Source organism: Peromyscus californicus, unplaced genomic scaffold (assembly GCF_007827085.1).
Source record: "Peromyscus californicus insignis strain IS unplaced genomic scaffold, ASM782708v3 Scaffold_11__1_contigs__length_118956290, whole genome shotgun sequence".
NCBI classification, from domain to species: Eukaryota; Metazoa; Chordata; class Mammalia; order Rodentia; family Cricetidae; genus Peromyscus; species Peromyscus californicus.
The window spans coordinates 38,497,218-38,629,093 of record NW_026294402.1 but is presented as its reverse complement, the minus strand read 5'-3'; the positions used below and the strand labels follow the sequence as shown (position 1 = coordinate 38,629,093).

At 48.6% G+C, this 131,876-nt stretch overlaps 11 protein-coding genes across 20 annotated transcripts in view; 6 read left to right on the top strand and 5 right to left on the bottom strand.

Moving 5' to 3' along the window:
- Positions 1–14,502: 14,502 nt before the first annotated feature.
- Positions 14,503–23,021, top strand: Cenatac (centrosomal AT-AC splicing factor). 2 transcript variants are annotated; one of them, XM_052758078.1, is made up of 11 exons: positions 14,503–14,679; positions 14,777–14,940; positions 15,354–15,452; positions 19,297–19,363; positions 19,444–19,506; positions 19,801–19,865; positions 19,981–20,086; positions 20,746–20,776; positions 22,397–22,486; positions 22,606–22,738; positions 22,813–23,021. In XM_052758078.1, the coding sequence occupies exons 1-11, from the start codon at positions 14,560–14,562 to the stop codon at positions 22,871–22,873; spliced, it is 999 nt and encodes a 332-aa protein (XP_052614038.1). In that variant the 5' UTR covers positions 14,503–14,559; the 3' UTR covers positions 22,874–23,021. The 2 variants fall into 2 exon arrangements, with proteins under 2 accessions (XP_052614038.1, XP_052614030.1); XM_052758070.1 differs by having other exon boundaries at positions 19,945–20,086.
- On the bottom strand, positions 22,984–25,825 carry Rps25 (ribosomal protein S25). Its single transcript, XM_052758103.1, has 5 exons — positions 25,691–25,825; positions 25,363–25,458; positions 24,437–24,620; positions 23,126–23,224; positions 22,984–23,034 (listed from the first exon to the last, which is right to left on the bottom strand). Exons 1-4 carry the CDS (start codon positions 25,691–25,693, stop codon positions 23,130–23,132), a joined length of 378 nt encoding a protein of 125 aa, XP_052614063.1. The 5' UTR covers positions 25,694–25,825; the 3' UTR covers positions 22,984–23,034; positions 23,126–23,129.
- Positions 25,826–26,089: 264 nt separating this feature from the next.
- Trappc4 (trafficking protein particle complex subunit 4) lies at positions 26,090–29,088 on the top strand. The gene is made up of 5 exons (XM_052758092.1): positions 26,090–26,330; positions 26,467–26,641; positions 27,684–27,787; positions 28,421–28,547; positions 28,755–29,088. The coding sequence occupies exons 1-5, from the start codon at positions 26,156–26,158 to the stop codon at positions 28,831–28,833; spliced, it is 660 nt and encodes a 219-aa protein (XP_052614052.1). The 5' UTR covers positions 26,090–26,155; the 3' UTR covers positions 28,834–29,088.
- Positions 29,089–30,077: 989 nt separating this feature from the next.
- Positions 30,078–36,333, bottom strand: Slc37a4 (solute carrier family 37 member 4). Of its 4 annotated transcripts, XM_052758042.1 has the most exons (11): positions 36,211–36,321; positions 35,731–35,889; positions 34,561–34,906; positions 33,618–33,850; positions 33,055–33,298; positions 32,450–32,608; positions 32,165–32,250; positions 31,564–31,677; positions 31,335–31,400; positions 30,884–31,022; positions 30,078–30,764 (listed from the first exon to the last, which is right to left on the bottom strand). In XM_052758042.1, exons 3-11 carry the CDS (start codon positions 34,706–34,708, stop codon positions 30,598–30,600), a joined length of 1,356 nt encoding a protein of 451 aa, XP_052614002.1. In that variant the 5' UTR covers positions 34,709–34,906; positions 35,731–35,889; positions 36,211–36,321; the 3' UTR covers positions 30,078–30,597. The 4 variants fall into 4 exon arrangements, with proteins under 4 accessions (XP_052614002.1, XP_052614010.1, XP_052614020.1 ...); XM_052758050.1 differs by lacking the exon at positions 35,731–35,889 and having other exon boundaries at positions 36,211–36,333; XM_052758060.1 differs by lacking the exons at positions 31,564–31,677; positions 36,211–36,321 and having other exon boundaries at positions 35,731–36,150.
- A 3,227-nt stretch (positions 36,334–39,560) lies between these two features.
- Positions 39,561–54,221, bottom strand: Hyou1 (hypoxia up-regulated 1). The gene is given in 27 exon segments (XM_052758125.1): positions 39,561–40,938; positions 41,206–41,256; positions 42,727–42,785; positions 42,876–42,898; positions 42,900–43,109; positions 43,256–43,340; positions 43,457–43,590; positions 43,759–43,881; positions 43,987–44,074; positions 44,387–44,559; positions 44,687–44,872; positions 45,284–45,363; positions 45,523–45,583; positions 47,222–47,360; positions 47,631–47,818; positions 47,984–48,116; positions 48,240–48,322; positions 48,443–48,577; positions 48,720–48,912; positions 50,995–51,110; positions 51,368–51,549; positions 51,853–51,929; positions 52,063–52,217; positions 52,521–52,599; positions 52,751–52,844; positions 53,054–53,151; positions 54,106–54,221. Coding segments are annotated over 26 exon segments (3,000 nt in total). The 5' UTR covers positions 53,145–53,151; positions 54,106–54,221; the 3' UTR covers positions 39,561–40,876.
- A 9,270-nt stretch (positions 54,222–63,491) lies between these two features.
- Positions 63,492–78,774, top strand: Vps11 (VPS11 core subunit of CORVET and HOPS complexes). The gene is made up of 16 exons (XM_052758028.1): positions 63,492–63,711; positions 65,206–65,350; positions 65,441–65,576; positions 65,964–66,127; positions 67,205–67,452; positions 69,150–69,351; positions 69,729–69,880; positions 70,714–70,900; positions 71,700–71,846; positions 71,965–72,153; positions 72,245–72,406; positions 72,909–73,048; positions 73,137–73,339; positions 73,431–73,602; positions 77,801–78,023; positions 78,331–78,774. Exons 1-16 carry the CDS (start codon positions 63,521–63,523, stop codon positions 78,493–78,495), a joined length of 2,826 nt encoding a protein of 941 aa, XP_052613988.1. The 5' UTR covers positions 63,492–63,520; the 3' UTR covers positions 78,496–78,774.
- Positions 78,775–82,737: 3,963 nt separating this feature from the next.
- Positions 82,738–91,583, top strand: Hmbs (hydroxymethylbilane synthase). 2 transcript variants are annotated; one of them, XM_052757992.1, is made up of 14 exons: positions 82,738–82,931; positions 86,247–86,300; positions 86,653–86,725; positions 87,092–87,141; positions 87,226–87,281; positions 87,616–87,693; positions 88,742–88,819; positions 88,917–88,992; positions 89,822–89,935; positions 90,149–90,187; positions 90,391–90,510; positions 90,695–90,748; positions 90,854–90,940; positions 91,027–91,583. In XM_052757992.1, exons 1-14 carry the CDS (start codon positions 82,899–82,901, stop codon positions 91,198–91,200), a joined length of 1,086 nt encoding a protein of 361 aa, XP_052613952.1. In that variant the 5' UTR covers positions 82,738–82,898; the 3' UTR covers positions 91,201–91,583. The 2 variants fall into 2 exon arrangements, with proteins under 2 accessions (XP_052613952.1, XP_052613963.1); XM_052758003.1 differs by lacking the exon at positions 86,653–86,725.
- A 239-nt stretch (positions 91,584–91,822) lies between these two features.
- LOC128122435 (histone H2AX) lies at positions 91,823–94,235 on the bottom strand. The gene has a single exon (XM_052758017.1). It carries the CDS (start codon positions 93,129–93,131, stop codon positions 92,700–92,702), a length of 432 nt encoding a protein of 143 aa, XP_052613977.1. The 5' UTR covers positions 93,132–94,235; the 3' UTR covers positions 91,823–92,699.
- Positions 94,236–94,354: 119 nt separating this feature from the next.
- Dpagt1 (dolichyl-phosphate N-acetylglucosaminephosphotransferase 1) lies at positions 94,355–100,980 on the bottom strand. 3 transcript variants are annotated; one of them, XM_052757968.1, is made up of 9 exons: positions 100,409–100,976; positions 99,932–100,052; positions 99,456–99,669; positions 98,620–98,766; positions 96,673–96,757; positions 95,715–95,903; positions 95,315–95,402; positions 94,996–95,151; positions 94,355–94,911 (listed from the first exon to the last, which is right to left on the bottom strand). In XM_052757968.1, the coding sequence occupies exons 1-9, from the start codon at positions 100,567–100,569 to the stop codon at positions 94,846–94,848; spliced, it is 1,227 nt and encodes a 408-aa protein (XP_052613928.1). In that variant the 5' UTR covers positions 100,570–100,976; the 3' UTR covers positions 94,355–94,845. The 3 variants fall into 3 exon arrangements, with proteins under 3 accessions (XP_052613928.1, XP_052613939.1, XP_052613934.1); XM_052757979.1 differs by lacking the exon at positions 94,355–94,911 and having other exon boundaries at positions 95,039–95,151; positions 95,296–95,402; positions 100,409–100,980; XM_052757974.1 differs by lacking the exon at positions 94,355–94,911 and having other exon boundaries at positions 95,039–95,151; positions 95,307–95,402; positions 100,409–100,980.
- Positions 100,981–108,295: 7,315 nt separating this feature from the next.
- C2cd2l (C2CD2 like) lies at positions 108,296–118,288 on the top strand. Of its 2 annotated transcripts, none has more exons than XM_052757935.1 (14): positions 108,296–109,035; positions 110,940–111,035; positions 111,420–111,539; positions 111,713–111,823; positions 111,904–112,020; positions 112,097–112,208; positions 112,336–112,444; positions 113,080–113,144; positions 113,234–113,361; positions 113,453–113,627; positions 114,332–114,433; positions 114,575–114,708; positions 114,795–115,080; positions 117,222–118,288. In XM_052757935.1, the coding sequence occupies exons 1-14, from the start codon at positions 108,682–108,684 to the stop codon at positions 117,431–117,433; spliced, it is 2,121 nt and encodes a 706-aa protein (XP_052613895.1). In that variant the 5' UTR covers positions 108,296–108,681; the 3' UTR covers positions 117,434–118,288. The 2 variants fall into 2 exon arrangements, with proteins under 2 accessions (XP_052613895.1, XP_052613887.1); XM_052757927.1 differs by having other exon boundaries at positions 114,572–114,708.
- Positions 118,289–123,694: 5,406 nt separating this feature from the next.
- Positions 123,695–131,876, top strand: part of Hinfp (histone H4 transcription factor) — a 10,833-nt gene continuing 2,651 nt past the window's right edge. Inside the window, exons 1-9 of one of the 2 annotated variants that reach the window (XM_052757948.1) lie at positions 123,695–123,997; positions 127,019–127,202; positions 129,852–130,081; positions 130,323–130,434; positions 130,614–130,766; positions 131,222–131,299; positions 131,383–131,503; positions 131,587–131,725; positions 131,822–131,876. The exon at positions 131,822–131,876 is cut by the window's right edge and continues 70 nt beyond it. In XM_052757948.1, coding sequence (XP_052613908.1) covers positions 127,028–127,202; positions 129,852–130,081; positions 130,323–130,434; positions 130,614–130,766; positions 131,222–131,299; positions 131,383–131,503; positions 131,587–131,725; positions 131,822–131,876 — 1,063 coding nt within the window. In that variant the 5' untranslated portion in view covers positions 123,695–123,997; positions 127,019–127,027. Of the gene's footprint in view, positions 123,998–127,018; positions 127,203–129,851; positions 130,082–130,322; positions 130,435–130,613; positions 130,767–131,013; positions 131,060–131,221; positions 131,300–131,382; positions 131,504–131,586; positions 131,726–131,821 lie in introns of those variants that run through there. The other variant, XM_052757956.1, reaches the window with a different exon arrangement.

Sequence of the window (131,876 nt, the reverse complement as noted above, 5' to 3'; positions counted from 1 at the left end):
CAATATCTCTTGAGGGACATTTTTTTTTTCTTCTAGAGCTGAGGACCGAACCCAGGGCCTTGCGCTCTGCCGCTGAGCTAAATCCCCAACCCCGAGGGACATTCTTTTAGTATCTCAAACTTAAATATAACCAGTGATAGTTTCTTCCTTTTCTTTTTCTTTTTTGGTGTCTGTCCTGGAACTCACTCTGTAAGCCAGGCTGGCCTCGAACTGCCTGCCTCCACCTCCTGAGTGCTGGGACTAAAGGCGTGCGCCACCACTGCCCGACTGATAGTTTCTTAATGTTGCATTGCATGATAAATTGAAAGAAAACACAAACATCTGTACAAACACATTAACAAAATGACAAACATCTTATCACTTATAATCTTGTTTCTGCAACTGGTTAGTTGGCCTTAGCAGGTATATTTATAACTACCTTCCTCTGCTACCCATTCTGTATTTCCTCTACCCTTAGCGAGCACCTCAGCAGGTCTTAGCTCTTTTCCTGGAGGAGTGACCCGTACCTTCATTCCTGACGGGTCTGTGCCCTTGGTCACCTGCCTGGCTTAGAGGTGGTTGCAGCTTCCTGTTGACTTTAATCACAGGCCATGACAGCTTCCAGATCAATAGATGTTTGTTCTGTCTCCTGGCAGGCACGTTCCCCCATTAGGAACCAAAATTTCTAGGCCAGCAGAACTTAAGGTCATGGAACAGAAAGCAAAAATTTTCCTAGTGGACCACTAGGGATGATACTGAGTGGAACTATATTCTCTTTTCCACTCCTTGATTCCTGGACCCATGGATCTTGGTTATGGGAGAAACTATACCATATATTGGTCGCTGATTCAAAGCATAACCACCTTCTGGAGAACCCTGCCTTAGCCCTCCAGGCTGCTGCCACCTAATTGGTGCAGTAACTGTGTCTTCAAGAGGCCATTCCATCTTTCTATCAGGTTAGCTGCTTCAGGATGATGGGGAACATGGTAAGACCAGTGGATTCCATGATCGTGGGCCTACTGTTGAACTTCTCTAGCTGTGAAGTGAGTTCCTTTGTCAGAAGCAATATTATGTGGAATACCGTGATGGTAGATAAAACATTCTGTAAGTCCATGGATGGAAGTTTTGATAGAAGTAGTATTTGCAGGAAAGGCAAATCCATAACCAGAATAAATATTTACCACGGAGAAAGTGGTCCAATGTATTCAACCTACCAACAGGTCACTGGCTAGTCACTCCTGGCCATGGTACTAAATCTGGGGCTTAGTGTTTGTTTCTGCTGTTGGCACATCTGGGACTCATCAGCAGCTGTAGCAAGGTCAACCTTGGTGAGTGTCAGTCCATGTTATCAAGTCCCTGCATAACTCCAATCTCTGTCACCATGGCCACTTTGTTCATGGACCCATTAGACAGTGACAGGAATGGCTGGGGGAAAAGTGCCTGACCGCAGAATGGATCATCCTATCTGCTTGATGACTGAATTCCTCCTCTGCTGGAGTTGCCTTTTGATGAGCATTTACATAGGACATTTCAAGTCCCTGACCAGCCAGCCAGTCTAGTGGCTATAGACCATGAATAAGTGAATAGTTGCACAGCTGGCCATTTCTCCTTCCAAATAAAATATACTGCCCAAAGTTCTGCCCACTGATGTCTTAAGGGTTGTCTCAGGAAGGGGTTGTAATGCGGTAGCTGTCCACTTCTGGGTGGTTCCTGCAGAACCGTCAGTAAACCAGGCAGAAAGAAGGCTGTAGTCTTCTGATCACAGGGCACACACCCCACGAGGCTATAGCTGCATGCCTGACAGCAGATGGCGTTGTAATAGGTGTAGAAACCAGCCATTTGGGCAGCTTCTTCATATAACTTGCTTGTGCCTTCAGGACCTGCTTAGGCCTATCTCCTTTTTTTTTTTTTCTTCCCAGACAGGGTTTCTCTGTGTAGTTTGGTTCCTGTCCTGGATCTGTAGACCAGACTGGCCTTGAACTCTCAGAGATCTGCCTGCCTTTGCCTCTTGAGTGCTGGGATTGAAGGCCTGTACCACCACCGCCTGGCTGGGCCTGATCTCTTATATACCATCTCCATTTGATAATAGGTTGCTGCTGTGCATGTCCTACCTTATGACTTGGAGGGTTAGATTAACACCCAGCTCATGATGGGCAGCACAGATTGCATGGTAACTTCTTGTCCCATTGTCAAACTAAGGCCCAATAACAGGTCAAGAGCTGTCTCTCAAAAGGAGAATAGTTGTCTGCAGATGATGGTAGAGCCTTGCTCCAAAATCCCTAAGGCCTCTTCTGTGATTCACCCATATGGGCCTGCCAAAGGCTCCATACAACATCTCTCTCTGCCACTGACACCTCAGTACCATCGGGTCTGCTGGATCATACAGTCCAAGCGGTAGATCAGCCTGCACAGCAGCCTGGACCTGTTGAAGAGCCTCTCTTGTTTCAGGCCCCACTCAAAGCCAGCAGCTTTCTGAGTCACGTGGTATATGGCGTGAACCAGCACTCCCAAGTGAGGAATACACTATCTCCCGAATCTAAGTAGACCCACTAAACATTGTGCTTCTTTCTTCGTGGTGGGAGGGGCCGTGTACAACATTTATCCTTTATCTTAGAATATCTCTGCATGCCCCACACCACTGGGCTCCTAAGAATTTCACTGAGGTAGAAGGTCCTTCAGTTTTGATTGGTTTTATTTTCCATCCTCTAATGTGAATATATGTTACCAACAAGTCCAAATGGTTGCTACTTCCTGCTCATTTGGTCCAATCAGCATAATGTCATAGAACCAATGTGATGTTCTGTGGAAGACACAAATGATCAAGATCCCTTCAAACTAAGTTATGACACAGGGCTGGAGAGTTCATATAGTCAACTGTCATTCTCCCATGATCCATCTGTCTTCTTCACTGAACAGAGAGAGTTAAAGGGAGATGTAGTGTGGGAACTACCACCCCTGCATCTTTCATGTCCTTGATACTGACACTAATTTCTGCAATTCCTCTGCCTCCTGAATGCTGAGATTCAAGGCATGCACCACCACCACCACCCCCAGCAAAATACTGTTTTTGATTCCCTGTTTTCTTTGGCAGAGAGTACTCTAAAGGCTTCCATTTAGCTTTTCCAACCATAATAGCCCTTACTCCACAGGTCAGGGAACCAATATTAGAATTCCGCCAACTTGTAAGTTTATCTATCCCAAGTATACATTTGGCACTGAGCAAATAACCAGAGGAGTTTGGAGGACCCACTGGACCTACTGTGAGTAGGACTTCAGCGAAAACTCCATTGATCCTCTGACCTCCATAAGCCCCTGCATGAACTGAAGGGCCACAAGGCTTCTTGGGATCTCTGGGAATCAGCATCAGTTCAGAACCAGTACCCACCAGATCCCGGAAAGTCTGTTTCCTTTCCTCTAGTGTACAGTTACCCTTGTAAAAGGCTGTAGGTCCCTCTGGGGAAGGACTAGAGAAAGGCTAACAGTACAACTTTAGGTATTTTATCAAGATCCTTCCTCAGGGGAGCCTGGTCATCCCTTCTTCAATGGGTTCTGGGTCTGCAAAGTCGCTGAAGTCTGGAAATTGGTTCATGGGTCAAAATTCCCTTTTGCCACAACCCAGTGTAGCCTTTCATTTGTTTGAGAAATTTTCTGCTTATACAGATCCAGCAAAAATGCAGTGGACTTCCTATCTATTTCATGCCTGGAAACACCACGATTGATGAGCCAGTACCAAAGATCCTTATGGGTCATGCCACTGTAAAAATTCCTTTGCATGTGGTGCCCATTACGAACATGGCTTTGTCTGTGGTGCCCATTATGATAACTATGATCACCTCGCCTTTGGCAGGTCAGTACAGCCACCCGGCCCCTGCTGCTTCAGGACCCAGTTAAACCCCTTGCATTTAGTTTATCCAGCTGAGCAGCGGCGTCGAAGGTCTGGCACAAAGGGGGTGGTGGCAGCAAAGCTCCCAGATGTGCTGGTGCCCCCTCACCGTTTGCATCTTCTAGGATCAGTGAAGAGCGTGTCTCCTGGTCCTTCTCATGGTGGACCATTAGGTTTGACACAGTTTCCGTTTTACACTCCAGCATTGCAGTTTCCCTGAACCTCCCCGTCCCCTCATCAACACTAAGCCAGGGGATATCGGCATCTCCAACTACTTCTCAGTAGGCCATATTTTGACAAATGCTTTAGCTAACCATTCTAACAAAATGTTGACACTTTTTAAAAGACTGCAGGCTTCCGTACTAAACCTAGATTCTTCACACAACGGGCCCATATCAATAAATCCAGCCTGATCCAGTTTTATGTTCCTTCCATCTTATCCCACATCCTTAAAATTCATTCCCACACATATTCCCTAGATTTCTGATTGAATGAATGAATAAACTTACTAAGCTCTTTACCAGTGTAGCAACCTTCTCATGGACTATACCTTTTCTTTTCCCTCTAGAAGCCTGCTTAGCCTTCGGTCTGGTTAGAGATCTAGAGGCAGCTATCAGTGATGTGGCCCTGAGGGACGTCAGTGTTGTCTTTTGTAGAGACCCTCAGAGGTTTCCTAGTGAGAACGTACTCAGGGTCCGAGAATCTGAGCTTGCTTCACCCAGCAGGGCTGCATAAGGGGATGATTTGGCCATAGGCGTGGTTACCAGGTGTTTAGAAGAGTCTACACTTGGCTGTTCAGTGTGCTTTAGCAAGGGGGAGGTCTTTTGCATTGTTACAAAAAGCCCTTTTGAAGAGGCAAAAAGGGCCATTGGGTTTTGATCCAGATCCTCCCGAAGCTATCCTGTGTTTCTGCCTTTCTCCTCTTCACTATCTCTCTATCTAAAAGTTTCTGATCCCTCTCTCCTCCTCATAGGAACCCTATAACAAGTGGGAGCTGGCCTTCCGCAGTCTTGTCTTGCATCTCCTTCAGGGAAAGTCACTGCTGCTTTGGCAGATAATAAAGGATTGATTTCCTCTGTCAAGGGTGAAAAGGTGGTATTCTAGGAGGTGAGGGTAGAGAGACTATTTCCTCAGGTGAGGTAAACCCTTGAGAATCTAAGGAGTTGAAGTTCTCAGCCTGAATAGAGTCCTCTGACACATCTCCACCACCATTTACAGGTCTCACTCTTGACCAATCAATCCCTTAATTTAACCACCACCACCCTCCAAGGCTGAGACTTGAATTTTTGCTGGAATTCAGCCAACCTTATAATGAGGGCTTCATTTGATTTTCCACAACTTGAGCTCTGTGGCTGCCAGAGAAAAGGTTCTCTTCCAGGGCACACTTAGAAAACTTTAGACTGTCTGCACATCTGGAGCCGGTCAATTTTATGACTTTATCATTGTTCTCCTTCACTGTATTCTGAGATGCTAGAAATTGCTTAATTTTATCATAGAGCATATTCTTTTCCTGTGTCAATTCATCCAGAGATGTTAGAGCAAGCAACTAGCATCATCATTTTCCTTATTTCTTCCACAAATTGTCACAAGTTTTTATATACAGAGTCACCAAATCCATTGCCTCTCACAATTGGTGAATCGGGATAATTGATTGGAAAAAAAAGGTGTGGGGGGGGACATGACTGCTCCTAGGTATGATGGAGGAGAAAGTTTATTGTAGATATGAGGGAGAGCATAGCCAAAGGCAGAGACATCTGGGAGAGTCCAGAGTGAACATGACCCAGAGCCAGGCCATGTGAGGGGTGGGAAGAGAGGAGAGTTAGGAGACCAAGAAACCAAAAGAAAAGAGAGGTAAAAAGGACCAGGCATAGCCAAAATGACTGGATAATGTGATGGGAAGAGCCACTGGGGGAAGGGCACCCCAGCCTCTGGGCTGGGTAGGGGGTGGGGTATGCCAGTCATACCCTCTAGCTGGTAGGGACTGAGGGATGCTGGGAGAACCTGGTGGTCAGGTCCACTTTGATGTGTTAAATAGGTACCTCAGTTTGAGGTTTGAGACCTAATGATAATCAAATACATTTGCCTCTTTAAGTTTGTGAAATAGTCCTGCATGGTGGTGCAGGCCTTTAATCCCAACTCCTGTAGGCAGAGGCAGGCCATTCTCTGTGAGTTCCAGGACAGCCTGGTCTACAGAGTGAGTTCCAGGACAGCCAGGGCTACACAGAGAAACCCTGTCTCAAAAAAACAAAAACAAAACAAAAAACCAAAAAAAGAAAAAATCCCTCATACGTGAACCCAGCCACTTGGGTTTTAGTTAATTCCAGATGTAGTCAGGTTGACAACCAAGAACAGCCATCACGGTAGTTCGGGGTGCAGACAGAACACACACAGCACAGTGTTATTTGGTGCTTACTGGATTTGAAATCTCCAACACCATCTTGCCACAGTAAGCAGTTAAAAGAGAGTCCAGAGCACAGGCCCTGCGAGTGGGGTAGATGTAGGACAAATGGAACTTGCAGCTGGGACTAAGGAGGGGCCTCGTATTCATGGCCAGTTGAAGGGTTCTTCTCCAAGACCAGGAAGGGACGGTAAGAGATCGAGGACAGAATGTCTTGAGAAAAACCCACAGGTTCAAACCTTAACATGGTGCTGACATTTGATCTCTTCTCCGAATGCCGAATCAAAATGTGGTCCTTCTGATTAACAAGACAGGAGGCGGCGAGCCAACGGGGAAGGAGTGAGACTGAGGCCGCTTTGCTCCTGCTGTAGCATCTCGGTGAACGCGAAGGGAAGGCAGATCACCTCAGTGTAACAGTCCTGGAAGCTGCACATCTCAGATGGACTGTGGCCTTCCTAGCTGCCTAAGGCAGTCTTTAGGGTAGAGCAAATTGCCCCTGCCCTCAAGTCTGAGGGGAATAGGTAGAAGCAGGGCATAAGGAAAAAGAATAGGGCCCAAGAGTAGCTCAGTGGGCAAAAGCCTTTGCTACGCAAGCCTGATCCCACAATCGAAGATGAGGCAACTCTCTCCAAAGTTGGCCCCAGCTCCACACACATGCTGTGGCATGTGTGCACAGAACACAAACAGTAAATGAAGTGTTTTTAGTTTAAACTTATGTGTATGTGTGTGCACATCAGTGCAAGTGCCCACAGAGGCCAAAGGTGTTGAATCCCCCTGGAGCTAAAGTTACAGGAAGTAGTGAGTCACTCAAGGTGGGTGCTGGGAATTAGTTCTGGTCTTCTGGAAGAGCAGTAAGTGCTCTTAACAACTGAGCTGTTTCTCCAGCCCAATAAAATTGTTTTTAAAAGGTTCCAGGCCAGGTGTAGTAGTTCATACCTGCAGTCATGGTGCTTGAGAGGCTAAGGCAGGCAGACTGCTAAAAGTTCTGGTTGTAGCCAGTGTGGGCTACAGAGTGAGACTTTTGTCTCAAAAGAAAAAAAAAAGGGATGGAGGTGGGAGGTACAGGATGTGGCTCGGTTGGTGAGCCATGAGCAGAGTCCTGAGCTTGATCTGCAGCACCATGTAAATGGTTGTCCACACCTGTAACCTCAGCCTTCTGGAGGTGGAGGCAGGAGCATCAGAAGTTCAAGATCATCTGCTGAGGAGTGAGTCTCAGGCCAGCCAAGGTATAAGACTCTGTCTGTAAAATACATAAATAATAATAAAAGGAATGTGTGGAGTTTAAGGCTTCTCAGGCTCCCAGATACTCAGTGTGCATTCAAAAGCTCTATCTCCCCTGAACTGATTTGACTGTCTTGTCCTGAAGTTCCCCACCCTCCAGACAACATGCCTACCCAAGGCTGTGTCCTTAGAAGGACACAGTGTCCGCTCCAGAGACTCCCAAGGGTGTGACTGCCTCCAGAGAATGGGTCCATGACAGGGCTCCCCGGTCCTGCAGCTGGCTACATAAGGTGGTCTTGCTTCATCTTTACATCTTCCTCCTTTGCTGGGTGTCCACTCTGCAGTAGATCTACCCCCTCATCCTAGAGCCTGCCTTGGAAATGAGACAACTTTCTTAGACTGGGAAATGAATCGGATGAGGTGCTATGCCTAATACAAAACCTGGTTCTTAGTGGGAGCTAATAAATGGGAGCTGTTTATGTTCACTGTGACATCACTATTCCAGGAGGCTGATGGACTCGTCATGGTCTGGATCTACTTTTAGTCCTGGATGACTCATACTGATAGCCTGGACCTACATGTTGTTAGCAACATTTTTATTTTGTCTTTGACACCCCTCTTGACTGTCTCAGAAGATAACCTGTCCTGAATTGAGCTATGCTTTGGGCATAAGTTTTCTGAACATTTCTAAGCCTGTTTCCTCAAAATGTAAAATGAGGATAATGAAATAAAGTGGAGATTTGATTTGAGAACTAAATAAGATCATGGAAAGGTCATAGTCTGGTGCACTAATGAGTGGGATGCTCAATCAGATGAGATGTCATTGTATGTGTACTTTTGGATTTAATACACACCAATACCTTACGGAGTACTGTCTCTTTTTGCTGGGTTTGTTTGTATTTGTGTTTAGTTGACTGGGTTTTGTTTTGGTTTTTTGAGACAGGGTTTCACTGTGTAGCTCTGGCTGTCCTGGAACTCACTTTGTAGATCAGGCTGGGCTTGAACTCAGAGATCCACCTGCCTCTGCCTCCTGAGTGCTGGGATAAAAGGCGTGTGCCTCCACTGCCTGGCTTAGTTAAATGGGTTTTTTACATTTGTTTTTTTAGTGTGTGTGAGAAAGAGTGTGAGCAGGTGCATGTGAGTGTGCACACATACCATAGCACAGTGTGCATGTGAGTGCGCACACATACCGTAGCACAGTGTGCATGTGAGTGCGCACACATACCGTAGCACAGTGTGCATGTGAGTGCGCACACATACCGTAGCACAGTGTGCATGTGAGTGTGCACACATACCGTAGCACAGTGTGCATGTGGAAGGTCGAGGACAACTTTTAGGGGTGGACACTCTCCTTCCACCTTGTTTCAGAGATTGAGCGCAGGTCTTCAGGCTTGTCAGCAAGTGCTTTTATCCACTGAGCCATCTCAGCCATCCAGATGTGTAGCTAGAGTTTTCCTGCCTGGTGCACGGTCAGGGCAAATCTCTCTCACCTGCCAGTCCCACAGCTGCTCAGACCCAACCAAGTAAACACAGAGACTTATATTGGTTACAAACTGTATGGCCGTGGCAGGCTTCTTGCTAACTGTTCCTACATCTTAAATTAATCCATTTCCATTAATCTATACCTTGCCACATGGCTTGTGGCTTACCTGCATCTTCACATGCTGTTTCTCATCGTGGCGGCTGGCAGTGTCTCTCCTCCCTCTCCCTCTCCCTCTCCCTCTCCCTCCCCCATCTTTTTTTTTTTTTTTTTTTTTTTTTTGGTTTTTCGAGACAGGGTTTCTCTGTGTAGCTTTGGCGCCTTTCCTGGAACTCACTCTGTAGCCCAGGCTGGCCTCGAACTCACAGAGATCCGCCTGGCTCTGCCTCCCGAGTGCTGGGATTAAAGGCGTGCGCCACCACCGCCCGGCTTTGAAGTAAAATTTTAAAAGTCAGTATTAGGAACATGGATGAGAAAAATTAGTTAATACAACAAACAGCATTTCTTTCTGTTCATTTGAATACCATCTTTGTTTTAGTCTATTTACATGCAAATGTCTAACCATGTCATATTTTCAAGCACGGTTGTTCATGTCAATATTTTTTTTATTAATTTTCTCCTTTTGTTTTTCTAAGTTAACCCAACTAGTGAATTACAGTGAGAATTGTTTTTATTTCCTCTTATTGAGATATGGTCTTGTGTAGCCCAGGCTGACTTTGGACTCCCTATATTGTTGATAATCACCTTCAACTGCTGATCCTCTAGCCTACACCTCCCAAACGCTAGTGTTCCAGATATGAAGCACCGTTCCTGGCTCTATCATAAACTTTTAAAAGTTCCACATGTGGGGCCGGGCCATGGTGGCACATGCCTTTAGTCCCAGCCCTCGGGAGGCAGAGACAGGTGAACCTCTGAGTTCGAGGCCAGCCTGGTCTACAGAGCGAGTTCCAGGACAGCCAGGGCTGTTATGCAAAGAAACTCTGTCTCGAAAATCCAAAAAAAAAAAAAAAAGCAAGTTCCATGTGTGGTAGGTTGTTGCCAGTATGATTCATTTCAGAGAAGGAAAGTGTTTGCTCTAGCCGTGGCCGGCGTAAGGCTGATGAGGTAGAGCCACTAAGCCGAGCGGGTTAGAATACACAGCTCCCACCCCACAGGGGCTCCTTTTCAGTGCTCCTGGCAACCAGGAAGAACAACACAAAGGCATAAGTGATGCTCATGTCCAAATCCCCAGAGCATAGCATGGGGTCCGTTAGGTTATAAGGCCTCACTGTTGGCTATGAATAGTCACTTCTGCAGCAAGCAGAGTCCGTCTATGCCCAGGAAGCACAGAGAAAGGAGTAATTAGCTCTGGCTGCAGGAGCTGGAGAAGGCTTCTCACAGGAGGAGATACTTGGCACTGAGTGTTTTCCAGACCTCTAAAATAGTTAATTCATTTACACAAGTGCCCCAAGCTAACCCTGCTCAGTAGGATCAGCTCATGTTCCAAGGAAGCATAGGTAAAGGCTGAGGAAGGGAAGAGCAGAGGTGGGAAACATGGGTTATAGATGTGCATGGGCTATGTCAAGATAAAAGGATTCCCCCACTGTAAATTGGAAATGTACTAAATGTATCTAACGCAGGGAACTCCCTCATTCACCAATATAGTGTACCTGAGATGATGGGTTCTTTAACTTTTTTGTTTTGTTTTGTTTTGTTTTTCAAGACAGGGTTTCTCTGTGTAGCTTTTACAGCCTGTCCTGGAACTCGCTTTGTAGACCAGGCTGGCCTTGAATTTACAGAGATCTATCTGCCTCTGCCTCCTGAGTGCTGGGATTAAAGGCGTGCGCCACCACTGCCTGGCAGTGGTTTATCTCGTGATGCCAGGGCTAATTGGGAGCTGTGGTTTATGCTGCTGCCCAGTATCAAAAGAAAAGAAGCTGGGGGAATGGAGAAAGCTCTCAGTGCTTAAGAGTGTGAGAGTGCTACTGGCGAGCCGGGTGGTGGTGGTGGTGCATGCCTGTAATCCCAGCACTGGGGAGGCAGAGGCAGGTGGATCTCTGTGAATTTGAGGCCAGCAGGTCTACAGAGTGAGATCCAGGACAGGCTCCAAAAGCTACACAGAGAAACCCTGTCTCGAAAAACAAAACAAAACAAAACAAACAAACAAAGCTGAGCATGGTAGCTTACACTTAGAATTCCAGCACTCAAAGTCTGAAGCAGGAGGATCACTGAGTTAAGAGGCCAGCCTAGGTTACATAGCAAGATCTCAGTGAAAAGGGAGGGAACGAGACAGAGACAGAGAAAAGGAGAGAGAATGAGAACACACTTGTGCTGGACAGATGGTTCAGTGGTTAAGCACAGTTGCTGCTGTTGCAGAAGACCCAGGTTCAGTTCTCAGAACCTTCTCAGTGGCTCACAACCCTTTGTAACTCCAGTTCCAGAGGATCCAGAGGATCCAACATCCTTTTCTGGCCTCTGAGGGCACCGGCAGACATGTGGTACATATCTATGCACGCAGACAAAACACTCACATGCCTAAAAACCAACAAATATTTTTAGGAGGGAGAGAATCGAGACACAGCAGCACATGCCTATAATTCTAGGAGGAAGCTGAGGTAAGAGGATCACTGAATTTGGGGCCATGCTGGTTGTCTTAAGGGGGGAAGGGGTAGTGAATGTAGGTAGTGGATGTGACAAGACTTTTCCTGGGAGACACACACACTCATCTCCAGATAGGGAGTCCACCACAGACCAAAGAACAGATGCCACCAAAGTCCAACTTGGTGAACCAATGAGTTTTATTGGGGTTACTACAGGAATATGGATGAGGGGTTACTTTGTTTTTGTTTTTTAATTTTTGTTGTTTTGTTTTTCCAGACGGGGTTTCTCTGTGTAGCTCTGGCTGTCCTGGAACTCACTCTGTAGACCAGGCTGGCCTCGAACTCACTGAGCTCCACCTGCCTCTGCCTCCTGAGTGCTGGGATTAAAGGTGTGTGCCACCACGCCTGGCAAGGGTGAAGGGCTACTTCCAGGAGCAGAAATGACTCAAAGACATCTGTCTCACCAAAGCCCACCTCAGCATAGGAGACAGATCACAAAAGCTAGGAACCTGGAGCGTGCTACACAGCCTGCTGGGAGAAAGGGAAAGAAAAGAAAATTAATTCTGGGTTTGGCGACGTATTTCAGTGGTGGAGGTGGAGTACTGGCGTAGCTTATGTGAATGAATTCACAGACACAACTATGGAAGGTCCACAAAACAGTTAGCTTTCATTTGGTAAACACGGAGAGCTCACTGTGTGCCACATAAAGCCACTTCATTGCAATTGCATTCCAGCTCAGACTTCAGAGCCTTGTAGAATAGAAAGACTGTATGACGTGGAAATGGAAAGATGTCACTCCCAGGCATAGGAAATTAAGGGACAGACACACTTAAGTGCAACAGGACTATTGAATATTGCCTGGAAGAAAGACAGAGGCCGGGGAGGGGAGGGGATGAATCGAGGGAGTTGGGAATCACCTGGTAGGAAGCTTTGACTGACATGCAGGGGAGATCGGGGGTTACTCTGAAGGCAATTTAGTCACTAGTTACTAAACTAATCAGGAAAGTTGTTTTGGAGACTTTCTAAGGGTGACTGCCAAGGGTAAATGAATGAAGCAGGAAGAGATCAAATACTTGGAACCCAGTTAGATCTCACATGGCTGGTGGGTCAGGGATGCACAGCTACAATCCTAGCATCTGAGAGTGGAGGCAGGAAGGTCAGGATTGAAGGTCATTGTCAGCAGCACAGCAAGAGTTAGACCAGCCTAATGCTACGACCAGATCCTCTCTCAAAAAATAAACACAAAACAGATTTGACATGACTCTGAGCAAGAAAAGAAGGATTTGAAAGAGATCTGCTGTGGTTTTAAAACATCCCAGGAGTCCAGTGAATAAGACAGTTACTCACGGGGTGGCCGTGGGACTGAGTAAGAGAGTGCCTTCTGGCTTTAGCTTGGTGGGTTCATTCTCTGGGAGATAAGTTACTGCTAAGTGTTATAGCTCTAAGAGGAAAGATTTCACCAGTGAAAGTGTTGGAGCTCTGAAGGAAAAGGTAATCTGGCATTCGGGAGCCAAGGAATATCATATTACACCACACAACAAACCTCACACAAGAGATTTATTGGGAAAGATACAAGAGGATGGCTGCCTCTGCTCTGTGAGAAGAGAAGCAGTAAAGAACTGAGCAGGAGGCAGGCTTTTGCGGGGGTGGGGGGTGGGGGTGGGGGGCTTTCCTGGGTACCCTGATCTCGGGGCAAGCTCAGGGACTGGTGGGATTCTGTGGCTTGATCTTGTTGGGTTTTGTTTGTTTTTGTTGTTGTTGTTGTTGTTTTTCTGTAGGGTGGAGCTTGGCTGTCTGCTTCTTCCAGGGCCGGAAACAGCCATTTCAGCCTCACAGAGTAGTCTGAGGTTGGAGATTACAGTCATAAAGAGAAAGATGTTGGATTCTGTTTCACAAGCCAAGTTCAAGTGGGAAATGAACACTTGGCGGTGGAGGATAGCATAATAATTTCATAAACCAAATTGCAGAGGCCCAGGAAGTTCATAGTAATTAGGGCAGACTGTGTAAACTACTTTGAGCAGCTTTGGAACAAATGAGGAAACACATTCCTTGGGTGACATATGATGTAAGAGAAATCCCCCCGCCCCCGTTTCTTTTTATTTGATGTTCATTGGTGTTTTGCCTGCATGTATGTTTGTGTGAGGGTGTCAGAAGCCCTGGAACTGGAGTTTCAGACAGGTGTGAGCGGCCATGTGAGTGCTGGGAGTTGAACCAGGGTCCTCTAGAAGAACAGTCAGTGCTCTTAGCCACTGAGCCATCTCTCCAGCGACATATAAGAATTCTTGCAAGGTCATTAGAGTAGGATTCACTTTAAGCATTAAAGTTTAAGGAATTAGAGTACCGATTCAATGCTGGCTTACAAAGAATATTCTACTTCGGAGCATTTTTAAAGATTAAGGATTATCACCAGCAAGTCAACACTCCTGTGGGGTGACTGTAACTAAATCACAATCACTTAGACCAAGTGTTCCCCCTGCAGGCTTTGAGGAAGCTGGCTCCGCTGCTTAACACCTCTGTATCCTTCCTCAGAGGTCCTCATTTCTTCCAAGCCGAATCTTTCTCTCGTGTAAAATGCCAATAATGCCAAACCACAAAACGTCAATGTGAGGATTCAGTAAGGTTGTTAACACAGAGCTCGGGGACACGGTGTGCGCCCTGTAATGACCAGTTCTGATTTGTTACGCGGTCTAACTGGGGTCTTTGTCAACGCCTAGAGAGTGTGTAGTCTGAGGTCCTGACTGACGTGGACCCTGTCTCCTGTACCCTCACGGAGTCCTTTCACACGCCGCAGAACCTCTGGGATGCTACCGATTCCGCCGGGTTTTCTGCGGGCGCGTGGGAGGGGCGAGGGCGTGAATAGTCTGCGCAGCCGCAGAACTGATTGCAGTAGCGCCTACGGCCTCTAGAGGGGCCCGAGAGCTCCCGGGTTCGCCCCGCCCCGTCCCGCCCCGGGTGCGTCAGGGGTCAGTGGGTGGCGACAAACCGGCTGGTGGTGGAGGTGATCGCGGGTCCTGGGTCTATGGCGCCACCGCAGCGATGTCCTCTGTGTCGCCAAACTTTCTTCTGTGGTCGCGGACACGTCTACAGCCGCAAGCACCAGCGGCAGTTGAAGGAGGCCCTGGAGCGGCTTTTACCGCAGGTGCCGACGCGAGGCTGGGGGAGGCCGGGGATGCGAGCGGGGTAGCCAGGGCCCTCGGGCTGTAGTTTCCGGGTCCTAGCTGGCTTTTGCCCTGCAGGTGGAAGCTGCCCGCAAGGCCGTCCGTGCCGCCCAGGTAGAGCGCTATGTCCCCGAGCATGATCGGTGCTGCTGGTGTCCGTGCTGTGGCTGCGAAGTGCGAAAACACCTGAGCCACGGAAACCTGACAGTGCTGCACGGGGGTCTGCTGGAACATCTGGCCAGGTGACAGCTGGGGAACACCCGCCTCCCCCCGCCCCCCCCCCCCACACGCAGAGATGTACCCACGTGTGGGGTGGAAAGTTAGAACTGAGGAGAGGAAGGTCGCTTTTGTGATTTAATTGGGGTGGATGGATTGAATTACCTTGTCAACCTTGGAACGTAGGGGGATCTTAGCATTCATTACCGCCGTCTTGTTAGAAAAGCCAACTTGCCCTCCTCCCACCACCTCACACTTTATTGAAGGAAAGGAATCCTGAGATTGAGATCTTGAAGAGGTTAATAATAAATAATATTCTTCTCTCTGCCTTGTCCAAGGAAGCAACCCAGATGCTGGTCTGTGTTACTCACCTCATGCTCTGATACCCAGTACTGTCTTACTGTCTAGCTAAGATTATACTGTTCCTCTTCATTCTCAGCCCGGAGCATAAGAAAGCCACCAACAAATTCTGGTGGGAGAACAAGGCCAATGCCCAGATGAAAGAGAAGTTTCTGATCTCCCCCCAGGATTATGCACGGTAAGTCACCTGTTAAAAGAGATGAAGTAGCAAAGTGAATTCTCCAGATCTTTGTCAGGCACAAAAGCTTCTTCAAATTGTAAAGTTCCAAGGGAGTGTAATGGTTCACATCTGTATCCAGGACTAGGCTGAGAGTGGATTCTTGAGAGTTCAAAGCCAGCCTGGGACAGAATGAGACCTTATCTCAAAACAAGAACAAATTTGGGAAGTTCAGAGTCAAGTATGTTGGTGCAGACTCATAGCTCCAGTACCCAGCTGAATCAGGAGGATCTCAAGTTCCAGGACAGCCCAAGCTACGTGTCTCAACACACCCAAAATAAGGAAATGTATTGGGAAGTCCAGTAAGAATTTCATTATTATCTGTTTTCATTTGTATTAATATGCCTCCTGATAAGTTCTATATTGAACGTGCACACACATAAAGATGTGATGACTGGGTATGGTGCCTTAGGCCTAGAGTCCCTGCTGTTTGGAAGGCTGAAACAAGAGGATTGCTGGCCTCAGAGGTCAGAAAAGGGCATATGATCCTCTGGAACTGGAGTCACAGATGTTTGTGAGCTGCATGTGGCACTTTAAACCTGGGTCTCTGAAGAGCAGCTAGTGCTTTTAACCTCTGAGCTTTCTCTCCAGCTCCTGGATAGGATCTTTGATTAGTGAATGAAGATATATAGACACTTACTATTGAGGGTAATGATGAATTCTTTTTCTTTCAGGAGACAGGATTTCTTTTCTTTTTTTTTTTAATAATTTATTTAAACTTACTTTATGTGCATTGGTGTGAAGGTGTCAGATCCCCTGGAATTGTTACAGGCAATTGTGAACTGCCATGTGGGTGCTGGCAATTGAACCCAGGTCCTTTGAAAGAGCAGCCAGTGCTCTTAACCACTGAGCCATCTCTCCAGCCCCAGAGACAAGGTTTCTTTATGTAGTCCTAGAATTCACTATGTAGATCAGGCTGGCTTTGAACTCACAGAGATCTGCCTGCCTCTGCCACCCAAGTGCTAGGACTAAAGGCGTGTGCCACCACATTTGATTTACTCTTCTAAGTAAAAGAAAAAAAAAAAACAACAAGGTGTAAAAGAGCATCCAAATGCAGATTATAGGTGCACACCTATAATCCCCCACCAAGAAGGCTAAGACAGGCCGGGCGGTGGTGGCGCACGCCTTTAATCCCAGCACTCGGGAGGCAGAGCCAGGCAGATCTCTGTGAGTTCGAGGCCAGCCTGGACTACCAAGTGAGTTCCAGGAAAGGCGCAAAGCTACACAGAGAAACCCTGTCTCGAAAAACCAAAAAAAAAAAAAAAAAAAAAAAAAAACAAAAAAGAAGGAGGATTGCCTAGCCTTGCTTGTTTTGAGACAGGATTTCACTATATAATCCATGCTGGCCTCAAACTCAAGATCTTCTTGTCTCCACTTTCTCAATGGTGGTACTAGTTAAGACTTTTATTTTATGTGTAGGGGTATTTGGCTGTATTGTATGTATGTATGTATGCTATGAACATGCAGTGCCTACAGAGGCCAGAAGACAATGTCAGATGCCCTAGAACTGGAGTTACACAGTTGTGAGCCACCATGTGGGTACGGAAAAACCAAAACCAGATCCTCCCCAAGAACATCAAGTGCTCTTAACCTCTGAGCCATCTCTCCAGCCCTTATTTTTAATAATGTTGGGGAGGAGAGAGATGGTGTGTGAATGCAGGTGTCCTTGGAGGCCAGAGAGATGATTTTCTGGAGCTGGAGTTATAGGCAGTTGTGAGCAGTCCCACATGTGTGTTAGAAACTGAACTTGTGCTGTATGTAAGAATGGTATGTGCTCTTAACTTCCAAGAGCCATCTCTCCAAGCCAATAGTGGTACTTTTTTTTTTTTTTTTTTTTTTTTAGATTTATTAAAAAAAAAAAGTCTGTGCAGTGGTAGCACAAACCTTTAATCCCAGCACTCAGGAGGCAGAGGCATTCGGATCTCCAAGTTTGAGGCCAGCCTGGTCTACAGAGTGAGTTCCAGGACAGCCATGGCTACACAGAGAAAGCCTATCTCAAAAAAAAACCAAAAAACAAAAAAAATCAGGCAGTGGTGGCACACCCCTTTAATCCCGAACTTGGGAGGCAGAGGCAGGCAGATCTATGTGAGTTTGAGGCTAGCCTGGTTTACAGAGTTTCAGGACAGGCTCCAAAGCTACACAGAGAAACCCTGTCCTGTCTTGAAAAACCACACACACAAAAAAAGGATTATTATATTGTGTTTGTGTATATATGTGTGTCTGTGTCTGTTGGGTTTGTGCATGTGTGTGCTACCGCACAAGGAGGTCAGAGGGTCAAATCCCCCTAGATCTGGAGTTACAGGTGGTTGCCAGCTGCCCAGCATGGATGCTGAGAACTGAAGGAGCCTACTGGTAGACAGCATGTGCTTTTTACAACAGTTATGTGTGCTGGCTTACTAGCATGTGTGTCTGTTTACCATTTGTGTGCCTGATGCCCTCCCAAGCTGGAAGCGGGCATTAGCTCCCCTGGAACTGGAGTTAGAGTCTCAGTGAGCCACTCTGTGGGTGCTGGGGATCAAACCTGAGTTCTGTAGAAGAGCGGCCACTCTTAACCACTGAGGCGTCTCTCCTCACTTTTTAAGTGTTGTAGTATAAGACAAATACAAATATGACGTTGTTGAGGACCAGAGTTTTCACTGTGGCATGTAAAAAGTGGAGGGATTTAACTAGGAAAGTATCCTATGAACTCTTTAGGTAAAAAGGCTAAGTGGTCAAGAGTGGTATTGGTAACAGGCTAAGTGCTGGCAGTTCATGTGCCTTCTGATAAACAATGAAGGTGAGCAGTGTAATATTCCTGTCAGAAACTGTTAACCTGAATCCACTGCGGGACAACTGCAGGGCCTGGAGAGGATGGCTCAGCGGTGAAGAGAACTTGCCGATCTTGCAGAAGACTTGAGCTCAGTTTTCAGCACCCACTAGTTGTGAAACTCGCAACCACCTAGAACTCCAGCTCCAAGGGATCCAACACTCTCTTTTGGTCTCCAAGGAAACTAGACATGCATGTGGTGTACAGATATGTATGCAGGCAAAACACACATACTCATAAAAATAAAAAATCTGTGGGGCAGTGGTGGTGCACGCCTTTAATCCCAATACTCGGGAGGCAGAGGCAGGCAGATCCCTGAGTTCAAGACCAGCCTGGTCTACAGAGTTCCAGGACAGGCAGGGCTACACAGAGAAACCTTGTCTTGAACAACCAAAATAATTAAATAAATAAAAATAAACTAAAAGTCTTTAAAAAGAAAATTAATGAAGGGTGAATCCTGGAGCATAGCAGTGTTACCAGCGTACCCAGGTGAGAGGTGCAGGTGCTCAGCTGGCATGGTGGTGTTACCAGCGTACCCTGGTGAGAGGTGCAGGTGCTCAGCTGGCATGGCGGTGTTACCAGCGTATCCAGGTGAGAGGTACGGGTGCTCATTTTACCAGTTGTGTAAACTGAGCATGGTGGTCCCTCTCTGTAATCTCATCACATAAATGGCTGAGGTGGGAGTTCTGTGCTAGTTTAAGCCATACAATCAGACTGTCTCAATTTTTTTCCCTCAGAATTAAAAAAACTCTACTGTACTATACTTTACAACTAATGGGGCTGGAGTTCTAGGCTAACTTATTTCTTTCCAGTTTTTTTTTTCCCCTGAGACAGGGTTTCTCTGTGTAATAGCCCTGGCTATCTTGAAATTCACTTTGTAGACCAGGCTGACTTCGAACTCACAGAGATCTGCCTGCCTCTGCTTCCCAAGTGCTGGGATTAAAGGCGTGTGTCACTGCCGCCCGGCCTCCAGTATTTTTATAATTCTTTTATTTTTAGGTTTAAGAAATCCATGGTGAAGGGCTTGGATTCTTACGAAGAAAAAGAGGACGAGGTGATTAAAGAGGTAAGAGGCAGGAAGAAAGGCCTCTAAAAAGAGCCTCTCCCTGTCATCCTGAACCACCTTAAGCATTCTTTCTTCCACAGATGGCGGCTCAGATCCGTGAGGTCGAACAGAGTCGGCAGGAAGTGGTCCGATCTGTCTTAGAGGTTGGTTTCCCTCCGAGGACCCAGAGCAGTATCCAAATCCACTGATGCCTGGCTTCCCCCGGTCCAGCATTTCGACTGTCAGCTCTTCTCAGAGAATGGGTCACAAGTCCATACGCCTCAATTCCCTTCCCTGTCCACTGGGGCAGGGCACCTCAGTGGAAATGTGGGCAGGGCTGGGAGTTGGCAAAATGGGCAATATCCTCCATAAGATACTGGGGTCTGGAGTGTGGGGGCATGGCCCAGGCAGGCTCTTAAGCACCTTAGACACATTTATTTTTCCTGAATCAAACTCAGCCTCAGGCAGAGCCAGATCCAGAAGAGGGCTCTTCGGCACCTGGAGGCTGGAATGCCACCAACGGGTAAGTTGTCAGGGAACCTCTTGAGTTGGATGCTGAAAAACGGCAACAGCTCTGACCTTTGCCGTCCTCCCTTCTCAAGGACCTCATCTGCCAGCCTGGCTCCCCTGTCTTTCAGCCATGCAGCCTCCAGCTCACAGCAGGTATCACACTTGGACCTGCAACGTGTTCCAGAGCTTGACTGGATGGAGACAGGACAGCACCTGACATTCATTGGCCATCAGGTACAGGTGCAATGGGCAAGCAAACCGGAAGCGGTCACTGACCCCTCAGCCGTTTTGGCTTTTCTACCTCTTCTAGCCATCTGCAGCTCCTCTTGGTTTTCCTCACTATACCCTTCTGTGGTAGTGTTCCTAGACTCCATTGCAACCTTTCAGGGTGATCTTTTCATAACAGCCTTACAACATACTCTTTTTTTTTTTTTTTTTTTTTTTTTTTTGGTTTTTCGAGACAGGGTTTCTCTGTGTAGCTTTGCGCCTTTCCTGGAACTCACTTGGTAGCCCAGGCTGGCCTCGAACTCAGAGATCCACCTGGCTCTGCCTCCCGAGTGCTGGGATTAAAGGCGTGCGCCACCACCGCCCGGCACAACATACTCTTAATATAGGGTGCCCACACTTGGGTACCCCTGCAGGCATCTGAAATTATGTCCTACCACCCTGCTGTTGAATCCTAGCACCCCCTTCTATTTCCCATATTGCTGTGTGACTTGATTGACCAATTTTACCTCCTGTCTACCTCAGTCCCACCTTGGGACTGTTTCCAGTGACTGGAGTCACTGAAGTAGCTTGCCAGAAGTTGCGTTCCCTTCCATAAAGTTTGCCGTCTCTAGCTTTGAGTACTGTACCTCACAGTTTTCTTATCTCGTATCTTATTTTCACCACAGGATACACCTGGAGTTGGTAATATTCACTCAGGTAAGTTTCTGAGCACTATTTCTATGTCTGCAAGATAATTTTGGGGTTTTTTGTTGTTGAGACAGGGTTTCAATTTGCAGCCATGACTGGGGATGGCCTGGAACTCCAGAGATCTGTGTGACTCTGCCTCCTGAGTGCTGGGATTGAAGGTGTGCTTCACCAAGCCCAGCTGTTTGGATACAGGTTAATCCTTAGCTCATGCTGGCCCCGAGCTCCTGCCACAACTTCTCAAGTGCTGGAATTAGACATAGGCCCTGTATGACCTGTTTGCTATTTGCTTTTTATATAAAGCCTTAAAAAAAAAAAAACCACAAAGCCTATTTTGCCAGGGCGGTGGTGGCCCACACCTTTAATCCCAGCACTCGGGATGCAGAGGCTGACAGACCTTAGAGTTCGAGGCCAGCCTGGTCTAGAGTTCCAGGACAGCCAAGAATTTGTATCCAGAATAGATCAAAACTTGCAAGAGCTAAGGAAATGGCTCAATAAACGTATTGCTGTGCAAGCCTGAGGACCCAGCCTCCAATCCCCAGCACCTATACAAAAGCCAGGCATGACCCTAGCACTGTCTTAAGCGCTCACTGACTAGCCACACTAGCTGAAACCAAGCTTATTTCAGTGGCTTTTGTTTTCTCTGGGTAGCTTTGGAGCCTGTCCTGGAGCTCAGAGATCTGCCTGCTGCCTCCTCAGTGCTGGAATTAAAGGTGTTTGACACCACAGCCAAACTAACAGCAATAAAGAAACCTGTAACTCCAGCACTTTGGAAGCTGAGGCAGCAAGGTCTTGATTTTGAAGTCAACTTGAATTATATAGTGAAACCAGCTCCAAAAGGAATAAAAAGTCAGCCAAAACTATTGTCTATTAGCCAAATGGAAATGAGCTACTGCTACATTAAGTGACTAAAATATTAACTGCACTGAGTACTTAGCTGTTGTGAGGTGGAACTTCTGTAATCCTTCAAAGAGTGTAGTAACACTAACCTTGAAAGTTCAGCATACACTTACAAATACCCTTTCACTCTTTTTTTTTTTTTTTTTGGTTTTTCGAGACAGGGTTTCTGTGTAGCTTTGCGCCTCTCCTGGAACTCACTTGGTAGCCCAGGCTGGCCTCGAACTCACAGAGATCCGCCTGGCTCTGCCTCCCGAGTGCTGGGATTAAAGGCGTGAGCCACCACCCGCCCAGCCCCTTTCACTCTTAAGAGGTCCTTCTGAAAGAATGTGCCACCACCACTGGCTTGTCTCTCTTTAAACAGGATCGTAATGCCAGGGCTGTCCTGGAACCTGCCCTATAGACCAGGCTAGCCACTCCTCTCAAGGCAGAATTTAGGACCTAGGTTCAATAGCCAGTACTTCACATAGCAGCTCACAACCACCCAGAACCCCAGTTCCAGGGAATCTAATCCCTCTTGGGATCTCTGCAAGCACCAGGCATGCACATGGTACAGACATAACCACAGGAAAATACCGATACACATAAAAAAAAAAGGGGGGGGGGGGGCGGGGAAGGCACCAGAGACTATGGTTTCAATTACTCCTGGGCCTCTGACTCCAGAAACCCAGGTTTTTATTTTTGAGCACTCCTGGCTGGAACATGCTCCATAGTAAAGGGCTTTGCTTATTCTAGGTGCTGTGCCTCCGTGGATGATTCAAGAGGAGGAACACAGCTCTGGGAACCTACCAATAGGCCCTTCCTATGAAGAATTTCTTAAAGAAAGTAAGCACACTACCTTCCTATTCCATGCCATTTCCTAAGCTGGCTACAGTGCAGTTGTGTGTCAACAGACACACCTACTGAGCAGAGATCATCCAGGTCAACACATTTCCCCTTTGCAGAGGAAAAACAGAAACTGAAGAAACTCCCCCCAGAGCGAGTTGGGGCCAATTTTGACCACAGCTCCACCACCAGTGCAGGCTGGCTGCCCTCTTTTGGCAGAGTCTGGAATAATGGACGACGCTGGCAGTCCAGGTATGTGTCCAGACTCTAATCAGCCACCTCCTAGTATTTTCTATTAATCTTGCTGAGTCTTTATTTCTTTTTAGGCATCAATTCAAAACAGAAGCCGCAACAAGAAACAAGCAGTCACGTAAAGGAAAAAGCTGAAGGTGCCCAGCCCAATTCTCTTTCAATCTCATGGCCAACAAAACCATTCCAACTATTATTCCTAAAACCAATCCTCTCCAGTTGCCTTTCTTTGAAAACAGAAACACCCATTCATTTGATTTAATAAAGTTTTATTTTTCCAAATGTACAGCTGATTGAACCTGAAAACAAGAGAGAGGAGAAAGTCAAAATCAGGGTATCACAAAGGGGGAGTACACAGTATTTGAACACTGAGAGACCTCGGGGTCTCACCTGTTCAAGCATCTTCGCCAGCAGCTGGGGCATCTCCACCCTTTGTGTTTCTGGTGTAAATTACTTGGGCTCTGTGCTTTGAAACCAGCTTGATAAGTCCTAGGGAGAAAGGGTAAGGTTTTTAAATTTTGTGTTTGAAGGTTTGCCTGCATGGATGTATGTGCAAGTGTGTGCCCGATATCTGAGGCCACCTGGAACTGCTTTAACAGGGTTTTGAGCCATCTCTCCAGCCCCAAGGCCATGATTTTTATAGCAGATCCTTTCCCAAAGAGAATTACTTAGCAATTGGACCCTAAGTTCTTAGGGTGGTATTTGAAAGAGGGTCTCTCTCTGCGGCCCAAGCTGGCCTGGGAATTGGGATCCTTTGACCCTTCAATGTGCTGGGATCACAAGTGTGAACTGCTTTTAGGATTTACTATGAACTTAGTGTGTCTCAGTGCAAGCAAAATACCAGTGTGTGGGAAGTCAACTATCAGGAATCAGTTTTCTCCTTCCACCCTGTTGAAGCAGGAGCTCTCCTGCTACCGCACAGCAGTAAACTAGGCTAGCTGGCTGAGAGCTCCTGGCTGATTCTCCTGTCTCTGCCAAAGAAGTGTTGGGATTAAGTCACTGCATGAGGCTCTCTAGGACATGTACTTCTATACCAATGTAATCTTCCAGACCCTGAGTATGAATGTAATGGGCTACTACCTCCATGGTACATGGACCACAGTTCACTTTATATTTGTGATTTAACTAAAACTACACAACACCCAGCCCCACCACTTCAGTCGGTGTATTTAATAAAAGTTACTATAACCAAAACATGAGGTAGGGGGTAACTTCCCTGGGCTACACAGTGACATGTTATCCCTAACAGCATATTGGTGCTTGCCTTTAATCCCAATACCTGAGAAGCAGAAAAGGTCAGGAATTCAAGGCCAACCTTGACAGCTAAGACCCTGTCAATAGAGGCGGGCGGTGGTGGCACATGCCATTAATCCCAGCCCTCGGGGAGGCAGAGGCAGGCAGATCTCTGTGAGTTTGAGGCCAGCCTGGTCTACAGATCAAGTTCCAGGATAGGTTCCAAAGCTGCAGAAAAAAACTCTATCAATAACCCAGCAGCAGCAGGGCATGGTGGTGCAAGCCTTTAATTACAGCACTGGGGACAGAGGCAGGCTGTGAGTTTGAGGCCAGCCTGATTTACAAAGGCATTCCAGGAGAGCCAACACAGAGAAACTATCTCAAAAAATATGTATGTTTAAAAAGCTTTCCTGGTAATGCTACCAACAAGAAAACCCACTCCACAGAACATAGGCCATTATCACTTACCTTTACTAAGTAGCTCCTGAAGGGCTGCCCGGGCCAAAGAACCGCGAATCTTCAGTCTCTCGGAGACCACAGCTGGAGTGATGAGCTTGTAGTTGGGAACCTCCTTACAGAGTTTGTCGTATGTAGCTTTGTCAAACAGGACCAGATTGTTGAGCTTGTCCCGAACTTTGCCTTTGGACCACTTCTGCTCGTTAGAAGAAGAAAAGACCACTAGTCAGGAATTCTGGCAGAACTATCCTTTCCCAAATAACACAAGTCTGAGAAACCCCTCGTTATCATCTCAGGTAAGTTAAAGACTTCAAACTAAGTAACACACCCTGGCAACAAGAAAATTCGACAGCACCTGTTAGAATACTGTAGTTTGAAACAAAGACTTTATACTCATTTCCCCGTTTAAAGCAGCGGTTCTCAACTTGGGGTTTGCATAGCACATATTTACATTATGGTTTTTTTTTTTTAAGAGGGGGAGCATTTTTCGAGACAGGGTTTCTCTACATTATTATTCTTAACGGTAGCAAAATTACGCCGGGCGGAGGTGGCCCACGTCTCTAATCCCAGCTCTCGGGAGGCAGAGGCATAAGGATCGGAGTTCCACGCCAGCCTGGTCTACAGAGCAAAACCAGGACAGCCAGGGCTGTTACACAGTGACCCTGTATCGAAAATCCAAAAACAAAACCCCTCAATTGTGAGGTAGCAACGAATTAATTTTATGGTTGGGGGGTCATCACAACATGAGGAATTGTATTAAAGGGTCGCTGCATTCGGAAAGTCGAGAAGCACTGTTTTGAAGGAATATATACAACCGCATTCTTGAAATAACAAGATAGGAACAAAGTCAACGATCTGAAGGAAAAAAAAAAAATCACAGCACAGGGTCACGAAAGGTCCCCCAGAATCCTCCTTTATTACAAATGGCTACCCCCTACCTTCTTTTTGGCCTTGCCACCAGACTTATTCACTGGGTCTTTGTCTTTTTTGGCCGATTTTCCGGCATCTTTCTTCTTCTTGTCATCCTTGGGCGGCTAGGGGGCGAAAGCGGAGTGCAGGCAGGTCATAGGGTGGCCCCCGTCTCCCCGATTGGTGTATTTCTCCCACCCATGGCGGCGGCGGCGCCGGAGCACATGGAGGCAGTGCCCGCGGCAGCCCGAGACGCAGCCCCGCACATCACCAACCGCTCCCGGTAGCGTCCCCTTCACCGCCCCCCAGCACCGCTCGGCCCTCTGAACCCTGCTGCTCAACACTCGCGAGCCTCACCATGATGAAGCGCGGAGAGTGGCGACGACCACTGCAGCCTCCCTAAGATGTCGGAAAAAAAGGAAGCGCGGCTCGCCAACAGTCCCAGAAACCTCCGCCTCGAGAAAGTACTTCCGGGGCAAGAGGTGGGGGCCACGCTTAAACTCCGCCTCGCCCGCCTGCGAGAGACGGAATGGGAGGAGTGGCTTCCAGCCTGCAAGTCACGCCCCCTAGGCGCTGGCTGTGAATGGCTGGACCCCGCTGCCGGCCACCCGACAGCCACTCAGGCTCTTCTCTGGCTCTGAGGAACACAGTAGACCAGTTCCCAGAAATTCGTTTCTTCGAATTATGTGGGCTTGGTCTGCGCGTGCGCTTCGGGGTTGGGGAGGGGGGCGGCGGAGCAGAGGCGGGGCTATGACGTCAGTTCCGGGGCTGGAACGTCCGGAAGAGGCCGCGTTACAGCGCCTTTAGCGGGGCAGCGCAGCGATGGCGATTTTTAGTGTGTACGTGGTTAACAAAGCCGGCGGCCTGATTTACCAGTGGGACAGCTACTCGCCACGGGCTGAGGCCGAGAAAACTTTCAGCTACCCTCTGGACCTGTTGCTGAAACTGCACGACGAGCGAGTGCTGGTGGCTTTCGGCCAGCGCGATGGCATCCGGGGTGGGCTGGGCTCGAGGGCGGGGCCGGCTCTGCGGAAGTGGGGCTGGTGGGAAGGTGCAGGATTGGGAATCGCGGAGTAAAAGGGGGAGCGGCCAGTGGACCGGAGCGTGTCTGATCCTCAGCCTCTCTTCTGTAGTGGGCCACGCAGTGCTGGCCATCAATGGCATGGATGTGAATGGCAAGTACACGGCCGACGGGAAAGAAGTGCTGGAGTATCTAGGTAACTCTGCAAATTACCCGGTGTCCATTCGGTTCGGCCGGCCCCGCCTTACCTCTAACGAGAAGCTTATGCTGGCATCCATGTTCCACTCGTAAGTCCGCTCTCCCCCGCCCCCCTTAAACTTTTACTCCCCAGCAACTACCTCTAGGATGGCCAAAGTGTTTTCTGTGTACTGACAATCATTTTGTACCTCTTAAGTGGCCGAGTTCGGGTGTCGTGGGGAGATAACTGATAGACTCTATCTAGGTTTGAAGTAGTTTAATCTTGCCTAACTCAGCTTCTCTCCTGTTAGCTCTAGTTTCTTTAACATAAGGTAATTGAATTTTTTTTTTTTTCGGGACAAGTTTTCCTGTGTAGCCCTGGCTAGCCCTAGAACTTGCTCTGTAGACCAGGCTGGCCTCCAACTCACAGAAATCCGCCTGTCTCTGCCACCCAAGTGTGTGGAATAAAGGCGTGCACCACCACTGCCCGGCTAGGTAATTGAGTTAAATAGACATTAAAAGACTTCCTGTGGTGCGAGGTGTGTTGACATAGCCATGGCCATGGACTAAGAAGGTATGCACGTATTCCCTAACATGGTGGCTTTCGCTAACGTTTTTTGTGTAAAATGTTTCAGATTGGGGCTGGAGAGATGACCCAGTGCTTGCTGCTCTCCCAGAGAACCAGCATCCACATGGTGGCTCACAACTGTAACTCCAGTTCCAAAGGATTTGATGCCTTTTTCTGGCCTCTCTGGGTACCAGGCACACACGTGGTACACACACATACCTACAGACCAAAACACTCACCACCATAAGCCCATCTTTATTTTGTCCTTATTGCTACATAAAGCGGCCTATAGGGGAGGCTAGAGATGAAGTGACTTCACTGTCTTCAGGTAACTGAGCGACCAGACGTGAGATCAGAAATAAAATTTAAAAAATTAATCTTAGGGGAGTGTACAGTGTATTCAGAAGGCTCATGAATGTGAAAGAAATTTTGACACTGCTGCTAGGTAGTACACAGTATTTCTCCTGACTGTCCCAGGCTGTAAAGTGAACTCCTCAGATTAGGTATTTGAGTGGAAAAGTTTGAGGAGCACTTTTTCCTTACATCATCTGGTATATTCCCAACTTTACCTCTCCTGCATACAGGCTCTTTGCCATTGGTTCCCAGCTGTCTCCGGAACAGGGGAGTTCAGGCATTGAGATGCTGGAGACAGACACATTCAAACTGCACTGCTTCCAGACACTGACAGGTATGTGCCTACAGAGGTCATAGGGATAGATGGGACAGATTGGACCAAGGGATCGACTGGAGAAAGCTTTGGTAAATAAGGACAGGGAGGGTGTCAGGTTTTCCAGGGACAGTTGTACAAATACATCCATTTGTTTTGCGAATCCAAAGCCAATATTTAATCAGAGGCTGATTTTGTTTATGTCACCCAGTGTGCTCAACCCTGGTTATCTTGGGTTTAGATAAAATCCACATTAATGTTAGATTTCACACATTTTGGAATGCGTTGTTCCAAATAAAATTTGAAAGCCAAATAGACATGGCCTTTGGATCCTGCTTATCATCTCTTCACTCCTTGATGCCAATAACTGAACTGCCCAAGTTTTGTCTTCTGCTTGTCCTGTTTCTGCTGAGGGATTCCAAGACTACAAACGGCATTTAGACCCCAAGTTCAGTCATTCAGTCACCTGGTGACAGTGAAGTCACTTCATGTCTAGCCTGCTCTGTTAGCTGCTTGATGGGGCAGTAGGGACAGAGTAAAGGTGGGCTTATGGTAGTACTTCACAAAACTGAAAGGGCTGCAGAAACACAGGACGGTCCGTATCTGCTGCGTTCTCTGTCCTTGGGTAACCAACCATTCCTGGCCTTTCTCCAGGGATCAAGTTTGTGGTCCTGGCAGATCCTAGGCAAGCTGGAATAGATTCTCTTCTTCGAAAAATTTATGAGATTTACTCAGACTTTGCCCTCAAGAATCCATTCTACTCCTTGGAAATGCCTATCAGGTAGGTTTCCCCATCCCCCCATTCTGTCAGAACCTTGTCTCCCAAGTCACGTTAGGTAAGGACAACAGTCACCAGCTCTGTTTATCTTGAGAACACAGGGCTTCCTGGTGCTTCATGTCCTTCAAATAGTTTCTGCTGATTCTCCCTCTACCCTTTGTGGCAGGAGACTCAGACCTCACAATTTTTTGTCTTCTGGGTCTGGCCTAGATGTGAGCTGTTTGACCAGAACCTGAAGCTAGCTCTAGAGGTGGCAGAGAAGGCTGGCACTTTTGGACCTGGGTCATAGGCTGAACCTGGAATGAACCCCCTGAGACATGCTGCAGAGGGCTTTGCTGTTTCCACTCCAATGAGGATCCCATTGCAGTATGCCTTGTTAGTATACTTGAAAATGGGAGAACACTGAGCCTGGAGATGGGGACGGATCCTGGGCTAGAATGCCATGTTCTCTGCTCTTCTGTATATATCACAGTCCTACTCTGTACAGATTTATTTATGGAGGAAGCTGGCTTAGCAATGCTATAATAAACATTCCTTTGTTCTAGTGTTTGCTGTCCTAACTCGTGGTTTGGGAGAAAGGCATGGGAGGGGAAGGCAGAAATGGTAAGGGTGGTCTGCAAAGGTGAGGTACCGTCTGTTAGTAGAAAACAGAACAAATTGATGTTCACTAGCTAACATCATAGTTTGACTCTTGAGCCTGTCCTCGATGCAGTCCCAGAATTGCTGGTTTCCTGGGAGCCTCATGTGTGGTGGTGGTGGAGGATGGAGCACTTAATAGCACTTAGAATCAAACTAAGTTTTATCTCAGTATGCACTCTACCCTAGGATGCGCATCCTATTACAGACAGAATTTAGCAAATTACCAAATACTTGTGCTTCAAAGCCTTCAAGCCAGTTACTGATGGCCTGAGTTTGGATCCATGCTTTCTGACCTCCCTCCATCAAGTCATTTAACCTGCCTGTAACCCAAAAGTGTAGTGTTCAGCTGAATGTTGAGCTTGTACTCAACATTTATACTTCTCCTGTCTCACTTCAGAGAAAAATCTTTCCCTTTGGGGGTGGAAAGAGCAGTTACTGATAAGAATACTTTCCTGGGGGATGGCTCAGAGGTTAAGAGCGCTGACTGCTCTTCCAAAGGTGCTGAGTTCAATTCCAAGCAACCACATGGTGGCTCACAACGTCTATAATGAGAGCTGGCACCCTCTTCTGGCCTGCAGACATACATACAGGCAGAACACTGTACATAATAGATAAATCTTAAATAAAAATCAATCAATCAATAAATAAAACTTTCTCGAGGAAAGCTGTGTATTGCTTATGTCTCCCTTTGAAAGGATAAGCCAGCCAAGCGGTGGTGGTGGCACATGCCTTTAATCCCAGCACTTGGGAGGCAGAGGCAGGCGGATCTTTGTGAGTTCGAGGCCAGCCTGGTCTACAGAGCGAGATCCAGGAAAGGTACAAAGCTACACAGAGAAACCCTGTCTCGAAAAACCAAAAAAAAAAAAGAAAAAAGAAAGGATAAGCCACTGACTGTTTAGTATCAAATCTAGTTTTATTAATCTGTAACAAGTCGGCTTGCCTGCTATATTCCTCCATTCTGTCCCAGGGTATTGGTGAGGATGGTGGCTTCCTTTTTTCCCTTGGGGACTGAGGTATTGTCAATAACTTTGCCCCCTGCCAAGAAGCCTTGGGGTACAACAGAAAGCACAGGCATTAATGTTCTGCGGCTGCAGAGACAGGTTCATCTCACTAGGAGATGGGGACAGGACAGAACCTAGGAAAGGAAGGACAGAGGAGACACCCTGAATGCAGGAGTTGTCTGTCTGCTAAAGGTAGAAAGAGAAGCTGGTGGAGTCTAAAAACAAAACATCATTTAAATAGAGCATAGGGTGGGGAGTTGCGATCTTATTAGCCACTGATAACTTGCAGCACCAGGGAGGTCAAGGAGACAGTGTAGACACAGAAAGGTTCTATGCCAACCAGTGCAGCTTCTCCCTTTCTATGCCCTGCCAAGGAGGCTGAGGTTGGGGATGTTCCATCGTGAATACTCTCTTTACTCTGCCTTCTTGGGTACTCGGCCCATCTTGGTGCGGATATTTCGAAGCAAGAAGAAGACAACTGTGCTGGCTATACAAATCACTTCTGCCACCCAGAAGGCTGTGCTCCAGCTATAGTGCTTGGCGATGGTGCTGAAGGGTAACCCAGCCAGAAATCCGCCCACTGTTGGGGAGAGAAGAACCTGAGCCACATGTAAGGCTAAAACAGGTAGGCAGTTCTGTCTCTAGCAAGCCTGAGCAAGGCAGTGCCAGGAGGCAGCTATTCCAGGAAGTACCACTTACCATTTGCCATGAGTCCCACAATGGCATGAGAGGTGCCACACAAGTTGGGAGGTGCACTCTCATTGGCTATGACTCCAAACAAGGCAATGGGACCGTAAGAAGAGAAACCAAACACAGCTCCCAACACCAGGATCCAGATCTGCAAGGGCAGGGAGAGGTAGCATTGAGAATTAGCGCCCACAATTGCCTAAGGAGAAAAGAGTGCCTAGCCCTTAGTCAAGCTATAGTCAGCAGCCATCCTCACCCCACTCCCAATACAGCTGGTGATACAGATGGTAGTGAGCCAGCCCCAAGGGCCTAGGTGGACAGGGGCAGGGGAGGTAAGAGTCATCCCTCCTGAGTCGGATGTTGGCTGTTTCAGAATTTGTACAAGCTGGGCTGGTTAGGGGCAAGACAGGGGTGAGACAAAAGTGAGACAGACCAGGAGGAAAACCAGAGATCTTTAAGGCACCTCGTGCTCCGTAAAGCCCGTGAGCTCAGCCAGAGGATGGAGAGCAGCAGTCCAGAAAGCAGCGTCCTAGAGAGCAGAGGAAAGAGAAGAAAAGCAGGCCCAGAGTGGAGGGGGACACAGTGCCGGAGAGAAAGTATAAACAAACTGCACGGGGAGGAGGAGCTGGCCAGGGGAGAGAGTCCTGCTTTCCCTCCTTGTACCTGCAGCTTGCCAGGTTCTTTCTATTTACCTTGGGTGAGTCACTGGTCACTGTTACCCGGAAGAGGAACATGGATGCTGCCATGCCAGCCATCATGAACAGCAACAGGCCATGACGAGGGTTCCCATACATAGACAGCCCTGCCTACGGATACAGTGCCAGCCATATCAGGCCCTCCAAGCAAGGCAAAACACCCCCACCCCTGGACTCTGACACAGCAGGGCTATTGCTGACAGGTCTTTGGCAATCTGTCACAGTTCTTGGCCCCAGACAGCCCTGGGAGGCCCTGGGAGCTGCTTGGTGATCTGAGGCCAAATTCCACAACATCCCTTCCTCCACCTTGGGGCAGGCATGGGACACGTGCTAGGGAGCTGCGCCTAGTCCACTGCACCCCTAGTTTTCTTGGGGCAGAGGAGAAGCCGACTGAGAGGTTCTAGTTGTCTTTGCCATCAGTTAAAACTTTACCCACCCGTCTTATCTCCACATCTCAAGCAGATAAGAGAAGCCTGGGGTCATTCCTGTCTCACACAACTTCTGTGCCAACCAGCCCACACGCCAGGACTCCCATCCCTCCGTTAGGTAGTCCAGCCATGCAAGGGAGACGCAAAGGGCCTCTCTCCTGCTGACTCACCTTTGCCATGGCCCGGTCTGACAGATAGCCAGCTGCAATGCTGCCCACGAGGCCTCCAACCTCCAGGGCACTCATGTAGGAACTACCTGCATGGAGAATTGTGGGGAGACGGAAGGCAAGAAAATGAGAAGATGTTTCCCTACTGAGGTTGTCCCAAGATACAGAGTCGCACCTCCAAGGGTGCCCAGCCTCAGGGAAGGAGTCGGTGGATAAACGAAGGCAGAGCCTGGGTATCCCATCTGCATTGGCCCCTGTTCTTCACCCCCTTCCCTGTCCTCATCTTACCCACAAGGGCGGACTGGCCTCTCTCCTGGATAAGGAAGAACTGGCCCCAGTCTGTACAACAGGTCTTTACTCCAAAGACTACAAGGTAGCCAGTGGAGAGCACCCAGAGATAGGGGGACAGCAGCAGGTCCTGTAGGGTGCTGTCCTCCTTGGATGAACCTGGAGGTAGGAAGAGGCCAAATAGGATTTAGGCTCTGCTCCTGTTGGCCTGCCCCTACCACCACCACCATTTTAACCAGCTGCATGGCTAGTCTGGGAGCCACCAGGACTGACGTGACGGGTAACCCTTCAAACCCCTCTCTACCCTGCTGCAAAGGCCTCAGCAAATGATAGAGAAACTGAGGACTAGTACGGAGAGAAGAAGGCATCCAAAACACTTAAACGTAATGGGTCATCCAGAATAGAGAGGTCTGTGCTGCCAGAGAAGGCCCAGGATGTGCTGGCTTTGACTTAAGGGTAGAGTTTTACTTCCCCACCCTCCATTGCCATTCCTTCGCCTACGTCCTTTGACAAGCACAGTGCAAGGCTTAAGCTAATCATAACAAAATTGCGCCAAGTAAAGGGTGAATGAGGGTGCCTTAGGGGTCAGCTTGGCAGAGGCTCACCCTTTTTGCCCTTGGAGGGGGTAGGGTCCAGATTTCGGAGTCCAACATCAGCAGGTTCATTGTGGATGAGCAGCAGGCAGAGGAAGGAGACAGCCACGCACAGTGCCCCAGACAGGGCCAGGGTGCTGCGCCAGCTGTAGCTCTGGGCAAGAATCGTGGCCAAGATAGGTCCCAAACCTCCAGCCAGGTTCATGCTGGTTGACAACACAGCCCACCAAGTGCCAAACTGGGATGGCTCAAACCACTGTGACAGAAGGGGGCAGAATAGGTACCTGGCTTACAGTCCACACTGAGAGAATAGCTCAAGTGCGCAGACCTAGAGACTCCAATTACGGGGATGAGGGATAGAGCGCTTCTCCTTGGCAGAGCCAGTTCCCCCATCTGCCACCCGATCCCACCACTCTCAGGCTCCTAAAATATCCTGACAAGCGGCAGGAGCTGGCAGAGACCTCCTAAGAAACCTGCTATGGGTTGGGGTGAGAGGGGTGTGTAAGAAAAGGGTGTTCCCAAGTTCTCATTAGGTCCCCTCTGCCGCTCCAGACAGGCTTGTGGGATGCACTCACCTTCCTCAGGATCTTCCCACAGGGGGGCCAGCCCAGCCCCTGTGCCAGGCCATTAAGAAACCAGAGAGCAGCAAAGACTGGTACTGTGGAGCTCCAAGAGAAGACTACGTTGACCAGACCGACCAGGAGCAGCCCAGAGGAGAAGAGCCAGCGAGCGCTCATCTGATCAGACAGTACCCCACTCACAAACTTGCTGATGGCATAGGCTGCCGACTGGCTGCTGGTGATGAGCCCTGCAGCAAAGGGGAGCAGGGAACAGGCCACCTGAGCGGTTAGGGACGGGGCAGAGGTACAGGAGGGGTGGAGGAAGGCAAGGGGTCAGGTGGGGACAGGTGCTTGGCAGGGTGAAAGGGGTTCCTTCCCAGAGCTACGGCAGGACCCGTGCTGCAGATTTGACACTTTCCTGCCCGCTGAGCCATGTATCATAGGCCCAGGCTGACTTGGGACTTCTCAGCCTCTTGGATAATTCTATCTTCTGCAGCTGTCTGAACTAGAAGGGTGATGTTTTCCTCCCGGGAATTTGCATTTCCCACCTCACCCTGAATGCCACCTGAAGGCCCCAAGAAGTTCTGTTGCCCCGCCATGTCTGAAGGTGGAGGGAAGGGCTCTAGAGCGAAAGATCTTATACCTCCTGGAGGTAGCATGCATGGCAGGCCACATCAAATCGTGGGTGCTGCCTTCCCAGTGCTCACTAACCTGCAGGTATAGCATGCACCCACAGAGCCCCCCTAAATGTGCCTCCCCCGTACATGTGGGTCGCAGGCATACACACCAGATAACCAGCTAGCCTCAGTCCTTCACCCACACCCATGCACATGGAGCTCAGCCTCTGTACTTGGTACACGCTTGACTGACTCTACATGTACACTTCATGCTTGTACATGCCACACTCCAAACAGCGTATCCCACGGCCCACTCACTCCCCTCCCCTCCCAAGGCTTACCCAAATCATCCTTGTCCAGAGCAATCTCTACCACCAAGGATGGCATGACGAAGGAGAAGGTTTTGCGGTTAAAGTAGTACAGGCTGTAGCCCCCAAACATGGCTGCGAAGATGACAGCGCGATAATAGCCATAGCCTTGGGCCGCCATGGTAGAAGAAGCGGGCCCAGCAGGCCAGGTCACGGTGCTTCTGAGCACAGCCTCTTGACTGCTCCTGCTTGCCGCTAGCTCTCTTGGTGCCCAGATCTGCTGAGCTGTGTTTTTCTGCTCCCTCCTCCACCCAGGCTCTTTATAGCTGCCTTCTGGACAATCATTAAGCCTGGGGCAGCAACTAGGGAACCCAGTGTCCTGAGAGAGACCAGAAAACAGTGGATTACTGAAAGCCAAACTGGGGGAGGAGAGGGGTCCCCGAGGGAGGCGTGCCTGTCCCCACAACTTCTGCCTTTCCCTCCTCTCCCATGTCTTCTTGCCTGTGAAATCAGCTGTGATTAAAGGTTCAGCCTAATTACTTTTGTCTGCCTGAGCCCAGGGGAGGCAGGGGTAGGATGAGCAGAGCTGAGCCCAGTACAGCCCTACTCCCTTAGTCAATGAACTTTCTCATTCACTCAGGTTCAATGAAGGTTCCAGGTTGCCAGGCATCATGAAAGGCGCTAGAATGGTTTTACGCCCAGTCTCTTTCAATCAGTACCCTAAAAACCCCACTTCTGAGCCTTCTAGAGCTGACTGCCCCCAATGCTTAGCACACAATGGGCTATAACTTTGCTAATAGGTATCCCCTTTATCGTGGGAAACATTCTATGACCCCCCTCGTGGTGGTCATAGTGAACAATATGTACACTTCCCTTATATACACAATGATAAAACTTAAATATATAAATTAGGCCTGGTAAGAAATTAATAAAACAAGTATAGCAATGCACCATAATAAAAGATTCTTTACGTCTATTAATGGTTTATTTCTGGAATTTCCCATTTCATTTTCCCACTGCGGCTCGCCTCGGTCACTGAAATGTGCAAAGCACAACAGTGGATAAGAGGAAGCTAAGCTGGATGCAGTAGTTGCAGAATTTTAGCGGGGGGCAAACCCCTCAGTTCACTGTGATATATAGAAGGCGAGCTAAGGGTTCAAGTCTGGGTAAGAGCCCTCGGAACTGCCTCTGGGTCCCTATTACCCTGCGACATCAGTCAGGCTTCGGTCCCGCGGGAGTGTGAGCACCGCAGCATGTCACCGCGGCTTTCCGCTCGGCGGAGAGACCGCTGGAGCAGGAGTGGGCGCGAGGGAGCCGCACGTAGCCTCGGGAGGCCCCTCGCTTTGGCGGTCCAGGGTTGGCCTGTCAGGATGGGCAGGCGGCGCTGATCAGCACCTGCTCTGCACCCAGTGTCCTCATGCCACCCGGGACACCCGACTCCAGGCTGGGAACTGCGGGTCCCAGAGACAGGAGCAGGCGAGCGGCGGTAACAGAGCGCTGCAGCCACGAGGGCGCGGCGTCTGCACGACCGCTGTCCCTGGCCTGTGGAACTGTCGCCATGCCGGAAGGGCAGTTACAGGGACAGCCTCCTCCGCAGTCGGAAGTCAGGGGAGCCCCAAAGGCCCCAGGATTGCCCTCCGGTCCCGCCCTCACTGGCGCCCCTCCCTCGCATGCCACCCCTACCTGGACGGAGGCGGTAACCCCACTAGGACGGGGGCGGGGCTTGAGGAAGGCTGGTGCGCACGCACAGAGGTGGGCGGGGCTCGGCTTAGCCTTGCGGCTGACGGCTGTCGCCCTGGGATTGAAGGCGTCATCCTGCCTGTTACGCAGCTCCCTGCGTAAGGACAGCGACGCTTATAGGCTGAGCACCACATGTCCCCTTACGTTCCACCGACCAGTTTCTATAGCGTGCCTCCAGTTACCGTGCACATTCAGAAAACTAAAATAATCCCTGCTTGCAGGGGCTTGGTATTTTCTCTAAGAAATAAAAGCAATCTACAGCACAATTGGTAATTTTACATCGTGGTCAAGCTAATGGGAATAGAGACAAAACAATATAGCCCTAGCACTTAAAAGACACAATCCTGACTAAACTTTGGGTTCTTTTAAAATCTTTCTATTGGTCATGTATGCATATGCGTGGCGGGAGTTTGCGAGCATAGGTGCAGAGGCCAGAGGGCAGTCACGGGTGTCATCCTCCTCCAGGATACTGTAACTTCCTTTGAGACCAGTCTCTCATTGATTAGGGTAGGCAGCACACCTGGCTATTTCTTTTTCATATGGGAGCTAGGGATGGAATGTAGGTCTGCTCAAACTCTTTACCATCTGAGCCATCCCCAATCGCACATTCTAATCCTTGAGCCACGACTTTGTGGAGACACGGTTATAGCCCAGGCGAGCCTGGAACTCTGGGTGATCCTCCTGCCTCTGCCTCTAAGTATCTAGGGTTACTGACATGCCTGTAACCTGACTTGGATCCAGCAGACTAATAGTGGCCTTGGGCAACTGTTCACTGTCAGCTGCCAACCTCAGACCCTTTAGGGGCTCCACAGATGATTTGCATGAGAGAGCAGGAAAGTTAAGCCTGACCTGGACCAACTGCAGTCTCAACTACTCAGAAGGATGAGACAGGAAGTTCACAAATTCAAGGCCTACCTGACCTACAGAATGAGTTCAAGATTGAGAATGAATACTTTGGCAAGACCCTGTTAAGAAAAAAAAAAAAAAAAGTACAGTGAATGTATATCAGTTTAAGAAAAATGATACACTGTGTGTTCGTTCAACTGGTGGACAAAGGCAGGTTAAATAAATGCAAAGTAAATCCTCTTTGGAAACCCAGAACTCACTGTTCAGTATGAGGGGTTTTTTGTTCCTTTTTTTCTCCCCAGAGACAGGGTTTCTCTGTGTAACAGTCCTGGCTGTCCTGGAACTCACTTTGTAGACCAGGCTGACCTCAAACTCACTGAGATCCTCCTGCCTCTGCCTCCGGAGTGCTGGAATTAAAGGCGTGTGCTATCAGCCCTGGGCTTAATTTTTTTTTTTTTTTTTAATTAAGAATCCTCACCCTGGGCTGGAAAGATGGCTCAGAGGTTAAGAGCACTGACTGCTTTTCCAAAGGTCCTGAGTTCAATTCCCAGCAACCACATGGTGGCTCACAACCATCTGTAATGAGACCTGGTGCTCTCTTCTGGCCTGCAGGGATATATGCAGATAGAACACTATATACATAATAAATAAATCTTTAAAAAAATTTATTAAAAAAAAAAGAATCCTCACCCTGCTGTGTAGTAGTAGTACATGCCTTTAATCCCAGCACTTGGGAGGCAGAGACAGGTGGATCTCTGTGAGTTTGAGACTAGCCTGGTCTACAGAGCGAGTTCCAGAACAGCCAGAACTGTTACACAGAGAAAAACTGTCTCAAAAAAAAAAAAAACAAGAAAAAAAACAAGAAAAAGGAAGAGAGAGAGAATTCCCACCCAGCCGTGGAGGGGCCTCAGAACAGCTTAACCACACAGCTGCCATAACAGGCTTAGGAGCACAGACATCGATTCTGTGACAGGCTTATTGGCAGGCCACACCCAGATCCAGGAAAAGGCATAAGCTGACACCACCCAGGAATCCAACCAGGGATGGGGAAGTACCTATCATCCCCAAAATTCCAACCATTAGATAGTCCAGTCTAGCACACACCTATCTTTGTTTTACAGACACCCCTAGACAAATGTCAGCCAATCAGGGTCCTGGACCCTGGAAATCCCTTCACCCCAACTTCTGCTATGATAAAAGCCCTAACCTGCCTGGGCTCAGGGCTCTCTGCTCTCACTGCTGTGTGGGACAGACAGACCAAGCCCTGGAGCTTGAAAAAAGGCTCTTTGCTTTTACATTAAGGATTCGGTCTCCATGGTAGTCTTTTGGTGGTCCCCGAGATTTGGGCATACCAGATACAGGAGCATGTGTGTGTGTGTGTGTGTGTGTGTGTGCGCGTGTGCGTGTGGGTGTGCTGGAATGGGGGATTCCCTTAGTTAGGCATAGATGTGTAGTCCCAGCACTTGGAAGACAGATGGTTCAGCAATTAAGAGAACATACTCCAGAGTACCTGAGTTTGGTTTCTAGCACCCACATGAGGTGGCTCCTAACCACCTGTACCCAGCCCCTTTGGGTTCATCAGGCATCTGCACATAGGTATACATACCCACACATACATGTATCAAAAGAAATTTTTAATTGGGGGTGGAGGGATGACTCAGTGGTTAGGAGTACTTTCTTCGACAACCTGAGTTTGGATTACTGTACCTAGGCTAGGTGGTTTATAATCATCTAACTTTAGCTCCAGGGAATCTAGTATCCTCTTCTGGCTTCTACAAGCACCTGCATGAACACATGATATGCAGAGACATGCACACCTATGTATATGTGCACATAAAATAAAAATTTGGCTTTTATTCCATGTTAAAATTTAAGAAATAAAAAAACTTCTCTTATTTAACAGATGTGAGATGTGGGGACAATTAAGTGTATGTATTCCCTCCCCTTGTATGTATCACCCCTGTAATTACCACTCAGATGAAGAGATCTCTTTATTTATTTGGGGAAGTCTCAAACCTACTCTACAAAGTTTTAAGAATAATATTGACTTCTCAACAAATGTTAACACTGTAAAGTTTACCCAATTTCTCTGCATAAATATTCATAAATATGCCCATTACCAAGGCATATGAAAGCTGCAGGCATCATTAAACACCAAATTTCAATTTGGGGCCGCATATTACTGTAAAAACAAGGCTATTCTCCTATACAGCCACAACACCATTGTCACACTCAACCCAAGTCATGAGTGTGTCAGAAATGTAAGCATGTTGCCAAGTGGTGGTGTATACCTTTAATCCCAGCACTCAGGAGGCCGAGGCAGGTGGATCTCTGAGTCCGAGGCCAGCCTGGTTTACACAGCGAGTTCTTTAGATGGTCAGGGTTACATAAGAAACCCTGTCTTGGGGAAAAGAAAAGGGGGTGGAGAGGAAGCAAAACACATAATCTATAGAAAAGAATATTTTATTGAAACAGTTTCTCAATTAACAGTGGAACAAAGTACAATTTGATTCAAACCTGTCCAACCAGCCTGAACTGCTAATGAAAGAACTCAAACACACAGGAGGGGACTGACTACAGGACCTTTAGGTCCCTCTGCCAATGTGGCAAAAACAGGGAGGTGGGGTTGTTGGGGGGGGGGGGGGGAGACAAAATGACTGACATACCAGGTTTGCTTTGCCCCAGAAGTGGAGTAGCCCTAGCTCCTGCTCCAGGTGCAATACTGGAGGACAGGCACTCTAGACATGGGCATAACGGCAAGGGGCTTTCCCTCCGAGCAGGGTGCACTGCGAAGTTGAACCCTTACCCTCTTCCTTACCCACAAGCCTGCCTGAGAGTGAGGTGGCATTTTTACATTCACACCATGGTCTCTCTGTCCCTCAGTCTTGAGAAGGGGGCTCACAGTAGATAGCACGTTTTTTTGGTCAGCCCAGGGGGAAGAGGGAAAAAGCATGAGAGAAGGGGTAGGTGTCCCAGGAACTGGGGATAAGGATTACAAGTGCCTGCAGGATACTTGCATCCTTGCCAATCTCTCTACATACTTTCCTGGGCCCAAACAACCCACAGTAGGGGCTACAGGGCTTTCACATTCTCTCTCCTTCCATTGGGTAGTGGATTCCCTTACTTGCTCCCTGCTTGCTCTGGCCACCAGGGGTCGCAGGAAGCCTGAGAGCATGTTTACACAGTCCTGATGACGAAAGGCCGTGGGCTAAAGACCACAGCCCAGTGTATACTGGGAAGGCAAGGACAAAAGAGGTGAGGAGGAAAGGCAAGGGAAGAGAAGACAGAGGAGAGAGAGGAGAGAAAAGAGGCACTCAGGAACCAACGGTGGTGACTGAGGCTCTGTAGACACTGGCCCAAATAGGACACTGATTTTGTGGAACAGGAAAGGATGTAAGGATGCTCAGAGAAGACTGAGTACTCTCTAGTGTCGCAAAACACCCTTCCCACCACCAGGTCTCCACCAACCACTGGCGGCCATTCTCTCACTTACCCACAGGCAAACAATTCAGATATAATAGTGATTTTTCCCAAACACAGGGCCAGAGAGTAGGAGACCAGAGGGCAGAGCTGGGGACAGAACGAGATCCGGTTTCACCCATGGAGCTATTCCAGGACTGCTGAGCAGCCGCCTTCTGTCCCAGCTGAGAGAAGGAACTTGAACCTCTAATGGCAGGACCAACCCCAGCCCCAACCCTGATGTGTAATAAATAGAGGTGGTAGGAGAAGGGGCTGGAGGCAAGTGGGGAGACAGGAGGTGGGGTTATAGTTCGTCATTCTTCAAAGGCCGCTTCTGTCCTGCCGTCTGCTCTTTCTGTTCAGATTCTGCGGGATGGTGGAAAGAAGAGGAGAAGGCTGTTCTTCTCTTCCTCTGCAACCCTAACAGGCTGCCCAGCACCCCGTGCTTCACTCTTTTTTTTTTTTTTTTGGTTTTTCGAGACAGGGTTTCCCTGTGTAGCTTTGTGCCTTTCCTGGAACTCACTTGGTAGCCCAGGCTGGCCTCGAACTCACAGAGATCTGCCTGGCTCTGCCTCCTGAGTGCTGGGATTAAAGGTGTGCACCACCACCGCCCGGCCCGTGCTTCACTCTTACCTGCTCCAGGACCTCCTATTTCCAGAGGCTCCGAGTCTGCTGTTTCCGTAGCTGCATTTTAGAAGGAAAATGTCAGTCACTAAAGAAGTAAAATGCTAATACAGAGTATACAAATCCAGACAGTAAATATTACAACATGTGTGAGACACATTTAGGGTCTCTGCCTTTTTCTAATTTGTTTTTATTTTTCGAGACAGGGTTTCTCTGTGTTTTGGTGCCTGTCCTAGATCTTGCTCTGTAGACCAGGCTGGCCTTGAACTCACAGAGATCTGACTGGCTCCACCTCCCGAGTGCTGGGATTAAAGGCGTGCGCCACCACTGCCTGGCTCCTTTTTTAAATTTTTTATTTAATATTTATGGGTGTTTTGCCTACATGTATGCCTGTGTACTATATATGTGCCTCAGAGGCTAGAAGAGGGCCTGGCTCCTCTGGACCTGGAGTAAAGGCAGCTGTGAGCCATCCTGTAGGTGCTGGAAATACAAACTGGATTCTCTGCAAGAGCAGCCAGAACTCTTAAGCACTGAGCCATCTCTCCAGCCCCTCCCCCCTCCCATTTTTGAATTTTAAGTTAGATAAATTCATTTTATGTATGAGTATTTTGCCTGCAAATATGTGTGTATGTGTACCACATCTGTGCTTGAGTGCTTGATGCCTGCAGAAGACAGACGAGAGCACTGGACCCCTGGAACTGGAGTTACAGATGGTTATGAACCTGGGTCCTCTGCAAGAGCAGTAAGTGTTCTAACAGCTCAACCATCTCTCAGCAGCTTTGGCTGTCCTGGAACTCACAGGCTGGCCTCAAACTCAGAGATCTGCCTCTCCTGTGCTGGGATTAAATAAAGTGCCACCATGCCCAGAAAATCTTTGCTTAAAAAAACCAACAACCATGGGACAGCCCGGGGGTGGTGGTGCACGCCTTTAATCCCAGCCCTCAGGAGGCAGAGCCAGGTGGACCTCTGTGAGTTCGAGGCCAGCCTGGTCTACAGAGTGAAATCCAGGACAGGCACCAAAACTACGGAGAGAAATCCTGTCTTGAAACAAACAAACAAACAAAAAAAACAAAAAAAAACCCCACCACCACCAAAACCCCCAGGATGTATATGTTTTGCCTGTGCATATGGAGGACAGGGACTGACACAGGGCTTCTCCCTCATTGCGTCCTACCTTATACATTGAAGGAAGGTCCTCTCACTTGAATCCAGAGCTACCATCCATCTAGATTAGCTAGCCAGCCAGCTCTAGACAACTGTGTCCTCAACATTCTGGAGTAAGTGGGCAGTATGCCTACCTGGCATTTATATAGGTGCTGAGGATTTGAACTCTGATCCTCACTGTGCAATTAAACACTTTACCTACTGTCCTCCCTAGTCTGTCTGTGCCTTTTTTCCTTCCAAAGAAAACAAAACTCTTAATAACTTAAAGGCCACCCACAATTCACGGGCTGAGCAGAAATAGACCACGCTTGCCAGTTTGCCTGCCCCCAGATTAACGAAATGTCCCAATCCAGCTCCCCCACTTACCAGTCTCTTCTTTGTTAGGTTCTAAAATGGGCTTTGCCTCTTCAGTCTGACCTGGAGGGAACCAAGAGTTAGCCGCAGCCCAGGAGAGATGGGTAGCTTTTCTTTGCCCAGTGACTGGAGCCAAGCACCCTCTCCCTCACCTGCAGGTGGGAATGACCTTCTCCCCTTGGTCCACCAGCACTGGCATTGAGGGGAGGTTCTGTCCGGGTGCCATTCTTGTCCTTGGGCCGTGGTCGGGGTTTGGTGAACTTGGCCTTATTGAGGAGATACTGTACCTCCCGGTCCAGGGCCATCATCTTGGCCTCAATGTCTTTTGAAAGCAGCACAGGCTTCTCTGTGGCAGGAAGTTTGGCCTGCTCGGCCAGAGTTGTATTCTTCCAGGCCTGTGGGTGAGGCCAGGGAAGACTCAGCACTAGCCATAGATTTGGCAGGTGTCATTTTCAACCAGTTAAGGCAACTTCTGTTGACTAGAAATCACCCTGCCATCCTTAGCACCCCGGGGTACCAGTCACATGGTCAAAGTGATTACCCAGGTGTCATTGATGACTTTCTCCAATGTTGTCATCTCCACCTCAGTGAAGATCTGGTCCATCTCTGGGATGAGCCGGGCACCCCTAGAAGCCAAAGAGGAGAAGATCAGCCTGGGCCAGAGGACCAGAAGGCTGACAGAGAGGGGGATCATGGGCTCAGCAGGACTACACAAAGAAGAAAGGAAGCAGGGAGTACTCACTTGAGGAAAATGCTGGAGTGGTTGAGGAGATTATCCAGAGCTGAAAGTCGTTCTGGCCATTTCTTACGCTCTTCCACCCGAAAAAACAGCCCTTGGCATAGCTTTCTCAGCTCAGCCAGCTTCTCCTTCAACATCTGATGGACAGAGGAGGAGGAGAAGGAAGGTCGAAGAGGTAGCAGGAGCACCCTGGACCCAGTCCTGCATCTTGCTTCATGGTCTGACACCTCAGCTCTTCTTGCTCTGGCCCTAGAAGGGGAGACCAGCCCTCCCATTTGCCTGCCACACCCCAGGGGACCCCTCACCACAGTGGTGGCTCCGAACCCCTCATCTTCCAGCCAGTTAGAAGCGGCGCTGAGTTTGTCAGAGATCTCCTCCCGCTGTTCCTCAGTGGACACTTCCTGGTACTCAGGTTGGTAGAGCTTGTCCTAGTAAAGGACACAAATACACTGAGCTTTGGGGCAAAGATCGGAGCCCATGCCCCTAAGGGCAAGTTACGGAGTGGGGAGTGCTGCTGCCCACGGCCTGCTAACCTGGGTCTCAAAGATGAACGCTTCCAGGCTGTTGGCAGCTTTCTCCCTTTCCTGCTTCTCTAGGTCTCGGAGGGTCAAGTCCTCAAGTCTGCAGAATGCACAAAAGGCAGGGGTAAGGTGGGGTTGGAACTGGGAGCCCTTCCAGGATCGCCTTTCCACACCCACCCTGCTCACCTTCCACACACACACACACACACACACACACACACACACACACACACACACACACTGGGAGCCCTTCCAGGATCGCCTTTCCACACCCACCCTGCTCACCTTCCACACACACACACACACACACACACACACACACACTGGGAGCCCTTCCAGGATCGCCTTTCCACACCCACCCTGCTCACCTTACACACACACACACACACACACACACACACACAGCACTTACTTCTGCACAGAACGAGCCAGCTCATCCTCTGGCAAGTCTGGCAGGTCCAAGACAGCCAGCTCCACACCTATCTCCTCCACCATTTTCTGCTTCCGGGCAGGTTTCTGTTTTTTTCCTTCCTCAGGAGCTGGAGGGACACCCTCAGGCCCTGCCTGCCCCTTCTCATCTGGCTTCTGAGGGGAAAGAGCAGTGATGTCAGGAAAAAACATTAGCTGCCCCCTCCCCCAGGGGGCACGAACAAAGCAGCTCCCATTTACTCTTAGCCCTGGATCCCACGGTCTTCCTCTGCAGCTAGCTCACCTGGGCCCCAGACTTGTCCCCACTTTCTTTTTCTTCAGGTTTTTCTCCCTCAGGGGCTGCATCACCCTTCGGCTCAGCGGGTGGAGGCTGAGAGGTATCTTCCACGGGGGCTTCAGTTTCCTCCTTAAGCTCCCCCTGCTCTCCAGGTTCATCCTTGCTCCCCTCGGTAGGGCTCTCCTCTTCCTCCTGGGAGACAATTACAGAAAACCCAGAGGTTATATACTCCACTAGCTGAGCCTATGGCCATGTTCAGCCTTGACCATATCAGCTCCTCTGCTTGGAAAGGAAACATGGCTCATGATGAAACCTGGGGACAAGCAGATGACACTGTGGACAAACAGTCAGGGGCTGTTGGAATTTGCAGAAATACAGGTTAACAAAGGGGAGGTAGGCGAGAATGAGAACAATAAGCCTTAGGCTCTGGTAATGGCTCCATCTAATGGAGCAGGAGTAGAGCAACCTGTCATAGGCTGAGGAGAGACAAGATGAGGACCACTGAGGTCCAGTGAGTGCAGGCAGCTGGGATGCCCACCAGACTCTCCTGTTTGTCTACATTACCCCAACCCCTTGCTATTCACCAGGCTTCTCTGCCCTTACCTGGACAGAATCAGTACCATTCTCTTTGGCATCTGATGAGGAACCACCTCCAAACAGGCTGGAAATGGTGTTGCCAAGTTCTAGGAAGAAGGAAGCCCAGAGGTTCAAGAGGAAATCAAGCAGTGAACCCACTTCCTACCCCAACAACAATGCCATTACCTCCCCCAAGCACACATGTATGTTCACTCTCGCTTGCTCACACACACTTGCACACACACAGGAGCCCATTTGCATCTTACTGGTAAGAGTTGATTCTTCCTCTGGGTTGTCCTCCACCAGGGTCTCAAATACAGACTCCACCTATTTTGAAATAGGTTCAAATAAAGAGCTGCAGAGTAACCCACACTGTTTCATAAGCATGCTGCTTAGGCATACACTAGGAATACAAAATGACTTGCAGCCCTGGGGACTACTTTCTCTCCTTCCTTTTCTAAGACTCCTGGATGGCCACACCCCCTTTAAGTGCAGCCCTCTCAGGCCGGCTCTCTCTCCTCTCCTTACAGCCCCCCATGTCTCCACTTGGAAATGGACCACAGTTTCCCAGTGTGCCAGAAGATATTAACTCAAAATTACTCTTTAGAAATGGGCTTATCATCTCTGTGAGTTCGAGGCCAGCCTGGTCTCCAAAGCGAGTTCCAGGAAAGGCGCAAAGCTACACAGAGAAACCCTGTCTCGAAAAACCAAAAAAAAAAAAAAAAAGAAATGGGCTTATCTGCTGGGCGGTGGTGGTGCATGCCTTTAATCCCAGCACTTGGGAGGCAAAACCAGGTGGATCTCTGTGAGTTCGAGGTCAGCCTGGTCTACAGAGAAAGATCCAGGACAAGCACCAAAACTACACAGAGAAATGCTGTCTCGAAAAACCAAAAAGAAAAGAAAAGAAAAACCAAAAAGAAATGGGCTTATCTGGAGGCTGAAGAAATGGCTCAGCAGCTAACAGCATAGGCTGATTCTCCAGAGTACTCAGATATTCCCAGCACTGACATGGTAGCTCTAACTCCAAGTTCCAGAGGATCTGACACTCTCTTCTGGTCTCCTTGGGCATCAGACACACATATGATGAAACATATGTGCAGGCAAAATACCCATACACATTTTATTTTAAATTAAATTTAAAAAGCATTTTCTCAGCTGGGCAGTGGTGGCACACACCTTTACTCCCAGCACTTGGGAGGCAGAGGCAGGTGGATCTCTGAGTCAGAGCCCAGCCTTGTCTACAGAGTGAGTCCAGGACAGCCAGAGAAACCTCATCTCAAAAAACAACAAAAATAAAATTTTAAAAAGGGGGGGTGGGGTGAGGAGGTCCTCTGGGCTGGCAAAGTGGCTTAGCAGGTAAAGGGTGCTTACTCTCACCAAAGGTAAAAGGAGAAAAAAACCAACTCACTTCCCCTGGCCTCCACACACACCGTGGCATGCCTGCACCCCACCCTCCATCATATACATACACACTCAAAAAGTGTTAAGGGGTTGGAGAGACGGCTCAACAGTTAAGAGCACTAGCACAGACATACACTAGCACAGACATACACTAGCACAGGCAAAACACAGTTACAAAAAATCTGTATCTCTCTAATAAAGTTATAGTGATCGCTGGGCGGTGGTGGCGCCTGCCTTTAATCCCAGCACTCGGGAGGCAGAGGCAGGTGGATCTCTGTGAGTTCAAGGCTAGCCTGGACTACAGAGTGAGTTCCAGGAAAAGGCACAAAGCTACACAGAGAAACCCTGTCTCGAAATCCCCCCCCACTCTCCCCAAAAAAGTTCCAGTGATCATCAACATGTTCTGGCCACAAACAGCCCCATTGTTTCACTGTGTTTAAGGCCAAGATTCATTAGCTCTGCTCCCAAAATGCTTTGTGCTTATCCTATGAAACCCACTCTGGGAGGCTGGTGGGACCAAGGTTCACCACCCCTACCCTGATAAGGATTCCCGTTTGCTCTTACCCTATCTAAACTGAGCACCCCACTCTCATCCAGGTTGAAGTGGGCCTTGATGCCTTTGGACTCATAGTCGGGATATTTCTTGAAGCTCTCTCCCACACCTTTTAGCTTCACTGTGGTCAGATTCTGAGAGCCAAATACCCTGGTTAAGAAGGAAAAGAAGGGTTTGAGGAGACCCACTTGTCCCAACTCCAACTCCATACCACGTGGCCTACTGGCACAAGATGTCAGGAGCCCTACACAGGACACTCAGAAGGATGAACCCTCTCTCCAAGACAAGTTGTTCATACCTCGACCCTAGCCCACTCTCAGCCCTGTAAGCCCCACACTCCCCTCCCCATCCTTAGGTCATCCATCTGGCAGGCACACCTCCCACACTCCCTGGAGGTGCCATCCTGCCCCCGCCCCTCACCGAAGATCCTCAGGCCCCAGGAAGCCCAGGTCACCGTAGTTGATGTGAAAGTTGAAATCATGGCTGTAGCGGTTAAAGGTGATGACTTTGCGCTGAGGGTAGGGCCCCATTCTGGAGAAGAGCACACGTTTATTGTGCTTCAGACTTCGAACCCCAGGCTCCTCCTCCACCTCCCTTGTGAACTCCACCTACACAAGAGGCAAAGAGAAGGTGCAGTGGAGGACCAGGGAAGGTTCTGTGAGTAGGAGTGAGGGCACGGGATCTCTCTCGGTATAGAGAAAAAGGGACAGGTTGAGGTAAACAGAGATCTCACTAGGAGAAGCAGAGGGAGTATGTCACCTGCTCAGGCTTACCAGGATGGGGTACATGACAGCATCCCGTACAACAAATGGCTTCACCTTGAAGGCTTTGCTGAGAGCCGCTGCCTGGTACACAGCCCCCATGGCGGCTGCTTCATCTGCATTGATGTTCTTTCCTAGTTCCTCCCTAGGAGACACAAGCTTCAGCATCATCCACTGGGGAGTGGGCTCTCTCCCCTCATTCCTGCAGCTGCCCAGCCTACAGCTAGGCAGAACTAGACTCCGGGCCTACCTCCCACACCATACTCACTTGCCCACAGCCTTTAGCAGCACCTCTTGAACTTTGGGAACACGGGTGGCCCCGCCCACCAGGATCACCTGCTCAATCTCATCCTGCAGAAGGGGAAGGTGAGATGCAGGAGTTAATGCCCTTTCTCAGAACTGGCCTTTCCCTGACCCCTTGTGGGTGTCCTAGGCACTCCGGCAGGCACTCCTGCCTCCCCATGCCCTCACCAAGCTCATCTCTGCACTCTGGAGTGCCTGCTGCACAGGCCCAGGCACTCTCTCAAACAAGTCTGCGCACAATTCCTCGAACTCCCCTCGGGTCACTTTTGCCTTGAAGTCCACATCGTCCATCAGGCCCTCGATCTGTGGGAAGAGGAATCTGTTCAGAGGTTCCGACCAGATCCTGCTCTCTGGGCAAGAGAAGACAGAACTCAAGAAGAAAGGCTCTCCACCCTTGTGGAGAGGAGCCACTAGCCTGCCCTCCACCAAGCTCCTATGTGGGCACCTGTGCCATGTGATCAGCATTGGCACTCAGGACCGTTTTCAGACGATTGGCTTCCCGAAGCAGTTTGGCCATGGCACGTGGGTTTTCCCGAACATCCTTGGCTTTCTGGCCCTTGCGCTGCTCATTGAAGAGCTTGGCCAGGTGTTCCCGCAGCCGAAGCTCCATCTCTAAGCCACCCAGGGTGCGGTCAAACCTGTTCAGGAAAGGGAGCAGGTAAAGTGTAAGAACATAGTCGAGGGCACTCGCACTGGCACAAAAGACAGCAGCCCTGTGCCTGCAGCTCTCTACAACACAAACAGCAATTCAGAGCAGCAGCTCATCTACCTACTCACTCAGCAGGCTGACTGAGGAGCCAGTGGAATGTGAGCGGCAAGCGAAGTGGGGAGAAGGGACGGTTTCCAAATGTCAAGGAGCTTACACTCTAAAAGACCAATAACACCCCAAAAGGTGAAATCACATACACGTTTTTGAAAAAGAAGCACTCAGGCTGGGCAGTGGTGGCGCACACCTTTAATCCCAGCACTCGGGAGGCAGAGCCAGGCGGATCTCTGTGAGTTCGAGGCCAGCCTGGGCTACAGAGGGAGATCTAGGACAGGCTCCAAAACTACACAGACAAACCCTGTCTCGAAAAATCCAAGAGGGGGAAAATAAAAAGGAAGCACTCAGCATTAGAGAGACAGAGGCAGGTAGGTTCCTTTGAGTTTGAGGCTAGTCTGCTCTACATACAAACTCCCAGGCTAGCAAGGGCTACACAGTGAGACCCTATCTCAAAATGAATGAAGAAAGTAGAGGAGGTCAGTGGACCACACACAGGAAGTCTGCACTACTCAGAGCAGCCAGAGAAACCTCCCCTGAAGCAGCACACTGGAACTGAAACCTCAAGAAGAGCTAGAGCTGACTAGGTACGGAAGAGTGAAGAGGCTGGACAGGCAGTGGGGGCACAGGCCTTTAATCCCAGCACTCGGTAGGCAGAGGTAGGAGGATCTCTGTGAGTTCAAGTCTGGTCTACAAAGTGACTTCCAAGATAGCCAGGACTGTTACACAGAGAAAACCTATCTTGGGGGGGAAAAAAAAAAGAGTGAAGAACATTCTAGACAGAAAGAAGAGTTTTGCTAAAGACCCTGCAGCAGGAAGTAGGAGAATGCATGGCAAGCTCTGAAGAACGACAAATATATTCTTTAAGAATAAGAGGAGCCAGGCATCATGGCTCATGTCTTTAACCCCAGCACTTGGGAGGCAGAGACAGGCAGATCTTTTTGAGTTCAAGGCCAGCCTGGTCTACATAGAGAGTTCCAAACAGCTAGAGCTGTGTAGTAAGACCATCTCCAAAATAGAATAAAGAGCTCAGCCACAGTTACAGGAGGCAGGGATCAAACAGGCCCAGCAAGATCACTGAAGAAATGGATTACTCTCATAGCGGTATTTCATTTTCTCTTTAGTGGTCCTGTGGACTGACTACAGCCCATGAACTGTAAGTCAGCCCCCATTGCTGAGCTATTGTCCCGACACCAGTATCTTAAGAGAACTTCCTACCTGAACAGTGAGGAGCTCAAAAAGGAGGTTCTAGAATTAAAGAGGCTTTGTTTTTTTCATAGGGGGTGTCTCATGTATTCCAGGTTGGCCAAGGACTCCATAAATAGCTGAAGATGAGTTTGAATTTCTGATCCTTCTGCCTCTACCTCCCAAGTACCAGGATCATACCTCCTTGCCTTATTTAGAAAGGTTTGTTTTTTAAATTTTGTAGGTCAAGAGACAGAGGCAGGACCTGCCAGAAGTTTTTGACAAACCTGGTCAACACAGTAAATTACAGAAACAGATAGTTCAGTAGCAGAATGCTTATGTCGTGTGTGTGTGTGTGTGTGTGTGTGTGTGTGTGTGTGTGTGTGTGAGAGAGAGAGAGAGAGAGAGAGAGAGAGAGAGAGAGAGAGACCCCAAGTTCAACCTCAGTAAAAGGACACAGGGGCAGAAAGAGAAATAATGACAGCAACAGGCATAACCTCAGTATGTCAGGAGACCCAGGAGCGACTGCACCTGACACTCAACCTGTCTGTACTCCCGTGGACTTCCTTACAACACGTTCAGGAAATTCCCTGCTTTGCAAACTCCCTAAACTGTCCCCTTCTCTCTCCTGCTCTCTCCTGCTCTCACTTCCTGTTTTGGGAGCAGCCTCCCACAGGAAACGATGCTGTGTCCCGGAAGTGTGTTCCTTCAGGGATCATAAAAAAGGCACCTGAAATCCAGGGAGAAACCACCTCCTGCAGTCTTAGAAACTCACCCGACGCCGCGGATCTGCAGCTGCGGCTGCATCCCAGCCTCCTTGGTCTTCACGGTTTGGTAGGTCACAATGGTGCACACGGTGCTGCCCGAGCCCATGTCATAGAACATGACATTCTGTGGAGACACCAAGGGCACTGTCACGGGAACCTTATTAAATGCAGGGTGCCTGTCCCCCTGCCTTCCTGGAGACAAAGAGCTGTCGTCTTTTTCCACAAAGCTGACCAACTCCAATGGAGACTGAAGGGAGGCGACTGCCACACTTTGCCAAGGGATGGCCATGCAAACAGGATGCAAAGCGGGCCAAGGACCCTGCATCCTCAGACTGAGCAACTGTGCATCCGGCCGCCCGTCCGGAGGCCTCCTCGGCTCACCTGTGCAGTGGAGTTGATATCTTTCCGGCGGAAGACGCCGTAGCTGAGGGCAGTGGCGGTGTTGTCGTTGATAAGCTGCAGCACCTTGAGGCCGGCCATCCGGGCAGCCTGCAGCACCGCTCGGCGCTCGGCCTGGTTGAAAAAGGCTGGCACGGTGATGACTGCATCTTTAATGGTTTGTTCTACGGAGGAAAAAGAGCAGGATCGCACCAACTGCAAATCGCAGACCAGCATCTCCAGACTCAGGACGACTGACTCTGAGGCAGGGAATTCTCTGGCTGGGGCCTATCTCATATACTACAAGGTGTTGACTGGCCTTCCCTGCCCTCTCCTCACTAAATGCCAGTAGCTTCTTTCCAGTTTGTGACAATCAAATGTATCTTCAGGCACAGTCCAATTGTCACTAAGAAATACAAGTGCCCCTGCTCGACAGTCACTGCAGATTTTCGGGGGCTCACTGCCACTGGCCCCATCTTGATACTCACCAGCAAAATCTTCAGCCAAGGAACGGGAGTAGTTCAGAACCATGCCCAGCACCTCCTCAGGGGAGAATTGTAGCTGCCTGAGAAGAGGAGGAGTTGAGACAAGGGAAGCCGAACACCAAGACCAATAATCACGAACAGGGAACACGTGCCAACATGGAGCCCAGGAGGGCTACTGAGACCACCTTCCCCCACTGGACACTTGACACTCACGGACTGATCTGGAAGCGCACAGTCTGCCTCTGTGGGTCAATGCTTAGCTCATGTTCTGGGAAACGTTTCCGATACAGAGCCACATGAGGGTTATCTGCCTGCTTTCCTAGGAGGTGCTGGAAATAACGGAGTGTAGCCTTTGGGTTCTTGATGGCCTGAGAGGAGAAGGTCCAGTAGGTTCTTAGGCCCAAACCCACCTTCGCTTGCCTCTTAACATCATCAAGATAGACAAGAGCCGGGCGGTGGCAGCGCACGCCTTTAATCCCAGCACTCGGGAGGCAGAGCCAGGCGGATCTCTGTGAGTTCAAGGCCAGCCTGGGCTACCAAGTGAGTCCCAGGAAAGGCGCAAAGCTACACAGAGAAACCCTGTCTCGAAAAACCAAAAAAAAAAAAAAAAAAAAGATAGACAAGAGACCAGCCTCTGGAGGAACCAGTCAGGCTGTGGAGCTCCTACTCACCATGCCTGCTGCGCTGTCACCTAAAAACCTTTCATTTTCTTTCAAGGTCACAGTCACTGGAGTTTTCCTCCGAGATTCCCTAAGGAAAAAAAAAAAAACAGCATTTGCCTAGCTTCCTGCAGCACGGTATGAACCTAGGAGCCTCCCGATCTCACAAGGGGCTCAGCCACCCAAGCCTGTTTTGGACACTACAAATTAGATACACACCCTTGACACAGATCTAGCCTTACTTGTTCAATACAATCTCCATGGGCACTCCAGGCTTGACAATGGCCACCTTCATGGATTCACTGCCCAGGTCCACAGACATCACAGCCAATGTGTCTGAAAGGAAAAGAGACAGTATGTTTATCTGTTAGTTCTCTGCTTCCCACACCGTCCTGGGTGAAATCAAATAAAGCAGTCTACGTTCTATGGAGAAACACGGCAAAGACAAAGAAAAAAGCCTCCATCCAGCAACCCCACACACGCGAGAAGGCACCTCTTCTTACTACTAATTTACTCTTCTTTGGATCCTTCTGCCAGGTACATACCGCTCAGTGCCAACAGGTCTGCCAAGAGGAGAGCCACCAAGGCCCAACAGAGTAGCCTCCTTGGCCTCTGTCTTCTTACTGTGGCTGCCATTATGACCCTGGCAGAGAAGGAAAAACACTTGTAACTGGATGCTCTGTGTGAAGAAGGAAACAGAACCACATCCCAGAACAGACAAGCTCAAAGATGCCTATCTGTTGCACTTTTTTGGCTAAAGGCAGAGCAGCCTGCACTCCTTCCCTTCTCCCCTGAGGAGTTTCAGTCATTCTCAACATCCCCCCCAAGTGTCCCACATTTGGGCCTGGGCAAAAGGGCCTGGATCCTTAGCTCCACCACATCCTTAGACGGACAAATAGGAAGGAGACTTGACCTGCTTTCTGTCCATGTAAAGGCAAGTAACTGGCGCACCACGGCACTGTGCGCGCGGTCAGACACCTGGAGCTGGGCCAGGGACCCCTTGATACCCGCTCAACTACCTCACACCTGGAGCTCCCCTGGTGGTGGGGAAAGCCAGGATGAGCCTGGACAGGAACTGGGAGGTGATGACGTTGGGGGTGGCTGGCATGGAAGGGCCTGTCCCCTCCTCTGCATCCCTTGAGTATTTCCCGACCCACCCTCCTTGCCCATCCCACTACTGGGCCCTACTGCCCACGCAGACGCGGTGCAAGCAAGCTAAGGTTACTGGCCGGGAGAGTGTTCACCTAAACCTCACCTGGCGAAGGTGGAAGATCCCACTCCCGGAAATGGATTCGGCCCACCCCGAGCTGCGAGGGGGCAGCCCAGCGACTGAACTGTAGGGCCGAAGGCACCGGTTTCCGTGCGGCCCTCGCTCCCGCTACCGGCCCGCCCCCGAAGCTAGCACACTGCCTCCCCTAGGAGCCGCGGCCCGGCTGCTGCTCCATCCTCACCCCCGCTCGCTCTCGCCTTCAGCTCCCGCGGCCCTGGCTCCAGGATCAGTGCGGCGCGGACGTACCCACACGGCCAGCAGCACGACCCCAACCCCAGGCCCTTCACAACTCCCCTCCGTTTGCAAACTGTTACAGTAGCCACCAACCTCTCCGCGGCGTCTCGCGCACCAGCCGGCCCCGGACGCGGCGCACGCTCATTGGCGCCTCCGCTGCTCGGCCCTGCGCCGCACACCTGGCCCCACCCCTGCGGCCCGGCGCGCGTTGCCATTGGGCCACGTAGTAGGCCCGCCCCCTCTCCGGCTCCGCCCCCGAGGCGGCCGCGGGGCCCGAGCACCAGTTAGAACAAAACCGCCGGCGCCGGCTGCGGATTGGGCCACGTCACGGTTCGCGGCCGGGTTGCTCCTCGCGGGACTTCTGCCAGCCTTAGTGCTAGACGCTTCGTTGCGGAGGCCCGATGGCACCCCGCGTGCGAGCAGGTGCTGTCGGGTGCTCCGATCTCTTCAAGTCGCCGGGGGTGTCTGCGCGAAAGAATGGAACTGCGCTGCACATTCGCTGCGGCGATGCGGAAGAGGCGCGTGCGTTTGGCAGCGCTATACTGCCCTGGGCTTTGGCTAGACACCAGAGGAACGCTGCATTACTCCAACCTTCCTGTCCCATTGAGGAAACCTAAGCCACAAAAATGATGTTCGCTGATGGGCCGGAGATAACCGTGTTTGTGACAGAACTTGGCTTCAACTCTGAACTCCATTAGTAGGAGAGATGATATTCTAAACTGGAACAAGACTTTATTTGACTATATTATGTACATCGTTCGTGTATTTCTGTTCCGTTAAGTCTTGTGTTTTCCTTTCTGTGTAACTGCTTGGGTCATAGAATTAAAGTTCTAGCCGGGCGGTGGTGGCGCACGCCTTTAATCCCAGCACTCGGGAGGCAGAGCCAGGCGGATCTCTGTGAGTTCGAGACCAGCCTGGTCTCCAAAGCGAGTTCCAGGAAAGGCGCAAAGCTACACAGAGAAACCCTGTCTCGAAAAACCAAAAAAAAAAAAAAGTTCTAATACACCCGTCTCCCCAGCCATTTTTCACTCCTCTCTCCCCTTTCTATTAAGTTTTGGTCCGGTAGAAATGCGGTCCTAGGAAAGTGCACATACTTTACAGCACCGTTCAAAAAAAAAATCAGTATTCAAGTGATATGTAAATTAAAAATACAGGGTTGGAATGATGGCTCAGCGGTTAAGAGCACTGATTGCTCTTCCAGAGGACCTGGGTTCAATTCCCAGCACCACGCGGCAGCTAACAACTGTCTGTAACTCCTAGATCTGACACCCTCACACAAACAGGCAAAACATGCAGGCAAAACACCAATGCACATAAAATGAAAGTAAATAAATTATTTAAAAAACAAATAGAAGCCAGGTGATGGTAAACATCTTTCATCCCATCATTCAGGAGGCAGAGGCAGATGGATCTTCTCACTTTGTAGACCAACCAGGCTGGCCTTGAACTCACAGAGATCTGCTAGCCTCTGCCTCCTGAGTGCTGGGATTAAAGGCGTGTGCCACCACCGCCAGACTTTTTTTTTTTTTTTTTTTTAAACAAGGTCCTACTATGCAGTGCTAGTCTGTATTGGACAGGTACTCACTATATGTGATGCCCAGATTGCAGGGACCCCCAAAAGACTACCACAGAGACCGAATCTCGTATGTAAAAGCAAAGAGCCTTTATTTCAAGCTTGAAAGTGGCTCTCTGTCTGTCCAACACAGCAGTGAGAGCAGAGAGCCCCTAGCCCAGGCAGGGTAGGGTTTTTATCATATTAGAGGTTGGGGTGAAGGAATTTCCAGGGTTCTGGACATTGTCTGGGGGTAACAGCAAAAAGGAGAAATAGGTGTGTGCTAGACTCTAGAATATCTGGCTCTTTTATCTAACCTTATCTAATGGTTGGAATGTTTGGGATGTCAGGTACACTTCCCCATCCCTGGGTGGCTTTTCCTGGATCTGGATGTTGCCTACTTAGTTTCTGGGCCACGAAGCTTGTCAAGGCAGCTGTGTAGTCAAGCTGTTTTGCCCTCCCCCCGCAACATGTAGATGAGTTTGGCTACTGACCATGAATTTGAGGCAACCTACCTGCCTAAGATTCTGCCTCTTGAGTGCTGGGATTATGAGTATGTGCCACTATGCCTAGCTTCTATTTTTGTTTTGATTCTATTTTGTTTTTCAGTTTTGAGGCAGGGTCTCATGTAGGCTCGCCTTGAACTCAGTCCTCTTGGCTCCACCCCTCCATTGTTTAACTGCATGGAAAAATATTTTGCTTCTCAACAGTAACTCCACTTTTGGTCAAAGAGGCAATACATTACTTCCATCCTTATTTCTTTGCCCCCCGGAGAAGCTACAGTTAACTCTGTCCAATGGTTCCATGTACTATTAAACCTATCAGTTGATTGCTCATCTGGAGGCTGTTTCCTGTTCCTGGGAGAACTATTACCCCCAGAATACCCTTGATGGAGACAGTGCTATTGCCATTACAGTCCTCAGCCTCCATATCTGTCCCCTTGGGAGGTGTAGCAGGTGTGAGAGCTCTAGGGAGCCGCCTGTTTTTGTTTTTACCCAGAAAAGAGAACAGTATTTCACAAGAACAAGTTGTAGAACGATGGAAAATGTTCACGTAAAGATGCCTGATTTGGATTGACCTTGGCTGAAAAACTCACTGTTCCAATCGGGAACAACTGGTTAATGTAGCTCCTCTCTGGCACTGTGCAGAAATCCCAGGAAAGAACATCGCTGTCCTGCAGGGGTAGGGGCTAAACTGACAAGATCAAAGGGAACACAAATGGGGGACAGCAGCACAGACCTGTACTCCCGGGAGTTAGCAGAACGAGGTAGAAGGATCTAGAGTTCAAGACCAGGCTAGGCTACCTGGCCAGAAAGAAACCCAGCCAAAGTATACATGCTGTGTGTTTCATCTGTACACAATTTACAGGAGGCAAATGGTCATGAAAGTGAGGGCTGTGCTTTCCCTTAAGAAAGGTAGTGTTCCAAAGAAGTCAGTAGGCGGGCTTCTGGAGTGCTGGCAACTCCCATTGCTGATTGCAAAAGATATGTCCTGATTGTGCAATTTCAGTGGGCTCTAGTACTATCTGTATGTTATAAACTAATAAAAAAAAAGTTACATAAAAAGCTTCAAAGTTTGACTTTGTTGTGCCTTCTGCAGGGAGAGAACCTATTTTCTTTCTCTGCCTTTCTTTTTCTTTTCCTTCTTCAGCATCATCATCATCATCTTATTATTATTATTATTATTATTATTATTATTATTATTATTATTGACAGGGTTTCTCTGTGTATCCCTGGCTGTCCTGGTACTCAATCTGTAGACCAGGCTGGCCTCGAACTAACAGAGATTCACCTGCCTCTGCCTCCCCAGTGCCAGGAATAAGGGTGTGCACCACAACCACCCAGCTGAGAGAAACTACCTATTTTTAACAGAATAGAAGCCAGATTGGTTTTTTATGTTTTTAGAACACAGAGAAAAATCACCTATGGTTATTGAAGAAAACAGTAACAACGTAAGAAAAAGAATGCAAAGATAAAATCCCAGCCTGGTCCTCTGGAAGAACATCCAGTGCTCCTCATAGCTGGACCATCTCTCCAGCCCCTGCTTACACTTGTATTTTTAGGGATTTGATTCTTCTGCTCAGTTGTTCTTGTCTATTTAAGATAAAGAGTCTAACTATGTATCCAATGACGTCTTGGAACTCTTAGCAGTCCTGCTTAGCCTCCTTCTTACTGCCCTAGTTGGTGGGTGAGCCTGGGAGAGCAGAGCCTAAAAATGAGGCAGACTGGGCTGGAGAGATGGCTCAGAGGTTAAGAGCACTGGCTGTTCTTCCAGAGGTTCTGAGTTCAATTCCCAGCAACCACGTGTTGGTTCACAACCATCTCTAATGAGAACTGGTGCCCTCTTCTGGCCATGCAGATAGAGCGCTGTTACATAATAAATAAATACATCTTTAAAAAAGAAAAAATGAAGCAGACTAAAGTCTCATGCAATAGCCAACTTTATTCAGAGCATTAGACAGTTGATATTCTGAGGGTTAAGCAAGGTCATATAAGCAAAGTTCACTTGAGTTCAAGCTGTATACAGTTACAAAGGCAAGACATGTTCATGTGAGTTTAGGTTGTATATAGTCACAAGGACAACCTGTGCTTGGAAACATCTCTGAATAACAAAAGTAATAGCAATGTGTAATCCCAAGCAAACCCACTCCTATTTATTCTACCTGGGAAGGACATGCAAGCACATTCCAAGAACAACCCATGTTATGGAGTAACAGAGGTTACAAGACTCTCCTTTTGTTTTCTTGGAGTTTTCTCACAAGCTCTCAGAATTCTCCTCACTCAGCTTTTTTTTTTTTTTTTTTTTTGGTTTTTCGAGACAGGGTTTCTCTGTGTAGCTTTGCGCCTTTCCTGGAACTCACTTGGTAGCCCAGGCTGGCCTCGAACTCACAGAGATCCGCCTGGCTCTGCCTCCCGAGTGCTGGGATTAAAGGCGTGCGCCACCACCGCCCGGCTCCTCACTCAGCTTTATTCATGGATGTTTTACTGACATTCCCAAATGCTGAAATGATATATGTGAACTGCTACTACCACCCCCACCCTCCAGTCAGGGTTTCTCTGTGTAACAGCCCAAGCTGTCTTGGAACTTGCTTTGTAGACCAGGCTGGTCTTGAACTCACACAGAGATCTCCTGCCTCTGCCTCTGGAATGCTGGGATTAAAGGCATGTGCCACCAGTGCCCAGCTTGACTTTTTTTTAAAGAAAAAAAAATTAAAGATTCATTTCTGTTCTGTGTATGAGAATTTACCTGCTTGCATGTGTAACATGTATGCACAGTGCCCAAGGAGGCCATAAGAGGTCAGATCCAGAGCCCCTGGAACTGCAGTTATGGATGGCTGTGAGTCACCACGTGGGTGCTGAAAACAGAACGCGGGTCCTCTACAAGAGGAGCAAATGTTCTTCACTACTAGCCAGCTCTCCAGCTCTTTTAAAATCTTTTAAGATAGGTCTTCTGTAGCCCAGCCTGAACTCAGCTGAGGTTGTTTTGAATTGTTTCTTCCTGTCTCTACCTTCCACGTCCTAGGATTATAGGCATATGCCGCTATTCTGGATTTTTGTTTTTTGGTGGGAGGCGGGTTGTTACATTGGCTCAGTCTCTTTTCTTTCTTACATATTTTTTTGTTTTAAAAAAGTGTTTATTTGCTGGGCGGTGGTGGCGCGTGCCTTTAGTCCCAGCACTTGGGAGGCAGAGGCAGGCGGATCTCTGTGAGGCCAGCCTGGTCTACAAATCGAGTTCCAGGAAAGGCACAAAGCTACACAGAGAAACCCTGTCTCAAAAAACCAAAAAAAAAAGTGTTTATTTATATTTATTTTATATATTTATAGTAAATTTTTCTGGCAAGCATCCATGTGCAATGAAATGCAGTTCCTCAGGAGGCCAGAAGATGGCATCAGATCATAGATTCTAGAATTAGAGTTACCGCCAGCCTTTCTTTAGCTGCTACATGGGTGCTGGGAACCAAACCTGGATCCTCCAAAAGAACAAGTACTCTTAACTGTAACACAAATTGCTAAACCATCTTATTAATAAAAAACCCGGAGCCAGATATTGGGGTGAATACTGAAAGATTAGAGAAACAGAACAAGCCACAGCCACCAACTCCACGAATCCTCTGACTGAGATCCTTAGCGAAGTTCCTGTTTCCTCACACCTTATATACCTTTCTATGTTCTGCCATATTACTTCTTGGGATTAAAGACCTGTATCCTTCCCCAGCAAAGACATGTGATCTCAAGTGATGGGATTAAAGGTGTGTGCCACCACACCTGGCTCTGTTCCCAGTGTGGTCCTGAACTCACAGAGATCCAGACAGATCTCTGCCTCCCGAGTGATAGGATTAAAGGTGTGTGCCACCACGCCTGACCTCTATGTCTAATTTGGTAGCTGGCTCTGTTCTCTGATTCCCCAGATAAGTTTTATTGGGGTGCACAAATAAAATATCACCACACCTCACTGCTGAGCCGTCTTGCTAGCCCACTGGTGTTCACATACGGGGTCACACATCAGGCATTTTTTTCTGCCCAGATACATATCAGGTATTTTGCATAGCAGATATTTACATTACGATTCATAACTTTAGCAAAATTACAGTTATGAAGGAGCAATGAAATAATTTTATGGTTGAGGTCACCATTACATGAGGAACTGTATTAAAGGGTCGCAGCATTAGGAAGGTTGGGAACCATTGATCTTATCACCCCCCTACACACACACACACACACACACACACACACACACACTTTTTTTTTTCTTGGTTTTTCAAGACAGGGTTTCTCTGTATAGCAGCCTTGGCTGTCCTGGAACTCACTCTGTAGACCAGGCTGGCTTCAAATTCACAGAGATCCACCTGCCTCTGCCTCTCAAGTGCTGGGATTAAAGGTGTGAGCTACCACCTCTGGGCTAGTCCCTAATTTTTTAAAAAAATTTGAGACAGGGTATTGTGCAAACTGGCCTCAAACTCACTGTGTATCCTACATTGGCCTCAGAGTTCCTGTGATCCTCCTGTCTCAGGCTACCAAATGCTGGGATCATGAGTGTGTACTACCATGCTAGGCTTCAGCTTTTGACTCTGAATTGTACCTTTCCCCACCCCTGGCATTAGGGGTTAAAACTAGTGCCACTTCCATACAAGATAGGAGTTCTACCCACATAGGTACATCTCTAGCCTTTTAAAACTATTTAAAAATATATTTTTAATTAATTTATTTTATTTTATGTATATGAATATTCTTGCATATATGTTTATGCACCACATGTCTTCCTGGTGACCTCAGAGGTCAGAAACGACTTCTTTTCAAGAGGACCTGGGTTCGAGTCCCAGCACCCACATAGTGGCTCACAACTGTCTGTAACTCCATTTCCAGGAGATCTAGTGCCCTCTTCTGACTTTTGTGGGTACCTCAAGAACACAGTGCACATACATGCAGGGAAAACACCCATACTCATAAAGTAACAGAAGAAACATTTTTTTTTTTTTTGGTTTTTCGAGACAGGGTTTCTCTGTGTAGCTTTTCACCTTTCCTGGATCTCGCTCTGTAGACCATGCTGGCCTTGAACTCACAGAGATCCCCCTGCCTCTGCCTCCCAAGTGCTGGGATTAAAGGCATGTGCCACGAGAGAAGAAACATTTTTAAAGTTTATATTGATTCTTGAATTCCTTCAGAACTGGAATTCTCTGTATTCAAAACTGTAAATGAATCTGTTCCCATACCTGTTTATCTTCTTCGCCTGACTGACATTCCTAGGTTAGAAAAGCAGGACTTACAGACCAATCCTGGTGTGTGTTCTGACAAGTGTACCTTACCCTCAGGCCCCAGAAAACCATCTAATTAAAGATCAGGAAAACGAAGAACTCATGTTTTATTTTCAAATAACTTTGATGTTTTTGGCTGGGGAATCACTTCTCCCTAGGATAATTATACCTCTTTTTGCAGTTGGCTGCAAAAAGGACTCTATGAAAAAGCAAAACCACTGTTAGGTATAATTTGCTACCTGAAATTGAGGACTGGTTACTGTTGATTCTTTCTTTCTTTCTTTTTTTTTTTTTTTTTTTTTTTTTGAGACAGAGTCTCTTAGGCTAGCCTTGAACTCTGGCAATCTTCCTGCCCCAACCTTCCAAACTTCAGGCATGAACCAACCATCCCTGCCTATTGTCAGTTGCTTTTAAAGCCTGTTCCCTAGGGTGGTGGTCAAATATTGCATTTTGCTTGTTCACCTTTTGGGCATTTAGTACAATTTCAGGAATGGGGAGTGCTGAAAATGTATTTGTCAAGAAATGAAAAGCAAAGTAGTAGGTGTATTGACAGGCTGTGGGTCGCTCTGGCAGGCCAGTCTTTGACTTGGTATTACGCATCTATAAGACCCGAAAGGCACTGGCAGGGTCAGATCCAGGTATCAGAAAAAGAAAGACTTCTGCCACTGGGCAGGAGGGCAGCACATGCTGGCACGCCCTGGCACATGATGGTGTTCTCCTGTGTTTTTGTTTTAAGACTCGGTCTCTTTATGTAGCCCTGGCTGTCCTGGAATCACAATACTTCTTGAGAACATGTTTGGAGGTAGTTCTAGTAGGGGAGTTCAGCCACTCTTGCACTTGAACTGAGAAATGGTCCTCCTTTGTCCTGGAAGGTCCGGACCTTCGCGTGAACATGCTACAGGAGGGCCGTATATGCAGTGATGAGAGAAGAAGGTGACATCTGCCTAGGCAACCAGATTAACTAAATCAGTCCTGGTGAACAAGATGTCACAGTTGATATCGTCATATTCCTCACAATGCTTCTTTTGACACAAACTCCTCATGATTCTCTCTGGCACACAAACAGGATGCAGGGCTGTCTCTACACAGAGCTGGTTTAGTCAGCATTGCTAGGACAGCTATGGAATACCTTGACTTGCCATTTATTAAATCACTCTATTCTCAAAGCTGCCACTCCCTGGCATTTGCTACTGTTCCCTGCCCCATATCCTGCCTTTATAGAAAGGGGTGACGATGTTGACAGTGTCTTAGGAGTTCCCGTTTCATCAGAACTTCCCATCTCAATGAACATATTTTGAGTGTATCAGGCTCTACACACTCTGACAGACGCACAGAACTGAATATATACCACAAGGTTGGTTCAACATGTGTCAATGGCAGACACAAACTTTTATTTCTCCTTTCCAGCACTTGAAAAACCGGTTTTGTATACCTGCTTTAATTTATGACCTAAAATATTTCTGACAGGTTAGAAATGTAACTCGCTTAGGCACAGCAAGCTACAATTCACAAAAATGCGTGACATCTTTCATCAAGAGCCATCAGTGCCTGAGCGTTTTATTGATCCACGCGCTTCCCTGCACCCCCGCACCCTGCCGCAAAACAAAACAACAAAAGCCAAACCCAATCTTTCTTTGTTGGAATAAGATTTCTGATTGGTATATAGGCATGTGTTTACTAAAGAGACCTGTACAGAGATTACATACTATCTATCCGTCTAGTTGCCTATTGATGGAATAGTTCCATTTATAAAGTCTTACATATAGCTAAAAAGCTTTGAATTTGATCAGGCTGTTTTTTTAAGCACTTCTGAAAAGGTGGCGTTTAATTTCAGCTCTATTCCAACATTAAAAAGCTGATGCATTAGATAGTTTCCCAAAACATGACTCTCTGCACAGCGACCCCGAACAGAGCTGAGCGTTGTAGTTTTGAGACACGGTCTCGCTGTGGAGGGCATGCTGGACTCGAAACGCGCCACCGCGCGTCCGGAGGGGAAAATGATGCGGAATGAAGGACCCTCGAAGTTATAACAAGATCAAAGCACTGGGGAGCTACCGCGCAAGCTCCACCCCCAGAACTTTGCGAAGTAGGCACCGCCCACGCAAGCGCGCCTGTGCGCGCATGCTCCCGGAGGATGCCTCTCACATGACTCGCCTGTGCGGCTCACGTGATGTTGCTTCCGGAGGCGGGGGCCCTCGGCCAAGATGGCGGCCTACCTGCAGTGGCGGCGCTTCGTTTTCTTCGAGAAGGAGCTGGTGAAGGAGCCGCTGGGTAACGATGGGGCCGCTCCGGGGGCCGCACCGGTCTCTGGATCCACTGCTTCCAAGTTCCTTTGCCTCCCTCCTGGCATCACCGTCTGCGACTCCGGCCGCGGAAGCCTGGTCTTTGGAGATATCCTTCTTGTGGAGCTGTCCCTTCCCTCCGCGGAAGCCTTAGGAGATTCCTCCAGCTGGAATGGAATCTGCCGGTGGTGCATTGCGCGCTCGCAATTAGATGCGAGCCCAGACCTCTTCTGTGGTCTGATGGGAGAAAGAAGGAAGTCCGTTTTCTAACTTGTCAACTGAGCAGTCCTGGGCAAGTTGTTTGACGCTTGGCTTCAGTTTCCTTTTCTGTAAAAAGGTTGTTAGTGCCATTTTGACAAGGTTCAGATCAGCCCTCTCTCAAGCAGATGCAACTTGCCTTTAAAGATGTGTGTGTGAGAGGTGTTACTTTCCCTGTCTGATATTGTGGGCAAGGAGACTAATGAGTCAAGGAGTTTGTTTGCTTTGTCACGAGGTATATGGGGAAAGCCCTTGGAGTTTCTAAAGAGGTTATGTGCATGTTCATTGATAATCTAGATTCTGGTGTAAGTACAGTCAAGCCCTCAGGTCATGTCTGAAGCCACAAATAGTGACAAACGACGTAGGTGCTACTTTTTCCTATAGAGATGTTCCTCAACTTATGATGGGGTCACACCCAGGCGAATCCATCATAAATAGAAAGTACTGTAAGCCAAACATGCATTTACCATGCTTAGTCTACCAGGGTAAATAGCAACACGGTACACTGTGCTTTATCAGTTTTCCCTTCTGATTCCATTGCTGACAGGGTGCCACACCTGCACGGCATCACCAGAGTGTCTTTTTTTTTGTAATTGTTGGACAGGATCTCATTGTGTAGACGAGGCTGGCCTTGAACTCACAGAGATCTGCCTGTCACCAGAGCACTGGGATTAAGGGCTGGCCTCAAAGCATCGTACCCATATTACTAGCCTAGGAAAGACTGAAGGTTCAAATTCTGCCTTCTTCTCAAGTGCTTTGCCCCTCAACCCTTCAAAGTAGGGTGTCTACTACATGTCACTTTTGTAGCATTGTAAATTAAAAATGGTTAAATCAGTGAAAACACATACTGACCATACCTTTAATTTCTAACTCAAAGTCGGTACGACATTAGCAACATAATACTAAAACAGAACAGTTGTATTAGTATCCTATAATTTGAAGTTATGTGAATGTGACTTTCCTTAAGATGTGTGTGTTTCATTTCTTTCTATATATTTCTTTTTTTGTCTTTGTTTTTTTTTTTGAGACAGGGTTTCACTCTGTACCCCTGACTGTCCTAGAACTCACTCTGTAGACCAGGTTGGCTTCAAACTCACAGAGATCCACCTGCCTCTGCCTCCTGAGTGCTGGGATTAAAGGTGTTTGCCACCACTGCCTGGCATTTCTTTTTCAGTTACAACTTTTTTTTTTCATAAAATATTTTAATTCTTCATCTACTGTAGTGATACTTCAGGACTATGGTTGTTTGAAGGTAACTTAAAGTATAGAAAATGCAGCCACAGATTAGAGGGTGAGGGTGGGATATGTCACTCCTTGGAAAGGAAGCTTCTTGACTCCCCTGCACATATGGAAGGCCAGATCTGGTTCTTGCCACGTTCCCTACAGCTCACAGGCTTCCAGGCCTACAAACTACGTGTGACACATCTGTATCAGCTGAAGCAGCACAATATTCTGGCATCAGTTGGTGAGGATGAAGAGGGTATTAACCCCCTGGTAAGTCCCAGAAAAGAAAGATCCAGAAGCCGAGGACTGGGTTTTGGTTGGAGGGAGACTGACACTCACGTGTCTGTGGTCTGTCCCCAGGTAAAGATCTGGAACCTAGAAAAGAGAGATGGTGGCAATCCACTCTGCACCCGAATCTTCCCGGCCATCCCAGGGACAGAGCCAACTGTTGTGTCTTGTTTGACGGTTCATGAAAATCTCAACTTTATGGCCATTGGTAAGCAGCAAAAAGTGGGAAACCAGCATCTCTACATTCCCACCCCCTCAGACAGGGTTTCTCTGTGTAGCCTTGGCTGTCCTAGAACTCCATTCCTAGATTTTTAAACACATTTTCTTTGAAGTAGTTTTTACAGTTCATATGTGGTGTTCTCATGGTACTGACCCAAGGCCTTGTAGATTTATTAAAGTTTATAATGGTAAGGTATTTAGTTTCTTTGAAAATGAGTCAGTAAATAGAGATACTGAGGTTCCCAGGTTACCATTAGTGAAGTTGTAGGTGCAGGAGAAAGTATGTCTTTCTTACGAGTGCCTCCTATGGCCTTTTTCTCTGTTTCCACTCCCTTCTCTTTGCAACCCCACTGAAACACTGTTTTCTGGTCTTCAGGTTTCACAGATGGCAGTGTTACTCTGAACAAGGGTGACATCACCCGGGACCGCCATAGCAAGACCCAGATTTTACACAAGGGCAACTATCCAGTCACTGGACTGGCCTTTCGCCAAGCAGGAAAGACCACTCACTTGTTTGTTGTGACAACTGAAAATGTTCAGGTATGATTAAGGTCACACTCAAGGGGAACCATGGAGGGTCTCTCCAGCGCTCAGGGAAATAGCGGAAGCAACTAACAGGAGAGGTGGGAGTCTTAAAGTTTTGCCATAGAGCCTTGAATCATTTGCCCAGTTTAATATTTTATTTCTTCATGTAGGAGACTAGAAGAGGGAGACTTAGGAAAAGAACTCTGTGCTTGTAGTGGAATAACTTGATTCTCCACTGTTAAGCATAGTTAGGACAAATGACTCTACTTCTCTGGTTCCTGGTGTTCCATCACAGTCTTTTTTCTTTCTCTCGAGACAGGGTTTCTCTGTGCAGCTTTCCTGGAACTCACTTGGTAGCCCAGGCTGGCCTCGAACTCAGAGAGATCCGCCTGCCTCTGCCTCCCGAGTGCTGGGATTAAAGGCGTGCACCACCACCGCCCGGCTCCATTACATTCTTAATCTTAAATTCTCCCCCAATTTTTATTTATGTGTATGTCTGTAAGTGTAGGCTAAGTGCGTGGGTTTGCCTTCAGAGGGCAGCTGGAGTTTCGGCAGTTGTGAACTGCCTTTGGAAAACGTTTGCTACCAAGGGTCAACCCCAGAGCCGCACGTTCACCGTGCTCACACTTAGACTGAACTGCCTCCCCAGACTAGGAATACACTTCTGATAGAACAGCAAAGAACCATTGCGTTTCTTTAACTCGCATGATAGCTTGTGATCATATAAAAGAAAGAGACTATGGCCCCCAATGCATTGATCCAGTAGCTGGATGGTGGTGACTGGAGAAGGCAGGGTACCGAGGGCAAGTAGAATGCTAAGTGGAGAAAATGTGAGAGAGTCAAGGTAGATGTCTGTAGCCGGACGTAATGGTGCATACCTTTAATTCAGCACTTGGGAGGCAGAGGCAGGTGGATCTCTGTGAGGCCAGCCTGGTCTACAGAGCAAGTTCCAGGACAGCCAGGACTACAGTGAGAAACCGTCTTGAGAAAAAAACAAGCAAACAAAATAAAGAAAAGAAATGAATGTCTTTATAAATGGTTAGGTGCTGCCTCTTCAAAGGGAGCCTGCTAACTTTTTCTTACCTTTGGCAGTCCTATATCGTTTCTGGAAAGGACTACCCCCGTATGGAGCTGGACACCCATGGTTGTGGCCTGCGCTGCTCAGCCCTGAGCGACCCTTCTCAGGACCTGCAGTTCATTGTTGCCGGAGATGAGTGTGTTTACCTTTATCAGCCAGATGAACGTGGGCCCTGCTTTGCCTTTGAGGGTCATAAGCTCATCACCCACTGGTTCAGAGGCTACCTTGTCATTGTCTCCCGAGACCGGAAGGTTTCTCCCAAGTAAGACTCCCGGGAAAGGGGAAAAGGAGAGGACTAGACTTGTGCCCCAGAACTATCGTAGTTTTAAAACCCTAATGCCTGGATCCAACCAGTCTGTCATTTGAGTTTTATGTAGGGTGACCTTCCACCTAGATTCAGTTAACTATTTTTACTGAAAAATAAGGTTTTGCTCCAGACATTTGCTGTGAAAATACTAGGATTGGATTTTTTTGCTCTTTGGTTAAAGTAAGTTAGGTAGAGCCAGAGGATTGAGTGTTGAGGAAGTGCAAAGTGCTAGGAAGTGTAAGGCCTGGGTTTTCTTTTCTTTTCTTTCTTTTTTTTTTTTTTTTTGTTTGTTTGTTTCTCGAGACAGGGTTTCTCTGTGTAGCTTTGCGCCTTTCCTGGAACTCACTTGGTAGCCCAGGCTGACCTCGAACTCACAGAGATCCGCCTGGCTCTGCCTCCCGAGTGTTGGGATTAAAGGCATGCGCCACCACCGCCCGGCTTTCTTTCTTTTTTAATTAATTTATTTAACTTTATTTTATGTGCATTGGTGTGAAGGTATCAGATCCTCTGGAACTGGAGTTACAGACAGTTGTGAGCTGCCATGTGGGTGCTGGGAATTGAACCCGGGTCCTCTGAAAGAGGAGCCAGTGCTCTTAACCTCTGAGCCATCTGTCCAGCCCCAGGCCTGGGTTTTCTTGTTGGGGTGTTTTTGTCATCTTCATCATTGTTTTCTAGAGCACTGAAAGAGAATGGTGGGCCTTTGGCATAGTGAAAGCACTCCCTGTTGGTTTGTGTGTTTGTGTATATATGCTCATGTGTGTGCAGGTGTATGTATGTATGTATGTATGTATGTATGTATGTATGTACGCACGCACGCATGTGTGTGGAGGCCAGAGGACAGCCTCAGGTGTCATTCCTCAGGCACGATCCACTGTTTATTTTGGAGACAGTCTCTGACTGGCCTGGAGCACACCAAGTATACTAGGCTGCTGGTTGGCAACCAGTGAGGCCTCAGGATCTGCCTGTACCCCTTTCCCTAGCCCAAGTGTGTGCCACTGTACCCGTTGTTTTATTTTATGTTTTTCCCTTTAATTATGTGTATATATTTGTGTGTGGATTTTGTGCACACGTGTGTGGGTGCTCATGGAGGTCAGAGGCATCTGATCCTCTGGAGCTGGAGTTATAGGTGGTTGTGAGCCACCTGATGTGGGTGCTAGGAACTGAACTGGGGTCCTCTAAAGGAGCAGCAAGTGCTCTTAACTGCTGAGCCATCTCTCCCACCCCTGTACCTTATTTTAAATGTAGGATCTAGGTATCGAACTGAGATCCTCGTGCTGCAGAGCAAGCATTTTATCAACAGGGCCCTCTCCTAGCCCCTGTTGGATTGTTTCCATTCAGTACCAAGCACATTGTCTAATACCAGGCCATGGGTGATTTTTGGTTGTTGTTGAGTGGGTGGACATCTGAATGTTTCATTTTCTACTCTGTTGGCTAGGATTAATGATAGGATTGCTAAAGGGTAAGACCAGGATTATGTTCTTTTCCACAGCTGTCAGCACAATTCTGCATGTGTGAGATGAGCTGCTGGAGGGGCCAATGAGGTGATTTGTTCTAACTGGAATGGGGCAGCACCAGAGTTGTCACGGGAAGGAACCATAAGGGAACTGAGACAGAGGTGGCCTAAATAGTGGGTGCTTTTCTTTCCTGTGTAGGTCCGAGTTTACCAGCAGGGACTCACAGAGCTCTGACAAGCAAATTCTCAACATCTATGACCTGTGCAACAAGTTCATAGCCTACAGCGCTGTTTTTGAGGATGTAGTGGATGTGCTCGCTGAGTGGGGCTCCTTGTACGTGCTGACGCGGGATGGGCGGGTCCACGCATTGCAGGAGAAGGACACACAGACCAAACTGGAGGCAAGGCCACCAGGTTCTCAGAGTTGGCACAAGCATCTGGAAGTAGCTGCAGGAATAGGTTTCTTAGGTCACCTGGGCCCAGGGACTTTCCTTCCTTTGGGTCACAGCCTTATTCAGTTTCCTTAGGATAGCATAACAGTGGCCTAGATGTGGCTTTGGAGGGAAGTAATGGCTGGGAACCTGAGCCAACCCTCCTTGTTTACAGAGACCTGTATGAGGTGAGGTGATGCTGGTGTTGGTCTTGGGGTTACCTTGAGGTCTTTGTCTAGACTGTAGGCAGATTGTAACTCCAGGACTGTCTACTTTGTTTATTATGGTATGTTTGGGAGGGCATACTCTCAGGACTGCCTCTACCAATGTGCTCATCTCTCCTCTAGATGCTGTTTAAGAAGAATCTATTTGAGATGGCAATTAACTTGGCTAAGAGTCAACATCTGGACAGCGATGGGCTAGCTCAAATTTTCATGCAGTATGGAGACCATCTCTACAGCAAGGGCAACCATGATGGGGCTGTTCAGCAGTATATCCGGTTAGTCTGGGTGTGCCGTGGGGGTAGCTCTGGATGCAGAACAGTCATCTGAACCCACGCTGGAGGCGAAAGCAGAAGTGTGTGTGTTGGGGGAGAGGGGAGAGGGTGTCTTGTAGTTCATCAGGAAGTGTTCACTTTTACTATGGAAACTGGGCTGCCAGTGAGAGGATAACTGGGCATGCTGGTACATACTTTTAGTCCCAGGTCTGAAGCAGGAGGATTGATTGTGAGTTCAAAATTAGTCTGTGCTACACCTGAACCTATCTTAAAACACAAGACAGGGCATGGGGGTACAAACCTTTAATCCTAGTACTTGGGAAACAAAGGCAGGCTGATCTCTGTGAGTTCAAGGCGAGTCTGCTCTACATAGAGAGTTCCAGGACAGCCAGGACTACATAGAGAGACCCTATCTCAAAAAAACAAAAGCCACCCAGCCCTGTACTCATGCTTACTTTGGCAGCAAGGATAACATGCAGGTTTGTGAAGTGGTTCATAAAAAAGAAGAACCAGTGTACTGGGCTGGTTGTGGTGGCACTTGCCTATAATCCCAGCACTTGGAAAAGAGAGACAGGAGGATTGCCCTAAGTTCAAGGCCAACCTGGTCCAGATAACAATTTGCTAAGCCAGCCATGACTACATAGTGAGACTTCGCCTCAAAAACAAGAGCCAGTGTTGTGGAGCCTTGTGCAGTGTGGTTAATAGTCTACTATCCTGATACCACCTTGACTTTGTAAGAAGTGAGCTCCTAAAGACCCACTAACATGCTCTACAGTGATCCCTGTACAGCCACTCCACTAAGTACTCCATCCCTGATGATACTGATGTTTCCCTAGAACCATTGGAAAGTTGGAGCCATCTTACGTGATCCGGAAGTTTCTGGATGCCCAGCGCATCCACAACTTGACTGCCTACCTGCAGACCCTGCATCGGCAATCTCTAGCTAATGCTGATCATACCACCCTGCTTCTGAACTGCTATACCAAGCTCAAGGACAGCTCAAAGTTGGAGGAATTCATCAAGGTAAAGGGTGGTGTTGGATGGGATGATTTCCTAGTAAGCCTCACTGAACCTGAAATGGCTTACTCGGACTTGCTGTTTCTCAACAGAACACAGGAAAGCAGAGGGCCAGCTTTATTTGGGAACCAGTGCTCTCTCTTGTATAAACAGGAAAAAGAGCCGGGCAGTGGTGGCGCACGCCTTTAATCCCAGCACTTGGGAGGCAGAGGCAGGCAGATCTCTGTGAGTTCGAGGCCAGCCTGGTCTACAGAGTGAGATCCAGGACAGGCACCAAAACTACACAGAGAAACCCTGTCTCGGAAAAACCAAAAAAAAAAAAACAGGAAAAAGAGCAGTTGCTCCTGCAAGCTGTCGAGAACATTCCATGGTGCTGAAGCCCAGGAAGTGCCATTAAAGAAGCCCTCAGTCCCTAGAAATGTCTTTCTTTTCTTTTTTTACATTTATTTAATTTTATTTTATGTGCATTGGTGTTTTGTCTGTGTGAGGGTGGATCCCCTGAAACTGTAGTTATAGACAGCTATGAGCTGCCATGTGGGGGCTGGGAATTGAACCCAAGTCCTCTGGAAGAGCAGCTAGTGCTCTTAACTAGAGATGAGCCATCTCTCCAGCCCTAGAAATGTCTTTCTAGTGACAGGGACAGAGGAAAGCCTTGGGTTTTTAAGCAGAAATTGCAAGAGGCTGGCTGGCATGTTTTCACAGGCAAGATGTAATTGCCCTTTAGTAACATGCCTTAAAGATGCCTGCTTGTTCTCCCTTCTCCAGCCGCCTGTGCGAATGATTTTGTGTAATGTCTTGTTGGCAGACAAAGAGTGAGAGTGAGGTCCACTTTGATGTGGAGACGGCCATCAAGGTCCTCCGGCAGGCTGGCTACTACTCCCATGCCCTCTATCTGGCTGAGAACCATGCACATCATGAGTGGTACTTGAAGATCCAGCTAGAGGACATTAAGGTGGGTGAGGTTCTTGCTTTGGGCAAAGTGCTGCTTTGAGGACATGCTGGGAAAGATAAAAATGCATCCTGGTGGGTGAGGCAGGAAGAGCACTAATTTGCCTTTTCCCTCTCTACAGAACTACCAGGAAGCCCTTCAGTATATCGGTAAGCTGCCTTTTGAGCAGGCAGAGAGTAACATGAAGCGCTATGGCAAGATCCTCATGCACCACATACCGGAGCAGACGACCCAGTTGCTGAAAGGACTTTGTACTGACTACCGGCCCAGTCCAGAAGGCCGAGGTGATCGGGAGGCTCCAGGCTTCCGGGTAAGACCTGGGAAAACAGTTTTGGGTAGCAGGGATCACCTTAGAGGCCTGTTCACTCAGCTCCCTCGCCTCTTTCTTTCCTCCATCCTAGGCCAACTCCGAGGAGTTCATCCCCATCTTTGCAAACAACCCGAGAGAGCTGAAAGCTTTCCTGGAGCACATGAGCGAAGTGCAGCCGGACTCACCCCAGGGCATCTACGACACGCTCCTGGAGCTGAGGCTGCAGAACTGGGCCCATGAGAAGGAGCCACAGGTGACACCTGGCCAGAGCATGGGAGGTGCTGGAAAGACAGCAGGGTGCTCAGTGGTCTCGCGTGTGTGAGGCCTCGGGTTCCTTCCCTAGCAATGAATAAAGAAAAGATAGCTCCTCTTGTGCCTGTTCTCTAGCTAGCTTTGTGGCAGCCTTTTGTTGCTTTCTTTAGATCAGGGATTCCCAACCTTCCTGATGCTGCGACCCTTTAATACACAGTTCCTCGTGTTGTGGTGACCCCCAGCATAAAATTATTTTCATTGCTACTTCCTAACTGTAATTTTGCTACTGTTATGACTCATACTGTAAATACTTTTGGAGACAGGCTTGCCAATGGGATCATGACCCACAGGTTGAGAACAGCTGATTGTCAGAGTAGCCCCTCACCTCTGGGGCTATATGCGCTTCACTGATGGGAAGTTGGATGGAGAGAGACTGAGATCTGCCTTGTCTAAAAAATCTTGTGCCCTCTGCTGACTAACAGCCCCACCCACTTCTCTTGTAGGCCAAGGAGAAACTTCATGCAGAGGCCATCTCCTTGCTGAAGAGTGGCCGATTCTGTGATGTGTTTGACAAGGCACTGGTCCTATGCCAGATGCACGACTTCCAGGATGGGGTCCTTTACCTCTACGAGCAGGGGAAGCTGTAAGAATCGGGCACTTCCAGGGAAAGGGGAAGAGTCAGGTGATTTTCCAGGGACAACCTCTGAGGTGTGCCCTTTCCCCGGCCCCAGGTTCCAGCAGATCATGCATTACCACATGCAGCATGGGCAGTACCGACAGGTAATTGCCGTGTGCGAGCGCCATGGGGAGCAGGACCCCTCCCTGTGGGAACAGGCCCTCAGCTACTTCGCCCGCAAGGAGGAAGACTGCAAGGAGTATGTGGCAGCTGTACTCAAGCATATCGAGAACAAGAACCTCATGCCACCTCTTCTGGGTACTTGGGAGGAGAGGCTGGCTGAGGGAGGTTCTGTTTAGTGGGTGCTGCGTGGCTCATTATCTCATGTCTTCTTGGCCTCTCATCTCAGTGGTACAGACCCTAGCCCACAACTCCACAGCTACCCTGTCCATCATCCGAGACTACCTGGTCCAAAAACTGCAGAAACAGAGCCAGCAGATTGCACAGGATGAGCTTCGGGTGAGGCGGTACAGGGAGGAGACCACTCGTATCCGCCAGGAAATCCAAGAGCTCAAGTCAAGGTAGCCATAATTGGATATGTGGAGTGGACAGGGGATGACTTGGTCTGTCACAATGTGATGTTATGTGCTTTCCAGACAGAGGATCTGTGAAGTGTGTTTGAGCTCCTTCTTCTTTTTTTTCTCCCTCCCTCCTCCTTCCTCCTGCAAGGATTAATCTAAGGCAGCGGTTCTTAACATGTGGGTCACTACCCCTTTGGGAGTTGCATATCAGATATTTACATCACAATTCAATTATTCACCCATTTATTTATTTTAAGTTTTTCAAGATAGGATTTCTCTATGTAACAGTCCAGGCTATCCTGGAACTCAATCTGTAGACCAGGCTGGCTTTGAACTCACAGAGATCCACCTGCTTCTGCCTCCTGAGTGCTGGGATTAAAGGTGTGTGCCATCACTCCCAGCTTTACACTACTGATTCATAACAATAGCAAAATTATAATTATGAAGTGGCAATGAAGTAATTTTATGGTTAGGGTCACCACAACATGAGGAACTGTATTAAAGGGTCGTAGCATTAGTAAGGTTGAGAATCACTGATTGAAGGCCTCTTGTACATGCTAGGTAGGCATCTACCCTACCACTGAAACTACACACCGCAGCCCATATCTTAATGAAGGAATTCTAAAAAAATAATTAGTTATATATCCCCCCCCCCTTTTTTTTTTTTGTTTGTTTGAGACAAGGTCTGTCTTTATTTGCCTTAGCTGTCCTATCACAGAGATTCACCTGCTTCTGTCTCCTGAGTGCTAGGATTAAAGGGGTGTGCCACCATACCCAGCCATAAATCTTATTTTTAAAGATTTCAGTATATGGGAAAAAAAAAAATGTGCCACTATCGCCCAGCCTAAGCTGGCCCTGGCTGCACTTGCCTTTAATCCCAGTACTCGGGAAGGCAGAGGCAGGCAGATCTTTGTGAGTTCAAGGCCAACCTGGTCTACAAAACAGAGAAACCCTGTCCCAGAAACAAACAAACAAACAAACCAAAAAAAACAGGGAAAAAAAAAGATTTTAGTGTGCATGAGTCTGTGTGTCTGTGTATTTGTGTTTGTGAGTGTGCTTGTGCTTGTATAAGAGCTTGTGCCTACTGAGGCCAGAGAGGCTATTGGATCTCCTGGAACTGGAGTTACAGGTGGTTGTAAGCCCCTTAATGTAGAAGCTGGGAACTAAACTCAGGTCCTCTTCAAGATTAGTGTGTATGTTTAACCAGTGATCCGTCTCTTCAGCCCTATTAAATTATGTATGTGTTTGTGTGCAAGCCTGTGCACCTGAATGCAGGTGCCTACATTTGACAAAGGCATCAGATCTCCAGGTTGAGAGAGTTACAGGCAGTTCTGAGCCCCGGCCCACCCCACCCCACCCCCTGTATACTGGGAGTTGAATTCAATTTTCCTTCTACAAGAACAATATGTACTCTTAACTGCAGAGCCCTCTTTCTAGCCCTGTAAGTCCCATAATGGGCTTTGGAGGAGGTCATTTTATGGCCAGGCCAGTTCTTCTCTGCATACATAATATTTACATTTTCTAAGCAAACATCTAAGTTGTGAAGATGGTCTGAAATAAAATTTGATTTTACAAAGTACAGAAAGTAGATAATTTAGATCTCAACATTTTTATTTGTTTGCATTTCTGGAGATTGATCCCAGAGCCACTTAAATGCTAGGCGAGCACAGTACCACCAAGCTGGACCCCCAGGACTCTTTTAAAAACAATTGCTTTTGTGTGTGTGAGTGTGGGTACATGTATGCCACAGAGACCTGTGGAAGTCAGAGGACTGCTTTCACTAGTTCTGGCCTTGTTGAGGTAGGGACTCTTAACTTCTTTTTTTTTTTTTTTATGTATTTAGTATGATACACAAACTATAAGAGTAGATGTAGTTGAATTAAGTTTCATATAAAAGGAACGAATTTGCATCTTGCATCCAGCTCAAGAAACAGGACATTGCCAGAGCCCCAGAAGTCCCTTTCCTGAGTCCTTCCAGTCCTTGTATCTCTCTGCCTAGGGGAACCATTACCTTGCACACAACAGTTTTGGCTGCCGGGTGCTTTACCCAAATGAAACCATATTCTATAGTCTGGCTTGTAATTGTTCAAAACTGTGTGGGTGGGGACTCTTACTTCTTCCATACTGCATGCTCCAGTCTCCCTTACCTCTCTAGGAGTGCCTGAATCACAGTTATGCACTACCAAACCCACTTCTTCACACGGGCTCCAGGGCTCTGACTTGGCTTGTCAGCCAGCACTTTATCTGCTGAGTCATCTCTCCAGCCCTTCTTTGTAGTTGCTGTGACAGGGTCTCACTGAATTACCCAGCCTCCTCTTGAACTCACTTTGTAGGCCAGGCTGATCATGAACCTCTGATTCTATTGCCTCAGCTTCTCAATAGCTGTGATTACAGGCCTGTAACTCTAGGCTCTGTTTGTTTTTGTTTTTATTTAATTTGCTTTTTTTTTTTCACGTGCCTTGGTGTTTTGCATGCATGTATGTGTGTGTGAGGATGTCAGATCCTGGAACTGGAGTTGCAGACAGTTGTGAACTGCCACTGGGTGCTAAGGAATCGAACCCTGATCCTTTGGAAGAGCAGCCAGTTCTCTTAACCACGGAGTCATCTCTCCTGCCCATACTTTGCTTTATTTTTGAGACATAGTCTTACCCTATAGCCTGGGCTGACCTTGAACTCAAAGCAGTCTTTCTGCTTCAGCCTCCTGAGTGCTGAGATTTCAGGAATGAGCCATCCTGCCTGGATAGAGTTATTCTCAAGTGTCAAATCCTTAGGGGTTTGTTTTGTTTGTTTGAGACAGTCGTGTAGCTGAAGCTGCCCTGGCCTCTAACCTTCCTGAAGTGCTGGGATCATAGGCATTTACTACCACACCCAGCTGTCAAGTTTCTGTCTATTCTGCCCATTACACTGTAAAATGTTTACTATGAAAAGGTTTCTCCATTCCACTCAACCTTTATTATGTCTGAAGCCTTTAATGAATAACGCAAACAAGAAGCCCTGTCTTTGTGGGCCTTATGTCCTAGAGACATACAGTGAACATTCTAAATAAGCGGGCTTGGGACTGGAGAGATGGCTCAGCAGTTAAGAGTGCTCACTGCACTTGCAGAGGACCTGGGTTCAATTCCCAGCACCCACATCAAGTGGCTCACAATGGCTTGTAACGCCAGCTCCAGGAAGTTTGATGGCCTTTTCAGACCTCTGCAGGCACCGAACTCCAGTGCTATACATTCAGACACACACACACATATCACATAAATCTAAGAAAACAAATAGGCAGATGGCTACAGTGTTGGAGATAGTTGTAAATTCTGAGGAGAAAATAAATGCGGAAAGAGAAGGGGACTAGAGAGATGGGTCAGTGATTAAGAGGCATGTCCTTTTCTTGCAAAGGACTCAAGTTCAATTCCCAGCACTCACGTCAGGTACCCACAGCCACCTGTAACTCCAGGGGCTCCGATACTTCCTGCCTGGCGGATACCTGAACTCACATGCATATAATTTAAAAAAGAAACCTTAAAAATTGAAAGTGGTGGGAGGGACTTAGAAGATGGCTTAGTGGTTAAAAGTACTTGCTTGAGTCACAGCACACATACAGTGGCTCACAACCATTTATAACTTCAGTTCCAGGGGGTCCAAGACCCTTCTCTGACCTCCTGTGGTACATATACAGATATAGAAAACCCACTCATATGCATAAAAGCGAATAAAGCCAGGTATGGAAATCTGTAAAGAAGAGAATAGTAAAGGGAGAGGAACACTCTGTGTGTGTGTGTCTGTCTGTCTGTGTCTGTGTATGGCAGGGCGGGGCTGAGGGAGGGGGTTGGTGTTGAATGCCATGATACTGTAGATTGAATGCAGGCCGGGGGCCTTACTAAGTCAATACTTTGCTAAACTAGATCTGCACCTCCTCTCTATTGCAAATGTCTGCCACAGTTTTAGATAAGGTGGGCAGGAATGGCTCCTTTAAAAGGATGTGATAGCAGTTTGAAAACTGAAAAAGGGCAGAGTCTATCCTTCTGGATTATATGCTGGTAAAAACTTCACTCCAGGTTGGAGCTTTTGTCCGTTTGATTCCCTTTGGGTGCTAAAACCAGGCAGGGCTTCTGGGACCTTGCAGAGACTTGTTCATCTGTTTCCTCTCTCCACTGGGCATTTGGCCCTGCCCTCAGTTTTTGCCACTATTCCTGTCTCCTGCCCGTAGTCCGAAGATTTTCCAGAAGACCAAGTGCAGCATCTGTAACAGCGCCTTGGAGCTGCCCTCAGTCCACTTCCTGTGTGGCCACTCCTTCCACCAGCACTGCTTTGAGAGTTACTCAGAGAGCGATGCTGACTGCCCCACCTGCCTCCCTGAGAACCGCAAGGTGATGGACATGATCCGGGCCCAGGAGCAAAAACGAGACCTTCATGATCAGTTCCAGCACCAGGTGGGGATGAGGAGGTTAAAAAGGGTGGGGAGGGGGGCGCTGGAGAGATGGCTCAGTAGTTCAGGGCACTTCTGCTGTCTGGAGGACCTGAGTCCACATCACGAGGCTCACAAGTGCCTGTGATTCAGTTCCATGGTATCTGATGATGCCCTCTTCTGGCCTCTGTTGGTGTACATACACACACACAGACACACAAGACCAGGGCCACCATCAGTGTCACACAGTGTCCTCAGAGTACCAGAGGACTTGTTTTTTTCAGTGAGCAGCCGAGCACTGCAGGTCTGACTCTCTCCCTCTTTCCTTCTAGCTCAAATGCTCGAACGACAGCTTTTCCGTGATTGCCGACTACTTTGGCCGAGGGGTTTTCAATAAGTTGACTCTCCTGACCGACCCTCCTACAACCAGACTGACCCCCAGCCTGGAGGCTGGGCTGCAGCGGGACCTGCTGATGCACTCCAGGAGGGGAACTTAATTAAGCAGCTCCTGGGAAGGCCTGGAACTCTTGGGCCCCTAAAGCACAGACATGACCACAGTTCAGACTCAAGATAGGGTCTGCTTTTCCTTCCTCTCATCTTGCCAGCCTGCTGTCCTCCTGCTGACCAGCAATCTAGATTATTCCACACCAGTGAAGATGGGCACCTCAGCAACCTCTCTGTGGACAATAGCTGCTTTCTTCTCTAGTCAAGGGCACCAGGCTGTGCTTGGGGTCCTTGTTCTCAGAGCCTATAAATAAAAGAGTATAATGACTTGAGGGTTGAAGAATATTTTATGGGGACTTTTCAGGTGATTTTTTTTGAGACAGGGTCTCACTGTGTAGCCCTAGCTGGCTTATAACTCATTATGTAGACCAGACTGGCCTTGAACTCCCAAAGATCTTCCTGCTCTGCCTCCTGAGTCTGGGATTAAAAGCGGTGTGCCATCACATCTAGCCGTCCGGCGATTCTAAATTATATCTAAGAACCACCCTGTGTTCGAGAGTTCTAATTCCCTACCTGTGATCTTCCTGTCTGGTTGGCCCCACATCATGTCAGTAGTGGGTGGGGCCTGTGGCATCTAGGAAAGTTAAGCTCACTGAAGAACTTCATAGTGTTGGGACTTGAACACAGGGCTCTACACACATGCTAGGCAAGTACACCACTAAGCTCTCTATCCTCAGCCTCCTGAAGAACCTCTTCAAAAGACCTAGTGAAGCTGGGTGAGGTAGCATATACTGATAAACAAGAAACTGAGACAGGAAGAACACAAGTTCCAGGCCAGCCTTGGCTACATGCTTGGTTACTTAGACTTAATCTCAAGACAAAAAAGTCACTGATCTTCGAGCACATCCTGGAGCAAGACATGCAACACAGCTCTGGCTTACTCTAGTTCAGGAGAAACGGGTCACTCAGAAACTGGGAATGACAGTACTCCCACAGCTATAACCCAGTGTTTTGAGGTGGAGACAGAAGGGTCGAGAGTTTAAAAGCCAGCCTCAATAGATAGGAGTTCTCTGTGGGCTTCATGAGCTTGTCTCAGAACCTACAGATCTAGGGAGATGGCTTGGCAGGTAGGTCCACTTGCTCAGCCTGAGGACCTGAGTTTGATCCCTTGGGGCCACAGGGTGAAAGGGAAGGACTCCCTCAAGCTGGCCTCTTACCTCCATACACATATACACACACCTGTAATAATAGTGTTTTAAAATACTCAAACAAGGCACATAGCCCTGGACCTAGTCAGGAGAGGTTAGTATCTTGATGTGTTCAGTATCAGATAAGCAGGATAAAAGATCTTTTGTTCAAACATTTTTCGCCCTTTTGAAATCAGGTTAAAGGTTCTGTTACTGTGATTGTTATTTGGGTGATGTTATTTGAGGTCCTGTCAGTAAATTGCTCCAATGAGATTGTTTAAAGAGTAACAAGGGCCAGGCATGGTGGTTTGTGCAGTACTAAGGGGGCAGAGGCTGGCAGATCTCTGTGAGTTCCAGGCCACCTGGGGCTAGTGACCCTGTCCCAAAAGAAACAATCCTGGGCTTTAAGCAGCTTTGTTGAAGAAGCTGCACAACAGAAGTTTTCCTGGCACAGCCTTTCTATGGAGCCCTGGCTAGCCTTGATCTTGTGACAGTTCCCAAGGGTTGGGTTGACAGGCCCCACTACCTTTCCTATAGCAGTTTGATAGACTGGATCAGATGGCCTGCGATTGAATCCTAGTTGTATTGTTTGACTTAGGCCTACTCTTAATTTTTTTTTTACATTTATTTAGCGTGTGTGTGTGTGTGTGTGTGTGTGTGTGTGTGTGTGTGCGTGCGTGCGCGCGCGTGTACACATGTGATGTGGAGGTAGGGTGGATGGTACATATGTGGATTCTTTCCTTCCACCTTTACACTGATTCAAGCTCAGGTGACCATGACTGTTACAGTTAAGTACTTTACCCACTGAGCCATTGCCAGATCCAAGGCTATTTTTCATTTTGAGATGGGGGCTTCCTGTATTGTCTAGGCAGTCTTTGTACTCCTGGGCCCAAGTCATCCTCATCCTGTCTTCGCCTCCCCCGTAGCTGGGATCAGAGGTGTGCACCACTCCTTCCAACAACTTAGGGCAATTCCTACTTTTTTCAGAACCTCTATGTTTTTCATCTGTAAGTTACTTTGAACAGCTATTAACAGACTTAGGAAATAAATGGCTATCTGTGTCTATGTACAATGCTCAATTCATTACTGTTAATCAAAGCAGTGGGAAGAGCCATGTGTGTGGCTCTTGGAACTAACCCAAGACCTTGGGCATGCTATACAAGTGCTGTGCATGCCAGTCCAGCATGTGTGTGTGTGTGTGTTAGCCTTCTTTTTGTTTGTTTTTGAGACAGGGCCTTGCTATCCAGCATAGCATTGAATTCAGTCCTCTTGCCTCAGCCTCCCCAGTGCTGGCACACACCTAACAAGCGCTTTTCAAGGCTGGGGATACAGCTCACTGGGTACAGTGTCTGCATGGTACCTGTGGCCCTGAATTGCATCCTCGTAACTGCTGTCACTCCCGCTTGTCTTTAGGTTGCATACCCCACCCCCCCACAGTCCCTTTTTGAGACAGGGTCTTACTGTGTAGACCAGTCTGGCCACAAACTTGCAGAGATTTGCCTCTGCCTCCTGAGTGCTGACAATAAAGGTGTTACTACCCAGCCCAGCCCAGCTGTTTTTTTTTTTTGTGTGTTTGTTTTTTTTGATAGGGTCTCTTGTAGCCCAGACTAGTTTCAAATTTACTATGTGGCTGAAGATAACCTTGAGATCCTCCAACTCCTAAGTGCTAGGATTACAGGAGCACCATTGTGCCTGGCTTTTAACATGACCTTTTTCTTTAGGAAAGTTTTATTTTTATTTTATGTGTGAATGCCTGCCTGTATGTATGTGTACCTCATGCATGCCTGGTGCTCAGGGAGACTAGAAGAGGGTATCAGATGGCTGAGAAGCCCATATTGGTGCTGGGAACCAAACCCAGGTCCTCTATAAGAGCAGCAAATGTACTTAACTCCCGAGCCATCTCTTTGCATTAGTCTCTTTGTGTGTGTGTGTGTGTGTGTGTGTGTGTGTGTGTGTGTGTGTGTGTGTGTGTGTGTGTGTTTTGTTTTTTTGAGACAGGGTTTCTGTGTAGCTCTGGCTATTCTGGAACTCACTTGGTAGATCAACACTCAGAGATCTTCCTGCTTCTGCCTCCCGAGTCATGGACTAAAGGTGGGCGCCACCACTGCCCAGCTAGTTTCTTTCTTTTTTTTTTTTTTTTTGGTTTTTCGAGACAGGGTTTCTCTGTGTAGCTTTGCGCCTTTCCTGGAACTCGCTTTGGAGACCAGGCTGGCCTCGAACTCACAGAGATCCGCCTGGCTCTGCCTCCCGAGTGCTGGGATTAAAGGCGTGCGCCACCACCGCCCGGCTTCATTTTTTTTTTTTAAAGTAGAAATTCAGGCATGGTGGTACATGCTGTAATCCTAGAAAGGACCTAGGTGGAGCTCAAGGTTGTTCTGGGCTACATGAGACCCTGTCTCAAACAAAAAACAAGAAATACTGTTTACTATGGGAGGCTGAGGCCTAAGAATGGGAAAGTTCAAGGCCAGCTTGAGCTCATAATAGCCCAAACCTTGCCTTAAAAAAACTTGCTTACCTTACAGTTGTAGCAAAGTTTAGTTTGCTTAGAAGAACAGAAATACCACACTTACACTAATTGCTTATGCCAATGCTGGAGAGGTGAAGCTGTAAAATTCTGAGGAGCCTTCTGGAGCCCTTTTATCTGTCGATGATGAACGCACCCCAGCAGGTATGGTAACTTGTTCAAATCCTCTGGGACATAATGGAGGGAGAGAACTGACCCCCTTAGGTTATCCTCCGCCCTCTCTATGCACACCATGGCGGACATGCACCCACACTACACACATTTAATAAATGTAATAAAAAATAGCCGGGCGGTGGTGGCGCACGCCTTTAATCCAGCACTCGGGAGGCAGAGGCAGGCGGATCTCTGTGAGTTTGAGGCCAGCCTGGTCTACATAGTTTCAGGACGGCCAGGCCTACACAGAGAAACCCTGCCTAGAAAAAAACAAAATAAAAAAAAAAAAGAAGAAAAACAAAAAAGAAATTGAAAAGAAACAAAACAAAACTGAGTTGTTCTGTAGAGCGCGCCATGTGGATGTGTGAGATGAGGCCGGCAATGTCGCAATCCTAATTCCCGCCCAGAGGAAGGTGCCGCCCCTTCGGGAGAGGGCAGCGGACGTGACGCAGAGCTCAGCAGGTCCTGCAGCCCGGCTGAAGTGCAGGCTCGGGCTCCATGTGCCTTCAGTCCCCGCCGGCCCAGGTCGCCGGCTTCTGCAGGCCCCAGGGGACCGCAGCGGTCCTGCCGCGCCTGCGCCCTAAGCGGAGTCATGTCCGGTAACGGCGGGGCGGCTGCAACCGTGGTGAGTCCTGAGCCGGTGACTCGCACTTCTCAGGGTTTTTTTTTGAATGCAGCGATTGGTCCGGGTTGCCATGCTCCGTCGTCTATTGGTCCGAATAGCTAGCTGTCATCCCCCGCGCCAGACCCTTTAAAGGGCCAGTAACTAGGTCGCCCCTAGGAAGTGAAGGCGAGAGCCTGAGCGGGGGGGGGGGGGGGGGGGGGGGGGGGGCGCGGAGTTGGGAATGGAAAGATGGTCCACTATGGGCTTCTGTCTGGATTTCCCTTGGCGTAAGGGATAGTGGGCCGGTAAAAGTGTATACACAGACAAGATCCTTTCACAAAGTAGGGGCCAAGGCAAATCCAGCTGCCTTGGAATACGATCCAATAGATTCATGGGAGAGCACACCCCCAAGTCTTAAAACTATATACAAACGTCTTGGATGTGTGCCTTCTCCCTTTCTCCGTTATGAAAGTCACCCAGCCCCAGCCACCCACAAAGTCACCAGCTGAGACACACTTGAATTACTACTGTGAATAGGCCTTGTCATTCCTTGTCTGCTGGAAAGCTCTGGACACTGAACCCTGAGGCCACTGACTGCCTGAGATAAGGCCGGGCTGTGAGACCTGCTTATCTCTTGCCCAAGCTGTGAGCAGCGGGAGTCTTTGCTAGTGAAGACATTTCAAGGCTCTGGATTAGGAGGAGGAAGATCTGGATTCTAGCACCCACTTTCTTCCTGTTCATAGCTGTGAGACCTTTAGCCAGTAATTTGACCTCTCTGCATCTCTGTGACACTTGGTGGAAGTACCTACCCTGTCTAACCTAGGAGGGTTGTTGAGGGCAATATGCAAGGACATGGCTCAAGCCTTTAAGTGATAGTGCTCCATTCACCAGGCTGGTCTCAGACTCCTGGACTGGGGTGATTCTCCCAGTTATCAGTTTATTGAGTGTCGAGACTGCAGACATGTGCCACCATGCCCTGTATGTCTTATTCTGAATTTTATTTAATTACTGTTATCATTATCGTGTATGTGTTTGTGCCTGTGGATACATGCCACAGTGCAAGTGTGGAATGGACGATAACTTTTGGAAGTGAGTTCTCCTTCCATAGAATCTGGGGATAGAACTTAATATCATCTGGTTTGTACAGCAAACACTTCTGCTGGCTGAGCCATTGTGCCAGCCCAAATACTTTTTGTTTGTTTGTTCTGGAGACAGGGTTTCTCCGTGTAACAGCCCTGGCTGTCCTGGAACTCTATTTGTAGAATTTGGCTTCAAATTCACAGAGATTTGCCTACCTCTGCCTCCTAAGTGCTGGGATTAAAGGCATGTGCCACCTGCCCAACTCCAAATACTTTTTAAAAAAATTAATTGATTATGCCTGGCAATGGTGGCACATGCATGCCTTTAATCCCAGCAGAGTTAGGCGGATCTCTGAGTTTGCTTTATGTGTATAGGTGTTTTGCTTGAATGCATGTCTGTGTGAACTACATGTGTGCCCAACAGAGGCCAGAAGAGGGAACCAGATCCCCTGGAACTGAAGTTACATTACAGACAGTTGTGACCCTTGTGTGGGTACTGGGACTTGAACCTAGGTCCTCTGGGAGAACAACCAGTGCTTTAATCAGGGAACCATCTCTCCAGCCCCTCACCTCACAATGCTTTTTTTGGGGGAAGGGATTGAGACAGGGTTGCTCTGTGTAGTCTTGGATGTCCTGGAACTCGTAGACCAGGCTGGCCTAGAACTCAGAGATCTGCCTGCCTCTGCCTCCCTAGTGCTGGGATTAAAGACATGCATGTGCCACCACTGCCCAGGTTTATTTATTTATTTTTTAAGATTTATTTATTTATTATGTATACAGTGTTCTACCTGCATGTATCCCTGCAGGCCAGAAGAGGGCACCAGATCTCATTAAAGATGGTTGTGAGCCACCATCTAGTTGCTGGGAATTGAACTCAGGACCTCTGGAAGAATGGCGAGTGCTCCTAACATCTGAGCCATCTCTCTAGCCCCCAATACTTTTTTTTTTTAAATGGAACAGTTGGACTTGCTATACTGGCTCAGTTAATTTAAGAAATTGCTTGAACCTAGCCATTCCTTTCTGTGGGCTCCCTGTGGCCTAGAATTTGTGTTGAATATTTCAAGCCTAGCTAAATTACAAAGACAATCTCAGAGTCATTTGTTGGAGGAATAATCCCAGTAGAGTAGAGTGGAGTCCAAGAGCAAGTTTTCACCTCCTCTGGTGACCAAGAACCTGAGTGTCTGATACCAGTGAACCTGTGGGATGAGGGGCCCAGTGCAGGGAAAGTGGGCAGTTTCTACAGTGGCTCCAGTCAGCAGAAAGAAATAAGACCTTTGTGTCAGACTGCAGAACCCAGTTCTACCTGCTTGGCACTAAACACTTTTCTTTTTTTTTTGGTTTTTCGAGACAGGGTTTCTCTGTGTAGCTTTGCGCCTGTCCTGGAACTAACTTCGTAGCCCAGGCTGGCCTCGAACTCACAGAGATCCGCCTGGCTCTGCCTCCCGAGTGCTGGGATTAAAGGCGTGCGCCACCACCGCCCGGCCTAAACACTTTTCTTTATCCAAGGCACTGTGACAGGAGGAAGAGGTGTGTCCCTTTGAGCTCTTGGCTCTGGCTTGGACATCAGAGAAAGCGTTTAGACAAATGAATGTTAAGTAGTTTATCCTCATAGTCTTATGGGGCATCTTGAGGCATTAGGTGGCCTTTCATTTAACAGGTCCTTGATGGGATGATGTTCCCAAAGTCCCCCAGTCAAGAGGATGAACAGGACTATACATTAGATACACCTCAGTCCTTATAGGGGTACATCCTTGCCAGGGTAAGGAACCCTTAGTGTCTGACCTAGGGGTTAGTGAGGCTTTCTCAAGTGCCTGAGTTGTTGTGGACAGTGACCCTGTCCTCTAGTGATGTGTGACTTCAGCTGTCCTGCCCCAGCCTCTTGCAGGCCCCACCCTCCGACAGGGCCCACCCTCACTGTGCTTAGGCTGATGGGCCTTATCATTTTACCCACCTGGCTGTGTGCAGCCCTCCCACTGAGAACAGCCTTGGCCAGGCTAGGCTTTGGGGCTCAGTGTCCCAGTGGCTGCTGCTACCATACCGGATCCTTTGACAGCTTTCCTCTGGTCTCTGCTTCTCTGGATCCTGCAGAAGGGCAGAAGGTACCGAGGAAGGTTAAAAGAGCAGTCGTGGGAGTCTTTCCCTGTTTGAAGACTCACGGGGCCAGAGGGCCTGGGGGGTCCTTTCTCCTAAGCGTGTGGTCCTGGTTCTTGGAGAAGGTGTCGTGAACCGACTGTAACCTGGGGACTTCCTTCCGCAGGAAAACAACGGCTCCAAGATGAGGGTGATCCGAGTGGGAACCCGGAAGAGCCAGGTGAGTACGGACGCGGGGAGTTGCCAGAAGAGTTCTAATACTCACAAGGCCACCAGTTGAGGGGACCCAGAGGGTTAGTTCCTAGCATAGGGGAAATAAAGAATGCCTGGGAGACAATCTCATAGGGAAAGGCAGTTTACTTCCTCTGAAGTCAAGCCCCTGGACCAGGGAAGTGGTTGGGGTACAGAGAAAGGACTCCCAAGCCAGGCCCTTCTTCTTCTCATCCCCATGTGAGAAGTGTAGTCCCCCCGCCTTTTTTTTTTTTTTTAATCTTTCTTGACCCATATGAGGATTTGAGCCTGGGGCCACTAGTGGCCAGGGAAGGGCAGGAACGATCCAAGTCTCTCCCCAGCTGGCTCGCATACAGACGGACACTGTGGTGGCGATGCTGAAAACCTTGCACCCTGGCATGCAGTTTGAAATCAGTAAGTTTTCTCGAGAGCGGTGAATGGCAGTGAACAGGAAGCCAGTGAATGGGGGAACACGGCATTTTTGGCCTTGCCCAAAGTCAAAGCCTGTTTGTGAGAATCTGTTTTGGCTGCTTGCAGATGGAGGGATGGCCTCCTGTGCGCATGTTCACCTCCGACTGCCTGGGCTAGCCTGGCACTTACTACCTTCTGCCTTGGGTCTTTTTATGAACGTGTCTGCTTTTTCCATTAGTGTGTGTATTCCTAGAGGGTAGGAGCTGGGACTTACGTGCCTCTGACCCCAACTGTGAATCTTAGCACAGTGCTGAACCAGTGGTGACAATAGATGCTAATTAATGGGTGCCTGACTGACTCTCTCCTCAGTTGCTATGTCTACCACAGGGGACAAGATTCTAGATACTGCACTCTCTAAGGTAATGGCCGTCCCCATTCCTGCCCTTCCAGTCCCTCTCCCCACTTCTTCCCCAAGAGGGTCACTCTGAGGCTCTTTTTGGCAGATTGGAGAGAAAAGCTTGTTTACCAAGGAGCTAGAATACGCCCTGGAGAAAAATGAGTAAGTGAGAATGGGAGAGCATGGCACTCCTCCGGTTTCTTGCTAGAACCCCAAAGTGGCCTCCCAATATTAGCAGGACTGTTGGGTTAGGCGTTAAGCCTAAGGCGCTCATAGGCTTCCACAAAGGAGAGCGTCTTGTTTGGGAGCCCCCTAACTGCCTAGAATATGAGACTGGCTGGGGAAATGGGGTAGCAGTTGAGAGGACAGCAGACCTCAAGGTCCTTAGGTCTTAGGATGGCCTCTTCTGAAGAGCTGTAGTCAAAGCTCGGTGGGTGGAGAAGGGTAAGGTCAACTCCTCAAAGCCGCTCTCTGTGTCCTCCCCTCTCGTCTCTAGAGTGGACCTGGTTGTTCATTCCCTGAAGGATGTGCCCACTATACTACCTCCTGGCTTTACCATTGGAGCCATCTGCAAGTAGGAGTTATGCATTGGAGGGGTCTGGGGAGGGGCTTAACCCCAATGGGAGTCTTTGGCTTTTCCCCTTTGGGACTTTGCCACGTAGCCCTCTGCTGTGAAGGTTGTCCGTCATTAAGCATGGCAGAAAACTGGAAAAGCCAATTGGTTGGCTAGTTAGAGTGCCTGGAGTTGGGCTCAGTGGCACAGGCCTATAATCCCAGCCACTAGGGATAGCTAAATTAGGAGGATCAGAGGTTCACTGCCTGCCTGGGCTAGAGTCATTTCAACCAGCCTGAGAACGCAGTGAGATTGTGTCTCAAGGTGTGGGGTGCAAGAAGGCTAGTTTACGATGGCTTAGCTGGTAAAGACATTTGCTTCCAAGCCTGATGACTGAATTTAATCCCTGGGGTCCACATGGGGGAAGGGGAAAATAGAAGCCCTAAGTTGTCATCTGTCTGACACACACATGCCATGGCATTCGTACTCTTCCACCCTATAAATAAAAATTAAAACAATCAGCCGGGCATTGGTGGTGCATGCCTTTTTTTTTTTTTTTTTTTTTTTTTTTTTTTTTTTTTTGGTTTTTCGAGACAGGGTTTCTCTGTGTAGCTTTGTGCCTTTCCTGGAACTTACTTTGTAGACTAAGCTGGCCTGGAACTCACAGAGATCCACCTGCCTCTGCCTCCTGAGTGCTGGGATTAAAGGCTCCCAGGCGGATCTCTGTGAGTTCCAGGCCAGCCTTGTCTACAGAGCGAGATCCAGGACAGGCACCAAAACTACATGGAGAAACCCTGTTTCAAAAAACAAAAAACAAAAACAAAACAACCCAAAATAAATTAATTAATTAATTAATTAAACAATCAAGAAAGAAAGCAAAACACAAAACCTTTTAAAAAGAAAATAAAGACAGGCCTGGTGGCTCACACCTATAATCTCAGCATTCAGGAGTCTGATACAGGAGGATTATTGTGAATTTGAGGCTACCCTAGGGGTACATAGTAAATTTTTGGGCTAGAGTTAAACCCTGTTTCCAAATAATAATTTTATTTCATCATTTGCTCTCCAGACGGGAAAACCCTTGTGATGCTGTTGTCTTTCACCCAAAATTTATTGGAAAGACCCTAGAAACCTTGCCAGAGAAGAGGTGAGTGGGGCCTGGTGTGCAGAAGACAGAGGGATGGGCAGTGGAGAACGGTGGGCAGCTCTTGTTAAATTGTATTCCACACTCTCTCTCTGAGCAGCGCCGTGGGAACCAGCTCCCTGAGGAGAGTGGCCCAGCTACAGAGAAAGTTCCCACACCTGGAATTCAAGAGCATTGTATCCTTCACAAGAGAAGGTCTAGAGTACTCCTGAGGGTCCTGAGTCTAGAAGGACCTTCCAAAGCAAGTGGTCCTGGGGGGCAGTGGGTTATCTGTCTTTCCACCCATCCATCCATCCATCTATCCATCCATCCATAGTTCTTCAATGTTTTCTTAAACTCTGGCAGGTGCCTGGCCACGAGGATAATTATAAAATACTCTTCCTGCTTATATAGTCAACATGTTAGTTAGAGAGACAGACAGGCATTGACAATACAAGTGATACTGATCAGTAATTACTTCTGGGTGGCCGGGGTGGAAGGTGCTCCTATTTTTATTTTTTATGCTACTAAATGGTTTTGATTTTTACAGTGACTATGTGGTGTGTTTCATAAAACTAATTTTAAAAACAGTATGTCCTGGGGCTGGAGAGATGGCTCAGTGGTTAAAAGCACTGGTTGCTTTTCCAGAGGACCCTGGTTCAACTCCCAGCACTCACATGGTGGCTCACAACTTTCTCTTACTTCAGCTCTAGGGGATCTGATGCCCTCTTCTGGCTTCTGCAGACATACATGCATGCAAAACACCCATACATATAAAACTAAAATAGTATGTTCCAGTCAGATGTGGTGGCATATGCCTTTAATCCCAGCACTCTGGAGGCAGAGGCAGGCAGATCTCCATGAGATCAAGGCCACCCTGGTCTATAAAGTAAGTCCCAGTCCAGCCCCACAACACTGTGAGATCCTGTCCCAAAAGTCTTTAAAAGTCAGCTGAAGGGGAAAAGAGACTGTGGAACAGAAGGCGCACTGTGTGAGTCCTGATTTCTCCTTAGCATGTCTCCACAGCGGGGAAACCTCAACACCCGGCTACGGAAGCTCGATGAGCAGCAGGAGTTCAGTGCCGTTATCCTGGCTGTAGCAGGCCTACAGCGCATGGGCTGGCAGAACCGGGTGGGGCAGGTAGGGGCTGCCCCTTCCATTCCATTTAATCTGCCTTTCTCTCCTGACTTTTACCTTCGTGACCATTCTGCCAGTAACACTAACAAGCCAGAAGTAAGCCCAGGCTAGATTAGAGGCCAGATCATGCTTGTACCTCCCTCAGGCTTCCCAATTGGCAAACCCTAGCTCACTGCTTTTGGACACCCCACCATTCTGTCTGTTTTGCCTTCACAGATCTTGCACCCAGAGGAATGCATGTATGCTGTGGGTCAGGTAAGTTTGCCTGGAGAGAGCTTTGTTCATGTGCCCCTTCAAGAACCTGGGTTCATAGCCTTTGACATCTTCTCCCCACCAAATACAATGCTCAGGGAGGGGTGGGCTTTGGCAAGCAGAAGACCCTGGGAAGCAGTAGAAGAGGGGTGGTTTCCATGTTCAGCTCCATGGCTGGAGAAAGAGCAGGCCCGGTTTTCCTTTAGGGAGCCCTAGCGGTGGAAGTGCGAGCCAAGGACCAGGATATCTTGGAACTTGTCAGTGTGTTGCATGATCCTGAGACTCTGCTTCGCTGCATTGCTGAAAGGGCCTTTCTGAGGCACCTGGTAAGACTTGGGGTCCTCCCATGGTGGTGTGAGGACTTGGGGAATCAGGAAGGGCAGTAGGAGGTTTCTCAGGTAAGTGCTCTGTAATGTAATGGTAACTCAGAGTTGTGGAGAGAGGACCTTGGTCTGCCCCAGCAGCCCTTTCAGTTCATGTCCTTAGAGCTCAAGGGACTTGTCATTGCAGGAAGGAGGCTGTAGCGTGCCAGTAGCAGTGCATACAGTGATGAGCGATGGGCAAGTAAGCAGGGAGAATGGATGGGGTGTGTGTGTGGCATTTCTGTGTGCACCCAAACGTCTAAGCAACTTTCTCTGAATATGTGGTACAACCCATTCTATTTCCTAGCTGTACCTGACTGGAGGAGTCTGGAGTCTAGACGGCTCAGATAGCATGCAAGAGACCATGCAGACTACCATCCAGGTCCCTTTTCAGGTATTTATTGACTGGGAGATGGAGGAATAAACACAAGTACTTATAACCTTCCCTCTCACCAAATTTTAACTCCTTCCGTCATCCAGCATGAAGATGGTCCAGAGGATGACCCGCAGCTGGTTGGAATCACTGCCCGGAACATTCCAAGAGGAGCCCAGCTAGCTGCTGAAAACCTGGGCATCAGCCTGGCCAGCTTGTTGCTGAACAAAGGAGCCAAGAACATTCTGGATGTTGCACGGCAGCTTAATGATGCGCACTAACTGGTCTATAGGGTACAGGCACCCCGGCTGCCTCTTTCCAGTGCCTACATCTAGCTTCCAAGTGCCCTGTGCTCCCTAACTTTGGGGGGTGACTATCCCAGGAGATTGAACCACAGGGTGTTGAGACTTCCAGAGACATGCCTCACCTTGGGGCTTTGATGACTGCCTTTCCTCGTCAGTAGTTGGGGCTTCATCTCTTAGAAAAAGTCCATGCCAATCTTTGAATATAACCAATGCCACTAATAATTAAACCAGCTCTGAATGTGGTTGTTGTTTTGGTGGAGTTGGGGGAAGATATAAACCCAAAGTCCTTTAAACCTGAATTTTGAATCTGGGACTTCTCTGTTGTAAAAACAAACAAATAAAAACCTTTGACTACTTCATGTTATCAAAATATATCCAAGGAAGTACCAAGGAAACAGAGAAAACAGCCTGCCTGTCTCCAGTAGCAGGAGCTACTTGTATTAGACTTCCCATTCCCACTGCCCAAAGAAAGTAAGGGAACTTACCCTATAGTCCCACTTTCCACCACAACATGGCTAGAGCCAGGCACACGGCTCTACCACGCAACCATATAACCCCAGCCCCGGGCCTACAGCAATTCAAAATTAAAACAAGACACTCCATTTTTAAAAAACCAAACAATCCTTTAATAAAATTAGCCCATCGAAACTCCCCACTACCTAAGGTTCTAAACTTGGGATAGCTGCAAAATTCCAGTTCAGAAGCCAACAGAGGCTCAGTCCAGAGAGGGATTCACCGACTTGTGCTGGTATCTAGGTGTTTGGGTTGAGTTGAGTCGCTGGGGAGAAAAAGGGATGGCGAGGCCCGGCTGCCAGTCTCCTGCGGCAGGAACACAGCTCTTCTGTCCACAGGCCTGTAAGCTTCTCCCAAACCCTTTCCAGGAGGCATCCTGGGGAAAATCGGTTCGTAATACAGTGATTTTTGTCCCGGCCACACCACACACCGGCCTAATGAATGAAGATGGGGGAAACTGGTTTGAGAGGCCAGCAAGGGGGATATACAGGACCAAACCATATGATCCACTTCTCTTCTTCACCAAAGCCTGGTAATCAAGTCACTTGGGGAAGGTCCAGGCGAGGGCTAAGCACCAAGCTGAAGAAAAGACGCCCAGGTTGCAGCTGCGGAGGGACTCACCTTCAGGCCCACCTCGGCCGTACGTCACAGCAAAAAGACGAGACTTCTGGAAGGTGTCGCAGCCTCTCCGCGCGGCCCATCGAAGGCGGAGATCGGCGAAGCTCCGGGATGGATGGGCAGGTGCGGCGGCGCCCGCGTCCTCCGTGGCTGACCCGGAGGCCGTGCAGGGGCAAAGGGAGGCAGAAACGCGCGAGGGCAGAAGAAACAGGGGAGAGAACGGGGACGAGGCGGCCCGGCCCGCGGCCCTAAGTGGCTCAGCTCTTTCTGTGAGGGAAGTGGTGGCCCTGAAAAGGGCCTTTGTGGAGGTGTGGGGAGGGCTGGGCGGCCACGGCGCGGCTCCCTTAGTACTCCTGCGAGGCCTGGGTGGCCTTCTTGCCGCCCGCCGGCGCCTTGGGCCCCACGGTGGCGCTGGTCTTCTTGGGCAGCAGCACGGCCTGGATGTTGGGCAGGACGCCGCCCTGCGCGATCGTCACGCCGCCCAGGAGCTTGTTGAGCTCCTCGTCGTTGCGGATGGCCAGCTGCAGGTGGCGCGGGATGATGCGCGTCTTCTTGTTGTCCCGGGCCGCGTTGCCCGCCAGCTCCAGGATCTCGGCCGTCAGGTACTCGAGCACGGCCGCCAGGTAGACCGGGGCGCCTGCGCCCACGCGCTCGGCATAGTGGCCCTTCCGCAGCAGCCGGTGCACGCGGCCTACCGGGAACTGCAGGCCGGCGCGCGATGAGCGCGACTTGGCCTTGGCGCGGGCCTTGCCTCCGGTCTTGCCGCGACCCGACATCGTGTACGAGGTAGAAGGGCAGAGAGAGAGAAAGAGCGAACGCCGACGAAGCAGACCAACTGCCAACCGCCGCAGTCAACTGTCGCCGCGCGCGGGCGAGCTCGCCCTTATAAACTCACTGGACACGCCCCCGCGCCCGCCTGATTGGCTCTTTTCCTTCACACCGGCCTCTGGTTGGTTACAATTAACCCTTCGGTGACGCGCCTAGGCGGAGAGAGCTCGCCCAGCGATTGGTCCAATTTGAAAACCTTTTACCCGGGGAAGAAAGCAAGGCGGAGTAGCCGCGAGCAGGAGGCTAATCACCCGTGCGAGTGGCCAATCCGTATTAAGCGCGCGAAATTTAAACGCTACTGAGCGCACCCAGAACCGGAAGACAAGGAGGGAGGAGTCTGGAGCCACCTCTACGGTCTCTGGGAAATCTGGGCCGGCCTAGGGTTTTAAAGGAAAAGGGTCAGCTGGGCGCTGGTGCTGCACGCCTTTAATCCCAGCGTTCAGGAGACAGAGGCAAGTGGATCTCAGTTCAAGGTCAGCCTGGTAACAGAGTGAGTTCCAGGACAGCTAGGGCTACACGGGAAAACCCTGTCTCGGGTTTTCTCCTCCCAGGGCAGGGCATTCCCACTCCCTCCTCAAATCTGGCAAAGGGAGGGTTTAAAGGAGAAAAAAAGTGAGGCTGGGCGTGGTGGTGCACGCCTTTAATCCCAGCGCTCTGAGGCAGAGGCGGTCTCTGAGGTCAAGGCCAGTCTGGTCTACAAAGTGAGTAGTGAGTTCCAGTACAGCTAGGGCTGTTAAACAGAGAAACCTTGTCTCAGAAAAAAAAGAGAGAGAGAGAGAGAGAGAGAGAGAGAGAGAGAGAGAGAGAGAGAGAGAGAAGAAATAAAACCTGAGAGTTCAGTTCTATGTCGGAAAACTGAGCGTTGTGATCCTTTGTTTTACCACAAGTTAGTATTTTAATATTTATTCAACATGTTCTGTCTGGTTTCAGTTCTGTCACTTCTTGCAGGAAAGGGTCTGATGGGGCAGAGGTAGGCATCCTATTGGAAAAGGTACCCACCCCAATCCTTCCAACTGATCCTAAAATACCCATATGAAAAATAAATATATCAGGCTGGGGATATAGTTCAGTGGTAGAGCACTTAAGTACAAGGAAGCCCTGAGTTCAATCCTCAAGCACCTCAAAGGTTAGGAGAAAAAAAAGAGGGAGAGGAGTGGATACACCTACAGGAGCAAGTAAAAGACAACCCTTTATTGTCACCATTTTGAGCACATGGCCCTGCCTCTGCTCTTCCTAATCAGAACACTTAATTTTAAAGTCAAATGTGAGGTTACCTCAGAGTATAGGGCCCTAACTCTAGCCCTAGCTCAGGTTCTCTCTCAGGGTCCAGCAAATTCCTGTAGAATCAGGGCTCTGAAAGTTGAGCTGTGAATATTTGCATAAAAGCTGCTACATCTCCCCTTACGAGGCTGCAGATAGGACAGAAAGGGAGAGGGTAGCAAGCTAAAGAAATCCATAGGCAAAGTCCAACCAATGGACTTTAAATCCAATAAGGTCCAGGTCAATATCCACAGGTGATGGGAGAAGCTGAAAACAAAACTGAAAAATGAACAGTCAGAGTCTGGACCAGAAGGCAGTCTTGGACCAAACAGAGGCTGGTCCTGAGTGAGGTCCAATGGAGACCAATGGAGACCATGTGGTAAAGGACAATCTTCAGGGAACTCAGACATCATAGAAGAGTCGGACAAGCTGGTAACGGATGGAGAAGGTCACGGCACTGCTCAGGATCTGGAAGGAGAAATGGACTGGAATAAGAACCCAGGTAAAATAGAGACAAGAAAATGTACGTAATTACCCCACCCTCAATTGTACCTGCAATAGCAGCAAGAGCAGTGTGAGGTTTCTCTCGTGTATGGGCCCAAAGACTTTAAGCAGCAAGTTGATGAGGGTCATGTTGTTACATTCAGTGAAGGCACCATCCTCACCCTCACCTCGGTGGACTGTCACTAGCCGGAGGCTCTCTGCTACCTGGAGGGGCCGGATGTGAAGACAACTTCTGATACACACATTTCATCAACAGGGAATCTTCTTGATGCTTCCAAACTCCCCTTGGGTCTGAGAAGGCCTAGGTTTCCCCTGTCCCAAGTTAAGGATGGTGGCCTGGGGCCTTACCTACTTGTTACCTTGTTACCTTTAAAATAAAGGTGCCCAAGAAAGAGAGGCTCTTGGTCTTGAACTTGGAATAGCTCATCTCTAGTTTGCCTGTCTTCGTATTGAGTCTGTAAAGGGAAGATGATTTCATGTGATTGAATCACTACTCAGAGAACTTTCCACCCTGGGTTACTGAGCAGAGTACTGAGTACTTAAGCACTGGGGTTTGTTTCTGGCTCAGTTGCTTACATCTGGGTGATAGAAACTGTTGTAAGCATTACACATTATGTAAGTAAATGGGCTTTGTAAATTAGAATGGGCTACCCACATACACTTCTCCCTTCTCTTCCCTCCTCTTCTTACACAGGAAATGTGGAGGCTGGCTTTACCCACCCAAAATGAAAAGCTGTAATGACCCTTTGAAGCCCCGGAATGGCTACCTGGGTATACGGTGTCTCGGGCAGGGGATGATGTGAAAGAGCTGAGGCAGTGAGTAGAGGAAATTGAATACTTGTGGCATAAAGAAGAGTAGCATGGTCTTGCTGAAGTGTCCCAAGATTCCCACCACGGCAAAGGTCATGCCGGCAAAATAACAGAAGGTATCTCCCACAAACACCTGTGACGGGTACCTGTATGGGAGAGAGGAGCTGAGCCGAGGGCAAGAGTCACCACTGACCCTTTCTTTCACATCACACTCTCAGCAACAGGCTAGTCCTGACCCTGAGTTCTAGGAGCAAGGCTGTTCCAGAAACTCTGCAGGACCCAAGGCCCCAAATTCATCCATTCCTGGGGGCTCCATAACATTTGTTCCCAACTACTGCAGGTAGACAGCAACCCATAATAAGTACCAGGCTGGGGTGTGGCTTAGTGATAAAGTAGTCACCTAGCAAGCACAAGGTCATAAATTCAATCCCTAGCACTATGGTGTATGTGTGGTGGGGTGAGGGGTGGTATCTAATTGCACACGCTTGTAATTCCAGCTGTTATTGAAGGCAGGAATTCAGTCTTGACCAACACAATAAGTTCAGTGCCAACCTGGGTAACTTAAGTGAGAGCGTGCGCGCACACGCGCGCGCGCGCGCGCACACACACACACACACACACACACACACACACACACACACACACGCCACCCCAATCTCAAAAGAAAAACTAAAGGGCTGGGGATACAGCTAAGTAGTAGTGCTTGTCTAGCATTTTTAAGACCCCCAGATTCACTCCCCTGTACCATAAATACACAAATGCTCGTGCTCACACACAGAACAACAGGAATGGCAAACCACTACCAACGGAAGACCCAGGAATACCCAACAAAGATAGGCACAATTTTAGTCTCTTCATGAGAAGCCAGGTTATGACTATCCCTCCCACATATCTCTTATCCATAGGCCTACTTACCAGTTATGGTACAGCAATCCCAAGGTGGTAAAAAAAAATGGTATCATGAAGTATAGGGAAAAGACATGATCATCCCGATAATCACCTTTGGAGCAGAGTAAAAAGGAAGAAGTTAGAACCCACATTCCCTATGCACCTTGGTCTTATCTGTGTCTAATTTATGTTCCCAGCCATTAGGAACACCTCACCCAAGTCACTTTCAAGACCAACGCTTCCCCCACCCTGACCCCCACTGGTCTACAACTTCCCATGTAGCCAAGTCTGGCCTCCACCTCCCACGCACCGGGATTACAGGTATTTGCCACCATCCCCAGCTCTAACTTCCCCTTTCACATCACCCAGGCAATTCCCAATACTCTAGCACTTTCGCTGAGGCTTCCAAAAAGGCTAGTGACTGTCTTAAATGTGAAAGTCCAGTTGGGGTTTGAACACCAGTTTTACTTCCTAGCTGTGTGAATTTGAATATGACACACTGAATTTCTCTAAGCTTCCATTTTCTCATCTGTCAAACTGGATAAAGCAAGTTCCACAAAGTCATCGTCCGATTTAAAGGAGATAATGCTTTAAAAGTGCTTGGCTTTAGCTGGGGGCAGGGAAGGTACACATGCCTTTAAACTCAGCACTTGGATCTCTGTGAGTTCCAGGGCTACACGGTACAGCCATGTCTCAAAACAAAACCAAGTGCTTAGTTTTAATAAGCACTTGTTGATGTCCATCAACTAAAGACAACCAGAAATATCTAATAGTCAAACCTGGGTTTACTTAGAAACTAAGACTTCTGTAACCACAAACCACAGGGAACCATAAAACATATCACTCAAAGGAGTACTGAGGAGCTTGTTTTAGGATTTGTTTTGGGTAATTTGGGAGAGGAAAAAGGAAGTAGAGATGCACTGTGAATTGGGAGCTCTCAGAAGGCATGAGTAATTTTTTGTTATTGTTGTGGGGTTTTTTTTGTTTTTTTTTTTTTTTTTTTGGTTTTTCAAGACATTGAGACAGGGTTTCTCTGTGTAGCTTTGTGCCTTTCCTGGAACTCACTTGGTAGCCCAGGCTGGTCTCGAACTCCCAGAGATCCGCCTGCCTCTGCCTCCCGAGTGCTGGGATTAAAGGCGTGCGCCACCACCACCCGGCTGTTGTTTTGTTTTTTGAGATGGAGTTTCTCTGTGTAGCTCTGGAACCTGTCCTGGAACTCACTCTGTAGACCAGGCTGGCCTTGAACTCACAGAGATCAGCCTGCCTCTGCCTCCTGAGTGGGCATGAGTAATTTTTAATATATATTTTTTCAATCTAAGAAGTAGGAGGAAGTCAGGTGTAGTGCACATGCCTGTAATCCCAGCGCCTGGGAGCCAGGTGTAGTGGCACATACCTATAATTCAAGTGCTCAGGAGACAGATAAAGATGACCATGGGTTTGAGGCCAGCCAGGGTTACATTAGCAAGACTATCTCAAAATAACAAAACAAAAAAAGTGGGAAGAACTGAATTGTTATTGGAAAAAAGCTGTACCCTCTCATGTTAGCTGAAAGAGGATCCTGGTCATTTTTATGTTTCTCAGTCAGTGTTCTGGCTTGCCTGTACTCAGGCATAGCTATGAAGGGAGGAGTCTTTGTTTTTGTCTGTGTGTGTGTGTGTGTGTGTGTGTGTGTGTGTGTGTGTGTGTGTCTTTTTCCACTGTGGTCAGAAGGTGAGTGACCCTTTCTGATGCTGGGGTTCTGTGCAGCTGTTTATCTCCAATAGAAATCATTGGTCTAGGCACGCCAATCAAGCTATAGATGGCAGCACTGCTGTTCCTCCTCATGTTTAACTCCCTGCTGGTGTTTGCAAGGTAAATAGCTTCCATTCTAAAACCGCTTTTGTGTTTGCCCTTCCCCTGGGAATTCTCTAAATCCACACCAGGCAATTCCCTTAACAGGCAGGCATCTCTTTCCCCGTCTCCAGTCCCACCTACCTCCCAGCTCCACTAGGTTGAAGACGATGATGGAAGCAGAGATGACTAGTGACTGACCAGCCTCTAGGCCATTGATTCCCGCTAGGATGTTGATGGCATTGGTACAGAACACCGCAAGCAGTCCCATGTAGACATAGTACAGGATCCCTGGGGACACAGAATCAGAGTTAGAGCTACCTAGGGAAGTAGGATTTGGATTTTTTTTTGAGAACAGAGGGCAGGATGAATGAAAGGATCTGAATAGGCAAGGCCTAGTAGCACAGGTCTATAATTCCAGCTACTTGGAAGGCTGGGACAGGAGGATTACCAGTTTAAGGCCTGCTTGGGCTAAGTAAGTTCAAAGCAACTTAGTGAGTGACCATGTTTTGAAAATTTTAAAGACATGTATTTTATGTATATGGGTACTTTGTCTGCGTGTACATCTGCTCACCAGAAGAAGGCATCAGACAGTAATGAGCTGCCATGTGGGTGCTGGGAATTGAACTCAGGACCTTTGGAAGAACAGTGAGTGCTCTAAACCACTGAGCCATCTCCCCAGTCCCCCTAATTTGAAATTTTTAGAAAATGGAAAAAATAGAAAGGAAAAGCTTTGGTATAGCTCAGAGTGCTTGCCTGGCAAGCATCAGATCTTAGGTTCAATTCCTTGATACAGGAAGGAAAAAAAGGATAGGAAAGAATGAGGAAAGGAAAAAAGAGAAATCTGAGTAGACACAGGGACATAAAAGGCATACTTGATGGAGAATACAGAACATTAGGAAGGGTGTTCTATTGGGATCTCAGAGGGAAGGGTACCCTGAAGTCGGTGCCAGAGGGGCACCAGTGACAGGGCTACTCACCCAAGTCCAGATGCAGGCCAAGAATCCAGCGGAAGGGCTTGGGCACCACGATGGTTGTATTGCCAAAGTTAGTGAAGTAGACCATGAGGAGAGGTAGTGAGGCGGCTGTGGGTAGCAGCAGCTTATGGCGCCAGCGTAGATTGAGTACATCATCGGCGAAGCCCAGGAAAATCATGCAGCAGATGGCAAGCAGGGCACCTATCAGGGCCACAAACTGGGGACGGCTCGGGCAAATCAGGACTCAAGCCTGCTACCCGCCCTTCAAGAAGTCCTGCTTCCTGTCTCTTCTTTTGGAGTAGAGGACTGAACCCGGGGCTTTGGGCATACTAGGGAGGCTCTATCACTGAGCTATAATCATCAGTCCAAGAATTCCTGTCTCTACAGTTGGGTCCACAAGCACCCTCTGCCCAAATCCAAATAACCCCAACTCAAGTAAGTACCCGGCCTCAGCCAACCGTCCGCACTAGTGCACTTACTTCATGGTGGGGGAAGGCCTTACACTGCTGCTCCACAAAGCAGTTCAGGAAGGGGAAAGGGATGAAGCAGAAGAGGATGATAAGGAAAACAGCACCGCTGATCACTCCCTGGGACTCTGGGCTGAGGCCCAGCAGCAACCGGTGGAGGAGGAAAAGGAAAGGGGCGTGGTCACTCACTATTGCAGGGGTTACAGTAACCCAGAGTGGCTTTCTTCCCAGGATTTTGTTTTGTTGGGGAGTAGGGAGAGTGTGCACAGGGAAGAGGATACCACTGCTAGAAGTCCTAACACCCAAAGGTCCCATTCCGTCCTTTCCAGGATAAGACAATTCTATCACCCCACCCCCACCCGCCAGAGTTCTGGGTTGCCCAGGTTAGCTCTCTCCGGCCAGCGCAAAGGCAAAAGCACCTCAGTTCTCGCCCCTGTCCTGCACAACCTGGCCCCCCTAACCCAGGACACTCGTGTGCCGTTAACTCACATCTGCTGCCGGCTGAGCTTGTTGAGGTCCTGGCCACAGAGGCGCGCGGCGATAAAGTGGCTACGAAAGGCAGGGATGAGGGTGACCGTAGCCACAAATCCCAGCAACGAGCCGATGAAATTCACCAGCAGCGGCAGCGGCAGCTCCGGGAAGGCCCACATGGTGACCCGCCAGGGGCCGCCGCTCCGCCGCCTACTCAGCTAACTGGCAAATCCGGCACAATCCCAGAGGCCTCGGCAGTCGGCAGTGCAGCTCCCTTACACGCAGAGCATTCCCGCGCCAGCAGGAACAAAACCCAACTATGACCTGACCCTCCCTCCTGACCTGCAAGAGGCTCTATGAAGCAACCTCGGCTCTGCCTCGCTGCACCTACCCATTGTTTCCGCCCGGATCTTAATTGCAAAAGAACTATCGCTGCTGAAGACCGAGGCACCATTTTTAAAACGGGCACTAGAGCTGGACGAGTGGTGTTATTTTAAACTAAACTTTTGATCGAGAGGAGTGGCATCATTAGAGTTTTGGAAACTCAACAGAAGAAAAGATAAGTGGATACTCTCGGAACATCATATTGTACAGCTCAAAGCGGAAATACGCTTTGCCCAGTTCCAACATGAACGCTCCCTTGTACCACGTGGCTGACACAGCTTGTTCTGTAGTTCCACGTCGTCCCCCACGCAGGTCGGGCTTAAAGGGCTAGCAGCCTGAGCTTAATCTAGGATGCCCCGGGGCTGGAAAATATGGCTACTGAAAGCCTGTGGTCTAGAGAGAAAAGAGTGTGGAACCACGCCTGCTCTTTGCAGGAAAATTGTTGCCAAGGTAAACACTGCTTCCAGAAACGCAGCCACAATTTGAAGGGATTTTGTAAATTCGAAAGCTCAGACACTCGAAATGCCCCTCCCATTTTTTTTTTTCTTGTTCACGATCCAGGTACTTTTCCCTCAACAACCCACCCACCTTCTGCCTCCACTATAGCAGTTTGTTGCTGGGCAACCCACGGCTGCATTTCGCCACTGAGGGAGCTGTTTGTGCGTTCGGGTACTGGATTTAAGCAGGGACTTTAACTTGGTGTTGGATCACAGCACTGTGCCAAGCTCTCAAAACACGGACACAAACAAGCATTCGAAAGAGCAAAGGAGGCAGGAGAGCTTAACCATACCTCTGGTGACCCTGTGGGTCTCCAGTCAGGTTTCTTCTTCCAAGTCACTTGCCTTTTGACACCTATTCTTCGGCAAGCAGCAGTTCACTGAAACACTGATCTCTTAGGTGGCAAATGTTTCCCATTCCTCAGAGAGGGATCCACCACAGAGAATTAGGAAGTTGACCATAGCATGGTATTTTGTCCATCCCATTTAAATATAGCACGCTCCTAGAGTCAAGGTGAGATTGACATTTTTAAGGTAAAAGATAATCTTTCCTTTTCCTCCAAACCATCCAACAGTTAGGAAATGCCCCTTCTACTTGAAAATGGCTCATATTAACCCTAAAGCCCCCAACACGCTCTCTCTCTCTCTCTCTCTCTCTCTCTCTCTCTCTCTCTCTCTCTCTCTCTCTCACACACACACACACACACACATTTACTCGATAGTATATACTAAGTTTTGTTTTTCTATGTGTGTACACATTCAAGCAAACACCAGGGAGGAAAATGTTTCCCTTTCCGCTGGTGTCCCCTGAGGGTTAGGACGCAAAGATATCTATGTACAAGGCATCATTGAACATGATGAGTGAGTCTAGAAAAGATATAGAGAGCGATAGATAGGAGTACACGGAAGTGAGAGGGCCCTGGGGTGTATTATCTTATAATATTTCTGTAGTGAGAGGGTAAGGGTCTTCCAAATGGGGAATGTGAGCTACGCGGCGGAGCAGGTGGGAAGGCGGAGCTTGCAGGATTCCCAGGAGGGAGCACTCATCTATCTTGTTGATCAGGAGTAGGCTGAGACTCCCTGGAGGTGTGAGGGACAGTCTGTATCATTTTTTTTAATTATTATTTTTATTTGGAGGCCAATCCTAATGAATCTTTTCCAACCTGGCTTAAGCCGTAAAATCTCTTTGTGTCTTTCTTCTCCAGAAATCATTTTCTTACCCAGCACCCATCTAGGAAGGTAAGAGTTCTTGTTTGAAGACAAGGCATTAGGGATTTATCAGCTACATGGACATGTTACTCTCAGAAGTGGTGACTTGGATACTTGTCATATAATCTGAATAATTGCTCCCGTGGTGGTAGTGCTCCCTTGATGGACAGAGAAAGAAACAAATACATGGCTCACTTGAAATTTTGTGTCTCTCCTGGTCATAGTTCAAACGTGCCGTCATCGCGGGGACTCACAGATCTGTTGAGTTGTGGTTGTCCCTGTACTGAGCAGACAGCACACATCTCCTAAGCAGCCAAGTGCCTCCCAGGAAGCAAGGCCAACCTACCATTAAATCAATTGCCTGACAAAGCCAAGCTCAGAAATGTTTCACTGGGCAAAGCCTGGGGCTCTGAAACTAGCAAGGTCTGCCGTGGTCCTGTCCTTTTCTTCCTACCTTTCTCTTCTCACTCCAGCTAGCAAAACTCATCAACTGAAAGTAAAACTGAACGTCTCCCATTCCACTGGGCTGACATGGATTTTGAAAAGTGGAAATAATATAGAAATTCTTAGTGTCCATTTGGCTGGTCTGGAACTTGTGGCAATCCTCCTGCTTCTCCTGCCTGAATGCTGGTATTATACGTACCATCACATCCAGCCTAGAATTCTGGTTCTTTTTTTTTTTTTTTTTTTTTAAAGAAAATGTGGTCTGTTGTTAAAGTTTTCCTGCCTGGCCCACAGTCAGGATAAATCTCTCTCACCTGCCAGTCCCACAGCCTCTCAGACCCGACCAAGTAAACATAGAGACTTATACTGGTTACAAACTGTATGGCCGTGGCAGGCTTCTTGCTAACTGTTCTTACAGCTTAAATTAATCCACTTTTATTAATCTATACCTTGCCACATGGCTCGTGGCTTACCGGCATCTTCACATGCTGTTTCTCATCATGGCAGCTGGCAGTGTCTCCCTCACCCAGCTTCCTGTTCTCTCCATTCTCCTCTGTTAGTCCTGCCTATACTTCCTGCCTGGCCACTGACCAATCAGTGATTTATTTATTGACCAATCAGCAACACATTTGCCATGCAGAACATCCCACAGCAGTGGTCCATATACACAATGGAGTACTACTCAGCAGAGAAAAACAATGACAGCATGAAATCTGCAGGCAAATGGATGGAACTAGAAAATATTATCCTGAGTTAGGTGACCCAGACCCAGAGGGACAAACATGGTATGTACTCACTTATAAGTGGATACTAGATATAAAGCAAAGAACAATCAGACTGTAACCCACAGATCCAGGGAGGCTACATAGCAGGGGGACCCTAGGATGACTGTGACTTATAATAAGTTTTGGTTTTATTCAATCACTGGGCAAGCATCAGTGAAACATTTCACTATTAGGATAAGAATTTGTACTGTATCAAGCTGATGATAGAAAATAAAATAAAATAAAGATTTATTTATTTATGTTTATGAATGTTTTATCTGTATGTACACCTTTATGCCAGAAGAGGGCATCAGATCCCACTATATATAGTTGGAAGTCACTATGTGGTTGGTGGGAATTGAACTCAGAACCTCTGGAAGAGCAGTCAGTACTCTTAACTGCTGAGTCATCTTTTTGGAACTCACTCTGTAGCCCAGGATGGCCTCGAACTCACAGAGATCCGCCTGCCTCTGCCTCCTGAGTGCTGGGATTAACAGCGCCTGGCTTTCTTTCTTTTTCTTTTTCTTTTCTTTCTTTCTTTCTTTTTTTTTTTTTTTTTGAGTTATGGTTCTTAAACTTGACTGACAATTTGTAGAGAGGTTGGGAAAAATGCTCAGACAAATTTCTGAACAGGGTAGAAATTCTCAGTATTACTACAAAAAAAGGAAGGAAAGTATGATTCAAGTGATACCTTCATGTGGAATAAATATCATTTTAAGGTGTGTTACATTTGTGTATGCTGTGGGACATTTGTTTAATGATGCAAAGATGTGTTGCATTCTTTTATGTTGCCTTTGTTTAGCTGTGTTACTGTGCCTATTTAAAACACCTGATTGGTCTAATAAAGAGCTGAATGGCCAATAGCAAGGCAGCAGAAAGGATATGCAGGGCTGGCAGGCAGAGAGAATAAATAGGAGAAAAAGAGGAACCAGGAAGCAAGAGAGATCAAGGAGTAAGAAAAGTAGAGACTAGCCACCCAACCGGCCACGGAGTAAGAGTGGAAGTAAGATACACAGAAATAAGAGAAAGGAAAAAACTCAGGGGCAAAAGGTAGACGGCATAATTGTAGTTAAGAAAAGCTGGTTAGAAACAAGCCAAGCTAAGGCCAGGTATTTATAAAAAAGAATAAGTCTCTGTGTGTGATTTACTTGGGAGCTGGGTGGTAGACCTCTCAAAAGAGCCAAAAAAGTAAAAAAGTGAAAAACAGCCAATAACACCTTTTTCCTCCTTAAAGAGCTTGGACAAACTGAATACAACCAAGGTCAACCTGAAATCTAAGATGAGTGGTCATCATCAACTCAGTTTCATGCTGCTCACGGGTTTTGGTCCTGGTGTTTGTCCCCTTTGTAGTTAGATTCCTTGTCCTTCTCTAATTTTTTGTTTGTCTGTTTTATTTGGTACGTAGCCTAGATTGGTCTTGAATTAGAATCTCCTGCCACTGTCTCCCATGTGCAAGCTGAGATTATAGATGTGAGCCACCATGCCCTGCCCAAGTGAAGCTAACTTCTCTGAGGCTACCTGAGCCTCAACCACTGAGGTGCCACTTATGACAGGTTGCCTTGATGCAGCCTCTTCCTTTTCCTTTTTGCAGTGCTAGGAGAGGAACCGCAGCCTCGTTCATGTTAAGCCAGGCCTCTACCACTGAGCTATACTCCAAACCCTCTGGACTGTTTTCTGTTAAGACATTTTAAGACAGGGTCTTACATATTCCAGACTGGGCTTGAATTTACTAAGTAATCCATATTGCCAGCCTGACTTTGAACTTCTGACCTTTCTACCTTGCCTCCACCTCCTGAGGGTTGAGTCACAGTTGTGTGCCACCATGCCTAGTTTATGTGATGCTCAGTTTCGAACTCAAGGCTTTGTGTGTGCTAAGCTAGGATTTTACCAACTGAGCTTGACTTCTAGCTCCTAGATAACTGAGGTGGGGGCATGGTGGTTGCACCCTTTTAACCCCAGCACTCAAGATGCAGAAGCAGGAGGACCTCTATGAGTTCAAGGACAGCCTGATCTACATAGGGAGTTCCAAGCCAGCCAGGGCTACATAGTGAGACCCTGTCTCAAAAAACAAAACAACAGCAACAAAAGTGACAACTGGCACATCTCTATGGCATGAGAAACTCCTAAGTGCTGTTGGGAATACAGTGATAAAAATACAGTTGCTGCCTTCAAAGACTACTTCAGCATAATTAAGATACATTCATTGAGTATGAGGGAAGAGAGATGGTTATGACATCATCTCTATTCTGAGTTTCATGATGAGTAAAACAAAGTGCTCATACAAGCACCCAGCTAAACCATAAAGCAAAAATGAAATAAGCACTCAAAGGCTAAGTAGTAGGTAGAAGGGAGATGTGGAAACCAGGGAGATCATGTAACACAATTCTGAAGCAGGATCTGGCAGCATAGGGCCATGTACCCAGTAAAGAAGTTGAAGGAATAAACCTAAGATCGTAGAGAACTTTTTTTGAGACAAGGTGTTAATGCACAGCTTTAACTGGCCTAGAACTCAGTATATAGACCAGGCTGGCCTCCAAGTAATAGAGATCAGCCTGCCTCTGTCCCCAAGTTTTGGGACTAAAGGCAAATGCCACCATGCCCAACTTCCCTGTATAACCCAGGCTGACCTTGAATTCACAATCCTTGCTCAGCCTCCAGGGTGCTGGGCTCACAGGTGAGCTCCTACTGATTGCTAGAGAATGGAGTTCTTGGGAGCTCTAACTGTTCCGAAGAAGAATTCTTAAGGAGAAATGGCCTTGCACTTCAACAATTTCTTACATTACTTGCTTCCCTGAACATGGCTCTTCTTCTCAGTGACTCCTTCCTCCTAGGTTCTGGCCCAGAGTTCTCTCCTCCATTGATCCTATGTCTTCTGCTCTTAGATCAAAGACTGAGGCTCTAGGGATCTCCATTAGTTCTGGAGTTCACTGTGTAGGGTCAGGGTCACAGCAAAGCTTGCCTGTGCCCATCATTCCTTACAGTGAAAGCAGGGATACCTCAAGCTACACAACCTTTCCTCTTCTGGGTCAGACAACTCTGTTGTTGACAGTCAGTGTTTTACCTAGCCCTACAACCCTCGACCTTGTGAAGCACTGTTTGCTCTTATAGGCTTGTTCCCTAGACAAATGGACTTGAAAGACATTTAACGTCTTCTCATCCTACCTTGTGTGTAGAAAGAATTGTATTAAAGGCCTCACCATAAGTCATGAAAACGGGCTCTTGGGGAATAGAGTTCCTTTTTGTTTTTGTTTGTTTTTAAAGATTTATTTATTGTGTATACAGTGTTCTGTCTGCACACCAGAAGAGGGCACCAGATCTCATTTTAGATGGTTGTGAGCCACCATGTGGTTGCTGGGAATTGAACTCAGGACCTCTGGAAGAGCAGTCAATGCTCTTAACCTCTGAGCCATCTCTCCAGTCCTTGTTTTTTTTTTTTTTTTTTTTTGTTTTGTTTTGTTTTGTTTTGTTTTGTTTTGTTTTTGAGACAGGGTTTCTCTGTGTAGCTTTGGAGCCTGTCCTGAAACTAGCTCTGTAGACCAGGCTGGCCTCAAACTCACAGAGATCCTCTCACCTCTGCCTCCCGAGTACTGAGATTAAAGGTCTGCACCACAACTGCCCAGCCTCTGAGTCTTCTACTACATACCCCGCCTTGCCCCCAAGAAGCGAAGATGAGCTCGTCTTTAAGGAATCTAGAGAAAGGATACCTAGAACATCATTTCTTTGGAGTTGGCTGGGGTATCACATATGTGATTTGTGGGGCAGGGTTTGCTATGACAAGGTCTCACCTAGGTTGGATTCAAACTCCTCAGCTAATATATCACCCTGCTTCAGCCTCCCGAGTAGCTAGGACTACAGTCAGGTGGCACTACACGAGATGCTACACATTGGGACGAGAGTCTCTTGACCAAATCTATTGATAGTCCAGGGCTACAATGCCAGCTCCCTTCTCATTACCATCCCCTCTACACGTGCTCCACAGGCAGGAGCTGTTACTATGGAAATGTATTATTTTTAAAAACAGACAGCCCTGGGCTTGGGAAATATCTCGAGAACAAACCCACGCAAGCAAGGAGGTTAATAGGGGGGTTCCTGAATCCTAGCTCCAAGGGGAAGAAGGACGATGGAAATGTTCTATTCTCAACCTTTACCAGATTTAGGGGCATTTTCTCGCCGTTGATATTAGCTGGACTTTTGCCAGGCACCTCTCTCTGGGAGAAATACCTAACCCCTCCTTACCCAGGGCCTAGTTTCAGCCAAGCAATAAGACCAGGAGCTGCTGAGCCAGTTATTGGAAGTGGGTGGTGATTTTCACAGGGACCAACTCGTTCTTAACCCCACAGGCGTCCAACCTGTAGAAATCTAAGAAGCGAAAGGGAAAACAGGCGGTATCTCAGATAAGCGAAGTTCCCTTGCCCGGTTCTGAAGGGGTGCGCCCGGATTTCAGGGCGGGGCGGTTAAGGACTCCGCCTACTTCCATCCCGGAACCCTCTACGTGTACAGCTCAAGCCCCTGCCCTCCTCTAGCTCTGCGCGCCTGGCTGCCTAGGCCCCGCCCGGTGCGGGCGCGGCTCCTTTAAGGGTGGGTGGGGGCGGGGCGCTGGCGGTGTTGTCAGTGTCAGTCTGCGCACGCAGCCCTCCCGGAGCCGGTGCCGGCCCGCGAGCCCCGGTGTCTCTGCAGACCGGTCCCCGCCCGGGTCCGGCGGGGCCCGCGCCGTGGGAGGAGTCTGATGCTAGCTGGCGACTAGCTGGGGTCACACCACGGGACCTAGCGACCCGGATCCCCGGCTACGGAGACAGAGCCCAGGCGTCGCGACCCCGGAGGACCTCTTCTCTATCCGTGGCACCCACTGGTCCTGGGACCTCCGCGGCGCCGGAGAACCCCGGAGCCCGCGCGCTCAGCCCCGGGGGAGCTCGCCCACGCCCCGCGGCCCGCCCGGGCCATGCTCCCCCGGGGCAGCGGCTGAGCCCAAGCCGGGACCTGAGCCCGCGGGAGCATGGATCCGGGCTGGGGGCAGCAGGACGTGGGCTGGGCGGCCCTGCTGGTCCTCTTCGCCGCCTCGCTGCTCACGGTACTGGGCTGGCTGCTGCAATATGCCCGGGGTTTGTGGCTGTCGCGGACTGGTGGGAGCCAGGACTCCCGACCCACCTCAGCCGCGGAGCCTGGGGGTTCACTCCGCGAGCTGGGTGTGTGGCGTTCGCTGCTGCGTCTGCGGGCGACCCGGACCGGCGCCTCTGAGGAAGCCGGCGTCCGGGGCCTCCTGGCTTCGCTCTTTGCCTTCAAGTCTTTCCGGGAGAACTGGCAACGGGCTTGGGTGCGAGCCCTGAATGAGCAGGCCTGCAGGGACGGGGTGAGTCGCATGTGTCGTTCCTTCAGCTTTGCCCCTTCTAGGGAAGAGCCTACTCATGTTAGGAGGGCTGGATTAGGGCTGGGGATCAACTAGAGAACCCCATAGCTTTCTCTTTCGGATCACAGAAAAGCGTGCAGGTGAGGTTGGGGGTTGTAAGAGTCCAGCTATGTACCAAATTTTCTATTTTTATGTGCAAGGTACTCAGGTTCCAAACCTAGTACAAGTTACTGTTCTCATAGCAACGCTAATCCGTGTGCCTGAGGGCACTTCCGCCTAGACTGGGCTGGCTAGCCCAAGAGAGACAGGTGCACCTGCAGAAGGAATTTGCCTGGTCCTCATACCACCACACCCAATTAAGATTTCATGCTCCCGAACCCTGATGGTCAGGTAGATTCCCCCCCAAGGTTAACTGAATCATTTCTTCATCTATCAGCAATTTAACTACTACAGTCAAACATAGTCTCCTCCTCCAGGCTGGCTTCCAGTGCAGTGTTGAAGGGGAAGGAGTTCAGTTGGAGGGCATATTGATAACCAATGTCCTTTCTAATAAATGAACTTGGGCTGCCCCTTGAGGGTCAGCCATAAACCAGCTCAGCCTCCCTCCACCCTCCCGTTGCACCATGGGCGTCTGGCCTTCCAGGAAGTGGGTAGGAAACAGTCATGAGACTGAGGTTGGATGGAAGGCAGAGGTCTCCCTTTTCTGGCCCAGCAACATCTCCGGGCCCCCAGTCTATCAGCTCCTTTCTCGGGGGCTTCTCTGTTTCCAGCCATAAGAGCTTGGAGGCTTTGCCCTATTCATCCAGATGCCTGGAGACAGAAGTGACTCCAAGAAGTTGTCTTGTTTCTCCTTCCCAGCCGGCCAGCTGAAAGCCAGATGACATCTGTCAGTTTACACATTGAACCTATCCCTCCAACCTGGCTCTTACTGTACTTTGTCCCCGGGTCAGAAGCACCTCCCTGGGACAGCTGACTCAGCTGGACGTTGGCCTCTCTTGCAGGGGGGAGGGAGGAGATCCAGATTCTAAGCGCTCATCTCCTATCCACTCTGGCACCACTTTTGAAGAAGACAGCTGCCATAGCAGGGGAATTGTCTTCCCCTGGGTTGCCAGGGAGAGTGAACGAGCCCTGTGAATTTGTTTTCTCTATCTGAAGCCTTGAGGACAAATTGCCAACCCAGGCTGTGCCCCCCTCCTCAATTCTTCCACCCGCTCTCCACTGCTGTAGGAGAATTAGGGGGTGGCTCTTTGGAGAGCTAAGCAGCTTTCTGCTCCCTAATACCATCCTGATGTCCGCCTTAAGGAATTAACCAGGCCTGGGACCCTTGAGCCCTCCCTCAAAGCTTGCTTCTCTTCCCAGCACTTCTGATCAAGTTTCCCGAAGCCATGCTGTTAGTCTTCGTTTCTAAGAATTTAGGTGGATGTGACCATTCACATCCTATTTATTTGTGAAAAGGCCTAGTCTTATTTCTCCATCTTATTTCACAGTAAATGACACAACCATTTGCACCCTTAGCTCAGCCCTGCCCAGCAACAGATGGCAATGAATATGTCAATTGTTGTTGTTATCTACCTTTATTTGTGATTCAAGTGGAGAGTTAGGTGAAGGGAGAACAGGGAGGTTCCTGGGATTTGAAGAGGTATCCAAGGTTCAAGGCAAACGCCCCTCCGAGGGATTCTTGCTTCCAGGTTCTCGGCAGCCGCTTAGAAGCTGCAGATCCCTGGAGATGGTGGTGGGGGGACCTTAAGAGGAATACCTTCTATTCTAAAGTTCTGAGCCAAGGAGCGGCCCGGGGCCAGCCTGTAGCTGAGCCTCTGCAGTGCTAGAGTCCAGCCAGCGGCTGAGCAGACCAGCCCTGAGGGGGACGGCTGCAGAGACTTGATCTTGTGCCCATATTGCTTCCTCAGAGCTCCATCCAAATCGCCTTTGAGGAGGTACCCCAACTCCCACCCAGAGCCAGCATTAGTCATGTGACCTGCGTAGACCAATCAGAGCGTACCATGGTAAGGGTCTGGTGGGCACAACCTGATAGGGTCAGAGTGGGGGGGGGGGTTGATCCCAAGGTTCCCTATAGTCTGAGGGTTCTTAATTTTGAGTTTCTATGTGCCTTAAGGATCTAAGGATTTGTTTCAGGAGGTCGTAAGAATCAAACTGAAGTGATAGGCAAAGTGTGTGTGTGTGTGTGTGTGTGTGTGTGTGTGTGTGTGTGTGTGTTTCTGTGGGGAGGAGTTTTTAGCCTTTATCTAATTCATTGAGAAGCTTAGGGCCCCCAAAGGGTGACATCCCACGGAAAACAGAAGTGGGGGCGGGTCTCTTGAAGCATCGTAGGGCACAGTAGAGCGAGGTAAGCGTCCTCTTCAGTGCCTGACACCGCCTCCCTGTCACAGGTGCTGCACTGCCAGCTCTCTGCTGAGGAGGTGCGCTTCCCAGTCTCTGTGACCCAGCAGTCCCCCGCTGCCGTCTCCATGGAGACCTACCACGTCACTCTGACACTGCCACCAACACAGGTGGAGGGAAATGTGGGAAGCTGAGTTGGGCAGAGGACAGTTGAGTTGGCCCAGCGTTTTTCCTTTGGTTGCTCTCTGGGATGGAATTTGGGAAGGAAGGGTCCTGAGGAGTTAGCCCTGTGTCCTTGGAAGAATGAGGCAGGTCATTCTAACCCTTTTGCTCTTGTCTCCAGTTGGAAGTCAGCCTAGAGGAAATCCCTGATGAGGGGCTGCTGGTGTCCTGGGCCTTCACTGATCGCCCAGATCTCAGCCTAATGGTGCTTCCTAAGCTGCAGAGCAGGGAGGTAAGAAGGGGGGCGGGCAGAGAAGAGACTGAACTAGCAATGGAGCAGAGTACAGGCTCCACCTCTTCTCCTCTCCACAGAGAGATGAGGAACAAGCAGAACTTTCAACAGTTGAGGAACTGATCAAGGATGCTATAGTCAGCACTCAGCCCGCCATGATGATCAACCTCAGGGCCTGCTCTGCCCCAGGAGGCCTGGTGAGTATTTGCAGGTTTCCCATCTCCAGGATCCTATATCAGGATTATTGCTCTTTTTACCTCCTTCTGCCCTTAGGTACCCAGTGAGAAACCACCTATGATGTCTCAGGCCCAGCCATCCATCCCCAGACCTACACGATTATTCTTACGGCAGCTTCGAGCATCTCACCTGGGAAGTGAGCTGGAAGGTAAGAAGTCCATTACTCTTGCCATAGGTACAGGCAGCCCCTTCCCCTCTGCCAACGACACAATTTCTCCATCCCTTAGACTTTGTGTCTTCTTCCCGAGCATTCTCTAACTTCTGGCTCCTAACAGGTACTGAGGAACTGTGCTGTGCTGCTGAGCTTGACAACCCCATGCAACAGAAGTGGACCAAACCCATGAAGGCTGGTCCTGAGGTGGAATGGGCAGAGGATCTGGCACTGTAAGTCATACCCTACTCCCAGCCCCTGTTCCCATAGGCAGTCAGGATGAAGAAACCTTTCCAGGCTAGTCTTGGCATGAATCAGCCAATCCTGCTTTTAGTAGCCTTTAGTGTAGACCTCTATTGTATGCCGGGTCCCTGGGGATAGAGATAAGATATAGCCCTACCTCTGGGTAGCTCACAGGCCTGAAGCCGAGACAGATGTACCCAGGGAAGACAGGACAGTGTGCCAGTTGAGATTCATGCACCACATTCCCTGCGAGTGCTTAGATAGGGAGAGGAAGTCTTATGATGGAGTAAAGATCTGATGAGGCTTCATTTAAACCATACCTTCCTTCAAACAAGCATTGACCAGAATGTGAAAGTCTTGGAACAGCTTGGAAAAAATGAAGGGCAGCTTCAGACTGAGAGAGACACGAGTTGGGAGGGTGATGGGGATGTGAGTGTCTGGCTGAGGAAAGTGGTGCCCACTCATGACTTGCTCCATACTCCTAGGAAAATGGATGACTCGGAGGACAGGATGGTCTGGTTGGAGCCCTGGTGCCATCTTCTTTGCCCACGTCACTGACTCAAGGGTGGGGTTGGTTTGATAAGCCCCTTCTTCCCTGACCTGTCCCTCCTCTTTCGGCCTCCAGGGATCTGGGTCCCCAGAGCCGGGAGGTGACCCTCAAAGTGCTGAGGAGCAGCAGCTGTGGAGACGGTGAGTGTGGGGGCAGAAGGGGCGCTGCAGAGTGGGCGCCAGCAGGTCCTGCTCACGGGCCCAGCTCACAGCGTCGCCTTTGTGTGCAGCTGAACTCCTTGGCCAAGCCACACTGCCTGTGGGCTCCCCCTCGAAACCCCTGTTACGAAGACAAGTGTGCCCACTAACTCCAGGGCCAGGGAAGTCCCTGAGCCCAGCAGCCACCGTGACAGCAGAGGTGAGGAGGCAACCACCTTGGAGGATGGGTAGACCTAGGCTGGGCAGTCTCTGGGATGCTAACCCCTTGCTCTCTCCTCACCATTTGGCAGCTGCACTACGAGCAGGGCTCCCCTCGGAACCTGGGCACACCCACCTCCTCCACCCCTCGCCCCAGCATCACACCTACCAAGAAGATTGAGCTGGACCGGACCATTATGCCCGATGGCACCATCGTCACCACTGTCACCACTGTCCAGTCCCGGCCCCGTATAGATGGCAAATTAGGTAAAAAGGGGTAGCTCTAGTCAGGGCCTTCGGCTAGAACCCATTGCCTGGTGGTGAAAGGGCAAGGAAAGCCGTAATGGCGGCATACGTCTTGTTTCCTGCGGTCCCATTCTGACCCCACTGCGGCCTCCCTCATCTGTGTCCCTGGAACCTTCCCCCGCACCTCTCCATCCCATCAGCCCTCCGCTCACCATTTGGTCCTTTGGAATCTGCTAGTCTCTCCTCTTGCTCCAAGTTCCCTTCTCTCTTTCCATGGGTGTCTTCCCTTCCTTGCATCTAGCCCCAACTGGCTAATTGTCCCACCTCCACGCCCAACCCTATGTGGCCTCTGGGCTCTTCCAGCAAACCCCGGGGCTTCTGTGACATTTTTCTATCTCCAGTGGCCTTACATCCCACTTGTTCCGTTTCTAGGAATCCCATGGCAATTTCCCTATCTCCAGGGGCCCCTACACATTCCCCATATAGGTTTGGTATCTCCCTATACCCTCAAGTGGGCCCCACGGCGCTTCCCCACACTGCCATGGGTTCCTCTAGCATCTTTTCCGTTTGTACAGCATCTTCTTAATCACCCTTGTGATTAATCCCCCTTAATCATCCCTGCCCTCTGAGTCAACCAAAGTCTGCATCTCAGTAAAGATAGTCGGGTGGGGCGGGGGCCAATTCTAAAGCACTTTCCAGCTCACGCCCCCTCCCCCACCCACCAGACTCCCCCTCCCGCTCCCCGTCCAAGGTGGAGGTGACTGAGAAGGAGACAACCGTGCTGAGCGAGAGCGGCGGCCCCAGCAATGCCTCCCCCAGCAGCAGCCGTGAGTGGGGGACGGGAATGAGTGAGCACGGTGGGCCCTAAGGCTCCCCGGAGTCAAGAACTACTTTGGGTGGAGCAAGAGGAGTCTGAGTCCAAGAAGTCAGGTAGAAGTCAAGCTATGTGTCCTCTGTATCCCCAGCAGGGGAGAGCCACCTTTCTAATGGCTTGGACCCAGTAGCAGAGACAGCAATTCGCCAGCTGACTGAGCCCAGTGGGCGGGCGGCCAAGAAGACACCCACCAAGCGCAGCACGCTCATCATCTCTGGTGTTTCCAAGGTAACCGAGCTCCGGGGAGAGAGCTAAGATGGGGAGAAGGACCTAATGGGTCATTCTTGCCCATTAAAATCTGTCCCTCCTGGCAGGTGCCCATCGCTCAGGACGAGTTGGCACTGTCCTTGGGTTATGCAGCCTCTCTGGAAGCCTCAATGCAAGATGATGCAGGAGCCAGTGGTGGTCCTTCATCACCTCCCTCAGACCCATCAGCCACATCCCCAGGACCCCTCGATGCCCTCTCCAGTCCCACAAGTGTCCAGGAAGCAGATGAGACGACGCGTTCGGACATTTCTGAGAGGCCATCCGTGGATGATGTTGAGTCAGAAACAGGGTCTACCGGTGCCCTGGAGACCCGAAGCCTCAAGGATCACAAAGGTGGGGAGCAATGGACAAATCATCCCCCTACTTGCTTTTTCCGAGGGGCAAGGCTGAGACAGAGTCGGGCCTGGAACTCAACCATGTAGCCCAGGCTAGCCTCAAACTTGAAATAATTCTTGGCCTCAGTTTCCCAAGTGCTAAATTCTAGGCGTGGGCCACCATACTATACTCAGCTGTCTACTGCTCTTGTATGTCACCGTATTGTCACCGCGGTCCTACTAGACGACGCGAGGACACGGTAGACCCAGCTAACTTGTCTTCAAGGGTCAGGCAAACTCAGGCTTGTCACTTGGTTTTGTTGTTTGAAGACAGGGTCTCATATAGTCCAGGCTGGCTCACACTTGCTCTAGACCCAAAGTTGGCCTTAACTATCTGATCTTCATGCCTCCCCCTCCCAGTCGTTAAGATTATAGGTAGGCACCAACATGTCCAGCCATTCTTTGTTTTTAATTATGACATTTACTTCTTTATTTTAGTGTGTGTGTGTGTGTGTGTGTGTGTGTGTGTGTGTGTGTGTGTGTGCGCGTGCGCACACGTCACGGCACACAATCAGAAGACAACTGGCAGGAATTGCTTGTCTCTTGTCTCCTTCTATTATGAAGGTCCCTGGGATTTGAACTGTAGCTGTCATGTTTGGCAGCAAACACTTTTACCTGTTGAGACATCTTTAACAATTTTTAAAAAATGTGTATGGGTGTTTTGCCTACATGCATATCCGTACATCACATGTGTGCCTGGTGCCCAAGGAGGTCAAAAGAGGCTGTTGGAGCCCATGGACCTGGAGTTAGGGGCAGTTATGAGCTGCTATGTGAATGCTGGGAATCAAACCTGGGTCCTCTGGAAGAGCAGCCAGTGCTCTTAACCACTGAGCCATCTCTCCAGTGCCCTGCTGAGATATATGCTAACTCTTGTTTAGTTTTTGTTTTTGTTTTGAGACAGGGTCTCACACTATATCCAAGGTTGGCTTGGAACTCACTGGTTTCTCCCCCCCCCCCCCCCCCCCCCCCCCCCCGCTTTTACTCTGTATCCCCAATTGCTTGGATATAAGAAATTCTACTCCATGCCAACCTAAAAGTTGTTCCTCTGAACTGGGTGTGGCAGCACACATCTTTAATCCCAGCACTCAAGAGGCAGAGGCAGGTGGATCTGTAAGTTCAAAGCCAGTCTGGTCTACATAGTGAGTTTGGCAGAGAATATGCAGTGAGACCCTGTTTCAAAAGAAAAAGAAAAAAGATTGTTCCTCTGAGCCAGGGATGGTGGCACCTATAATCCCAGCATTTGGGGCTGGAGCAGGGTTTTGAGTTAAGGCCAGTTTACAGGCCACCTATTGAGACTATCAAAGAAGGAAGGAATCATTCTCCCTCTGGTGGTGACTCAGGCTGCAAACACAATTCCTGACTTCAAAGGACAGAGTTTGCTGTTGTGCGTCTTCACCCTTGACCAGGAAGCCTGTGAGCTGTGGTCTATTTGTGATGTAAAAGCTAGTGTGGGCATGCATGCTGTGATCTCAGTAATTGAGAGTCTATGGCAAGAAGATGGCTGTGAGTTTAAGATCAGCCTGGGTTATATAATGAGTTCAAGGCGAGCTTGGGCTACACATCCAGAATCTGCCTCAAACAAAACTAACAAAAAAAAAAAAATTCAATTTGTGGCTTGCATCACTTCTTGAGATAATGGAGTTTTTAAGTTCAAAGCCCACTGTGTAAGCACCTTCCTCTTTCTTAGAGACCCGTATTTACCTCTTTGGGGTTTCTAGACTCCCCACTGCTCACGCCATGGAATGCAGGATGTTAGTTGACCCATCTTTCCTTTTATGACTTATAGGCTTTGAGGACTACTCTCTGCAGCCTTTCCACAGGAGGCTGAGTCCCAGCGTGTGCTCCCAGAGCAGCAGCCCCTACCCGTGTTACTCCTCCTGGGATAGGGTCAGAGGTGCACACTGATCCCTCCCCCGGAACGTTGTGCCTTCCTCAGGGTTGTAAAGCTCATGTGTGCTTCCAGTTTCTTTCCCGGGAAAGTCAGGCGTTAGGCAGAGACTTTCCGTCCTTCATCTTCTGTCCTATCATCCCAAGTCTTTTCTCCGTCCTCACCTCATCCAGTGCCCCGCCGTCTGCCTCAGTTTCCCTTCTTTCCCACAGTGAGTTTCCTGCGCAGTGGCACTAAGCTCATCTTCCGCCGGAGGCCCCGACAGAAGGAAGCTGGTCTGAGCCAGTCACACGATGACCTCTCCAACACGACGGCCACACCTAGTGTCCGGAAGAAGGCTGGCAGCTTTTCTCGTCGCCTTATCAAGCGGTTTTCCTTCAAATCCAAACCCAAGGCCAATGGCAACCCCAACCCCCAGCTCTGAGAGCCCCCTTGAACTAGGAGAGGGCAAGAGTTCTCTCGGTCCATTCCCCACATCCCCTTCTGTACCCCTTCCTGGATTCCCAGTGCTGGGGCACGGAAGGCGTTCCGGTTCTGAGAAGCCCCGGCACTCTGGGCTGTGGGGTAAATTGGAAGGATGCTTGCTTGACATGGGAAGCATTTGAGAGGCGGGCACTCTTTGCTGTGGACATAGAAGAGAGTTTGGCAGCTGGGAGTAAGAGGCAGGCTCTGTCTAGGCGTGTGTGGACATTCTTCAGAAGCCTGTGCCCTCTGCTGGTACTGCCCCAGGGAGGAGCCCCAGGGCACTCATCTCGGCAGACCCTTCTCCCTTATTTATTCTCTTTTCTATTTATGTGTGTGGTCTAGGACCCTTGGCAAACATGCTAGAGGGCATCTCTCCCAGGTGACCCTTTTCTGTCCCAGGAGGGTAAGGCAATTTCCAGGAGGGGTTTCTACACCTCTCCTGGGGGTCCGCACTTAGACCAGCACCGATGTCTGTCTCAGGAAGACATTGGCAGATCATAGGAAGCCGGGCTAGTGCCCGGGATGGGGGGCAGGTACTCCCCACCTCCCTACCTCCCACACTGCTCCTCTCCTCTCCTTCCCCTTTATTACCATTTTGTACTTGATGCCTTCTCCATGAGCAGTGGCTCAGTTAGAAGGAGGGAGCCAGGAAGCCTTCCCTAGAGAGGTAGCTTTAGGAGCTTTAAAGACAGACTGATCATAGAACAAGGTTGCACCTCTGTGTGTTGGGGGATGATGATGATGTCCATTGCTGTGTGATGGCTTGGAATTTAATTTATTTAATTAAAGTCAAATTGGAGTTTATAAACGAGAACTGCTGGTTATCCTTTGGAAAAGCAAACAGGCAGTGGGACTGTGGGACTGACAGAGTAGGCGGACCATTGATTGGCATTGACCCAGGTAGTGAGGTAGGGCAGAAGACAAACTCTCCAGAGGACAGAGAGGCATGCAGAGAGGTTTGAGTGGCAACACTCTGAAAAGTAACGTTTCCAGAAAAAAGCTAATCAGCCAGCTCACTGGTCTTCATGCCCCTCTCTCAAATAGGCTGCTCTGTCTAGGACGTAACAGAGTTCTGAGTGTGGACTCTGGGACTGCACTATTTTGATCTGAGACCCAGCTCCACTGGTTACCTTCGGGACCACGGCCGAGTGTGGGTGCTCAGATTAAAGGTGTGCACTAGCACACCTGGCTGTGTGCTCAGCTTTTTATCCCTGTAAAATGGGGACTATGAGCTGGGCACATAGCTCAAGGTAGAGAGCACTATCTTAGCATACCCAAGGCCCTGGGTTTTATCTCTAGCATCGTTTAATGAAGTAGGTGGAGCCAGGTGTGGTGGCATAAACCTCTAATCTCAGTACCTGCGAGTCAGAAGCAGGAGGATCTCTGAGTTCCAGTCAGGGCTATATAGTGAGACCTGTCAAAAAAAAAAAAATCCTGAAGTTCTATTTGTAAACATGAGTGAGTTTTAGGTACCTACAGATACACGTCTCTGTTTCCTGTCCTTTGGGATATCACACCAGACGTGAACCAGGTCAGCTGCTGTAGGAGGGTGTGCAGAATGCAGAACTCATAGGCAGGAAACTAGGCCTGCCACAAACATCTCTTTATCTGGAACAAGCTACTTCTCCTTTCTGGACCCCAATTTCTTCACCTCTGAAGTAAGAGTGTGTTGTTATTTGTTTTTTGCTCTTTGGGGGGCCTGCCACCCAACTCCCAAATAAATCACACAGAGTCCTATTATTTCTTATAAATGCCCAGCCTTAGCTTGGCTTGTTTCTTGCCAGCTTTCCTTACATTTAAATTATCCCATCTACCTTTTGCCTCTGGGCTCTTTCCTTTTCTTACTTCTGTATATCTTACTTTCACTCTTACTCCATGGCTGGCTGGGTGACTGGCCCCTTCTTTTCTCCTCTTGTTCTCTTGCTCTTTCTTGATCCCTCTTTTCTCTCTTTCTCCTCCTATTTATCCTCTCTGCCTGGCAGCCCCACCTATCCCTCTCTCCTGCCTCGCTATGGGCTGTTCAACTCTTTATTAGACCATCAGGTGTTTTAGACAGGCACAGTAACACAACTTCACAGAGTTAAACAAACACAACATAAATGAATGCAACACATCTTTGCCTCATCAAACAAATGTTCCACAGCATAAACACATATGACACATCTTAAAACAATATTCTACAACAAGAGCGGCCTTGGACAATCAGGTCACTTCTAACCTCGATGTATAATTTACTCGGGATTAGGTTTGTGAATAGACAGCATGGATTTTTTTTTTTTCCTTTTTCTGATACAGGGTCTTGCTATGTGGCCTACATTGGCCTTAGAGTTTCCCAGTGCTGAGAATACAGGTGTGTGCCATCATAATTGCCTGTTACTTGTTTTGTTTCGAGACAGGGTTTCTCTGTGTAGCCCTGGCTGTCCTGGAACTCACTTTTTAGACCAGGCTGGCCTCTAGCTCACAGAGATCTGCCTGCCTCTGCCTCCCAAGTGCTGGGATAAAAGGCATGTGCCTCTACCACCTAGCAAGCACACGTAAACTCTCCCTTAGTTGTATCTCAAATCCCTTTTTACCTTTTAGAGATAGAGTCTAAATTACCCAGATTGGCCTTGAATTTTTCCATAGCTCAGACTGACCTTGGTATCATCCTCCCATCTCCACCTCTCTGGTGCTGGGATTAAAGATGAGTTCTCATGTCTGACCCAATCCATACCTTTTAATGAATGTAAATGATGATTGGAGGGGGGGTGCAGCTTTTAGAAAACAAATCTCAGAAAATATCTGGATAATTCAGGCAGTGGTGGGGCATGTCTTTAATCCCAACATTTGGGGAGCAGAGGCAGGCTCATCTCTATGAGTTTGAGGCCAGCTTGGTCTACGAAGTGGGTTCCAGGACAGCCAGGGATACACAGAGATGTTTGTTTAAAAAAAACCAACAACAACAAAACACACCTAAAACAAACAAACAAAAGAAAGTAAGCTATGCTAGGCAACAAGCCTTTAAATCTGGACCTATTTGTTTATGTGTCTCACTGTGTTTACCTGACTGGCCTCCAACTCAGATCCAGAGACCCACTTGCCTCTGCTACCCACCCCATAGCCTAGCGCTAGGATTAAAGGCATAGCTCACCCCATCCCGATAATTCAAATCTGGAAACATAGATCCATAAAAATACTGAGATTTGTGCTCTGAAAACCATGTTTGAGTTCACACATCTCTGTGACAAGTTTTTCTTTATGGAATTACTAAAATGGCTAAGGACCATTTTCAGTGCTATAACTCTAAGTTAAAATGAGGCCTAGCATTTTATGAAGTAGTGCTAGAATCACAAATGTCTAAATTAATTAATATGGTTGATAAAATAACTGGGTGTGATGGCACATGCCAGCACTCTTAAAAACAAGGAGAGGTGGGGCCGCAGAGAAGATTCAGCCAAAAAGAATGCTTGCTCCTTTTACAGAGGACCCAGGCTCAGTTACCAGCACTCACATGGTGACTCATAACCAGCTGTAACTCTAGTTCCTGGGGATCTGATGCCCTCTTCTGGTACCAGGACATACATGATGCATATACATTTAGGCAAAACACTTATAAATTTTGTTTTTAATTTTTGAGATGGTACTGAGGAGATGGCTCAGTGTTTAAGAGCACTGATTCCTCTTGCAGAGGATCCAGGTTTGGTTCCAGCACCCACAACCATTTGTAACCGATTCCAGGGGGGACCTGATGCCCTCTTTTGGCCTTTGCAGGCACAGTACATACATAGTGTACATGCATACATGCAGGCAAACACTCCTAGACATTAAATAAATAAATCTTAGCCAGGACACACGCCTTTAATCACAGCACTTGGGATGAAGAGGCAGTCAGATCTCTATGAGTTCAAGGCCAGCCTGGTCTACATGGGACTATAGGAGTGAGCCATCATGACCACGGCTGCTTTTTTTTTTTTTTTTTTGCTTTTGAGATAATGTCTCACTACATTGCTTAGGCCGGTCTTGGGATCTTTCTGCTTCCTCAGAGGCAGAAGACCTAGGATGACAGGCCTTTGAATACCTAGCTCAAACTGACCTATTTTTATGTTGTCTTTCAGCTTTTATTTATGTGGGACATTAAAAAAATTTTTTTTGAGAAAGTGTCTCATAGCCCAGGCTAGGCTGTCTTGTAACTTAGCTATATAGTACCCCATCCCCTCAACTGATCTCAAATTTATGATCTTCCTGACTCTACTACCTCAGCACTGGAATTCAGTTGTGTAAATGTTACACACCAAGCTTAATGTGGTGGCTGGTTTTGTTTTGTTTTTGTTTTCTGAGGTGAAGTCTCACTGTGAAACCCTGGCTGGCCTGGAACTCACTACGTAGACCAGGTTGGCCTTGAACTAACAAAGATCTACCCTTCCTCCTCCCTGTGCTGGGATTAAAAGCATGCCCATCTGCTCCTTTTCCCTCTCCCCCAACTCCCACCCCTCTCGTTAATGTGTTTCCTGATTACATAAATTGTATAGGTTTGTTTTTAGAAGAGATAGACATAATAATGCAATAAAATATCAATCCTAATGTATATTATTACTAAGACATTTAACAAATGTCTTGAGCCAGGTGAAGTGGTACACACATTTATACCAGCACTCAGGAGGCAGAGGCAGGTGGATTTCCATGAGTTCAAGGCCAGACTGGTCTACATAATGAATTCCAGGACAGCCAGGACTACATAATAGAGAGATCCTGTTTCAATAAATAAATAAAGAAAAAATTTTAATTAAAAAAAATTTTTTTTGAAATAGGGTTTCTCTGTGTAGCCCTGGCTGTTCTGGTAACTTGCTCTATTACTTGCTCAAACTCAGAGGTCCACCTGCTGCTGCCTCCCGAGTGCTGGGACTAAAGATATGCGGCACCACACCCAGCCCGGCAGTTTTAAATACTTAATGAGTTTCCCTCACTGGACTATGTGACTGTGACTGGTTTATAAAAGTAAAGAAATACACACAAGTGTTCTTCCTCATTGTATAAAAAGCAGAGTAGTAAACACACAAATATAATAGCCATAATAAGGAGACAACCAAATATAAAAACACACAAATATACCATAACAAAGAGAGTCAGTTCTTGGAGAAGGAACCATCACCACTGAAAACACAAGAATGGGCAGGGAAGTCAGTCACCTAACTGGAAGGGGAAAGGGAAGGGGAAGGGGAGACTTTCATTCAGGGAAAAGCAAGTGCAACCCCTCAGAAGTCAAAGAAGCTACCGTGTGTAAGGGAAACTGAAATCTGTGGCTGAGATGAGGTCGAAGATTTGTTGTAGGAAGGGCCCGGATGTTGGAGTTTGGTTTGGGGCCGTTGTACTGAAGGCAACAGATGCCTTTGAATATTTTCACAGGGTGGTGACTTGACCAGATCTGCTTTTGTTAAAGATCACTTTGCTGAGCTCTGTAGAGGATGCCTTGTAGGGAAGCCCAGTGGGACATATTAAATGAGTGTGGAAATCTGAGATCGGAGTCGTTCATGGACTAGAATGTGAGTGAAGATAAATGAATATGGGTGGTCATGTGTTTAAGAAAGAATCCAGGGTTAGGTGTGTGGCTGGTACTAGAGCGCTTGTCTAGCAAGCACCACATAAATGTGGTGAGTTGGCAAAATCTATAATGCGGTGGTAGAGCAGACAGATCCAAAGGTTAAGGTGGTAACTGGGCAAACGTGGTGCCTTATGCCTTTAACAACCCACGCTTGGACGGCACATACAGGAGGATCTCTGTGAGTTCAACGTCAGCCTGGGGTACATAGAACAGAGAAGACCAAGAAAATCAATGAATCTCGGGCTCCAGGGTAAATTCACCACCCAGCCAGCTAACTTAAGGTACAGAAGCAGCCAGGAAGAAGACTGCCCAGCCCAATCTAGGCGCACGCCCACTGTGTGGTGGAGCGGAGTCGGCGCAGTAAGAGGGCATTCAAGCCTCAAAACTTCCCGCCTGCTCACAACCTACACAAGCCCCCTCCCAACCTCCTTTGCGGGTGACGCTAACTTTTTCCACATCCGGTCGTCCCTCGCTCGACCCCTTGTAACACGGAGCCCTCTCCCATACCGCTCCCGCCTCTTCCGTGTTTTGGTGCGCACGGGTTCCGTCAGACGCGGCGCTGATTGGCTATTGGCCGACTCGCAAGCGGCGATTGGTTGTCGCTGGTTGTCTTTCAAACGCCTCCGGGTATATGGTGTGAGGTGGGTGGGGCGCCGGTGGCGCCTGCCGGTGAGTGGGTCCCACAGCTTGGGTGGCTTGGCGGCTCGGGCCTCTCTCTGGAGTCTGCGGCAGGCCAGGCTTCCTGGAGCGGCTTGGGAAGGCGTCCGAGCCCGCCCTTAGCCTCCGCGTTCTCGGTCTAGGGGTCGCTGCGGCTGGACTGGGTCAGCGCCACGCTTGACGCCGCTGATTCCGGGAAGCCCTCCAGGCTGGGCGCTCCGGGACGGTCTCCTTCCTCCTCGGAGTTGTAGCCATCCTCTGAAGCTTGGCTCGGGCCTCACCGCCTAGGTAAGCTTTCCCTGGGGGCCTGCCCACGGTCCTTTTTGTGCCCTGAGCGCCCTGGTCGCACGCTTTGTTTTGGTTCGGCGTTCAGCCGCCAGATCCTGTCTGTGAGTCCTTGCTTAGGACCTGGGCCTTTCTTTTTCTGGATTGCCGCTCAGAGTTCATTGATGCCGAGCGACACCATGTACTCTCTTGTTGAGGGCATGGTTTCTTACTGTGACTACTGACGAAATGTTAGAAACGTTAGGGATCCTGTGGGTTGGGTGCCACCTCCCACCCCCAAACCTTATTGAGCACTAGTAGTGTGTTAGGCTTACATGGTTAAGTACTTTAAGACCACAAAACTAAGGAGTTTGGTTCCATTTTCCTTCTCCATCCATTTGCCTGGTCCTTTCTCCGCATAGACATACCCACATACATGATGTGTAGTACATGGTAACTTTCTTTTTTTGAGACAGTCTTTGTAGCTCTGACCGGCCTGAAACTCTCAAAGACCAGCACCACCACCCCAAACCCTACCACTCTCTTTAAAGAAAATGTGTGTGTGTGTTGTGGCAGGGCACACACATGTCAAGGTGTGCGGTATGTATGTGGAGGGTAGAGTGGGTAGAGTACAACTTTGTAGAGTGGATTCTTCCCACTTTTATGTGGGTTCCTGAGGTCAGACCCAGGTTGTCAGGCTAGTATAACATGCATTTTTGTTTTTGTTTTTTTCTACTGAGCCACTCCCCCCCCCCCCCATCTCTCTCTTTTTTAAGACAGGATTTCTCTGTGTAGTCCTGGCTGTCCTGGAACTCGCTCTGTAGACCATGCTGGTCTCAGGCTCACAAAGATCCACCTGCCTCTGCCTCCCAAGTGCTGAAACTGAAGGCGTGGGCCACCACCACCCAGCTCCACTGAGCCATCTCACTGTTCCGCAGATCGGCCCTTTTAACATCTCTCCTAGAAATTTGGCATGAACCTTTCACTTTGTTCTCATCTTTCTTTAACAAATATTTATTATATTAAGAATATTTAACAAAGATAGACACTGAAGACAGAACATAAACAAACAAGGTTCCTACATTCAAGTGGAATCTTCATTTTAACATTAAAGGAGTGGTGGGGTCAAGCATGGGGTAGGCAAAGCAAAGACAGGTTGTCTGGCATTGAAAGTCTGGCGAGAGATTTAATGATATAATCTAGTAAGGAATAGAAAGCTTCTGGATCGCCGGGCAGTGGTGACGCACGCCTTTAATCCCAGCACGCAGGAGGCGGAGGCAGGCGGATCTCTGTGAGTTTGAGGCCAGCCTGGTCTACAGAGTAAGATCCAGGACAGGCACCAAGACTACACAGAGAAACCCTGTCTCGGGGAAAAAAAAAAAAAAAGAAAAGAAAGAAAACTTCTGGCCTCATATGGAGGCTATATGGAATAAGAATATGAACCTTGGGCTCAGCCTAACCTGACCTACCATCATTAGATGGCCTTGGATAAACTAGTGCATCTTTGTCAGCTTCAGGTTATCCATTAGGTTTCAAATAGTGCCTACCTCATAGGGTAGTGTCACCAATTACATGATGCAAATAAAATGCTTAATATGAGACTGGTGAGGTAGGCAGTAAAGTGCTTGTTTCACAAACATCAGGAGGCCCTAGGTTTGATCTCCAGAACCCATGTTAAAAAAAGTTCAGTAGCTGGTAGTGGTGGCACAGGCATTTAATCCCAGTATTCAGGAAACAGGCAGGTAGATCAAGGCCAGCCTCATCTACATAGTGAGTTTCAGGACAGCCAGAGGTACAAGATAGAGACCCTATCTTGTAAAAAGGTCAGTATTTACCTATAATCCTATCTCTGGGAAATAGAGACAGGAGGATCCTTGGAGTTCACTGGTCAGCCAGTCTAGCCTACTTGGTGAGCTCCAGGCCAGTAAGAAACCTTACATTAAAAGCAAACAAACAAAACCCTCAGATGGTTGATTCTTGAGGAACAATACAGGTTGCCCACATAGACATACTTAGTGCTTACTATGGCTAGGTCTGATGGGACAAACCTGTAATCCCAGCTACTTGGGATTCTGAGGCAGAAGGATTGCAATACATTAGGCTACAGAGTTTAAGGCCAGCCTGGGCTACTTCGGGAGACCCTGTCCCAAAATACTATGTGTAAGGTCCTAGGTTCACTCCTCAGTACCAAAAATGCCCAAAACAACAACAAAATAGTGGGTTTTTAAAAACTTGTTTATTTCATATGCAATGATGCATGTGTGTTTGTGTGAGGGTGTTGTATCTCCTGGAATTGGAGTTTTGGGACAGCCATGTGAACAGCCATGAAGAATTGAACCTGGGTCCTCTGGAAGAGCAGCCAGTATTCTTAACCGCTGAGCCATCTCTGCAGACCCTTGAGATTTATATTTACTTTAATGTATATAGGTGTTTTGCCTGCATGGATGTCTTCATCACACCCAGCAATGCCATAAGAGGACAGAAGAGGGTGTTACATCCCTGGAACTAGAGGCACAGATGGTTGTGAACAGCCACAGGGTGCTACGAATCTAGCCCAGGTCCGCTGAAAGAGTAGTCAGGGCTCTTAACTATTGAGCCATCTCACTCTCTCTTTTTTTTCTTTTTTCCCTTTTTTTTTTGTGCGCCATCTCTCCAGGCCTAACAAAATAGTATTGTATTTGACATATAGTAAGTGTGACGTACAGAACAAAAAGTTTTGTTATCCCTATTTTTGCCAAGACCTCACAGCACATAGGTGGTAGACCTCTCTTTGAAATTGAGCATTGGGAATATGCTCTGAAGCTATTTGAGAAAATGTCTGTTAAAGTGTTTAGCTTAGTGTTTGGCACGTGGTCGGTATTGTCTCTTCCCAGGAAACCAGATAGCCTCCAGGGCTTGAGAAACTGCTGGTCCATTCTTACTGAAAAACCGCACAGGATACTGGAAAACACCTGCTGGCTCTCAGCAGGCCGCCTGTCCATTCTTTGCCTCTAGCATCACTGGAGCACAGTCTTACAGCTCTGGATTTCTTCTCCTTCCTCTAAGATAAAAGCCATGTCGCCTCCTGGAAAAGTTCCCCGGAAAGAGAACCTGGGGCTCCAGTGTGAATGGGGGTCCTGCTCCTTTGTGTGTTCAGCCATGGAGGAGTTCTTTGAGCATGTCACTCAGCATCTGCAGCAGCACATGCATGGCTCCAAGGAGGAAGAAGAAGAAGAAGAGGACCCACTCGGTAAGGGACAGGAAAGCTCAAGCTCAGGTGGGAAATCCGACTCCTAGAAAAAGAGGGCAGCTGGGGAAACAGGTTTATATTCTTAATTATGCTTTCTTCTTCATTCATAAAACACTGTGAAGTCATTTCTAGAGAATTCAGTCAGCCAGGATGTAAAGAATGTTTACCATTAGAAGCAGTTTGTGATTTTGTGTGTATATGTGTGTGTGGGCACATGCATGCCATGGCTCAAGTTTAGGGATCATAGGACAACTTGTAGGAGTCAATTCTTCCTTCCACTGTTATAGGTCCCATGTCATCAGGCTTGACACTAGCTCCTTTACCTGCTAAACATCTTTGCGGGGAGAGGCATGGAGACAGGGTTTCTCTGTGTAGCTTTGGAGCCTGTCCTGGATCTCTCTCTGTAGACCAGGCTGGCCTCGAACTCACAGAGATCCACCTGCCTCTGCCTCCCAAGTGCTGGAATTAAAGGTGTGTACCACCACTGCCTGGCTTGCTGGACCTTGTCCATTAAACATTTTTTTGGGGGGACAATTATTTGTTTATTTTGTATGTGTGTGTGATATGTGAGCACACCATGGCATATGTGTAGAGATCAGAGGACAGCTTGTAGGAGTCCATCCTTTTTTTCCACCATGTGAGTTCTAAGGATCAAACTCAGATTATTAGGCTTGGCAGTAAGTGCCTTTACCTGGTGAGCCATCTTGCTGCCCCTTCCCCCATTTATTTGAGATAGGGACTCACTGGATTCTTGGCTGGTGTGAAATTCACTATATAGACCATGCTTGCCTGGAATTCATAGAGATCTTAGTGTTGAAATTAAAGGAGTCCTGCTGCCTGTGCCTCCCAAGTACTGGAATAAAGGTGTGTGTCACCATGCCCAACCTCCCCTTTTTTTTTCCCCTTCTTTTCCTTTTCTTTTTCTTTTTTTTCTTTCTTTTTTTTTTTTTTTTTTTGTGGGTGTGGGTGTTTTTGAGACAGGCTTTCTCTGGGTAGGCTCAGCTGCTCTGGGCCTTGCTCTATAGATCAGGCTGGCCTCTAACTCATAGAGATCTGCCTATCTCTGCCTCCCAAGTGCTGGGATTAAAGGCATGGGCCACCACTGTCCGCCTTTCCCTTTTTATTAACTTAACTATTTATATTTTTTGTTTAGATTTATTTATTTTGTTTTACGTGTCTAATTGTTTTGCCCTCGTGTGTATGTGTACCATGAGTATGCCTGGTGCCTGCAGAGGTAGAAGAGGATCTTGAATTCCTTGAACTTGAGTTATGGTTGTAAGCCATCATGTGGGAACCAAAAGCAGGTCCTCTGCAAGAGCACCAAGTACTGTTAACACTTGAGCCATCTGCTTCCCTGTTTACATCTGAGGCAGATCTCAGTAATCCAGACAAGCTTCCTGCCCACCGAAGTCCTTCCAAATGCTGGGATTACTAACATGAGCTACCACACAGGGTTTGGAGCACATTTATATCATAACTGCACATCATAGCTAAGAGAGTAATTGAGCAGCTTTGTTCAGTGTACTCCGAAATGCCCCTGGCATTCTGTTTACTCTTTTTTCCTTCTCTTTGATAGAATCTCATGTAGCCCTGACTGACCTGAAACTTGTTATATATCAGGAAGTCCTGATCCTGCTCAGATTCTGGGGTTGCCATAGTTATATACCAGACCTGTTTCCAAAATCAAATAATACACAAAAGTGAAAATAAGGGATGGTTTTACTTTCTGAAGTAAAGCTTTTCAAAATAAGCAAATTCCTGTCAAAAATGTGGTGCTTAGAGGTGCTGGAGTCATAGGAAGTGGGTTGAACTAAGTAATGGCCTGTCTGGAAATAAGCAGATTAGCAGGTAAAAGAGAACTGGAAAACCTGTGTTGGGAGGCCCTGTCTTCCCCAGGGACCAGGAGAAACTGAGCAGAGGCTGTATACTTGCTAAGGGATATCCTAACTTGTTCTTCCTGGGTCTCTGACTCCCTCGGTCTTGTACACACACTCTTTTTTTTTTTTTTTTTTTTTTTGGTTTTTCGAGACAGGGTTTCTCTGTGTAGCTTTGCGCCTTTCCTGGAACTCACTTGGTAGTCTAGGCTGGCCTCGAACTCACAGAGATCCGCCTGGCTCTGCCTCCCGAGTGCTGGGATTAAAGGCGTGCGCCACCACCGCCCGGCATGTACACACACTCTTAATCTCAGCCCAGACTACTCCTCCTTACGGTCACTCTTAGTGCAGGAGTCTTTCTCACTTCAGTCAGCATTGCTACTTCTGTTTAACACTTCGTTTGTGGCAGGGTCTTACTCTCTAGCCCTGGTTGGCCTCGACACCATGGCAGTGTGCCCGCCTAACACTCTTGAGTACTGGTTTTATAGATCAGAGCCAGCACACCTAGTCTGTAATACTTGTCTGCTGCCACATACCTTACCCCATATCCGTTGCCACTAGTTAGAGTTTTGTAGACGTGTTTACTTCTCCAACTGAAAGCCGTGTGAGGACAAGGACTGGGACCCCATGATACCTGATGCAGCTGAAAGTCGCTAGCACGGCTGCATACTGAATGAACTGGTAACTCGGTCAGAGTCCTGCTTAATGTCTGAGATGGAAAGTAAACTGAGCCTTGGAAAGTACGAGACCATTCCTTCTAACCCCTTTTCTGCAGAGGAAGAATTCTCCTGCTTGTGGCAGGAGTGTGGCTTTTGCTCTCTGGACAGTTCTGCCGACCTCATCCGCCACGTCTACTTCCACTGCTACCACACCAAGCTGAAACAGTGGGGGCTGCAGGCCTTGCAAAGCCAAGCCGACCTCAGCCCCTGCATCCTGGACTTCCAGAGCCGGAACGTCATCCCTGACATCCCTGACCACTTCCTGTGTCTGTGGGAACATTGTGAGGTCAGCAGACAGTGCCAGAAGCGGGCGGAAGGCAGCTGGGGATCTGGACTCAGGATCTTTCTGGGGTACCTTATAGTTGTGAGACTCCTGCTAGTATCTCCCGTCTTCTTGTGTAACTCCTTTATCCTAAAACTTTCCCGTTCCACAAGTTAGTTAGGGAGAGAGCAAGAAGCCCCCTGTGATACGGGTGAGAGTCCCTCTGACCACTCTTGAGTGCTCACCCCAAGTTGCCCTGGCACAGAGTACCTTCGACAATCCTGAGTGGTTCTATCGGCACGTGGATGCGCACAGCCTGTGCTGTGAATACCAAGCAGTCAGCAAGGACAACCACGTGGTGCTGTGTGGCTGGAGAGGTAGGACCACCGTCTGCTCTGGCCTCTGGTTGACACTCTGGAGGGGTTATGGGGCTGGAGGAGCCAGGGATGGGACCAGTCCTGCAGGACAAAGCAGGCTCCTGACTGGAGAACGTGGTACCAGAGCCGCGCTGGGGAAGGGGATTTAGGGATGGAACATGCTCTTCCTTCCTTCCCAGGCTGTACCTGCACCTTCAAGGACCGGTGTAAGCTCCGAGAGCACCTCCGCAGCCACACCCAGGAGAAGGTGGTGGCCTGCCCTACCTGTGGGGGCATGTTTGCCAACAACACCAAGTTCCTAGACCACATCCGGCGCCAGACCTCCCTGGACCGTAAGCAGCTGGAGAGACGAGGGAGAGTGTGGGCTATCCTACTTAAAGGGAAGATGAGTGTGTTCACAGGGGAGGTGGCTGCTGAGGAGATTTGTGTACCCTGGCTCTCCTCTCCTTTGGGATCAGGCACCTCCTAGACTTCTGAGACATTGTTTAGCACTTACTGTTTGTGGTATCAGTCATCTCAGGAATTCTCACAACAGCCCCATGAGGCAGGCTTCTTATTCCCCTTTTACAGATGAGGAAACTGAGGCTCAGAGAGGTTAAGTCACTTACCTGAGATCACACAGCTAGTAAGTGGTAAAGCTGGGCTTCTAACTCAGGTCTGGACTCCACATCCCATCTGTAGCTTCCCTTTGCCCCTTGGGTGGTTGGGTCCCTCTGTCTGGGATGGTCCCCTCTCCTCTGCCCTCCGCTGTTGTCTTCAGTCGCCCTTTGTTCTGCCCTTCCCCCAGAGCAGCGTTTCCAGTGCTCTCACTGTTCCAAGAGATTTGCCACAGAGAGGCTGTTGCGGGACCACATGCGGAATCATGGTGAGTGGCCTGCACCCAGCCTCCCTGCCCTCTCTTCGGGGTCCTGTGAGTCCACAGATCATAGCTTCTTCTCTGCTCCTCAGTGAATCACTATAAATGCCCTTTGTGTGACATGACCTGCCCACTGCCTTCCTCCCTCCGAAATCACATGCGCTTTCGACACAGTGATGACCGGCCCTTTAAATGTGATTGTTGTGACTACAGGTAAGGGGCCCCGGGGGCCAAAATACAGGGCTCAAGTTTCGGGGTTCCCTATGCTCTTCAACTTTCCTGATTTCTCCCGGCAGCTGCAAGAATCTGATTGACCTCCGGAAGCACCTGGACACCCACAGCAAGGAGTCAGCCTACAGGTGTGACTTCGAGAACTGCAGCTTCAGTGCCCGCTCCCTCAGCTCCGTCAAGTCCCATCACCGCAAAGTGCATGAGGTGCGTGGTGGCAGGGCGACATGGCAGCGGGGCGACGAGGGCTCTCGGGAGTGGGAGTGAAGAGTTAACCTCACTGCCTTCTCCTGTCCTCATCAGGGAGACTCAGAGCCGAGGTACAAATGTCATGTCTGTGACAAGTGCTTTACACGTG

Coding starts and splice junctions, on each gene's coding strand:
- LOC128122435 (XM_052758017.1), bottom strand. CDS start 93,131: ATGTCGGGTCGCGGCAAGACCGGAGGCAAGGCCCGCGCCAAGGCCAAG.
- Rps25 (XM_052758103.1), bottom strand. Junction 24,621..25,362: donor GTGGCAAGGCCAAAAAGAAG/GTAGGGGGTAGC, acceptor TCTAACGAGCAG/AAGTGGTCCAAAGGCAAAGT. Junction 23,225..24,436: donor TCAGGAGCTACTTAGTAAAG/GTAAGTGATAAT, acceptor CTTTCTCCCTAG/GACTTATCAAGCTGGTTTCA.
- Dpagt1 (XM_052757968.1), bottom strand. CDS start 100,569: ATGTGGGCCTTCCCGGAGCTGCCGCTGCCGCTGCTGGTGAATTTCATC. Junction 95,904..96,672: donor GGATTGCTGTACCATAACTG/GTAAGTAGGCCT, acceptor TCTCCCATACAG/GTACCCGTCACAGGTGTTTG. Junction 95,403..95,714: donor CCGAGACACCGTATACCCAG/GTAGCCATTCCG, acceptor TTCCCTTTACAG/ACTCAATACGAAGACAGGCA.
- C2cd2l (XM_052757927.1), top strand. CDS start 108,682: ATGGATCCGGGCTGGGGGCAGCAGGACGTGGGCTGGGCGGCCCTGCTG. Junction 112,209..112,335: donor CCTGGGAAGTGAGCTGGAAG/GTAAGAAGTCCA, acceptor GGCTCCTAACAG/GTACTGAGGAACTGTGCTGT. Junction 115,081..117,221: donor AAGCCTCAAGGATCACAAAG/GTGGGGAGCAAT, acceptor TCTTTCCCACAG/TGAGTTTCCTGCGCAGTGGC.
- Cenatac (XM_052758070.1), top strand. CDS start 14,560: ATGGCGCCACCGCAGCGATGTCCTCTGTGTCGCCAAACTTTCTTCTGT. Junction 15,453..19,296: donor TCCCCCCAGGATTATGCACG/GTAAGTCACCTG, acceptor TTTTATTTTTAG/GTTTAAGAAATCCATGGTGA. Junction 22,739..22,812: donor GGACGACGCTGGCAGTCCAG/GTATGTGTCCAG, acceptor ATTTCTTTTTAG/GCATCAATTCAAAACAGAAG.
- Slc37a4 (XM_052758050.1), bottom strand. CDS start 34,708: ATGGCGGCCCAAGGCTATGGCTATTATCGCGCTGTCATCTTCGCAGCC. Junction 31,678..32,164: donor CAGACCGGGCCATGGCAAAG/GTGAGTCAGCAG, acceptor CTGTATCCGTAG/GCAGGGCTGTCTATGTATGG. Junction 31,023..31,334: donor CGGGCTTTACGGAGCACGAG/GTGCCTTAAAGA, acceptor CTGCCCTTGCAG/ATCTGGATCCTGGTGTTGGG.
- Hmbs (XM_052757992.1), top strand. CDS start 82,899: ATGTCCGGTAACGGCGGGGCGGCTGCAACCGTG. Junction 89,936..90,148: donor GGCAGAACCGGGTGGGGCAG/GTAGGGGCTGCC, acceptor TTGCCTTCACAG/ATCTTGCACCCAGAGGAATG. Junction 90,749..90,853: donor CAGTGATGAGCGATGGGCAA/GTAAGCAGGGAG, acceptor TCTATTTCCTAG/CTGTACCTGACTGGAGGAGT.
- Trappc4 (XM_052758092.1), top strand. CDS start 26,156: ATGGCGATTTTTAGTGTGTACGTGGTTAACAAAGCCGGCGGCCTGATT. Junction 26,331..26,466: donor CCAGCGCGATGGCATCCGGG/GTGGGCTGGGCT, acceptor TCTCTTCTGTAG/TGGGCCACGCAGTGCTGGCC. Junction 26,642..27,683: donor CTGGCATCCATGTTCCACTC/GTAAGTCCGCTC, acceptor TCCTGCATACAG/GCTCTTTGCCATTGGTTCCC.
- Vps11 (XM_052758028.1), top strand. CDS start 63,521: ATGGCGGCCTACCTGCAGTGGCGGCGCTTCGTTTTCTTCGAGAAGGAG. Junction 70,901..71,699: donor AGTTGGAGGAATTCATCAAG/GTAAAGGGTGGT, acceptor TCTTGTTGGCAG/ACAAAGAGTGAGAGTGAGGT. Junction 78,024..78,330: donor ATGATCAGTTCCAGCACCAG/GTGGGGATGAGG, acceptor CTTTCCTTCTAG/CTCAAATGCTCGAACGACAG.